This window comes from Rhipicephalus microplus, chromosome 3 (genome assembly GCF_043290135.1).
Source record: "Rhipicephalus microplus isolate Deutch F79 chromosome 3, USDA_Rmic, whole genome shotgun sequence".
Classification (NCBI taxonomy): Eukaryota; Metazoa; Arthropoda; class Arachnida; order Ixodida; family Ixodidae; genus Rhipicephalus; species Rhipicephalus microplus.
Genome location: NC_134702.1, coordinates 13,458,819 through 13,582,112, shown reverse-complemented (window position 1 = coordinate 13,582,112; position 123,294 = coordinate 13,458,819). Strand labels below are relative to the sequence as shown.

The 123,294-nt window shown below is 43.1% G+C and overlaps 8 protein-coding genes and 1 pseudogene across 9 annotated transcripts; 4 read left to right on the top strand and 5 right to left on the bottom strand.

Annotated features, from left to right (window-relative positions):
- Nucleotides 1–7,934: 7,934 nt before the first annotated feature.
- RfC3 (replication factor C subunit RfC3) lies at nucleotides 7,935–21,672 on the bottom strand. Its single transcript, XM_037433118.2, has 11 exons — nucleotides 21,532–21,672; nucleotides 21,365–21,429; nucleotides 21,057–21,193; nucleotides 20,629–20,708; nucleotides 20,441–20,514; nucleotides 19,451–19,610; nucleotides 15,749–15,830; nucleotides 11,947–12,076; nucleotides 9,649–9,726; nucleotides 8,159–8,213; nucleotides 7,935–8,076 (listed from the first exon to the last, which is right to left on the bottom strand). Exons 1-11 carry the CDS (start codon nucleotides 21,558–21,560, stop codon nucleotides 7,989–7,991), a joined length of 978 nt encoding a protein of 325 aa, XP_037289015.2. The 5' UTR covers nucleotides 21,561–21,672; the 3' UTR covers nucleotides 7,935–7,988.
- A 130-nt stretch (nucleotides 21,673–21,802) lies between these two features.
- Nucleotides 21,803–26,136, top strand: LOC119181884 (RWD domain-containing protein 4). The gene is made up of 6 exons (XM_075888926.1): nucleotides 21,803–22,037; nucleotides 22,110–22,190; nucleotides 22,284–22,393; nucleotides 22,544–22,589; nucleotides 23,428–23,556; nucleotides 25,477–26,136. Exons 1-6 carry the CDS (start codon nucleotides 21,999–22,001, stop codon nucleotides 25,639–25,641), a joined length of 570 nt encoding a protein of 189 aa, XP_075745041.1. The 5' UTR covers nucleotides 21,803–21,998; the 3' UTR covers nucleotides 25,642–26,136.
- A 1,303-nt stretch (nucleotides 26,137–27,439) lies between these two features.
- LOC119181862 (TBC1 domain family member 20) lies at nucleotides 27,440–29,233 on the bottom strand. Its single transcript, XM_037433106.2, has one exon. The coding sequence runs from the start codon at nucleotides 29,096–29,098 to the stop codon at nucleotides 27,821–27,823; it is 1,278 nt and encodes a 425-aa protein (XP_037289003.2). The 5' UTR covers nucleotides 29,099–29,233; the 3' UTR covers nucleotides 27,440–27,820.
- Nucleotides 29,234–29,506: 273 nt separating this feature from the next.
- Nucleotides 29,507–34,185, top strand: LOC119181894 (uncharacterized). Its single transcript, XM_075888925.1, has 3 exons — nucleotides 29,507–29,685; nucleotides 29,787–29,842; nucleotides 33,988–34,185. The coding sequence occupies exons 1-3, from the start codon at nucleotides 29,595–29,597 to the stop codon at nucleotides 34,135–34,137; spliced, it is 297 nt and encodes a 98-aa protein (XP_075745040.1). The 5' UTR covers nucleotides 29,507–29,594; the 3' UTR covers nucleotides 34,138–34,185.
- A 1,367-nt stretch (nucleotides 34,186–35,552) lies between these two features.
- On the bottom strand, nucleotides 35,553–52,336 carry LOC119163828 (P2X purinoceptor 4a-like; annotated as a pseudogene).
- Nucleotides 52,337–58,199: 5,863 nt separating this feature from the next.
- On the bottom strand, nucleotides 58,200–74,706 carry LOC119181902 (P2X purinoceptor 4). Of its 2 annotated transcripts, none has more exons than XM_037433145.2 (11): nucleotides 74,402–74,706; nucleotides 71,247–71,430; nucleotides 69,546–69,617; nucleotides 69,204–69,288; nucleotides 68,052–68,154; nucleotides 66,144–66,233; nucleotides 64,341–64,482; nucleotides 62,444–62,574; nucleotides 62,064–62,211; nucleotides 61,707–61,808; nucleotides 58,200–58,589 (listed from the first exon to the last, which is right to left on the bottom strand). In XM_037433145.2, the coding sequence occupies exons 1-11, from the start codon at nucleotides 74,536–74,538 to the stop codon at nucleotides 58,539–58,541; spliced, it is 1,245 nt and encodes a 414-aa protein (XP_037289042.2). In that variant the 5' UTR covers nucleotides 74,539–74,706; the 3' UTR covers nucleotides 58,200–58,538. The 2 variants fall into 2 exon arrangements, with proteins under 2 accessions (XP_037289042.2, XP_037289048.2); XM_037433151.2 differs by lacking the exon at nucleotides 58,200–58,589 and adding an exon at nucleotides 60,162–60,544.
- Nucleotides 74,707–75,201: 495 nt separating this feature from the next.
- On the top strand, nucleotides 75,202–94,951 carry Lztr1 (Leucine zipper like transcription regulator 1). The gene is made up of 20 exons (XM_075888924.1): nucleotides 75,202–75,384; nucleotides 78,205–78,361; nucleotides 79,172–79,291; nucleotides 79,378–79,457; nucleotides 80,045–80,153; nucleotides 82,305–82,443; nucleotides 82,860–82,999; nucleotides 84,009–84,155; nucleotides 85,008–85,062; nucleotides 85,724–85,927; nucleotides 86,167–86,268; nucleotides 87,189–87,330; nucleotides 88,798–88,862; nucleotides 89,851–89,967; nucleotides 90,099–90,258; nucleotides 91,766–91,944; nucleotides 92,570–92,667; nucleotides 93,361–93,466; nucleotides 93,894–93,974; nucleotides 94,439–94,951. Exons 2-20 carry the CDS (start codon nucleotides 78,219–78,221, stop codon nucleotides 94,628–94,630), a joined length of 2,379 nt encoding a protein of 792 aa, XP_075745039.1. The 5' UTR covers nucleotides 75,202–75,384; nucleotides 78,205–78,218; the 3' UTR covers nucleotides 94,631–94,951.
- Nucleotides 94,952–97,021: 2,070 nt separating this feature from the next.
- LOC119181916 (uncharacterized) lies at nucleotides 97,022–100,258 on the top strand. Its single transcript, XM_037433159.2, has one exon. It carries the CDS (start codon nucleotides 97,479–97,481, stop codon nucleotides 99,657–99,659), a length of 2,181 nt encoding a protein of 726 aa, XP_037289056.2. The 5' UTR covers nucleotides 97,022–97,478; the 3' UTR covers nucleotides 99,660–100,258.
- A 15,415-nt stretch (nucleotides 100,259–115,673) lies between these two features.
- LOC119181923 (sesquipedalian-1-like) lies at nucleotides 115,674–122,432 on the bottom strand. Its single transcript, XM_037433172.2, has 3 exons — nucleotides 122,261–122,432; nucleotides 119,379–119,623; nucleotides 115,674–116,276 (listed from the first exon to the last, which is right to left on the bottom strand). Exons 2-3 carry the CDS (start codon nucleotides 119,616–119,618, stop codon nucleotides 115,770–115,772), a joined length of 747 nt encoding a protein of 248 aa, XP_037289069.1. The 5' UTR covers nucleotides 119,619–119,623; nucleotides 122,261–122,432; the 3' UTR covers nucleotides 115,674–115,769.
- Nucleotides 122,433–123,294: the final 862 nt, after the last annotated feature.

Below are 123,294 nucleotides of genomic sequence, written 5' to 3'. Positions count from 1 at the left end.
TTTCGATTCTGGCGGCGGGCCTGTGCGGTCGAAGAGTTTGGTTAACAGATAACTGGGATTGAGGCGCGCAAATATGTAAACGCGAAAATAACACGAAAACAACAATATGCAAACGGGACGCGAAGTGCAAAAACTATGTAGACCGTTCGACAGTCCCGTCCATACCGCTTTGTGTCGTCCAATTAATGACTCGATGACACAAAGCGTTGCGGTATATAATCGCCAATCAGCGGGCTCTTGCACTGGCTCCCGCAGTCGTCGCCTTTGCAAGGCCCGTCGGTGGAAATGGAATCGCACTAGCGGACTTCCGCCGTTCGGAGAGAGACGCGATCGGCAAAAGAGAACGACCTCGGCACAAAGGAAAAGGATGCGCCCTATCTCGGCCAGCTCGCTTCCGCGTCTTCACTCGCTGCGCCATTGTTTGAGGCCGAGCCCCCGCCGTTTCCTTCCTCCGCACCCTTCTCCCACGAGACGCGCTGTTACGCTGCATTGCGAGCGAGAAAAATTGAGTTAGCGAGGCTCTGCATGCAGACCTTATCTCCTACTGAGAGCTCTATGAGATGCGTGCGTTGATCGAGTATTCAAGACATATGTTGCACACGCCTGTTTAGCGCGCACGTCATAGTTACTCTATGCTTACGTGTCGTACCGAGCCATACACGAACGCGTGTCTGGACACGTAAGCCGGGCTTTTGTAACAAGCCATGTTTTACAGCAGAGCTGTTGAGCTCTAACCACACGTACGCGTTACAACCTATCCTTCCTCCGTGCGTTACAACGTGGCAGCACGTGGCACTTTATTTATAATTTCTCTATGGAGAGACGCGGTTGTTGGTTCTGCCCCCTCCCTCCATATCGACGCGATGCCGTATCCAACGTTAGCCGAAACGCGTGCATGTGGTTGGGGCTTTAACGCCAAGGTTGGCCATGTGTCGCAGACGGAATGTTATCATCATCATGAATAACCGGCACATGCCATATTTGCCCTCTTCTTCATGACCTTCCTCATCTGCTTTGCTACCAGAAGACGTGCGCTGATTTGCTCGGCGAGGGATGCAATAACTTAATGGACGCGATAATGAGCACAGAGCAAAAATATAAAGGAAAAAGGAGACGATTTTTTTGCAAACAAGAACTTTCGTGCTGAGGCGGGATTCGAACTCGCGTGGGTGACGATGCGAATGCCAGCGTCCTAACCAATCGGCTATCCAGGAATAGTGGTAGAGCAGAACACAAACCAAGGTGGTGGGAAAGGAAATGATGATGATGATGAACTCAGATGAATGTCGCTCACTCACAAAAAGTGATGGGCCAAAAACCGGGCGGCAGAATACTTGAATGAAGCTATAACCACTCTGAAAAATTAGTTTAGAGATAAAACTGCGGATAACCAAAAATGGTTGCTGAGCAAGCAGTCAAACCATCTCTTGTTCCTGATAGACATTACTACCAATTATAAACTAAGGATCTGAAAGGTTAGGATTGACTTTTAGGATCTTTTTGTTGCCTTTATGCAGTCAAACACAGTCATACATCTCTGCGAGGGTGAAAAGAGATGTGACGATAAGGAGTCGGAAAATTAGGATGCGAGAACTACAGGAAGAAAGATATAGATATATGTAGAAACGAAGAGACATAGAAAGGGAACAAGTAGATAAATATACAGAAGGCGAGATGCCGACAAGGAGAGTGTGAGATAGAGATACAAAGACATAAATAATAAAAAAGGGGAAGAGAGAAAATAGAGAGAAAGTGAGAGTAAAAGAGATATAAAACAACATACACAAAAAGAAGATAGAAAAGAAAAAGAGCGAGAAGAGATAGTTTGCAGATGTGGCACAGAATAACTATCATTCTCATGAAACTACACGCATTCCATCTTTGTCCCCTTCATCTTTTACTCTTAGACCATCAGCAGCTTCGTGTGACGTTGTCCAAGCTGCGGTAACTTTTACTGTTCTCGGGCGAGCCACGACAAATATGGCCGGCTATTTGAGAGCCCAATCCGAAAACCCGCATGCTTGCATCCATTGATACAGGCCGCGGTAGGTGGCCGGCAGGCACTCGGAACTGAACGCGGTACCTTCCGCGGCGAAAGCTGACGCCAAACCGCTTCGCCGCTACTGCGGTGGATCGATGAACACAAATAACGAGAAAGAGAGAGATTTCAACCAATTATTTTTGTTGCTTCAGCATGTCGCGCTTCAATATCTGAACAAAAAGCCGCCTGGGGCTATCGTCCCGAAAATCGCACTCGATGTGGTCGCAGTCATCGGCCTTCAACGGAACCCTCTCCTCTTCGTCCACCGCCATGTCGGCTCGGACTTTCTTCTCATCTTCGTCCCGCTTTTTTGCCATGCTGTGGATGACGAACACGAATGCCACTGTAACGACAAGAGCGGCTGTTCCGAGTACGGCCAGGAGTCGCGCGTAGTCCAGGACGCTGTCGCAGTATACGGTCTCACCGTCCACAGTGCGACCTAGGCATGCCCATTCAGACAGCTTGCCCAGGAACGTGCCGTCGTCGACTGAACGTTGCGAGCGGCTCAGACTCGACCCGCTGCTTTGTTGAGTGGTTGCCGGATGCGCGTCGTGCTGATCACCGCTGTCAGCCGCGTGGTCACGCGCTTCAGCATGACCTTCATCAGTGGGATGGTGGTCTATTGCGTGATGGTCTTGCCCATGGTCTTCCTCGTGATGCTCTCCCGAGTGTTCGTCCGCGGCTTTGTAAAGTGCGTTGGCCTGGTTGCGAAGAACGCGATATCCGGGGTTTGACTTCAGCGTGGAGTTGTCTAGTTGAAAGTAGAAAAACGTAAGGTTGTTGCCGGCGTGTATCACCTGCTTGGGGGGCAGAAGGAATGCAGGAAGAGTGCCTATATCGTCAGAAGCCCCAGCAGCAATGTTCGCGGGAATACCTTTACTTGAAAAATTGCCGAGTGCCCGGACTACACTGTCTGGAAGGAAGCTGCCGAAAGCAACGTTACCGGGTACAGAGCCAAAGGCACTGAGGTCAGGTGGCCTGGATGAGAGTTTTCTGAAGTGTGCGAGGTTTGTATCGTTGTGGTGATCTTCGCGAGCCTTGCGAGATATTGCCGGCCTGTTGTTAGCTGCAGCGCCGTCAGTTTCTACAGAGGCGTGGTCTTGTACTGACGAAACTTCGGCCACGACATGCCCAGGCTCGCCTTGTAAAATCTGGCCCGGAAAGGGAACAAGGACATCACTGGGCCATCCGACCGCAGCCTCGCTCCTGCTGTTCGAGTACGAACCTTTTACAGGGGCCACGTACTTCTTGTCGAGTAGGGTGGAGCGCCTGGCGGCTCCAGGGCGATACGGCGCGTATCCTTCCGCAACGTTGCTAAGAGAGTTGGGGTAATAATTGAACACATAGGGCAGCGGCACTGGCTGCTGTTTCTGCCGCTGCGCCGCGAACCATGCCTGGAACGCTTCGTTCGCTCTTGCGTCCCAGTATGGTCCCGTCGGCAGCTGCCTGTTTGTCGGAGACTCGCCATACTGCCGGTTCCCCTGTGGCTGTTCAGCAGGAGGCGGCACTGGGTACTGTACGTAACCAGGAGGTGGAACCCAGTCGTCGGTCGACGGGCCCTCTGCCGGGTATTCCTCCCTTCCGTAGACCCCTTCCGGAATTTGGACGCTCGGATTGGCAGCGCCGCTGCCTTGATCGACGGCCACTCCTGGATCCTGCGCCAACGGATACCCTTGCGCAGCGACCCGAGACTGCTGGTCGCCGGGCTGGCTCGCCGTGTCGGACTGCTGGCCTTGCAGTGGCGGCTCCTGACCCTGCCTGGCTCCATCACCGGATCCGGCGCTAGCCTGTGGCTGCAGCTGCGCTCCGGTGGATAAGACGACGAGCGTCAGGGTCAGGAGAGCGGCGACGACGCTCTGCGTGCACACGCTCATAGAAACTGCGCCGTGGCCTGCGAAGCCACGAAGCGCGGCCTCATCAGCCACTGCGATTCGGCACTTCCTTTTCTTCCTCTTCTGCAATGGCTGCGTAAATGGCTGCCTACCTGTGGCTGCTCACTCTACAGCACAGCGCAAGCCCTGCGACCGCGTAAGCATACCACGTGCATACTGCAGTCAAGTGAGCAATCACCCAGCAGTTCTATAGAGTGCGCACATCCTTCGAGCCCTTGCTCGATTTGTATGCCGATGACAGTATAGCTGTGTTGGAAAGGTGCCATTCCCGGAAGCAGGGGCACATACCCACTCATCATCATCACCATCATTTATTTTCCCTTAAGGGCCCCTGATGGGCTATTGCATAAGGGGGTGGGTCGAACAAGAATACACAAAGGCAATTACAGACCAAGAACAATTCAAGAATTGGAATTGCAGGGCAATAATAAAAACAGAACTCGTGGTACAACCAATAGCATGCTTTAAAAAAAATGAGAAAAAGGCAACTGGCAACACAGAAATTACGATGGTGTGGTTGTAAAATGAGTTTCCAGTAAGGTTTTAAACTTCACAGTATTACGTTCGTTGGCTATTGCATTTGGAAGCCGATTCCAATCCTCAATTGTAAACAGAAGGAAAGGGTTGTTAAAAGCGTTGATTGAACCACTGTGAGGGAAGGAATAGTGCGGTCATTAGCAAACTGTCGATTTCAAGTGCACGATATTTTTTTTAAGTTGCCTGCTAGAAACACCGCGATCTGAACTTATGCAGTCTTGTATTCATGTTAGGCACTGACCTTACCAGCCCTTTCTCTGCTAGACATGTAGCATACTGCTAGAATGAACCCTTTCTACGTAAACTTGCCCACTTTGATAACAATATAGATTTATCTTGTGGTCCACGCGATGGTGTAGTGGTTATGGTGTTCGGCTGCTGATGCGAAGGTCACAGGTTCAATCCCAGCCACATTTAAATGGAGGCGAAGGGCTAGAGGCCCGTGTACTAATCAATGTCAGTGCATGTTAAAAACACCAGATCATTTTGTATTTTTGGGACGTAAAACCCCAGATATTATTATAATTTATCTCGCAAGCCACCCTCAACTTAGTTACTTTGATATCCCATGGCCTCCTCACACAGGAATATGGGAAGCCTACGCCCCAACACCTTTTAAAGTTCCCCGCACCACCTCAAATTTATAGAATGTATTACAATTTCAGTCCACAGGTTATCTTGGTGGTGAATACGTGATTTTAACAGCCTCATCTGTTTCTTGGTATTCATCAATAAGAAATCTTCTATCTTCCATTTCAAAACTTGGTGCAGGTATACAGGCAAGAGCTCTGCAGGAACAGCCCCTTAATCCTTGTCACATGGTGTGGCTTTTTTACCTGTGCACAGCCATAAAAAGGCATGTTCATTATGCGTATATATATTGCCAACTTATGGCGAATGTGTCACGCCATCCCAAAGAGAGGCTGCTATTAGTAGTCCCAGAATTGAAGAATAGCTATGGGCAGTCCAACAGGCCCGCGATAAAGCAGACTTCGTCTATCTGTTCCGACAGTGGAGTGGCCTAGCCTAGTATGTGGTAAAGTGCATTCAAAGGTACTTAATACAGTATTTCAATCAATAGATCCACCTTTTGTCTCAGATATCTGGAGCCATGATGCGTACTTCATTCACACGAAAATCAGTAAACAATACGAATATGAAAGAATAGATATAGATAGAGTGGTCAGTAACTGCAGTATAGGAGGCACCAAAACAGAAACTAAAAGAATAATTGAGAAAAAAACAATGGCAAGAAAGTACATCCAGCTCCACTTCGCAAACAATGTCGAAACAGCAAAGCTGATAAAGCCTACTTCGTTGGGCTCACCGATATTTGTGCGCTTCTCATTGTTTCAGCTATGTCACTGAGTCTCACCCTCACCCATCTTGTCACAGCGCAGCCCTCATTGCCTTACAAAGTTCGACTCTCACCACACCACAAGAACCCGTGACCATCGCTACTCCAGCAGCACACCTATCTTGCACTCAGGCACCTAGGCTGCTGGAGCATACTCTCGCACCCAGACGGCCACCTTGTTTTGAACTGCCAAGGCATGCATCTCTGGTCAAGTTAATATGCCAAGTGGCGTCTCTCGGACTTTAAAACCCATGATGTAGACTTTCAGGGCTATCGAGGAAGGTCTTCTCGACGTTTCACACGAAAACAGCACAAAATTCCAGGATAGGAGAAGCGCGAAACGGGTCGGACTCGTGTTGTGAAGTTTCGCGTTTGATTTGCAGAGCATCTGCACCCGTGACAGTGCAGGGTGTTGGTTTGCCGTGCTTGCAACAGATGGCGCGACGCGAATTCTCAATATGGCAGCACGCACTGAGCTCGAAGAGTTCTGGCGTATAGCTCCTGTAATCTTAAGGTTGTAAAGCATAGCAGTGCCAATAAATACTGTCCCTGTAATGTACCAGAGAGCTTCAGCACGCAGATCAATCACCCAGATGAGGCAGGCTATTCGCAAGCTATATTGGTTTTTGAGGCTGAAGCAATTTAAAAAAATTGTGGATATGTCAAGTGACAAAGAGCCATCTCATGTAAAAAACAAAGCAGCTGTGATACCATATGTCAATCATGTGTCCCATAACCTGAAAAATGGTGCCAGGCAACCTGATGTATGAGTGGCCTTCTCCGCCCTTTTAAAACTGTTTATAATTGCAGAATGACAGATCCTTGCCTCCAGAGAGCACCAGCCTGTGAAGTTAACCACCAAAAAAAAAGTATGTGCAATGCCAGGAGATGTGGTCTATGATCTTCCCTGTCATGTGGCACAAAGTGGGCCAAAATGAGTAATGCTTAAACGATGCGGTCAGAAAGCATTGCAATAATGTGAATGGCAGAGGGTCACCTGAACATCCATTGCCGATGTTTCGAGTGTTCACTGGATTTTCGCGCTTGCTTTGTGATCGCTAGGAGTTGAGATAAATGAAATGATTAATAAACGAGGCAAAAAAATATTATTGAGTCAGGTGATTTCAATCGCAGAAAGAGCTGCATTCTTCTTAATGAAATGTGACAGTGCTGTCTCTACAAAAAGCACCAGTGTTTTTCCCAAAATAAACATAGTTGGAAGTGGCGCTCTGTGTGTGTGTGTCTCTCTCTTTTGTTCGTCGTCGTCACACCTTTTACCTTAGATCATGCAATACCAACACACCCACTTGTTCACCCTTACTACCATACTTTGGCCTGACCGGTTTATAATTGACCAACAACACAAGAAAAAAAAAAAGTGAAACCTGGAGCCCACCTCATGCTGGTACTTGTTAATACTTATACATTAAAGAGCAGAGAAGCACGCCGTCGAATAAAGTGTAGAATGCATTTGTGATGCTTGTGTTTCTAGTGAAACCGAATGTATGAATACGAAAAGTAGCTTCTTGAAGAAAATTCTTACTTTATTGAGATGACTTGAAATGCACGGTATTCTATAAGTAATTCAAAGAAAAGTACAATTAAACATTTAATGTGTCCACTAGTTTGTCGCACATTTATCTTAACAAGGTTTGACAGTTCTTGCAAAGGTACATGGATAGTGCCACAAATGTAAATGTAAAACATACCTTAATTTGTACTATAAACACGCATATTTATCAGGTTGTTCTGCAGCAACCATTCATGCAACTTGCACAACATGGTAGGTTAAATGAGACTGCTCAACGAGGCTCAAAAGTGCATAAATGAGGAAATGTGTTCATGTAGCCAGCATAATGCCTTTAGGCCTTCAGATGCACTTAAACAAGCCTGGGCAATGGCTAACCTGAGATAGGAAAGCCATTCAGTTCACTTCTCCACTACTGTCCCCTAACAAAATGCATGGTCCTATCTACATGGGTGTTTCTTCATTGAGTAAGGCAAAAAGACATGTTACAAGTAGCGAAACTAGTGGTTGATAGGTCTGAAAAACGAAGTGATATTAAAAAATGGACGATTGCACTACCTTTTCCGCAAAAACAGTGCATTCTTCAGAAGAAACTGGAAGAACATTTATTGTTGTTTTACACAATATAGTATATTACGTAGTCAGTTGTCTGGCAACCTGGAATGCCGAGATTAGTGAACTTAGCTGAATCTTTTCACTTGTGCCCGATGCAAGTCGATATCTAGGAAAGAAAAAAGAGAAAATGTATTTAAACCTTTTTTTTTCTGACAAAAGAAAAAAATAAACTTTAAATTTGAACTTACTCTATTTCTGCCATTTTGTCAATCAGGTACATCTTCACTTTGTCATGGAGTTCAACTGTTTTGAAGAAGGAATGGAATAATTAGAACGAAAGAAGGCTACCACTAGTTGAACTTGAAAGCAACAATGCAAGTAGGCTACATGTAGTTAGTTTCACGTCACTTATGTGCTAGTATTGTTTGACACGAGTAAAGCAGGGGTCCATTCACCACTGTGGCGAACATAAATATCACAACCCTCCTGATAAGGTAAAGTAGCACTATGTCAATATTGCCTGCAGTCTCATGCCTAATACAGTGAACTCTCACTTAAGTGAACTTCAAGGGACCAAAGAAAATAGTTTACTTAAATGAAAGTTCACTAAACTAAACCTGCGACACCTGCTATAAGAGAAGATGATTAGCTGGCCCCACTCACCGGCACCAATCTCTCCTCACATAGATTTAATTGAAAAAACTCGATAGTATGCACCAAAACATGGAACAGCGTTGGGCACAGAAGATATCGAGTCAGAAGTTTGAAATGAAATTTATTTTGAAAATAATTGTTCGAAATGAAGCTGTTCAGAGATTAAATGTTTCTGTGCACTGCCTCTGGCACATCTAGTTGCTGTGGCACAAAGACTCGCAACTCTTTAATATATCCTAATACATGTCCAGAGGTTAAAGGCTTTTAAAGGGACTGACAGCTAATTTTTTTTTCGACACAGTTTTTTCTTCGCTGAGACAGAGAGCTTGCTCTTCTTAGTGTTCGTAGCTGCAGCAGTTAATCCTAAAAGCACGTAGTTATTTTCTAAGCAGTATTTTTCGATCTGAAGTGCTCTGAACATGGATATCCCTTTCTGTTCAGCAATGCTGAGAATTGATAGCGATACCGGTAGCCCTTCTAGAAACTAGCACATGCTGTCGTTGTTCTGCTTTCGCAGGAGTTTCTGTAACTGTGCTTAACCATGTTTATTCCGAACTGAAATTGTACTTGAAATTGACCTGAAATTGTACTTTCTGAACAAACAGTAATTCTTTCTTGCATACTTTGTGAGAAGTGCAGTTTATTTTGTAATGCAATGTTGTATTTATTCAACTTGCAGCAATTTTTGTTTCTTATTAGTAGTTTTATTTGTATTATTTGTGAGTCAGCTTATTTGGAATGGGTTCATTTTTAAGATTTTTCAGCACAAACTCAGTGACACAGAAGAGCAAGAAAGCACTTGTCCGTGTGCTACTGCTCTTTGTCTCAGTGCTTCGTGCGCACTATTTGTAAAACATTATTGTGTATCAAGCTCTGTGATTCAATGTGTGCAGCATTATTTTGTTGACTAAGAAATGCAATACCTCAGAAGGACTCATACTCAACCCTTAGAATTTAAAACCGCCCTCTCCTCCACACACTGCGGTGTCATTGTTATGAAAATGACATAGAAATAAAAACAAGTACAAAGCCACCACGAAAATTTTGCATGTTTACAAAACAGGCAGACTTGCTATCAACTTACTCCTATGGACGTAGAGATGGACCTGTGTAAGTACGTCTTGAAGTGCCAAGCCTTTTCCCACTTTTAGCTTGTTGATGTCTGACACACAAAAGGTAGAAACGTCAAGGTCACGGCACAAAGTTCAGCACGTGTAGATTCCTTACAGCTTGTGTAGATAAAGCACCACATGGTTTTACAGGCGAACACACCAGTTCATAGTTCCTGCAGGCTAAAGCAGCGAGATGTGAATCCAACAGCCAATCTACCTAGAAGCTGCCAGAATTCATCACTCACGCATCCTAACGCACCACTCACACACATACTGCCAGTGACTAATGAGGAAAACTCTTGAAAAATGCAATCTTTTTCAAACGAGTTCATTTTGTACTTTTCCTTACTTGGCTAAGCAAGAAGCACGTCTTCCTCACCAATAGAATGGATGGTACCCTCATGCTCTGTATATGCCCCACTTTTGCCACTTTTGAAAGTACTTCAGCAAGCATTGCAGCATACCAAATTGTGCGCAATGAAATGTTCTTTCCAGAAAATATATGTTGTAGAGAAAGAAAAATATTTTTGAATGAATAAAAATTTTGAAAATGTTGAAACTTTTGGTTTCCAACTGGTAAACAATTTAATAAAAAAACTATTTTCAAAAATATATACAGCAAAGAAAATTCAGAATATACATTTTGACCATAAATTACCCAGGAACATTACAAAAAATAATAAATCTTGTACAGAATGTCTCTACTGACATAGACAAAGAAAATCGGAACTGAGGTGCTGCTTCATTGCTCGGGCCTTGCGGTGAAGCGCTGCTTGGTTTTTCGTGAGACATGTCTGAATGCGTACTTTTTTCCGTCACTTTTTTTGCGATAAGAGCCTGCAGATGTTCCACTATAGATGGGTACCCGTGATGTGAATAATCTCTCTATAAATCAGATGTCTAATTAACTTCGCTACTTCATCTAGCGTCACCTCTTTCCATGAGGCACCTCACTCCGCTTAGGTTGGCATTCCAATATATGCATCCAAGCATACTTATTTGCATTTTTGCACATCATATTAAAACAAAAAGAACTATATGACACGTGGTCTTAAAATTTTTCCCGCTGCTCCGTAGTCAAAGCCAAGATGTGCTCCGGTGGCCTTCTTGTCGGGAAAAGAAGCTCTGCAGCCGGCACCAGCACACCGCGCTTCAGCGACGTGTGGACCTCGCACATAATTAGAGTAGCTATAAGATTGTGCACAAAGGTCGGCAGCTATGCACTTGCGGCAGAAAACAAAACTTGAGGCCATAAACAAAACAAACCCATGAACGACTGCGGATGTCTAAGGCTGACGCAAAACCTTGTTGCTATAAAACTTGAAGCTGAGGTACTGTCATCCTCGGACTCTAAACTAGTCTTTGCTCAATTCCGATGCTGTTGCGAGACAGTTTCGAACGGCGCATGTTTCTTGCAGCGCAGGTGCGCACCCATTGGGCGTGACTATGACGCCATAGCAGCGACTAGTGATACTAGATGCGGCCCTGGGTCTGATATGATACAAGCGAAACCAAAGCTGCTGGAAACTGACCGAGAAGGCAACCCCCCACTTTAAACAGGCGGCAGACCTTCGGAAATATTTTTGTAGCATAAATTTTCCCTGACTTCAAGCAACAGCCCTCTATTGAATAGCTGGCATACATTTCTGCGAAATGTTGTTGCTCCCCGCTGTCAGATTGCAAAGCTGACACCTTGAATTAATATTTGACCTGCAAACATTCTTTTGATTACATAACATTGATTGTACTGTAGCATAACCGCGAAAGGCATGCACTTTTGTTAAGTTCGCCAGCCAAGTGCATTTTCCCAACAATACACGCTCATTGGTCTGCGCAAAGGTCTGTCAAAAGTTACTATGTAGTCAAAACGAGCTAATTCAAATTGATTCTGAAAGTTTAGTGGCTGGACTAACTACCAAGAAGTGCTGGGTGCACAAGAAACAAATTCAACATGCCAAAATGAGCAATCCAAAGCGTCGATCACCGGTGATCGATTTGAATAGGCGTGGTGACAAAAAAGTCAAGCTCGAAGTTACAGGTCCGATTGTTGGACTTGAAGGCGACATTTCAATGAGAGCAAAATGAAAAACACTTATGTATCTAAGTTTAAGCCTATATTAAATACTCCAGGTGGTCAACATTAATCTGACGTCCCCCTCTCCCTCAAAGACATGCCTACCGATGAAGTGGTTTTGATGGGTAAAACACTGATATTAAAAGAAAGCTATAAGCCTGAGTATAACAGCAAACAAGTCAGTGCAAAAGGATACGGTTGTAGGAGTATTCGAAGTCCTCATTGAGCAGTGTGCTGACAATGTCACTGATGTCTTCCTTGAGTGGGTGGCCCACACATAGGTAAACGTTTGTCTCATTCACTTCATCAAAGGCCATGCTTGTGCTCTATAGTACAAAAGAAACACGGGTTTCACTGTTTATGGCATAATTAGTCTAATTACAGACTTCAGCTCCCACTTTTCACAGTTCTGACCTTTAAAAATTATGGAAAGCATAGTAGACTTCATAGAGACAGATATATACTATTAATAATGGGGCTTTTGTGTCGCAATATGAAACTTGAGTGCTGACATGAATTTTAATTTTTGGGATGGTTGCTCTCTATAAAAACACAGCGGGCGGTTGAGAAGACTAAAAGTAGGCTTGTGCGAATATTAGAATACAGAAACGAATATTACCGTATCTGAATTCACTACGATTCGAATTTAAATTGCTGAAAATTTCAAACTATTTGAAATGAACGAATAGATGTATATTAGTCCGAGTGTGGCGCCCTGTAAAGGTGGTTTACTGCAGTGAACGAGTGCTAAGCCATGAAAACACTTATTCAGGTGCATGTCAATCCAAATATAACCCTCTGTAAAAGTGGTTTCACTGCAGTGAAGGGGTGCTACACCGTCAAAACACCAATAAAAAAAAAGCAAAAAGTGCACTGCCGCAAAACTCCACTTCAAGAATAAACATAATACCATCACATGGATCCTTTATTTTTCAAGTTTAAAAGCTTTTTATACCAGCTCATACGCTCTAAATATAACCTAACCTAAGTATAACCTGTAAGTATAGTGTTTCTAAAATTATATATTTCGTCATTTTTAAAACACAATATACTTACAGGTAATATTTAAAGTTATCACTTGCATTCTACCAAAGGTCAAACTCTGCTACTATTCAAGATTGTTTCCTCTTCCTTTGAACAAAAAGAATGACATTTGCAAAGGTTTTGTTTTTATTTAAAAAAAAAAATATTGTGCATGTTAGTAGGGTAATCGCAATTATGCCCATTTTTTTTTATAATATGTGATATGTACTATTCAAATTTTATTCAAAATTATTTGACCGAAATCACTATTCACTTAGAATTCACTTCAGACCTTAAATTCACTATTCGCACAAGCCTACTAAAAAGTACAGTGGCGCCTGGGAATGCATTGCATATATTTGTTGTACGCTGTTTTTAAAAGGTAATAAAGGGAAACATAATAACCGCAGAGCCGTACCACGAGATTGAAGTAACTAGAAAAATAAAAATAGTGTGGAGCACATTCATCAAGCACTCTCAAATCATGACTGGTAGATTGCCACTATAGCTCAGGAGAAAGGTGTATTACAGCTGCATCTTGCCGGTACTTACCTACGGAGCAGAAACCTGGAAGGTTACAAAGAGGGTTTAGGTTAAATTGAGGATGACGCAGCGAGCGATGGAAAGGAAAGTGATAGGTGTAACCTTATGAGACAAGAAGAAAGCAGAGTAAGTCAGGGAACCAGCCGGGTGATAGATATCATAGTTGAAATGAAGAAAAAAAAGTCGCAGCTTCGCCGCAAAGGCGCAGCAATGAACGCGATAGCAACGATTTGAAAGGTCACGCGCAGAATGGAAAGAATGGAAATGTACTCACAGGTACGGATGCACGCGATTAAGCGTCTCATTCATTACTTCGCTGAGTCTGAAAAGCGTGCGCTTTTCGCGAACGGAGACTGCAATGATTACAGTGACCTTTCTGCGCCCGGTAACTACAGCAGAATCGTTCTACGTAGAGCCCAAGGCCAGCCAAGGCGTACGATCCTCCCCACCTCACCACTGCAAGATAAGGGCCGGTGAGGGAGCGTCGCTCACCTTCTCCAAGCCGGGCAAAGTACGCGTAAGAGATTACAGCGGGCGTCACTGCGCGATGTGGCGCCATGCGCTCATTGCGCCATCTTTCTGGTAATGCCGAAAACACAGCAGCGGTAAGTGGTAGATATGAATAGCTTGCCATCTGAACGGTGAAGAACGTTCTCCGGGGTGGCTCTGTGGTTAACACCTCGCTTTCACGACGCAGAGGTCCCACGTTCGATTCCTCGGGCCGGAGGGCTTTTTTCTGGATTTTTTTTCTTTCTTGCGTTTTCATATATACAGATACGTATACATATACGATGCATGACATCGACACCGACGTCGACGGCAAAATCCAGCCGAGTGTTCATATAATTGCTATCGCAATAAAAGAAAAACATGGGCCGGGCATGTCGCGCGTAGGCAGGATAACCGCTGGTCATTAACGATAGCTGACTGGATTCCCAGAGAAGGCAAGCGGGTTAGGGAGAAACAGAAAGTTAGGTAGGCAGATCAGATTAGGAAGTATGCGGGTATGAAGTGGCAGCAGCTACCACAGGACGAAGTTGTCTGGCAGATCGTAGGAGAGGCTTTTGTCCTGCAGTGGACGTAGTCAGGCTGATGATGATATTTAAAAGACACTTTTGGTTTTCATATTGAGGGAGTGGCTTCTCCATGACGTGTCGCGGCAGTGCAACGTCATGGGGAAACAGCAATTTGCAACATACTGGCAGCAGATCTACCATCTGCTTGGGGTACACATAAAAAACAATGAGTGCACTGTCTTCAGTGACCCCCGACAGCGATTTCTGTGACTCAGGCGGCATGCAGGATGCAGAGTTTGCCAACGCAGTGGAACTGTGCTGACTTGTAAGAATGCAGTGGGGCATGCTTGCTGATGCTCAACGATGAAAACTTCAACAAGAAAAATATTTTATACGTGCTAGCTTAATCTGCACTAAAGAGTGAAATGATTTTTCGCATATTAGTAAAGTACAATTTCACAATCCCGAAAACACCACTCTTACCTCGAGACGACGCTTCTTACCAAGCGTTGTCTGAGCGAAATGAGTGAAAAAAAAAAATGCGGACGGAGGCGTCATCTTGAGATTTCCTTACCAAACACAATGACATCATAGATTTTGATGGTGTCTACTGGACCCTACATAGCTTCTAATCGATAAAAATGAAGTACACCGTCATAGATCTAGATTGCAAAGTTTGAGAAAATTTAACTGAGCCAATGTCATGAATATACCATAAAACAAGTTTTGAGATTTCTGACATCTCTTGCAGAGATTTCGGCTTGAAATTTTAAAATGAAACTGCAACCTTATTTTTCTCCACTAATAATGAACTTATGATGGAGAAACATATGGCAATGGAGTTCTCAGAGGGCAATTTGTCAATCAATACCAAGTCATAGTTTTTCTAGAGTCCCTTCAATCTGGTGTATGAACAGCATTTATATTGCATACAAAGAAAACGACCATTATCTATTTTGCGATGTTTCATAATTGTGTAAGTACACCTTTAAGGACAAGTCGGGCAACATAATGTACACTAAATTCCGGCAACCCCAAGAAAACATTAGTAGTATTAGGAACATACATGTTAGGCCTGAAGCGATTCTAACAAATAACACTCACTGCACTTGCTGAAGGTGAAGAGAGAAAGGACTGAAAGCAAGGGAAATTCTAAATAAAGCACGGAGGGAAAAAAAAGACGTCGAAGGCGCATATACCATCACTGAGCATTAAAAATCAATGAAAAAAAAGAGACTTTTTGTGTATCGTACATTGCAGTAGACTACTGATGGGCCACCAAACTTTACGCTGCCCATGACAAAGTCCTTAATTTTACAAGAACATTACTTGAATATCTGAATTGAATGCTATTGACATTATAGCTAATGAAATTGTGTTATCAAAAGTAAGGAGAAAAAAAAATAAGGAGCCAACCTGAAGAATGTTTAATGCTTTCCTCATGTCACCCTGAGCCAGATCCACAAGCGCTTTCTTGCCATCAGCTGTGACAGTCAGCCTAAAGCAAACAAAACAAAGCCCATCATTAAGACCATTACGACAACGGCATGCACATAGCAGTTTCCAGAGAAGCTCAAGGGACAGACACACTACTAAAAGTAACTTGCGTGGGTTAGGGCAGCTTATATATGTAATTACTTTTTCTATTTTTCACATTCTTTATATTCACCTTCATTTCAGAATGTGCACGAACACACACACACACACGCACACACACACCTGAATTCACCTTTGCACATAAAAAGCAATAAGCTCCCTTTTCACTCATACACTTCAGCAAACAAAGTGCAGAGTGAGAAAATTTCTAGAGCACATATTTAAATATGTAGATACAGTACCAGCATGCACAAGTGTATCATTAATATTATTCAGTGACTGTTCATTGCCGGCTTACCAGTGCTGCAGATTTTCGGTCAGTGCACAAGAACTTCATAAAACTTCATTCCGTACTATTCTAAAGAGTGATAAGTAAATGGCGGAAAAAAGCTGTGAGTGGTGTAAAAAAAAATGGTGGTAAAAAGGAGCCAGTAAACAAGCTCCCAAACAAACACTCTTAAACAAGCTTACTAATTCCCGCAAAAGTACGTGACGGTAGCATTTTACAAATATCACAGCATTTCGCGTCACGCAGCTGCTCCATTTTGAATGATTCCTACGTCCCCTCTCCGGTGTTTGTCGAATCCTCCTATTATGCGAAATGATTGAATCTTGCACGTGGGCAACATTACGTGCCCTGATTTCCTTGATTGGTTCTCTACAATATGAAATGGCGCATTGGCTATGCGGTCATACAGTTCTAGCCGTTCTAGCCGCACAGTTCACATTTTTATTTTCCCATGCTGCTCCTCGCCATTTTGGCAGAGCCTTGAGACTATTGAGGCAAGCGGCGTCGCTAGAATGAAAGTCTCCGAGATCAAGAAGCGTACCACGATTTGACCGTTGAGGAGAGAGCGCTCACTTTGCCAGTGCCTCATACCACTGATGCCACGCCTTTTCCCCATGCCATTACGACATGAGCAACACATGGAGGAAGCCTTGCTCGACCATTGGCTGCATGCCGATGATGTAACTGCTGACTTCCTGTTACATTGCCGAAGTGGGTGTACTCGCAACAAAGAACTACACCTACCCCTCTACACTGATGAGGAGGCTGGAAAGGTCAAGTGAGAATCAGAAACCAGCCGAAGCGGGGTGTTCTATGCCCTGTAACTTCCTTATTAAGCACTTATTCACAAAATTCTTGCGGCAGTATGTTCACATCACACAATTGAGCAGTTATTTCTCCATCAGAAATTTCTGACTGTGAGGTTATTTACTGTCTATTTGAATCAAAAGCAATGACAAGGGCCACAGCCCTATGCTACTCACGACACTCTGATCAACACACAATGCAAAGTTAGATCGTTTATTAGACGAATCTGTAACAGTCAGACGACTACGTATTCCCAGGTAGAATAAGCAGTAGGTGCAGCGAGCTGAGCTGCAACCATGTTCTTCAACAAGCTTTCATCGCGACATGTGAACACATGGTGGTACATAACTTCCACTCACTGCACATACACGACTTGACTCCAATAACACAGATATAAAAAGCATGCAAAGTCTATATTTTATATCTGGTGCACTTCTACGATCAGTAGAAGTACCCAATTAAGAACTGCCTGAACACTCACTACACATTTCACTGGCTGTCAAACTAGCACAAGCACAACGTCAAGGTTTATTCTGCATCAAAGTAAGTAGTAAGTGCTGTTTTCCATTGATTCCCTGCATGCATTCAGATAGGTTTACAGCTCCTGGCCTAGCGAACACAGCACATGACACTGAATTGGATTGATAAAATGAAAGCCTGTGAGCACATCAATTATTGCCACACATTTAATGCATATTTAAGGTAATTACTGTGCAGTATGTTTATTACCACTGATATCACACAGTCACTTCTGATAATAAAGTGCACAAACAAAAAAATAATTCGGAGAGTTTCTTACACTATCATTTAGACAACAGAAAGGCAAAAGCCTCAGTTATGATACATTAAAGACTGAAATGTCACACCAGAATTTGAGAAGCCATCTGACTTATTATGTCTCATTTCATGCTTGTTGAGCATCCTCTGCTGCTGCATAACCTTTCAACATAGAAGTGAAGTAGCAAATTGGGCTAGTGCATTTTCTTGTGTTTTTTGTCCTTTTTGTGTGCTGATCGTGATGAGACTTTCAGCATAGCACACAATTTAGTAGGTCTGAGCATCATCTATTATGTGCACTTTCCAAGTTACTCCACAGCTGTCAGTAAACCATCTCGCACAAATGCTGCTTTTCTTCTTTTTATTATTAGTCATGCAAACGCGGCTAAGACAAAGTTAATGTGCGTACTGTGTGTCTCAAGTCATAAGGTCACAAGGTGCGCAGGTAGTTGAATGATATTTAGTGCAGTTTCACGCTAAAGTTGGCACTTCGCTCAAGGCCACACATATACAGGGTGTTTTTTTTAAGCAGTAGATTTTTTTATTTGAAACTGTAATATTCGCAGCCGATTTCCAGGCCTGAAGGAAATACTTTGCAACTAATCAGGTTGCTCAGTAATGACAAATTAATAAGAATACTTTAATCAACTTTTTATTATCTATTTAGAGAGGTTGTTAATATGGCAAAGTTGTTCTACATCACAAATTATGGCGAGCCTAGTTTATCAAAAATTTTGTGCATAGTTTCAGAGATTTATCATCGAACTTGAAGACCACGATGCCTAAGAAACCGAGTCCTTGTGCTGCGTCACAGGTGAACTTCCTTAAACAAAAACAGCTAGTATAAGGCCTTTACTATAACATATTTCACTTTCACTGAATGTCATGCAACAGGTGGAAAGTTTTATCTTTTTTCGATGCATGCTAGCATTTCATTGGAATGTCTGAAAGAAATATGGCTGCTGCACAATGTTGTTGGCATGCCACATTCCTTCACAATTCTATAAAGTTGTCTTGCAGCAACTGTAGACTCAACACACCACGGAAGCCGTGGTCTGATAACCACAGTGCTAACCATACATATCATCTGTGAGAGTACTCACCTTTACGTACAGTGCAAATAAAAGCGGGTGCTTCAGCAGCCAACTGTCTGTATATGGGCATACATAAATACGAACACGAGTCATAATTTTCGTGGGTGGAGCAATTTACGCCACGTTGATGGTGCCTCCTTGCGGAGCTGCCAATTGTGACAGCATATAAATGATCCCTAATGATTGCTGGCATCACTGGATTGAGTAAAAGCGCCAAAATCACATTCAATGTTTCTATACAAAAGACAGGCCTCTGAGTTTTTACAGATATTTATTTTTTGGGCAAAAGAATAGGCTCGTTAAAGCATTAAAGCAGTATCAAATAATCAGTTCGAATAAGCAACTTTTTTGATCGGCCACGTCATTCTTGAATACTGCTGCTGCACATGTGTGATTACATGCACTTGTGAGAACTATTTCCAATAAAATTCAGTAGTAGGTGAGCACCTAAAATGTCAACTTATTTCCTTCTGTTCCTGTTTGTTCACACATAACATTTACACTACATCGCACCAACTGGCACAACATACCACTATCTTAATTTGCATAACTGACCTTTCTTGGGTGATTACGTGATCAATACGAGGTGACATCTGGGCAGCTGTGAGGGGCCCAAACCGAAACCGAGTGCATCGTGACTGCAATGCTGGTATGATCTTGGATAGGTAGTTGCAGATGAGGCAGAATCGGGCATTCTCAGTAAACTTTTCTATCACTGGTCACATGAAATCAAAGAAAGACACCAGTGTGAAACAGAAGGCAATCAACAGGTAATACTTTCCTACCAAGAAGTTCCATAATAATAAATCTTAGGCACTGAAGAGAAGAAAGACATAGTCAAAAATTTTTTAATAGCTTATCTTTGTAAAGAACATTAAAATATTTACTTATAAAATGTAGACAAGCAATAAATTTGATATGAATAATAAAGCAATTAATTTCTTTTTTCTCTGGGTATAAGGAGTGTAAATCATTACGTGGGTTACACAAAGGTTATGAGTTCAGCTCTTCAGGTGCTAAAGGTGAACAAGGTGCTTTCGGTATACTTTCTTTTCTAGATCAACATCAAATGTACATGTAATGCTCTTCTATGATTCATAAGGAGTTAAATGTTCAATAAACCTACTTCTCTGCGCTCTTTTTGGTTTTGTATGAAATAATAACAATATGTGGGGTTTTACATCCCAAAACCACGATATGATTATGAGAGATGCCGTAGTGAAGGGCTCTGAAAATTTCCGCCTCCATGGGTTCTTTAACGTGCACTCAAATCTAAGTGCACAGGCCTTTAAGCATTTTCGCCTCCATCGAAAATGCTGCTGCCACGGCCGGGATTCGATCCCGCGACACCTTCGGGTCAGCAGTCGAGCACCATAACCACTAGACCACCGTGGCGGATTAGTTTTGTATGAACATCAAAGAAACGCTGCAGATGAAAACTGTTTTGAAAATTATACACTTAACTACAATGGCTTTATAATTTCGTTGGGATTTTTCATCACGAAGAAGAAAATCACAGTGCAATTTTTAATCCTCTAAGCTCACCTCGACGCAATGCATTCTGTGCATCATTGGTCATTGCGTCAGCTTCATCAAGCACAATCAGCTTGAAGCCAGAACTGCAAAAGTAAGCACACCTTAGGTACATGTGAAGCCAAAAGAAAACACACAAATGCTGGTGTTTTGTAGGCAGCCACAAACTAATGACATGGCTGAATTTAGAGTGAACTTACTTGAATATAGTTTTTGTGCTTGCAAAGCTCAAGATCTCTCCACGGACAATGCCGATGCCTCTGTCATCTGATGCATTGAGCTGAACAAAAAATAAAATACCTAGTAATGTTATACCCTAGTACAAACCACAGGCACCAAATAGTTTATTATACTCATACATCATTTTCTAAGGTATACTAAGTATGCAAAGCTCCCCGCAAGGAAGTTTACAACCACCTCCAAATGAACACTGATCAATTTTTTTTTATCGCATCAGCAGCATTTTGCTAAAATAAGTTGCTTTCCGTACTTCGCCTAATAGTTGCTGAGCAAAGCTAGGCATTAATTAATTAACATAGACCCTTACCATAGCTTTTTGGGCCCTCATATTATAAAATGACACGTCTACATGGAACGCATGTAACTGTCTGCAGAATAAAGGACTCACCTCAAGCACTTTGGAGGTGAATTCTCTTGGAGTGTAGATCTGCTGGGCGCATGCAAGTATTGTAGATGTTTTGCCCGTCCCCGGAGGTCCGTAGAATAGCAAGTGCGGTAGTTTGTCTTCTTTGATGAATCGTCCAACTGCAACAAATGTGAGGACACTATGATACAAAAGACTAGAGGCGCCGGAGATAATGACCTTCATATCCCATGGAGACACACAAAACACGCAAGTTTCACCGCAACACGTAAAAGGCATATAACAGGATATGCGATACAGAGTGTCAAGATTTGAAGGAAAGAATCACGCACTCGTGCCGATTATGTCTTCGTGCGCGATCAAGTCGTCCAGTTTCTGCGGTCTGTACTTCTCCACCCTGCGCAATTAAAAAAGCAAGCCTGCCAGCTCTGTTCGTTCTCACATTGCACATGCGCGGACAACATAATCGGTAGCGAAACACGGGTTAAAATATACAAACCATGGCAAGTTTGTCGTAGCAGCAGTCATTTCCGCGCGCAAACTTGGCGAGTCGAATAACGCGAAGTGGGCACGGATTGTGCCGACTTGTAAACACGAAGTCAAAAAAGGTTAGTTACACTTGAAATGAATCACGTTTTGCGAGGACGGTCACTCTGTATAATTTATGAACAACGAGCATGTATTGTGCAAATAATACAGTTGCTAAATAATTTTAAAGATATTGCGCTTTCGGTCGCGACCGCGTCGAGGCACGAAATACAAGATGGACGCGCCCAGCAGCAAAACGTTACGTGATATGTGAGACCGCTCGTGCAGTTAGATGAAATCGGAATGGTGCTTCTTTGGTCGCGCGATTGTCGAACTTTGCTGAAGCATCGCCTAAAAAACTCGGCGAATCAGGAGCTTTTTTTGTTCTGGTTCTGTGCTCTGTGGCAACACCTGTAGCAAGGTGATCGTCGACCGGCGATGTGTACTCAGGCAGCGTTGACTCAGGATTTGCAAGCTGTAAGTTACATCGTTCAAGCGAGTACTCTGCACCGTGGCGAGAATACTAACTTTGTCGTTTGACCGTTGCAGGAAGAGGCAGAGGTTCTGCTTTCGATATACGATGGTGACGAGAACTTTAAGCAGTTATCCGATAAAGTGTACCAGTACAAGGCGAGTAACCACGCTGTGCACCTGTGCAGACCTGTTGCTGTCTTGTCGCTGTGACGAATTATTTTGTTTTTTTTTGTACCTCTCCGACTCTAGATTGGCGATCATGACACCCACAAGTCGTTTCTCATTGAAATTAGTTGGCCCGATAACTACCCAGTCGATCCTCCAGTTTTTAATATGGACACCTTCTACAACAAACACATGTAAGCTAGTTTCGCTCAATGCCCGCGTTAAAATAGGATACATCTTAAACAGTTCATGCTGTACCATGTTACAACTTACCTATTGCCAGTTAGTGTGTAGGTTGTTTGTTTCAAATCAGCTGTACTTCCCACGTTATATTATTCTCGCAGAATTTCGGAGGTCAAGGAAGCAGTGGTAGCAGCACTGAAAGAGCAGGTAAGCTGTAGATGCATTCAAAATAAAAATATTCAAGGCGCATGTTTTATTTTTTATGCTCATGTATGAGCCTGCCACCGAATCGCTGTCGGTGCACTTAGTGTAGTCATTTAAGTAGAATACCGAAGTTCAACGTTTTGAAGAGAAACTTGTCTCATCGGGGTTAAGACAAGTAGCCATAGCAAAACGCTGGCACTAGCGATATTTGTTGTTCTTCAAAATGTTCATGTACGCATGTTTTGCGAATAAGCTGCTAATCGAACAGTTCTGCTTATTAAATATTCATGTTGGCAGTGCTGCTCCTAAGTAGTGCCTAGAGTTACGATTAGGGCCATTTCTTACGAGGTACGGATAAATCTCAACAGACGTCTATGCTTGCATTGGGTGAGCTACACAAAATAAGTCTGTCATTGTTGTGATGAACATTTGAAATTTTGTTAATGCAAAGTTTTATCCCCGCAGTATGCTGCATGAGTACAAAACAATGAAGCTAATAGTTGGAGAAGCTTCACTACATTGTAACTTAACTGTTACAGTGCTTGATGTCTCAAAATTTTAACGCTTTTGTGACCAGCATTTCTTTGTGTTAGAGCTCTTGCACTTCCTTCCTTCTTTGCACTCGAGCTCATTAAAAAAAAGAGTTGTGCCATTTAAAGAGTACTGACCTGCATGTTTGCTTTGTTGCATTAACATCTGCCGATTTAAGCATTTGGGTGTGTTGAACCTTGTACTGTGACAGATTATCCACTAGATTAAGCATTAAGGAGTACTGAATGAACTCGCAAGTTATACCAATCTCTCCTGGATTTGCCATTGTCCCCTTCTCTCTGCTATCTAGGCAGAGATGGAACTGGGGAATGCTATGACGTACACACTTCTTGAATGGATCAAGGAGCATGCAGAGGAACTCACTGAAAAGCAGCCAGAGGTGGTGGCCGCTACAGACATAGAAGAAGAACAGCCAAAGGTAATTTCATTGTTGTTACTTATGTCGCGTGTATAGTCTGTTGTTCATACCAGCGTCACATGATGCTCTGCTGATCCTGATTAAACCCAATGCTGATAAAATGGCTCAACAGTGATTGGCTCTCTTCTGTAGATTGCGTAATGAAGTAGATCACGGTCAAGAAATTTGATCCTTATCAGGCCTGATCCCGATAAAAGTGACTGCTCGACATTGGTATTACTTGTTGTCAAGGTTGGCCAGTAGATTCCGTTGCTGAACTAGAAGTTACAGGTTTGGTTATCAATTGTGGCAGTTGCATTTTGGTGAAGAATGCTAAACTGCTTATACACAGCGCTTTTTTGTGTATAGTAATAATATCTTGAGTTTGACATGCCAAAGCCACATTATGTTTATGAGGGAAGCCGTGGTGGAAGGCTCGAGAAATTTCTACTGTCTGGACATGCACTCATATCGCACAGGACACAGACATCAAGCATTTCGCTTCCTTTGAGTTGCGACTGCCACGACCAGGATTGAACCCAGGACCTTCAGGTTGGCAGCCAAGCACTGCAACCACTACCCACCGCAGTGGACTTCATGTATATTAAGTTAAAGTTAAGAGGTACAGGTGGTCTAACACAAAATTTTGAAACTGAACATTTATTATCTCCTCTACTCTCTCATTTTCAAAATCAACTGATAAATTTATTTGATTAAAACGATTTGAAACAAGTTATCTTTAGTACCATTTTAGAGGGACACTGAAAAGACAGATTGTTCTCATGGTCTTATTCACTCATTCACAATACGAAAGCACCATGCTCGCTGCACGAAAATAAAATATGAGTGGCGACGCTACGTTGAACTTCCCGCACAAGTTGCCATGATGTCATAGAGTTATACTTCTTTGACTTTTGACTGGGGCCTGTGTAGTTCCTAATCAGTGAAAATGGAGTATATTGTCTTTTAAAGGAGCCAGAGAGTTAGCATACCAACTTTTAGAAAATTTCGTTTAGACAATGCAGTCAAGATATGAGAAAACACTTTGAAATTCATAGCGTCATTGCCAGAGATTTTGGCAGAAAACTTAGAAGTTAAACTTTTGACATTGATTTTCTCATCTGTTAATAAACCTACAATAGTGAAATTAACAACACTAGGATTTTCATAGCATAATTCATCAGTCTAAACTAATTTGTAGTTTCACTTTAGTGTCTTTTCAAAACGAGACCAAGAGAATGATTTCTATTGTATTACTAGATCACCCTTTCACAATGCCAAGTGCATGCAACAATGCCAGCTGCAATTTTCACCTTGGTGGTATCTACTAGGACCTCCATAGTTCTTAGTAAAAGTGTTGTGCAAAGTCCTTGAAGGGGTCCATGAATATGATGCCCCAAATTTCAAAGTTTTATGTTGAGCTGATGCGACCGCAATACGAAAAAACACTGAAAACTTTAGTGTCATGCTGATATGAAAATTCGGACACCAATGTCTGACCTTCATTTTCTCTTACAAATACTAAACCTACAGTTTTGAAACTATTAACAAAGTTTTCAAGCGGTCAAAATACATACGTATATGTACCTTCATGCAGCTTTCCTTTTCTGTATTTCGACATCAGTATTCACTAAAACAAGTGTTTGCAAGATGCCTCAGCCTAGACAAATGTACACATATGCATTTTTTGGCCGTCTTACTTATACCTGACCAAAGCTGAACAGAGTGCAAGAATGTCGAGCTTGTTAGAGCATTTGCGATACTTCTGTACCACTGTTTTATTTTACTGAGTTCTTAACTTGAAACATAACCTACAAAGACATACCGGCAGTACGTTGTGCAGCTGCATTGGTGGACCTTTCAGCTCGTGCCTTTAGAAGCCAGACTACTGTAGCTGTTCTTAAGCAAGAAAGCATAAACGGTGCTGCATATATTTTTCAGGAGCCGCAGATCTCGGCTAAGAAGGAAGCGAAGCAACCCAAGCTCAGCAAGAACCAGAAACGCAAGCTTGCTGGCCGTGTACTTCCCACTGGGGAGCTTCCCAGGGGTCACGACTGGGTCGACGTTGTCAAACACCTCACACAGACTGGGTCAGCTGTGTCATAACCAAGCACTTTGATTAGAAAACTACAGCAACTGGGATACAGCAATGCTTTTGTGAATTTTGTGAAGCAACACTCGGCCCAGGAAACCCCGTGTCAGTCGCAGCGTTTGATTCACTGAAACTAGCTTTGCGTTAGTGTTGTGATACCGCTGTGTTAAACATGCAGTGTCCCAAATTGTTTTACCATAAACATTACAGCAGACTCGTGTGAAGGGACTGCAATAGCCCATCTTTAACCAAAAAGTACAGCATTTAAAATTGAAAGTTACCCAGAAGTGCCCAGAAATGAGTTTTTGAAGTTCACTCTGCTTTGACCACGAAGTTTTCAGACGTAAATGTCCCACTCTTGTGAGCTTCATTGTGCCTCTGTTAGCTGCTACCAAGTCGGCATACAGCACAGTTCACTTATGTCAATGAGAAAGTTGGAGAATACAATTGCTATGAATGTGTGTTGTAGTTTTCAGTGTCATTGTAAACTTTCGAAGCATGATGTGGTAGATAGGCCCAGCTTTGAAATCTGTTACCATAAGTGGACTGTGTCATGCTATCTGAACTGACATCATAACACTACGTATTTTGCATTCTTGTGTCCTTTCCTACATGCATGTGTTTCTTGTGTAGCATACAAGTCACAAGCTACATGTCTCTCCACAACAAACAGCAGCAGCAGTAAAATTTGTTCACTACTCAAAAATGTCACCTGTTAATCTTTGAACAGTAAATTGTGAAGTTCCTGTGCCTCTTTTCATTCTTTAAGTATTATCAGAAAATTTGCACTTTGATACTGCACAAGTTTACTGGTACTGCTCTTTTCCATAAGCTAAAGTACTAATGTTAGACTATTTTCGAGATGCTTGGTTACTGAGTGAGTGACATAATGGCCAATGCTGCAGTTAGAAGTTGCACAGATTGTTATATCACCCTGAATCGAAATTTAAACTAAAGGTTATTGGTCAAGACTGTGGATTTTGACTTCCCACAGGTCTTGTGTCCTTCACATTTTTCAGCCCTAATAGCATTTGATGTGGAAAGTTTAACACAATGCAACAACGCATGTTTATTTTAGACAAGTGTGTTAGGATTCCTTTGCGATTGCAGAGCTTTCCTGTAAAGCACTTTTCTTGCCAGGTTTGTCGTCTTAGTGGTCAATTTGACCACTTTGCATGAATTTTTTACACAACTCGGTGTTAATATGTAATAGTGAAAATTATTAAATCACACATTCAATGTGCCTGACTTAAATTGAAAATATAATGTCAAGCTCTTTTTTTGTGTATAAAACCCATGTCTGATAGTAATATTTAGCATTGCTACAGTTCTGTCTGGTGCTTTTAAAATTGAATATATGTAACTCATCTAATATCTTTACTGTCGCAGTGCTGAAGCTAGTATGCCGTTACTGCCATCAGCAATTTAAACGAGGGCTTTTCTCATGCTTATGTTGAGCTTGCTGCTGGATCCCTTGAATTAAATGAATATTTTTTTAAACTGTAAACTAGAAAATCTGCAATCTGGAACCTTTATTTTTCATGAAATACCAACAGTAGACTTTTCAAGGCTTTTGCCGCATAACTTGGTCATGAGAATGTACAGAATTAAAGAAATATTTACTCATTATTTGAAAGCTTTGTGTCTCACTATATGACCAGTCATGTGCAGAGCTATAAGCTATCTTACAACAACTTACATTGCTCAATTGAGAGACTTAGCATATTCAGTTAGAAATTCGAACGGAAAGTGGAGAGCAATGATGTTCTCACAAAAACGCACACATAGCAAATCACCAGGCAGGCATTGGAATGAGCACTGGAAATTCACATATTAGTTATATTGAAATTACTGAGCAGTACGTAAGGTGGAAAAGCTAGTATGTACAGAACGCAATACTTCATTTTGTCAGGCCCTACATATTGAATAGAAGCACGGATAATGCCAGCCGCACTAGCAACGTCCTCGAATTAACTCTTCAGGCACTTCAACAGCATAAACTTTGGTAACACCAGATAGGGAAGATTCGGGGTCTCGGTGCTTAGCACAGCTGAGCACGGTAGAGACAGTGAGCAGGAACTAATGCACATGGGTTAACAGAAGATGCTGTACAACGGCTGAAACCCTTTCCATATACATTCAACATGGTTCAATTGGGAACACTAGAATGAACAGCTGCACAAACACCTGGCTTCAGAACCAGGCCAAGTGGACGACATTCTTTCTGTAGGCTTGATACCACACTGCGAACAGTACGGCAGCGACTGTCAGAGCGCCCTTCCAGGTTCCAGAGGCGGCTACCAGAGCACCCGCGAATCGTGCACAGCGCCACAGGCTTCCGCGGTTCCGTGCCGCCACGACGGGGCGTGCGTGCTCGTCGCGCCGCCTGGTGCGAGCCAGCTCGGCCTGCAGCTCCGAGGGCGGGTGCTCTTCGAGCAGCTCCCTGGCGTGGACGATGAGTTTCTCGAAGGGCAGGTCGCCCTCGACCAGACGCGACAGGTAGCTGTGAACGGGCGCCAAGTCGCAGTCCAACGCTAGAATCTCGTCGCGGGCGTGCAAGACGACCGCTGCCGACAGGTAGATCGGCATCCAGGGGTGGCTGGACAGGAACAGATCGAAGAGACGCACCACGGTGTCGTAGTCGGCAAGCACGTGGCCGAACCACGTGATTACCCAGCTGAGGCAGAACATAATCCCGACCTGGGCCCGGTCCAGGAAGTCCCGAAGTTCGGGGCACTCGTGACCGAGAAGGGGGTAGATGTGCTCGAGCATGTCGGCCGTGCGCGCCATGGTCTTGTCCATGAAACGGCGCAGGTTGGAACACGAGATCCGATCGACCAGAAGGAAGCCTATTTCCTCGCCCAGAACCAGCAGAATCGTAACGCAGATGTCGTGGTAGCCCTGGTAGTAGTGCAGCTCGGGGTTCTTCATCAGAACGCGCATGATCATAAACACGAGCCGGTCCTGGAGTGCTATGCGCTGCCCTTCGGCGACACTAGGGGGGAAACGCTTGAGCGAGCGCTTGACGTCGAGAACCACTTGCGAGTAGTAGGCGTGCTGTTCTATCTCGGCGAGCGACGGTCGCGGCGATGTCTCGTATACGTTGACACCGCCGATGCGCGGCCAGACGAGACGCCGGTAGTCGTCGCAGATCAGGCCCAGTTCCTCCACAGCGGCCATCTTCAGGCCCACCGTGCTGCCGTCGGCGAGCGCGCGTTCGATCATGCGGCGCTTTCGGGACACCAGAGCCCAGTCGATGCCGTCGTCGTGCTTCACCTCTGCGCCCTTGTCTTCGACTGTCTCGGCTTCGCTCTGGTACGCCCGCTCGTGCTCCGGCAGGTCATTCGGTGCTCCCATGTCGGACACACGATCGAATCCAGTTTCGGATAGGACTTTGATCTCTTTTGACGACGGCGCACGCTCACCCAGTCGTTCCTCTTGCCGCTCGGCGATGCAGACGCCGCTGCTCATGCCTGTTGTGAGGCACGACACGTCGTTTCAACGCTCGGAATAGCTGTATTAGTAATGCAGTACGTTTCCGCGAGAGTCGTTTTCCTCAAACGAAACTACGACGCCGCAAGAATGAGTAATACACACTCGCAACGCGGTCCTCCTCGGCGATGTCGGCGACACGAACGCAAACATACACAGCAACTATTACAGTGTTAGCAACTGAAAGTATCACAACACATGTAAAACGTATATCACAAATTTTAGCCCTTAATAAATATATCAAATATTTACGTTCACAGCTGCAGCACATTAATTACTGACTTGTGTGGTTTGCTCAGGTAATAAAATAAATATGTTTACTCGAATACAAGTATCAGGTATTCAAAACATTCAGTCAAAGCGCGATAAACATCGAAATTTTTGTTTGACGACGCCTCGTAGCGGGCAAAACAGACAAAACAAAAGATCGCTTTCTTTTCAAGCGAAGCTACGCAGCTCATTTGCAAAGGCAAAAATGGCGCAAGGAAAACTCAAGGTGAAAACTTCAAAGCCCGAAAATGCAAAACGTTCAACAGCCCAGGCCAATCTGCGGGGCGTTTCGAAGTGTAAGAAAGCGTCAACGTTTTACTCTCGCGTGCTCGTCGCTTCAGAACATATTATTGCCAATGTTAGTGTTTTCGACAATCGCTTTATTTCATTGTTTCAGCTCGCACTGGGCCTAAAAAAGCCAAAGCTATCACGGCGAAACAGCAAGTCAAAGTGGTAAGCGCTTCAAGATTTATTTTCTCGGCGAAATGGCTGAGACGCGCGCGCGTTTTTGGCGCGTCCTCGCCACGGAGTTGTCGCAGCGGTCACCATCTGTTGCTTGGTGGCGGTAGCGCTGCAGTCGAGTTACGCTCGTGTCGTCTGCTAGTAAGCACAGGTCATGGCAGCGCACGTAACGTGTACAGCAATCCCTTTTTAATAAATGCTCACAAATTTTTGACGCCGGCATAGTAGGCGTTCTACATTCAATGCTTCCGAGCGCATAGAACGACACGAGAAAGACATCTGCTCTGCGTGCACTTTTCTTTGCTGTAGTGTTACGAAAACAGGTCAACTAGGTAAAGCGTGTATGAGCCACAAGAGAAGGTGAACAAGAACAGGATGAGGGTACCGTGCATGAGTTTGGAGAAAGGCCGACTGTTGTAAGAGAAAAGTAACGATAATAATAGCACCTGTGTTGAAGCGCCTTGGGTGTCAGCTTCTCTTCACGCCTCTTTTTGCTGGCATGAAAGCTTTGTAGAATTATTTAAGACAACGCGTTTCTTTTTTTTTTCAAGAAAAATGTGTCGACACACTTATATATCGTCGCAAAACAAAGCATTACGTACTAGGTTCCTTCTTCTACATTTAACGCGACGCCTGGATTACTGGGGCCTTACGTTTACGCGCGACATGGGTATAATAATTGTTCTTCACAAGAATTTATTTACTTAAAATCGTGCAGGAACGCAGAAATGGCACTTTATTCCTGGTCGAGCGTGAATGTGTGGCGCACCGTACGCGCGCTGTCTTATCGTACGCACGGCGCATCTATTGTAATCACATCGTGCACCTGACAGAAACGACGGCGCAGTTAAGTTAAAGGTTCATTTTACAGCGTGGAGTCAAGATTTAATCGATGTCAGGAAAACTAACATCATCCGCAACCAGCACGCGCTCTCTTCGTCGTCATCATCTTCACTCGCTGAACACGTGCACCAATTTGTCCGGCCTGAGATGCAGTAGACTCTGATGGGTGACATGACAGGCACAGAGAAAGGAAGAATGTTTTTGGCGAAACGGGATTTGTACCCGCGTACAAGCTGTTTACAAAGGCAATTGCTAACAGAGTAAAGAAAACATTGGAATTCAATCAACCAAGGGAACAAGCAGGATTTATAACAGGCTACTCAACAGTTGACCACATTCATACTATCAATCAGAAAATAGAGAAATGCTCAGAATATAGCCAAACACTATTCATAGCCTTCATGTATTACGAGAAGGCATTTGATTCAGTAGAAATATCGGCAGTCATGCAGACACGGCGGAATCAGGGCGTCGATGAAGTATATATAAACATCCTGGAAGAAATATACAGGGGATCAACTGCTACCATATTGCTTCATAAAGAAAGCAACAGAATACCAATCAAGAAGGATGTAAGGCAGGGGGATACAATCTCCCCAATGCTATTTACCGCTTGCTTACAGGAGGTTTTCAGAAGCCTTGAATGGGAACAGTTAGCGATAAGAGTTAATGGAGAGTACCTTAGTAACCTGCGCTTCGCCGATGACATTGCATTGCTGAGTAACTCGAGACGAATTGCAACTCATGATTACGGAGTTAGACAAGGAGAGCAGAAAGGTGGGTCTTAAAATTAATCTGCAGAAAACTAAAGTAATGTACAACAAACTCGGAAGAGAGCAGCGCTTCGAGATAGGTAATAGTGCACTTCAAGTTGTAAAAGACTGTCTACTTAGGGCAGGTAATAACCGCAGAGCCAAACCACGAGATTGAAGTAACTAGAAGAATAAGAATGGGGTGGAGCACATTTAGCAAGCACTCTCAAATCATGACAGGTAGATTGCCACTATCCCGCAAGAGGAACGTGTATAACAGCTGCATCATGCCGGTACTTTGTTATGGAGCAAAACGCTGGATACTTACAAAGAGGGTTCAGCTTTAATTGAGGACGACACAGCGAGCAATGGAAAGAAAAATGGTAGGTGTAACCTTCAAAGACAAGATGAGAGCAGAGTGTATTAGGGAACAAACGGAGGTTAAGGATATCATAGTTGAAATCAAGAAGAGGAAATGAGCATGGGCCGGGCATGTAGCGCATAAACAGGATAACCGCTGGTCATTAAGGGTAACTAACTGGATTCCCAGAGAAGGCAAGCGGGTTAGGGGGAGACAGAAGGTTATGTGGGTAGATTAGATTAAGAAGTTTGCGGGTATAAATTGGCAGCAGCAAGCACAGGACCGAGTCAGCTGGCGGTACATGGGAGAGGCCTTTGTCCTGCAGTGGACGTAGTCAGGCTGATGATGATGCTGCTGATGATGATGACCAATGATTCGAAAGAGAGTCGTAACCACTCAGATATCTAGGTACGCCAGCAGAGCATAGCATAGCCTTAGTACAGCATGGAGCTGGGAAAGGGAAGTGGTGGTTAAGAGGAGGAGGATGACATAGAAAGGAATAGAATAACTACAGAAAGAATGAGATATAAAAGGGAGGATGAAGCGAGAGAGCAAGGAAAAATAGAAAAAGTGAGAGAGAAATAGAAAATGAACAAAGCCAAGAAAGACAGAGTGAGAGATAACGCACTTTATTTGCACCCGTCGGAGAGTGTGGGTGATATGTGCAAGGCGAAACTCAGGATAATGCCAGCCGCACTAGCAACGTCCTCGAACGTCCCGGCTTTGCTGGTAGCAAAGCGGGCAGATTCATGCTCAGGAAATTGGTCTACCAGAACCGAAAATACCCTGCCACCCCCCTTTATCTCTAGAAGCACTCCCCATACACAGTGAGCAGCACAGGAGACGCAGAGTCCAAAGATTCCCTCGTCCAAAAAAAGACAAGTCGAGCTAATCTTGAACAGCGGCATGAGACACACATTCATCAGATGAGGTAGAGATGGCAACCACAAACCCATCAACCATAACCACCAATTCTAAAAAAGCAGTCAAAGCTTACGACACTGGTAAGGTGTGCAAAGAAGCCAGCAAAATTTGGCGAGTAGGCAAGGAGAGCGTTCTCAACGACTTGATTAGAATATGGGCACCCGCCCGTAGAAATAATAGGGAACGAGGTCCGCCGAGGACGCACTCGCCGGGCCCTCGTGCAGGCTGACTACTCTCAGTCCAAAAAGCGAGACCTAACCCTATACAAAGAAAGCCACTGAAAAAAAAGAAAGGAAAAAGTGAAAAATAAAAAAAAAATTAAGAAGGCCGCCCACCACCGCGCTTCTTCCAGGCTCGGCTCCTTTTCGCAGACGGCTCCCTGGGTGCCGCCATAATCCTTTCTTGGCTGACCCCCCCCCCCCCCCCCCAAAAAAAAAACAAAAAAACATGCATTGCTGAGATTTTAACGCCTGCCTTTGTACTCCCGTGCCCAGCCCAACATGGTGGAGCTTTTTTCTCCTGTGGGAGCCTTAACTTTCTCTTTTTCATTGCGAGATTGTTGGCACTCGAGGTTATCGCATGCAGGATATCCTTCATTACTGCGGAAAAGTATTGAAGAGCTCTGCATAGTATAACTTATTCATAAGAGCTGGTATATGTACCACTTTATATCGTCACGCCACCACGAACGTCGCCAATAACTTCGTTGTTGGCTTCGATGAAAGTTTACGAGCGAATCTTACACTATTGTGACAGGCAGACGCTGCAAACAAAGGTATCCATGCATTTTCACGCCCTTAATTCAGTGAGCACTGTGATGTGATTTAAACTCTAACCAAAAGTTTTTTGAAGAAACCCGACGTTTCGGAACCGCGAGTAGTAACCTTCTCCTCCAGTTAGTCTCGCTTTCAAGGATGGTCGTTGCTTTCCCAAAACATCAACCGCTCTCTCGGAACCCTTCCCCCGGTGTATACACATGGACTGCGCTCCACGGCAAAACGAGAGAGAGGGGGAAGGTCATTCACCGCCTCGCGAGTTTTTTGAAGACACCGCTGCTACGTAGTTTCAGTTGCCCCTGATGAAGGAACCAAGCAGGTTCCGAAACGTCGGGTTTCTTCAAAAACTTTTGGTTGGGGTTTAAATCATTTCCCAGTTTTCATACCCAACCAGAGAGACATCTGTCGAATGTTTACATTCAGTGAGCACTGTGCATCGTTTTATACGCGGATAACTAATTAGTGTGCGTGTGTTCGTAGGCTTTGGAGAAAACAATCCGGAAGAACATCGAGCAAGAACTTCGTTCGCGGGCCACCAGCGAGGGCAAGCCGTTCGCGACCACTGCGGGTGCCACCCCAAGCAGCTCCGCAGCCGGAAAGAAGAAACGCGGGAAGAAGGGAAAGAAATAAACGCGGGCCTACAGGCTTTCGGTCACGTGGTGCATGCACCAAAAGCTGCGCTGGTCACATCTTCAATCGTTATTCAGCTCGTGCCTCTTGTGCGGCAGGCGCATGGCTAGCTTTGCTAGTCGGCGTCAAATCCCTACGGCTCCCTGATGGGAAACGACTCTTCTGCGCACTGCTGCATTTACTGACAGGACAAGCATAGTTGGCCTGCTTCTTCATAAAAACGTCTTCGTAAAAACGATGTTGACTTTGCAGCAGATACCGATAAGACGGAACAAAGCGAATGACACATAACACGCATATTCACACAGCGCCATGTATACATGTTTTTGTACATAGCGCTGCGTATGTGTGCGTTTGTTCCATCTGAGATTTCACATTCGATGCTCACCAACAATTCCGCCATGTAACCTGCAGTTCTAACATTCTAGGTGGTGCCGTGTCACAATATACTGAGAGGAGTGTACAGGGGGTGGGGGGTAGCTTAAGGGGTTCTGATGTCACCGGATGTATCTTTGATGGAGGTAACAGGAGCTAAATTTGCGAAATTAGGCAAACGCCCCGATCGACTCGTTTGGTGGATTCCGTGCTGAACGGTTGTGTCATCCGCGATTTCCTGAGCTCTCGCGGAGCGGTGCCCCGCCCTGTGTCTCTCATCTGTCCCTCATCTGTGTCCCTCATCTTTCCTATCTCTTTTCTCCTCTTTCTTCACTCGTGTGTGGTGAGTGTTCCGTTTCCTTTCTTTTTCTACTTTTTTTTATCCCCTAACCACATTCACAACAATTAAGGAGCCTAGCCAACGAGGCAGACAGAAGTTAGCTCTTTTTTTTACATTTTGTTCAAAAACCATGTACTACTGTGCCTCGATCGCTGGTATGTGGAACAGGCATGTCAGACAGATACGAAACGGCGTGTTGACCTCTGCACACAACTGCATCATTGAATTCGCTTAATAGGGAATGTAATCTCTATATGGTTAAATGAGTAGTCGTGGTCCAGGGGGTAGTTTGGAGGAGTCAAACTCCCCCGCCCGAAATTTTCGCGTTTTGTATGCACACACGCATGAACACGAAAAGGGTAGCACGATTTTAGCAAAGTGCTGTAGTCCTCGTAAGTGACAAACTGCATTGTTCATTGCCCATTAAATAGATGGTTAATAATTGTTATATATCCACAACGACCTACTCATATTAAAAATATGTGATCAGCTTGTAAAGAAAAACTGTCTGTGTGTTATTTAAGGTTCAACACTTCCGAATAATGAATAACACAGATGAAAACCGCAGTGCTCGCATGAAAAATGAGCAGCTTGACTCATGAAAAGAGGAAAGCATTTTGACTGATATGTGGGCTTTGTGCTTGTGTGATATGCATCTGATATGGGAGAAACATACTCTCATTAAAATACAAGATCGAAATTCCGGACGTGATACACTGTGAGTGCTTTATTTTTGTTTCACAGCAAACCAGCAAGAAAACGCGTTTTTTCAGCGTTTAGTTCCGCAAGAATCTCGACGTCACACTCGACTGATAACCCCGCAATATGACGCCGACTGACAGCGTCTCCAGGGAAGCCATTCTGGGCACCGCCATGGTAAAATCCCGCAAGAACGACATTTGAAGCCAATCGGCCTTGTGTAGCAGTCCTCTGAACCAGTCAGAGTGGACAAATGCTGGAATTTAACGACCTGTCGGAATCGAAGTATCGAGAATAGCACCCGGTGTGCCATGGCGCAGACCTTTTCTACTGAATGGTGGGCACGTTGTCGTGGAATCGTTCAACTGCTGTCTTGCGATCGCCGGCTCTCTGTACTGCTGGAGGAATTCTGGGCGCTCAGGAAGGGCGCCTGCAGGTTCCTGCGCTTGATTCTTGACCCGTCCAGGCTAGGAAAGGGCACCTTCAACTATAACGGACAGAGAAATATTGGGACACTTTCGCGACACTCAGTGACTGGTCTCCATGAACACAGCGCACGAAAAGGCTAATTCCCACTGATTGTGTATGTCACACAATCAGTGGGAAAAGTTCACGCATTGCGTTATAATATAATAATAATAATAACGTGAGCGCGACAAACGAATGACTCTTCATTCTCTTTAGATATCATCATCACCTGTGCATCTTCATCACCTGTAAACATCATCACCAGTGTGCGATCCCCCGTGGTGGTTTGCACCAGGACTCTGAGGAACAACGAACCAAACAACTAGTGTGATTTTAGCTCGAGCCTGGCTGAATAAACCGGTTCCTCACAAGTGGTGGAGGTGCTGGGTGTGGGTAACAATTGTGGGGTTTCATGCCCCAAAACCACAATATGGTTATGAGGGCTCTTGAAATTTTGGGGAAAATAATTCTTTTTGAAAGAGCAGAGGGATCGAGACTTTTTTTTTATGTAAGTTACTGGGAAGACGCTTACGTTGCAGCTGTCTCTTTTCGAGACGAGCTTGTATTTCTTGGCCCTGTACAGTTTCTTCCTTTTGTCGAAGTGGATGACGACGAAGTCGCACAGCACGGTGGCCTGCGTGAGGAAATGTCGGGAAAAAAAGAAAGAAAGAAACGTTTCCTGACCCTACAGTGATATATAAGGTGGTGTAGTCTGTGGTGGCGGTAACTACTTTATTAATAACACCGGCAAATTCGTGGCCTGGGCCTCAGTCCATACCTGTCAGCCACCTCCCGGGCTCTGTTTGTGGCCCAAAGCTGAACCCGAAACAGGTTGTTAGTGACAGTTATATTTTTTTCTACACCTCAGGTGAGGAAGCAACCAAGAGATTAGATGAGGGAGGGTCTTTCTCGCAGTTCCAGGAAGAAAGAAGGAGAGAGAGATCTCCTCAATAGTTTCTAAGAGCATCACTTCACAAAAAAGGCTCGTATTATCAACATGTAAGCTACCACTATCCCTGAAGTGGAAATATACACGTTAAAGTTACATTTTTTGCAAGCTACACGTCTCGTTCAAAAACAATCGTGTCGGAGAACGTTACAATTAATGCATGGCGTCTTTCCGAACCTAAACAGCTACTATACTACCCCAATACTCACCACTACGAGCAGTCCGAGTCCCGAGCCAAGAGTGGTGGTAGTGGTTACAATGAAGAGGAAAAAGGCACCTAATTTCTGTCTGCCTTCAGGCGACACGGCGCAGTGCCTTATAGGGGTGGGGTGAAGGAGGGATAAAAAGGATAGAAGGAAAGTAGAAGCAGAAGAAGACAGCCAACGAGAGGAAAAAGAAGGAGATAGGAAAGTGGGGATCCGGTCGAAGCAGTCCAAGGGCGGGGTGCCACAATGCGAGAGCTACACGGCGTCAGGAGACCGCGGAGGGCGAACCAGTCGGCGGGAGCTACGCTGAAGTCGGAGATCGCGAGGGCACAACCGTCCAGCTTGAAATCCTGCGAGCGAATCAGCCAAGAGTGACAGCTATGGGTATGATGCTCGTTCTTCCCGCCTCCCCTCGCACCAGCACGACGAAGTTGATGCCGTACGCTTTGACCAAGCTCCGGGTGGTGTCGCTGTAGTACTTGGCGTACCTGCACATCGTACACGTTTGCTCAAATTCAGAACAAAAATATTAATGCTACATCTATTCTTTCTACTCCGTAGGCGTGCCTACACTTTGCTAGAACCAGGGTATGCAAATCGTGTCTATGCTACATGAACTTGTGCAAGTAAGGCAAAGATTACACCGCAATTAAAAAAGCAATATACGACAGAAGCGTCAGCAGGCGGACAGAGAAATAAGACTGTCCGAACCTGTTCATGCATTACTGTAACGACGCTACACAACGAACGCAGCCCTTCTTTCTAAATTAAAAAATGTCATTTGACTCACTTTTGGGAATACTGACTTGCCTCACTCTCTTTATAAAGACACGCTAACTCTCTTTCGGATCCCAAGAGTCTCAGACACTGCAGGAGTATAACGATTCCAAAGAGAGTTCACATGTGTCGTTAAAGAGAGTCGTATTTGTGGTAAGTTGGAGCTTCCAAAAGAAAGCCAGATTACTTTTTTTTATAGTGTTGATGTGCGAGTTCCGAAAGTCAGAACAGCGAGCATTTATTGAGACGCGTTGCATCAAACGCTGAGTCACACTGTAAAAGAGTGCCGGAATACTCCGGTGAAGTCGCGCCGGTTTGTAGCATCTTGTCTAGCTGCTGTGCACGTCATTATACAGCCTCTTGGCTTTTCATTCAGGCAAGGACCACGGGAGAACAAACAAATATGCGTAGAATATTCCCTTATGTAATACCCCCTAGTGGGGTCTTTAAGGAATAAAAGTGAAAGTGAGAACGCATTGCTTCGCTTCACCCGCACGTCTCCAAATAGAGGCACAAAATGCGCAGCGCACGTAGGCGAAAAAGGATTAGGACCGTGCACAGCAGATGGCACAGCAGACGACAACGCAGACGCTTTAAAGGGCGGAAAGAATTCTGAACTGGTGTGGAACGACATCGACGCACCTCTCGACGCGTTTTCGCTTTGAGCAGTTCAATTGGAACAGACAGACGATTAAACGTGTTCTCTGTTCTTAAGACTTCTCTACCTGTTTAGAAGAGTGTCTCTCTTATAGCTATATCGTTCATCAGTCAGGTAGTTATTGATGCGTCAAAGAATGGAAACAAAGAAATGGATGTGGCGCATGTGTCCCGTCCACATTGCGTTTCTTCGCCATCGTTTTAGTTTTTTTGCAGCTTTTAAGATAATAATATATGGAAATGAATATGCACACTTTGAAAAAACAAAAACAACTGATAATTTATTGACCGACGTTGCGGCCGATGGACCTCTCTTCGCCAAACTTCGCGTGTCGAAGTTCAAGGCTGGTTCAGCGGCCGTAACATGCAGTTAGTAAATTATCAGACATGTTTGCTTGTTTCGTCACGCACATTAACAATGTATATCACGCCAACACTATGACTGTTGAGATAAGTATAGCTAGTGTTCACTTTAGACAATGCGTTTCCTCGACGTCCTAGAAAATGCACGCTATATCTTATCTTCCAAAACGCAAGTTTTTTTTTCTCTCTCTCTCTCTCGCTATATATATATATATATATATATATATATATATATATATATATATATATATATATATATATATATATATATATATATATATATATATATATATATATATATATATATATATATATATATATATATATATATATATATATATATATATATATATATATATATATATCTTATACTGTCGCAATGAACAGAAAACGCATGCTATAAATCTCCACACAAGTCATAGGTAATGTCAAGATTTTCTAATGCTTATTATTTTTTGTCCAGGCGGCGTTGCTGGCGCTGCGAGTGCGCGAAACGAACCGGAAGTAAATGTACACCTCCTATGTCCTTTCTCTTCGCTGTTTTGGGGTTTGCAAAGCGTCACTTTTATTAGCATTATTTAAACCTTTCTTATCGCACCAAGATGATGTCATCTCAGTTCATCTCGTGATGTCCAAGAGCAACGGCCTCAATTTTCTCTCCGTTTGTCCTAGTCTCCTTTGCCCCGTAAAAATGAACGTATGCAAATATTGCATTCATACATATTGACGCACTATAGACTTCAATGACCTGAAGTTGAAGCCTTGCGCAACCCTGGCATCCGGGTCGTCCAGCCGGAGGAAGGAGTACTCGGGAAGGCAGTGCGTGGGGTCGTAGTCGAGGTCGCAGTCCCAGCTGATCATTATCTGTATGACCCCACCCTGCAACGCGTGACACGGAGCGGTGATGATTCATGGCCAGGCGCAGTGCATGAGTGCGCAGCCGGGCCACCAAAGGTAATGAACCCGCGGCCTACATCGTTTTCTACTGCTACTGAACTACCCTACATAGCGGATGGAACCTATAAGGCGGGAATACTCGCACACCTATCTGGGTACTACAAGGAAGCCCAAACGGTCCTCCTCCCATAACACAATCTGGCAGCTGCAAATTTGGAAAATTTTCTTCATTACGTTTGCTCATACATTGATGCTTGTTCTGAGAGCTTTATATTCTTTTTATAGGTGTCTTTTTTTTTCGTTTTACATTTTATGTGAAAGGGGGAAAGTATTTAATTTTGCTTTAATATTTTATGCAATATTTTTTTTGTTTATATCAGGCAAAATAGCTCAAAACTGCAGTGCTATAGTTACATGCCCTCTACATTTGCGCTGACAACTGCCTACTCATAATGCGGGTGATGCAGCGAGGACACGGTTAGAATTTGTTTATTTATTGATTGATTTTTGTACACTGTCATTCGATAAAGAAGACACAATCATGCCACAACGCCCGAGCACATTGCCACGCTCTCGCGCATTGAAGATCATACCGAGATTGATTAGCATAGCACGATTCTGAAGTAAGCAGATGGCATATGCTATAGCATCCCTTCAAAGGCTGAATTCTCGTGATGAAATAATGCATTCATCTATCTATTTTGTTGTTGTTGTTTTTTCTCTAAATGGTTACAAGCAAGTGATCTGTTCGATTGTTCTCGGAATAAAAAAATCAAAGAAACGAAACCTTTCGCGCGATCTTGTCGAAGTCGGCGCCAGCCCGTTCGACCATGTCACCGACGCGGAAAATCGGGCCCAGGGGAGATTTCCTGGTCTCGTAAGTGCAGGACCTCAGGTACGAGGCGTTCACCTGGTCTGGGATGTTGCGCCTGCGCATCGAGCAATCGGTAAAGCCTGTAGTCATGGGGGTGGTTTAGGGGGGTTGAGCCTCCTCCACCACAATCGTTATCTTTTTTTGTGTGTGTGCGTATGTCAATATACGCGCACATTACAAACACACGCATGAACATGGTACACAAGACGGTAGAGTTCCCCCCCACCCCGCTCTCCTTTCCCACCTCGAAATAATATTTGACTGCGCCACTGCGGCCAATTTCAATAAACAGCGTGAAGATGTTACTTTCTTTATAAATATGTCATACCACATTCCCTACTCAAGCTTTCTTATCGCCCCATTTTACTGTCAGTGATTCCCGGCGATAAAACCGCGCCTGCAGTGTCCGAGAAAAAACTTCAGGACAGCAGTTGATCGCTTTAACATTACGCCCACTTCGCGAACATTTCAGATTATTCTGGAACATATACGTCGCCGCTAACGATAACGCTGGAATATTCGATGGCACGTGTATAAATGCCGACGCGCCTCAACACTTGTCAGTTGATCGACGGCCGATGCTCTGTTCGCCACTATCAGTGCACAATCTTATATATATATATATATATATATATATATATATATATATATATATATATATATATATATAACCAATGGAATGTAAATAAGAAAGAAGAAAGAAAAGTGGATGAAAAAATTACCAGCTGTGAGCAGGAATCGAACCTACGACCTTCCAATAACGCGTTCGATGCTCTAACCACTGAGCTATCACAGCGGCCGTCCCTCCATCCACTTTTTGGGGTTTATATGTGAATTTAGAAGTAGGAGTGACAGTCAGCGCCATCTATAAGCCAAACAACGAGTGTGAAAACACTCTTATTCGCATGTTCGGCGTCACGTAGCACGTGAACTTATTATGAGCGGGCAGCTGATTAATTGTCCCTCTTATCAGCTGTATGTATCTGAGTATGTGCCGCTAGTTTCCTCTATGGATAATGGAGTTTGTATGCCCCATAGTGCACAAGAGGGGTGTCTAAACGAGCACTGTATGTATAAAATGATGTAAAGAGTTTTTTTTTTTTTTGAGTTTGAAGTTAATAAACTTCTCTCTGTAGCAGTGCCAATGGGCATCGATGTAGATCTGACCCTCAGTTGACGGGCCACAAGGTCGGCCGAATAAAGTTTCACCTTGTAATTGCAGTATATATACAGTTTAATGGCATGTAATTACAAGTGTGTGTGTGTGTGTGTGTGTGTGTGTGTGTGTGTGTGTGTGTGTGTGTGTGTGTGTGTGTGTGTGTGTGTGTGTGTGTGTGTGTGTGTGTGTGTGTGTGTGTGTGTGTGTGTGTGTGTGTGTGTGTGCGTGCGTGCGTGCGCGTGTGTGTGTGTTGTCACGAGTATTATAAAGTGGCCCTCTGTGCAGAATGTACTCTATATATCACGAGACAATGCGAATAGCTTATCTGTCAAAAGACATAAGGGTGCTTGTCGTCCATGCCCTCGAGTGCTTTTTTAATCGGAGATCTGCAAGGTTGCATTTTCGTAATATTCTGGGATGTTTATTGTGCCGTGTGACCGATCCGGTCAAATAATAATCCAGCCACGGTCGAGATAATAATAATTGTTGGGTTTCAACGTTCTAAGCCTATGGGCCATACGACCATGAGAGACGCCGTATAGTGGAGGACTCTAGAAACTTCGACCACCTGGGGTTCTTTAGCCGCAGCGGAAGGTCGAGAGACATAAACATTGTTAAACTAAAGAGAAACCGCAAAATTATTTGGAATGCTCTGGACTAGGCGGGAAGAAGAAGACCGTAAAGAAAGGAAAAAAAAAAAACATTTCACAAGCAACGTGCTGCCATTGCTATATTTAAGCCATACACCATCACTACACGATTACCCTTGTGCGGTATAAGAACTATAGTATGCGCTTAAACTGCATTCTGCGACACTACATGCCAAAGCTAGATTAAATTTAACAGCTTTCGATTCTTCAGCGCGCGCCTATGGACCTTTTTTTCCCCCTTTTTTTCTGGGCTGTTGCACAAGAGTACAAAAGCTGACGTCACAGTATCGGCAGTGCATTTTTCGGGGGTGTCGCGCGCACTAACAACAGCCCAGAGAGGACTATGGCGGCGCCCAGGGAGCCTTGAGTGAATAGGTGGATACAGAGCAAAGCACTAATTTACTTATTTCGTTCTTTTTTTTTTTTTTTTACTTTGATTCCATTGAAATATGAACGCCGTACGTTTGCTGGGAGTCTAAGCAGCGCCCTCGAGAGCATTGGGTTCAAAGGGACTCTATATAAAAAGAAAAAAAAAACGATTTGGCTCGTATTAGTAAATTGCTATTTATAAATGCAAAAACCGTCCCCAAGATTGCGGTGAAAAGGCACTTGGTAGGCGAGAAAGCGTGCAAAAGTAAAAGGTTGGTGGTGACACCACATTGACGTTCCCGAACCAGTCGCTGTGACGTCATAGACGTTGACGTAGTCTACTATAACACATGCGTAGTTCCTAGTAGGAAAACATGAAGTACATTGCCATTTGAGGTGTAAAGAAACTTAACATGCCAAAATTTAAAAAAAAAATTCGTTTAGCCAGTGTGGCCGAAATACGAATCCACATTTTGAAATCTGTGACGTCACGTGCGTAAATTTCGACCCGAAACTTGGAAATGAAACTTTGCCCTTGCTTTTCCCCTTCTATTAATGAGCCAATGATGGTGAAGCTATCGGCATTGAAGTTTTCAGAGCAGAGCTTATCTGTCTACACTGATCAATTGCTTCGCTTTAGTGTTCCTTTAAGAAACAGTACACAGCCGCTGTACAAGTTACCACGTGGGGTGGGGGGTTTGTAGAGTGATTTATGCTTTAGATGAAACAGCGCACCTACCTCCGCACCTTGAATAACGGAAACTGGACGTAGTTTTTAATGAAAACTGAAATCACGGGCTTTGGTCAGAAGTCCTGTTCCATTCTTCCTGAAACGAAATTGAAAAGATACGGGTCAATAATTGGTTTGAAAAAGCATTTCATAAAGGGCACTGATGTCCGGGTCAATTAGTATGTCGCGGCAAAAAACACTCAAGGTATAATGAATATGTTTACCAATTTCATATGCACGCATAACACCTGTCATGCCACCCAAAGTGCGACAAAGTATAGCGTTCTAGGTCGTGTAATGAGACATTTTTACATCATCATCATCAGCAGCAGCAGCAGCATCCTGACTACGTCCACTGCAGGACAAAGGCCTCTCCCATGTTCCGCCACTTAACTCGGTCCTGTGCTTGCTGCTGCCAAGTCATACCCGCGAACTTCTTAATCTCATCTTCCCACCTAACCTTCTGTCTTCCCCTAACCCGCTCGCCTTTTCTGAGAATCCAGTTAGTTACCCTTTCACCATGTACCATTTTCGTATGTACATAGTTAAAAAAGCGGTGCCCTTGCTCTGGTTGTTTTCACGACCAACCAGACTCGCACCACTTTCGACAAGCTGAATACAATTCATTTTCAGTGCATGGAGTGATCGCAATAGCTTTTCAGTGCACAATTGATAGCAGCCACCAAGCAGTGAATCCGCAAAGCGTTGAGAAGAGACAAAAAAGGCTTCGCTTTTATAATATGATAGTCTAGAGGGAGAGCAAAGTAACGATTTAAAGTTAGAGAAACTAGACGTTGTCCGGTTTGCTACCCTACACGTAGGAAGGGGAGAAAATAAAAGAGAAACAGAGAGAGAGAAAGCGAGAGCATCGAACGCAGATGATTTAGTAGTAAAGGTCACCTACAGAGGGAGGACATCTTTTTCCACAAGACACCAGCCGCGTATCTCGCATACGTATCGGTCTTCATCGGGGCACGCCACCCTCACGCACCGTCCCGTCATCTCGCCTGCGCCATGGCAAACAACCCATCTGTACGTACGTCACAGCAGGGCAGCACAGTTCGTATGCGTTATAGTTTTGGGTCTCAATTCTCAACACCCGTTACATGGCTGGGGCCGTATTCTCGGCTGATTATTTTCGAGCGCATACTCGCAGTTGCCTGGACAGGCGAGGCTCCGAGAGAAGGGGGAAGAAGGGGCAGCCTTCTTCGCAATGAAAATGGTCGATCCATGAGTTCAGGAGCCTATATTTAAAGGGGCTTTGAAACACTTTTTCAAGGAAACCTGGAATAGATTGACTAAAAGAGCTTATTGCCTCACAAATTCAACACCGCAAACATTTTAAGCATTCGCCTAGTACGAGCGAAGTTACAAAGAATTGTCGCACGATACAATCACGCTCTCTCTTCTCTCGTCCCGGTAAAAGCGCTGGAGGCTAAGCAGAGAGGGATGGCAGGGGCAAAAAAAAAAAAAAAAGGTCACGCGCGCCTCGTGACCTAGAGAACTTTTTTTCTCCTTCGAATACGCGGCTTTTTCCGTGTGATCGCGCGCGCACGCGTGGACATGTCGCGGCCTCTCGCGGCGATCCCTGTAACGACCGTGCGCGCCATGTTCAAATAAACCAATGGCTGATAGATGGCCTTCTACGCACAATTTTTGAGCGTCTTCCGTTATTTCTCGAGAGAAGAGAACGTAATTTTTAGCTGACGTTGATAATTTATTGCGAATTCCAGGCCGCGTGCTTAATATTTGGCTCGTGTGTTCTCGGGAGCCTCTACTACCGATCACCAGTGTTTTCTGAATATGCTAAAAAAAGTGTTTAATGTGTCGTTGGTGCGAAACAGCGCAAAAAAAAAAACACATAACGAAACAGACGACCAAGCGCTGAAGTCATTTCTTTTTTCCGTGTCCTCATTTTTTCGCGCTGTTTCGCACCAATGAAGCCTTACCAACAAACTCGAACCCATACTTTTTTTAAAGTTCATCTTTAAAAAAATGACCGTACGTACTTGAAAGTTTGGGAAATTTTGTTTATATGTGTACCGCACAATCTTTTGGGACAGGCCTCACATTTGAGCATTAAAACAAACGGAAACTAAATTAACGACTAGTACAGCTGTCACGCACTTAGCATAACAAGCCCACGAGCAACGTGCTCACGCGCCCGCGATCGCTCTGATATGCGCAATGTAGTGGTGCTGCTCACGTATCTTCACTCACCGTGCCCACGCCTCAGAGAAGCGCCTTTCTTGCAAGTTGTGGTGTCGTTCTCCGATTTGCATTGCGCCTGCTTGATGTTTAGCTCCTGGAGTGCAATGAATGGTACATCAACTTCAACGCAAGGCACACTCACACATTCTTATGTTCTGCAGCTGCTCACCTCAGGACATGTGCTGATCGTTTGATTCGGTGTCAGTATGACATTCGTCGTGATGAAAAACTGGTTCGAGTCCTGCAAGCAACGCCGAATGTTTTAAAGGCCTTAAGTTCCTCATCGAACAATAAATCGACGGCCATCAATGGTAACTGACTGGATTCTAAGCTAGGGCAAATGAGGGAGGGTGAGATAGAAAGTTAGCTAGGCAGATGAGATTAAGAAGTTTGCGGGTATAACGTGGCAGCAGCAAGCAACAAGACCGGGTTGATTGGCATAACATGAGACAAGCCTTCGGCCTGCAGATTTTTACTTTTTTTATTTAAAAATACTTTACAGACCCAAAGGCATTGAGTAAGTGGGGTCACAGTAAAACCAGAAGTCAACTCATAACGAACAACGCAACAGTGCAGGTGGGAGAGCGTATACTATAGTCAGGCTGCTGCTTCCGATAATGATGGATTCAGCAAGAAAATTGTGTGTGATGCAACCATCTGCCCGCTTTCCCTACCACTCCTCTGCTATCTCGTGATATTGTGCAAAACTCATTCGTTCCTCCCACTCTCCCCCAACGCAATGTGACACATGTTTGCACCCTCAAGACAAAATCCCGCTGACGACCTCGCTAGTGTGCTACTGATTCTAAGTATAATTTCGCATTTGCTAATAATATCGATAATAATAGTACAAGATGTCGAGCTTCTCACGTGTGGCGGCACGACAATGTCTTCGTCGTCCCACACCCTGCGGTAGTGGCTCGTGTCCCCAAGGGACGGCCTGAAGGCGTCCTCGGGGACGGAGTCCGTGGACAGGGCCCCCTTCACCTTCACCGTCACGGCACTCGTGCAAGAACTGTAGCGCTGGTAGCCTTTCTCGTAGAGCAGAGCGTACCTGCGTCGTGCAGGACAAAGCGTTCGTGCTCCGAAAGTTATCGAGTAACGGGCGTGATTATCAGGAGCTGCTCGGCCAGGTTCAGGTTCTTCTAAGGACCAACCTGTATATGCGTTCGCAAAAAAAAAAAAAAAAAAGGAGGGGGGGGGGCTTTGCCGTACCGGAGAAATGGCCGCATGCGAAGATTTGATTCTAAGTGTCTGATCTATATTCCTTCTTCCGCATTGGGCAATGTTTTGTCCTGTTTCCTTCTTCCATTTCGGGAATCGGACCTTCATCCACGTTAAATAACAGCGCAACTATGTTGTGCTACAAGCAACAACGACAGACATGCGTTCACATCACAGGCGTTTACGCTGGCTTGGCCTTCAGGGAGGGAGAGAGAGGGGGGGGGCGACGAAAGTTCCTCGCAGCGCCCCTCCCACCCTATATGTCAATGTATGGGGCGGACTTTTTGCCCCCCCCCCCCCCCCCCGAATGATTAGGGGATATTCCCCCCTTCCTCTCCTCGTGCGCACGCCTGCGCCTATGGTTCAAATCGAGGCACAAAGGTGGTAACTTGAAGTGGCATGCGACTTCAGCTAAAGGAGGGACTGCGACTGGTCACCGACAAGCCCACGATCGAGATAGCGTGCGAATTTCGGTGACCGGCTGTACGTACTGCCAGCGAGTTTTTCGCGAACGACGGCGCCACTGAAATTTGTGAGCTAATAGTTATTAAGCTTCTCGTGAAATTTCGCTGAGATTTGTGGGTGGTGTTTCTCGCAAGTACACCTGATGATTACATTTGTGTCCACGGAAACACTTCCTCACGTATCCCGCCCTTCTTGGCAGCATATGTTCGCATGTTCGAATACCTGCCAGACCTTCCCCCTGGCTGCGCCACTGCATGCTTTCCGGGGTATCACGGTGAACAGCGCCTGTCTGCAGCGCGTGTCTTCCGTCGACGCGCTCCCGTGGTGGTGGCAGCGGATATGATGCTTGAATGCAAATCCGAATGTCGTGGGATAAAATATCGGGCATGATGAACGCATTTGAATGGAAGTGAAATGCTTGTGGACCAGGTGCTGAGATTTTAGTGCACGTTGTATATAACCACAGGAGGTCGAAATTTTCGGAGCCCTTCAGTGCGGCGTCTTTCATAATCACATGGTTTCGGGGTGTAAAACCCAAACAACTCAAATAATAATATCAGAAATACGATCAGAAATATCAGAAGTACGATCATAAAAAAATAATGTCAGGAATACAATCCGTCGTGAACGGCCGCTCAAAAATCGTATATCACTGGGTATGCCCGTCGTCCTGCAACAGACACGCTGGCCCTTTAGTCGGCACAAAAGTGAAGTTACACCGTATATATTGCATCGCTAAAGCACATCTACACAGTACACTCTGAATAAGATTGACGCGATCTGTCATTCATCGCGGTGAATTAAAAAGCGAAGCTGCAGGCTATCCACGTGCCCTCCCGTAAGACGCTTGCCTCGGGGAAAACTGCGCACCCTATGACGAAGGCCATGATGACGAGCTGTACGGTCCGGTTGAGCACTCCGATTTTCCTGCTGCCGATTTGGACCACCTTAAGCGTCCGGTAGTGGAAAAAGAACGCCGAGAACGCACGCGCAGCCACCGATTCGACGGCGCCCACAACTGCAGCCAAATCCATGTCTGGCACGGAGTAAATGCTCGCGCTCTCTGCCACGGAGTATACATGCTGCAGCAGTCGAGAACGTGTTCGCCGCTGATATGAAAGCGTCGCGCCTAGTAGTCTCGCTCTCTATCGCCCAATTGACATCGTTCTTTTAGGGGCGAAGCTCCTTAAGGCGTGGGCTGTGCGTCCCCTGTATGTAGCCGCCTCTCGTTTAGTTCTTGCAGTGTTCACTAGATGGCGGTACCGTCCCCTGGATGTAACCACCTCTCGTTTAGTTCTTGTAGTGTTCATTAGATGGCGGTACTTGTAGCTGATGATGAAAAGATGCAAGATGTTATAAACTAGGCGGCGGTACTTGTAGTTGATGATGAAATATGCGAGATGTTATAAAATAGGAATGATGTCACATATGGCGCGTGTCATTGGTGGAAGGCAGTCGTTCGATTTAGTGTGGCGACGTACGCTAGGAGGAGCGTTGTAATAAAATAGAGTGGGCAAAATGTACGGAGGATTCATGGTTTACCAGGTTTACCTCCGGAGCTTCGCCCACTCATTATCATTCACTTCGTGGTTATGACGGCACTTTTTTTTCGTTGTTGGGACAAATGTGCTCTGCTTCTCCTATCAGAAATAGAGCTCCTATAAGAAAAGGACAGATGCTTGGCCTACATTTGGTGATTGGGAATCAACATATATTTGCACAGCGCAAGACTACAGTGGTTACGACGCAACTACAGAAGAAGAGACAAGGACAGAAAGAACACTTTCTGTCCTTGTCTCTTCTTCTGTAGTTGCGTCGTAACCACTGAAGTCTTGCGCTGTGCAAATATGTTGATTCCTATAAGAAAGGGCGGACTTTGGAACACTCAAGCCGAAAACCCGCGCACTTAATGGTTCTATAGAGCCATTAAGTGGACTCGGTGATATTGTATACATTATCGGTGAGTATCATTTCCGTAGACAAAGTAAAAGCGGGAGCTGATGGCTGGAAACAAATGAAAAAGCTAAAGAAGTATGAACAGGTGCCCCAAACAGGCAGGTATGCAGGCAGCCCAACGTTCCCTTCCCTATGAATATTTCATTGAATCATTATTGACAGTGAATTGGTGCCTTCAACTGAACGAAAGTGAAGTATTACAAGAATGTTTATTTTACACGGGGTGGTGTACGTGAGGTCCGGAGCCAAAAAGAAAACCTTACCCCACCCCCACCCTCACTCCCCCAAATCGTCGGTGTTAATATACTATAGAGTTCGAAATCTTACTCTTAAAACTAAAATCTTGTATAGAACTTCCAATAAAATTGTACTTAACAAGGCACTTAAGTTGCACAACTGCGATTTTTGCCAAAAATAATTGCTAACAAATACGTGCTTTACTTAAATAGGCAGGCCCTCAGCAAGTGATTACCCCCCTCTCCCCCACCAAAAAGTAAATAAAAAATCCCAGTTATAAGCCTGGTGTACGTCCCGACTAAAACGTTGTGTTTGTAATTCCAATTCCGCATGTTTCCGTAAAATCCATGCAGAAATACATGGAAAATATTTGAATTCTGAAAGGAAACATAAGGGATTAATGGAATTGCATAGTGAACGTGTGAGCGCGTGGCATATGTATGCAAAACATGTGAATTCGTACACGCACTATTTATATGATATCTGAAAGCAGCTAAAAAGCTCGTCGTTTTCGCAGTCTCGCTAAAATAAAAAGTCAACGCTAGCTTTTGCATGGTCAGCCACCGACTGCACTTGGCAATGTCCGAGCCGTCTTGTGGTACAATAACTCTGTCAGCTTCGTTCAAGATAAACAGGCGCCAGTCGAACACAGGCAGAAAGCTTGAAAAAATGTAACTCCGCATATGCAGCCACGGACAGAATACGACCCCTTATTTTATTTATTCATGTTTTCTCGTAAGACGCATGCAGTGACCTAGGCGCTAATCGATGTCCTCACAGCGGGGCTGACGCAGACAACGGCCGATCGCTGATGCTACAGCTGCGATAAATAAGGTCAAGTCAACAGCGCTTATTCGACGACACTGAGACGAAGTATGCGACAGCACTACTCTCACGAAACTCGCCACGATATCTTTTCGATGCGGAGTCTGCCGCGGTTGTGGCTTCGGCTGCTGACTCCAAGGTCACGGTTTAGATCCTGGCCGCGGCGCAAGTGGCACAGCAGGCCCATGTTGCCCTCCCCCCCCCCCCCCCCCGGAATTTTTTTTTTTTGCCATGGCATAAAGAGCGAAAAGCGACCATATCAAGGGTGTGCCCCCACCCCAAAAAAAAAAAAAAATCTGGCGACTCGCCTGTCACATTTCGATGGAGGCGGCATGTGACAATGTACTGACATCGCACGAGAACCATTTCACCGTCCCGTTAGAGAATCCCCAGGGGTCAAAATTTCCGGAGCCCTCCACTATATACAGTGCGCCCATTATATCGCGTGGTTCTGGGACGCTACACCCCAGATATTATTATTACTTTCGATATGCAATTGGCACAGTGAGGACTCTACGGTGATTTTGTTTTGACCATGAGTAACGAAACAATCTGAATCACCTTCACGAAGAGCGCGGCTCAGTGGATCTTATTTCTCGTTATTTTGCGTCTTTATTTTTCCTTTTCCCTTGGCGCATACTCACATAAGAAAGGAATGGGGTATGCGTCATGCACAAGGGGCCATTGCTCCCATCGTCTCTCCAACACGCAGACCGGAAGATGCATACTCGATACAAGGCCAACTCTAAATGCACTATTCCGCATGAAATACACATGAATCTACACATTCCACCGCTCCCTAAAAACATGCGCCCTGAGCACCACGAGAAGCGTCGACGACAGCGGGCAAAAACTCTATAGAAAAAACGATTTTCTACTCGTAACGAAGTGCTCTACGCCGTCCTTTTTTCAAATGAGCGGCGTTTCCTCTTTTGCTCTGCCCCTGTCGCAATGGTGCGTAGCCGCCCTTTGTAACTTAAGGCATGAGAAAAATGTTATTACTGGGTTTATATTAAACCGTGTAGCCCCCGCGGGCACTTACTTATATACTTCACTACCGGTACTTGGGTCTGTATGTTTGGTAGTATTTGTAGCTGGAAGTAGCCAGAGCTCACACCAAGAAAATGCTTCACCGTAAGTGTCTACAGGAATCTAAAATTTCAAAGAAACTTATTAGGCAGAGCTGCTGGCGAGACTGGCGCAAAATTATAATACCGCAATTGGTTGGAACACCAGCAAGAACATACTATGCACAAAACCGATACACTAAGCAAGTGCCAACAACATTCCTTCCTTTTTCCAAAACCAATTAGTAAACGAAGGTAATGCTAGAAGTCGGCGGTGTTAATCACCAATAGCAAAATGTTTACCGACGCTGAAGGCAAAACGCCTGTTCTGAAGATGTATGCTATAGTACGCGCGTTTATTATTTTAATGCCAGGGCTTACGGTAACAAGTCTTAAGCACACGCGAGACCTTTAATTTAGGGCATTGCAAGAACGAAACATCGTGGAGATGGTGCCATTGGAACGACTTAAAAATATGTAGTGCGGGCACACGTAAGTACGTACCTTCGGGTCACGAAAAAAACAGATGTCGACGTCAGCTCGACAAACGGCCTGCTCCCATTTAGTTCTTCGGTTGTCCCCATGGAAAAACGAAAACACTCGCAACTTCGGTCCATTTTCCGCGACAATTCGCCGCGCAGCACCTCCCAACCGTTCGGGTTTGCAGCCGTACCAGTGCACAAAGCGCATCGCATATCCACGCGCTGCAGTTCACGGATACAGAAAAACACGGTCTTTCCGAGTTGCCAACCAGCTCACCACGAAAACGTTCGTCAGGCTTGGCAATCCATGTCTGTCGACCGACTAGCGCAAGCGTATAGGCACGTCTGTGCAGCGAAACACGGTGGTCTACACGGAGTGACGTCAGAGCCCGCGGAAGAAACAGTGAGCAGGCTTGAAATTATCTAGGTGAGACAGACGAGCGCTAATTTGTAAAATGGATACATACCAGCTCGCCCAGCTATCTGTTTTACTATCTAGGTGGCATTGACGCGCGCCGCAGGTGACCTGCCTTTCTGCCAGTGACGTGTTACGTACATGACGTTTCTTTTTATCACTGAACCCTTGCGCATGTAACGTCAACTGGAAGTTCCGCCATTACGCTCTTTAGGATACGAAAACGCACCGAGCGCCTGCAGTGCATGTTTTGTGACCATGATAGCACACGTGCGCTGGCTGAAGAATGATTGATTGATATGAGTGGTTTAACGTCCCAAAACCACCATGATTATGAGAGACGCATTAGTGGAGGGCTCCAGAAATTTCGAGCACCTGGGGTACGTGCACCCAAATCTGAGCGCATGGGCCTACAACATTTGCGCCTCCAACGGAAATGCAGCCGCCGCAGCCGGGATTCGATCCCGCGACCTGCGGGTCAGCAGCCGAGTACCAAAGCCACTCGAGCACCGCGGCAGGGTGGCTGATGAATGAAGGAGGCATCAAGCAGCGGAACAAGATGGGACTTGGGACGATCTTGCGTCTCACCGTTCAAATGCGCAAAAATGATTTTCATTTAGTCAATAAAGAGAAATGCGATCAGCATTTATGCAGTTTCTGAATGCAGATGACACGCCCCACCGCGGTGGTCTAAAGTCCCTTAAATTATGGAGGGACCTTAATGTCGCTACCTTAAAAATTATGGAGGGACCTTACGGTGGTCTAGTGGCTAAGGTATACTCGGCTGCTGACCCGCAGGTCGCGGGATCGAATCCCGGCTGCGGCGGCTTCATTTTCGATGGAGGCGAAAATGCTGTAGGCCCGTGTGCTCAGGCTTGGGTGCACGATAAAAAAACAAAAAACAAGTGGTCGAAATTTCCGGAGCCCTCCATTACGGCATCTCTCATAGTTTTGGGACATTAAACCCCACATATCAACCGAAGGAGATGACACAAAAAAGTACTTACTACGAATATCAGCTTCTGTTAACCTTTCAATCAGAAATACGCCGATGAGGTACTCGTTTACGAACTTTGGACGCCTTGAAACCTAATCCTGCCAGTCAAGTCGCTCGGTATACGGAGAATGGGCATGTACCATTTCCTCGCACTAACTATGGATTTGAAACGCTAAATTACAAAGAAATGTGGCAGCTTGGGCTATTTGGTATGACATGACGATAGTTATAGCGCGAGAGCAGAACGACGACACAGAGACAAGGACACGAGCACTACAACTGTTGGGAGTTAGCGCTCGTGTCCTTCTCGTCTCTGTGTCGTCGTTCTGTTCTCGCGCTATAGCTATCGGCTACATTACAGCCTTCCAAGTGCCATAAACAAATGGAAAATAACAGTTGATAATCTGCGTATATTGTCTAAAACTGATATAAGTTTAGCTGGATGTGCTGATTGCGTTGTTCATGAATGCTGGATGATTTCTGTTTTCGTTACTTAGTTTCATTCGTTTATACATTGCTTCGTTATGAAAACTTTTGTATGTATTTCAGAGTTGCTATTTTACTATTTTCTGTCATGGGCCACCTGCGCACTCTTTAGGATTGTCACTTTCCGCTGCTTGTAGTATTTTGGGACTTAGTAACTTAGATTTTTTTTCTGGGGGAAGAGGCCAGTCAAGCTAGCTGTGACTTGCAGATTTTTTTTTCTTTGCACCAAATCATGTATACATTGTGTTTCTTGTACTTTTCACGTGGTTGAATAAACTCAAGCTCAAAATGTAAAAAAAATGGAATACACGCCCCCCCCCTTCCTCCTGCGCTTACGTCAGTGCTTGAAGGCATCTTGACCACTTCAGTCTTCCGTAGTGCAAAATGATACAACTCCAGATATAAAACGTGCACCAAAATAATTTCGTAGCACCTAATTAGCCCTCACTCTCTTCTAATCAGACATTTCCCTAACTTTTCCTGTTAGATTAATGGCGATTAAGAAATTGCTGCTTGCTGTGTTAAGGCTAGCTGGCTGGTCCCGACGAAGCAGAAGAAGAAGACGGCCGACGGAGACGTACGCGGCCGGCGGGGACACCGACCAGCCCGAACACGCGGGTTGGCGCGAAGCGCCGAAAGAAAGCACAACAACCGCACTCCACGGTTACCCAACACACACTGTCTTTATTTTACAGTCGCCTTGAAATCCTAGATTAACGTCCCTAGATGGAAACTTGTTTCATCTAGGGACCTTATCCTAGATGCCAGAGCGGCGCCCCCTGGCATCCTCACATGTCAATCCGAAACCGAAACCCAGAACACAACACTGCTGTTTTAATATTTGAACAGCGTTTCTTTTTTCCTTCTTTTTTTTCGTGAGCTCGCGAAGCTATGCCATCGGTTGCTCGGCGACGCGCAGCGATTTCATCGCTGCGCGGAGTTTTTTATTCGCAATGGTCAGACCAACACTCGGCCTAAACAGCGCAGCTGTTAAAAGGCGTGCCTCGATCGAGTAGCCACATGACCGCGAGCTGTGTGTTCCCCTCCCCTATTCAGCGATCGCGTCATTTAAAAGAAAAAAAAAAACCGCCCTTTGCGTCACTCACTTTGGTCTTTGAAAAAGCGTCAAAACAAGGCGATACGTCACGGTACGCTTTTGCGGAACGACATCTGTCTCTGACAGAGTACTGAGCAGAGTGACAGTTAACTAGTGATAATTACAGAGCACTAAGCGTCAATATAAAGTGCGTGGTAAAACAGTCACACCTCTAGGCCTTCGCCTTCTCTTAGGCGAATGCATGATATACTCGGTGAGTTATATTTATTAATTTATTTAAAACAAGTACTTTACAGCGCTCGAGAATCGCCGCGTAAATGGGTTCATATTTACGTGCTTAATTATTTCCTACGACAGGAAAGATATAGTATCCCTGGCACAATGACGGCGTAGCAGCTACCGATTTCCCGTCTTTTCACCACTGATGCCCGGTCTCTACGTTTACCGATACGTAGCAAGCATGCACGAAGGGGGCTTAACAGCCCATCAGTGATATCGCTGCGGTGGGTGAACCGGACTTTAATTTTTCTTTATCAATAATATAGCTGCGTTCCGGACTTTCTCTCAAGCGCGGAGCAATTTAGAGGGCCGCGCCTTCGTATGCTGCCGTCGACACTTGGCATAGTGCTCCATCTGTAGTGTATTGAGCGCGAGCTAGCGCCAAGGCTTGTTCTTCGAGCATCCTAATGATGATCACGTATCGTCATCAGAGGGAGAAAAAAAAAAAAACGTGGTGCGTTGACGTAAAAAGGCAGAGCCACGTATAAAAATAAAAAAAGAAAGAGGAAGCAAGCCGGAAATAGAAAGGGAGCACTTATTTTCTTTTATTTTTTTTTCTCTCACCTTCGTTCTCTTCATTTTCGTAATAGTTTTACAGCGAAAGCTATTATGAGATCACAACACTGGCAGCATGCGGCGCCGTAGTCGTTTACCGCCACCGGTATTTATAACCACCATCACACGAAATTATAGGAAAAAAACACAACTGCAAGTATATTACATGAGACGCGAAACCAAACGCGAATGATAGAAGCGAATACTTGCAAGACAAATCCAGGAACAAATGAGCGTAGCAAAGCTGGCTTCTCTGCAAGCCCACTATTTGCGAGGCAAAGCCAAGCAAAAATGAGCAAAGCGAAGTAAGCTTCTCTGCAAGCACACTACTTGCGAGGCAAAGCCAGGCAAAAGTGAACAAAGCGAAGCTGGCTTCTCTGCAAGCCCACTACTTGCGAGGCAAAGCCAAGCAAAAATGAACAAAGCGAAGTAAGCGTTTCTGCAAGCACACTACTTGCGAGGCAAAGCCAGGCAAAAGTGAACAAAGCGAAATAAGCTTTTCTGCAACCACACTACTTGCGAGCCAAAGTCAGACGCTAATGAGCACAGCGAAGCTGGCTTTTCTGTAAGCACAGTACATGCGAGGCAAAAGCAGATGCAATCGAGCACAGTGATTAAATTGACGATGCAGACTGGCGATGCGCGAGGTATCCCCACCCTTTCGAGTAAACTGCGGGCGCCGGAGCCGTACTAGGGATCTAACCCACAACTTCTCAATCACAGGCAGACATTCTGCCAATTCACCACCACATGAAAGACTTGAACAGAAGAGGCGTAAGGTCACGCAATGAAACGATAAAAACTGAAGCGATTGAAAGGGCAAAAACAGGCCCGTGAAGAGCCCGCAACCCAGTCGCAGCGAAAGCTGGACAAACGACCTTTTTAGAGCCCATTGTGAACTCTCTAAGGGAGACTAATGCAATATGCCATAAATCAGATTATGCGAAGTACTGAATCACCCACTGTGCCATTATTCATCATTCTGCAGCAAAGAAAGGAAGGCCTGCTACATATCTGTAATACTTAATGTGCCCTTCTTTGATGCTGCAGCTGATTATGATGAAAAATCATGGCTGAGCACTTCGTAATGGGTAGCAAGCAAGCTTTACACAACATCCTCGTCATTCCTATCGCGTGACGCTTGGTGTCATTCGGTTGTGGCGATTTTCGAAGTTGGCAAAAGGTTGAAGTGCTTCATATAATGCAAAATTTTACCGTTGGAGTCGGCATCTCACAGCATCGGGAAGGAGCGATTAAAAAAAACAATTCCATGACATCGTTACCACATGATGTCACAGATAGCCGAAATTTGTGACGTCATTGTGATTGGCATTACATTATGACGTCATCACATGGCATCGTAGTATAGTCAAAGGTGGTCTGATCACGGAGGCAATGCGAATTTAAGTTAGGTGCCTCCAATCTCGGGGACAGTGCAAAACCCTGTGAGGTGCAGAGAGCTTTCAAAAGGCGGCAGAGCAGCATGGGTACTTCAACTCAGAAAGAAAAACATGATAGCTTTCGCATTCCAGTCATTTTAAGTGAATGTTTAAAGGACCCTGGGAGTTTTTTGATCATTGTGCACACACAAAGGCACATTGGTGGTGATAGCAGCCACAGCAGACAAAAACGGCACCGACATCGGCTGTTGTTGGGATTTCAGAAGAGGTTTCTCTGTAAACTGGAAGCATGGGTATAACAGATGAGCAATGGTTCCCTCCATAAAAATGAGTGACACACACTAACATATTTACGCTACTAAAACATCTTGCATTCCTTTCGGCAGCAGATCCAGCACAAGATATTGCAACTCGATTTATTGAGTATAAACAGTATAAAACAACATGACATCGAAGAGACAAGAAATGTGCATTTGTGACTTTCCAGACACCACAGTACACAACTAATATCATTGAGATTGTAAGATACTTCATCAATGCACCTAAACACCGCTAACAGTCTATAATTAAGTGCGCAAATACCAATTCACAGCTGGACAGTACGCTTTTTACATTGGCCTCCATCCTGATAACTCATTATTTTATTGCTGCAGTCATAATATTTAAACTGCAAGTATTACAATTCCAAAAGATAATTTTGTATTGCGCAGCACACTTGAAAACCTATCTACACCTATTGATTACATAGTGTGAATGCATTTATTAAAATTAGATCTCATGCATATAGTCATATCCTTATGCCATCGTGCATTGGTGGCTCACAGAGAAGTACATAACTACTTATTCAATTGAGAAGCAACAACAACAACAAAAAATCCCATGGGACTGTTACATACAGATGAAGCAAGATTTATTTTTGAGAGAAAGCTTAATAAGTAAATAAAGTAATCAGAAGCCTCCATGCATTAGAGTACTATTAAACTAGAATTCAAAATGATGTAGACATGCCAATATCTCGCAAACACAGTTGGTGCTGAACAGATACATATAAAAAACAAGAACGGATACATATGAAAAAAAACCAACTCATTTGGTGAGAAAATGAGAAAACCCAGCCTGCCACATGGACAGTTGATTAATCTCTTAGTTCTTGTCATTGATTTGTTATCACATTTGAGATCCATGTAGTTGAATACACTTGAGTACTCGTTAGCATGGTCCACGAAGTTGTGTCATGACCTCAGATAAAAGCCTTCGGTTCCCAAGCATGCCACTGTCTTTTGCTAGCAACAACATAGGACATATGGACAAAAACACAACAACAAAAAAGAAGAAAGAAGGAAGAACGTGTTTTCATTAAACAAGTTAGGAGTGGTTACTGAGCATTACGAATAAAATTCAAAATCTCAGCAGAGGCCATAACAATGAGGGACACGTCAAATGATTTCAAGTGTGTGCAACTGTGCTAAAGAGACAGAGAGTGCAACAACTTTGTCTAGATACAGACAAAAGGACGCAACTATGTGTAAATACATGCAGCTGTTAAATGCGAATCATCTTATAGATCTGATAACTGAAATATTTTTCCCCTGCTTTTCATTATATGACACATTTCAATCACTTATGATCTTGTTCATTGATAAAAAGAAAATTAAAAATGTGGTACAGTGCTAACACTCAGATAAATAATGAAAAGTAAAAATCATTAAGAAGCTTGTTTGGTATTGATGAGTTACAAAATGTTTATATAGTGAATAAAAAGGGAATAAAAAAGAAAGCTTTCTATTAGAAAATAAACCTGAACTAAATTGTAATACTAAAGAGGTTTGAATGTCATACAGCAGTCCATAGATATTAAATGTGGCACATAATTAATTCAGCCACTATGGCTTTAACATTGCTCTTGTTTAACAAAGAATGCCAATTTATTAAAGCCAATTTGGATTTCGCCATGTCAATAATTATTGATGGAATAAAATTTAGTGAAGGCACTCACACATGCCATGATATCGTATTGCTTAATTAATAAGTTATAAACAAGTACATTCAAATGAGAGCACTATACAATAGCAGTCCAGTACCAATCTTCCAGCTAGCTTTTTAATTAATTTGAATTTTCATCCCTATTTAAATGTCAAAGTGAAAAATTAATGAACCTTGAGTTTCCCTGCGGCCGGCGTCAATGTTCGTATCAATTATTCGTATTTTCAAGCTGTCGCCTTCCTCTAAAGTACAGCTTTTTTCTTGAAATGTCAATGTGACAGCCTCATTATGTCAACCACAGGTGTCATGGTATGTTATTGCATGTTGGATTGTTTTTGCAAAGAAAAGCTCGAGAACTAAGTTGACTTTTAATGTAAATGAGTTCTGTAGAAACCCACAAGGTGGTGAAAGGGTTAAGAAAAAAAAAGAGTAATTACTTCTTCTCCTGGTTAGCTCACTAAACTCCTGGTTAGCTCAATTGGTAGAGCAACTGCCCCAGAAAGGCGTTGGTCCCTAGTTTGATCCCTAGACCAGGACGAATTTCTCGTCAACTAAGAAGCTTTTCTTTCCGAGAAATCTGTACAAATTTACTTGTGGCTTCATGCTACAACCGGGTGGTTGTCTTCTTTTTCTACCTTAACTTGACTGTTTCATTTTCCTTAAAATGCCACAAGACCTGGCTTAATGCCATCAAAATCTATGATATCGCGGCGACCAGGTGTGAGCACTACAGTACAATGTGGGCTACTGCATTTTCATGTTTCCCATTGTCCGCTTCATAATGCCTTCTCTCGTGGTAAAAGCAGCCATAGATGCCCAGTTTAATAGTATTTAATATTCCTCACTATCGTTCTTTAATGAAATGCAGGGAATAGTAGCACAGTTTTTTATTAAGGCACAAAGAAAGGCTTCCGTTAATAAAGTCATATAAAGCAAATTACCTAACTAGCTTTTAAAATAAATTTAGCAAATAAACTTCATTGCCCAAGATGTCAGGTAAACACATTGGGAGCAACGTCGCACTATATCATAGTAGTCCTACATGTCTTGAAATGCAAGAATAATGTAACACCCGTTGCCAGTGATGAACAAACGAGATGTGAAATATTAACAGCGGTCCAGCAGCCAAAATGATACATAATAGAAACACTTGATTTCATCATTACACAAACACAAAAATCTCTTCTAATTGTCCTCAGCATTCTTCAGGCACAAATTTTTGAATGAGCTAAGAGAATGACTGGTTTGTGTATCCCTGGAAGAAGAAAAGAGTAAGAAGAAGGACATCAATTAAGCTGCCCCGGTAAACACTTCCTCAAAGGGGCATTCCAGCAGTAATCCAAAGCAAGTACAAGCTTGAGCGCCTACAAGACATATTTCGACACCAAGAACTGTTCAAGCCAAGTTACTGGCTCACTCCGAGTTGAATTTCCTGATGTAGCAGTGAGTATTGCTTCATATTACGCAGAAAATATCAGAAGTACACATCAGAAGTACAGAATTTAGGGCTATTGCAAAACTTTTAATCAGTGGCGACATGAAGCATTTAGGTTCCATCAGAGGTCTAGTTAAGAGATAGAGGGTAACACATTTACACAGGCGTCTTAGCGTCTCCTCAAATACCTAGAGTGAAGTGAGGTGTTACATCTGCCTGCTCAGGGCCTATTACTGATAAGGCTCAAATATCAAGCTGTTGCTACTAAATTCGTTGCAGCATCAAGAGAAGGCCATGCGTGCTACCTTTTGTAAAGCTTCAATGAAGTTGTGCTCTGTAGCTGTTAAGTAATTATTATACTATATTTATTTACAGTGAAGTAAAAAGGTAACAAAACATTTTAATACCCTTCTACAAAATAAGTGCTTGAATGTGCATGCTCTGGGTTCTGCTGTGCCAAATGGCTTTGCCAACATAGGTCATTGACCTTTGCTCATTGAAATCAGTGTAAAATTTGCATCAGTTCCACTTCATTCATTACTTCTTACCTTTAGAGTTTAATTAAAAAATATGTACAAAGAAAGTAAGTGAGTTATATTGATGTTGATGATTCTATTATATAGCTTGTCTGGTATCGATTGCAAAGGACAAGTTTGACTCTTATGAACTGGCTGAATCATGTACACTGCATCCAGCTTTACCGGAAGGCAATAAAATGAGGTGCTCTACAGACATTCAGGTGCAAATGTCTGCAACACTGAAGTCCATTAAGCGCTGACTTTTTGTTCCAAGTTTGCGTGCGATATATTAAGGCTTTCGCCTTAAAAACGCATGTTTAAGTGTTAATGGACTTGAGTTTAGAAGCAAATGCTCAACTTACGTCATATTACAAATACCTGCAGAAAGTCAATATTACATGATGACTCTGTAAAATATGCAAGTCGCAAAAGCCATGTAACTGAAGGCACAAAACTCAACTTACATTATAGTTCTCCTCACTCGAGACAAACTTGTACTTCTTAGACTTGTACAGATCCCGACGCTTCAGGCAGTTAAGAACAACAAGGTCACACAGTACAGTGGCCTGTAAAAAAAAAAGAACAGGAAATGCAAGGAAAATTAGATGACTGTTGAAAGCAGCTCTCTACGATGAATAAATATTGTGCACACTGCATCAACCTAATAATAAGCCATGATGCATGACAAATTGCTGTGACTTAGCAGAATTACATGCATGGGCAATGGGAGCATGCACCCCCTTAGTCAGCACAAAGCACTTCTTTCCACACTTAGTCGTGCCCCTAGTTGCCGAGTTGACACCTCCAGCAAGTCCACTTACCACAACCATCAAACCAAGACCAGATCCTATGTTGATGGCGATAGGAATAGGACTGGCCTTTCCAGCCCTGCCTTGAACTAGGATTACAAAAGTGATGCCGTACGCTTTAACCAGGCTGCGTTCCTTCTCGTTATAGTACTTGGGGTACCTGTCAAGACACAGTGGCACAGAAACAAAACAGGCTCTGTTCAAAGATGAATATGTCAAAATTTCAATTAATCACAGCTTACTACACCAGCAAATTATGAAGTGAAGTAATGCTATGACACTATGGCATGTGCCGACATTGCGTGCCACGACATGGTACATAGTCAATCGTTAGATCATGATGATAAAGAGCCCCAATCAAATAAAACCAGAAAACAATACAAACAACTCACCTAAAATTCCAGCCCTTAGCTAATGCAGCATTAGGGTCGTCCAGGCGCAGAAAAGAATATTTGGGAACACAGTACTTTATATCAAAGTCCAAGTTGCAATCCCATGATATAAGCACCTGTATTACACCACCCTATAAATGATCAAAGAAGCAGGCAAGTTCTGATTAGTAAGGACAAGGAAATCAAAAGCACGCTTTATTCACAGGACAACTAAGTTTCATGGCTTAGTTTCAGGCAGCTGTATGACTTTCAAAAAGTTTCAAAACATTGTACACAAGTGCTGTTACTCTGTTGCTTTTGCCATTTTTTTGTAGCTTTCAAGACCACTAGCCATTTAGAACGAGTGACTTGGTAGAACACACATGACACACATTTGAAGTGGTCCGTGAGCTCTACGTTAGCATGCTGCAGTCTTACTATTTGATTTTTGCCAATGTCACAACAGGATTTTCCCTTTTTATTTTTTTAGCTTGTGCGAGAAGCAGGCATTGTGGTATGTACATTGTCTTTAGTAACCCATCATGGTATATTAAAGGTAACCATAGATGCCAATTGATTAAAACAATATGCAAAACTGGCAAACAAAAGCATTTTGAGTAATTTTTTACACTAGTCATTAAAATGTTATTTGTTGTTCAATCTCTTGGTAAACAGTGCAAAAATTGTAAAAGAAATTCAAACATTGATGATTTCAGTTACCAGTTAAGACATGTTGAGAATGTTTATTTGGTACTTAGTGCTAGACAGCTATATAATCCAGGATTTGTGCCTTTGGAACCACTTTAAATTTTAAAATGGTATTTTTTTACATACTCACAAACTAATTTGGGTATATATATTTGTATGCATTGGTTTAAAAAGATATGTGGCTGTCACAGTCTGCTTTAAGAATTTTGTCTATGTGTTATAAGATAAATCTTTTACCTCGCAGCTTAAGTTCTAGAAAACCGCATGTTGTTGCTTAAAATTTGCTGCGTAGAAAGGTGTTCTGAAGTATTGTTTGCAGTGGCAAAATTCTTTTATATATATCTATATATATATCTAATCTATAAATAAGGAGGTTCTTACCACAGTTAATGTCTCTAAGTACCTAGGCGTCGTGTTTTCTGCTGACTGCTTATGGAATGAGCACATCAGTGAGACAGTTGGTAAGGCTGGACGGGCGCTGAACTTTGTTCAAGGAAACCCAAGATGTCGCGAGGTTGAATTAAAACGAAGTGCATTTACTACATGTGTTCAGTACGCCTGCCAACTATGGGATCCATCGGAAGCCAGTCTCATTTCTCAAATAGAAGGTAATCAAAACAGAGCAGCCAGGTACGTACTGAGCAGGTACCGTAGAATGGACAGTGTCACAAGAACAAAAAAAGAATTAAATTGGGAATTGTTGTCTTCACGAAGATGAAAGTTAAGGCTATATAATATTTTTCAAATATATAACAACAAGGTAGGCATAAGCAAAGATAATTATTTAAATACACCTTTTTATGTTTCTATGCATAATGATCACAAACACAAAATTCGTGAATACCGGCCCAGGACATGCATGTTTGCGAATTCTTTTTTTTTCGAAGTGTGTAGCCGAATGGAAGAAGCTCTCTGAAGAACAAGTCTGTTGTGTAAATGAAGATCTATTTGTATCTCTGTTGTAAACCCCCCTGCTGTGACGCCCAAGGGCGATGCAAGGTAATTTTTGAATAAATAAAAAAAAAGCGTTAACTCTAGCTTTCTGAAATATACTAAAAAAATAATAATACACCATAACATGGAGTGAATGCACTTAGTGAGCAGATCACCTCAGAAGCTGGCAGTCATTTTAACTAAGAAATCTTTACAGTGGAAAGCTCTTATAAAGAAATCAGAACCCATAAAGCGGCAAAAAATGTAGCCATGTTACCTTGACAGAAACATCATCAAAATCTTCACCCGCAGCATCTACCATGTCCTCAATCCGGAATACAGGGCAGTGGGGATCCTTTTCAGGATGATATCGACAGTATTTAAGATATGAAGAGTTTGCAACATCATGGACATTGCTCCTACAAGTAGAATGTGATAGTGAAATCAATAATGACCCTAAATGCCTTTTTCCCTTCATGACTTCATGTGAAACGCTAAAAAAGTGCAGAATAATAAATTATTCATTGAGCCCTTTATTGTCATTAAATCTTGCTAACATTAAGCAAATTCAAATTTAATTTTTATTTCAACATTAAAGGAGACATTTCAAAAGTCGCAATAGCAATGCTGTTGGACGAAAGCAAGAAGCCATTAAGGCTTGACAAAGGCTTTTGCACCATTAGACAAAATAGCAACAGCAACAGTCATTACCCAATTTGAAAACAAATATTACATACAAAAGAAAAAGTAGGAATGTTTTATTGCAGGCAACTATTTAATGTTAGTGGCAGTAAGTAGCACATCACTTGTCGACTATAATTAGTAAGTGCGTAAGGGATCTTCCAGTCTCCAGTGGCTCGTGTGCTATAGGGGCAGGCGTAGGCTAAATCTGCAAGAAAAGAATCATGCTTCTTTCGCGAGAAGTACGATATCACTTCTTTAAAACTGAATTGTACATGTGGGGTATTCGTTGTAAATTAGGGCTTCAAAAATCGGTCTCGTATGCTCATCACGTGATGCACTTTTTTCATCAATAATTAAAATGATTAATATTAATATTAAATATTATTAAAAATATTTTAAAATATTAAAAAATAAAATAAAACAACAGATGTACATCAATGTTACATTTTGAAATTTGACCACGAAATTTTGGCAAATGAATGTGAGCATGATGTAATGAGTTCCAAAGTGTTTTCCTGTATTAGACGAGCATGTTCTCAATAAAAGTTCATAACACTTTCTTTCTTTAAGCCTATGGCCCCCTTACAGGACAATTTACTTCATTTTCACAGGTTGTTAATTGTGCAGGTGCAACTAGACGCTGTCAACATCTATGACTTTACGAGCCGGATGTGAAAACTTTAATGTATGTCACCACCTGATTTTTCTCCTAGCGTGATTTCTCTCATCTCGCAGCACGAGTGATACTTTTAAGTGCTCGGAAAGGGTAATTTATTATTATAATAAAAATTGTTTGTCTCTCATGAGCCCTAAATAGAAACAAAGCTGCACAGCCTAAGTCATTTCTCATTTTATATGAAAGAATAAAAGTGCAAGTGAATAGCATTCAGAATGAAATCAGCCAATAGTTGTGTTCAAATATAACCACATATCATTCTTTACCTGCTCTGTTTTGCATAGCTGTAAATGCACATTTTAAATGACAAACCAGAATGTTAGTAGAAAAAAATGACCCACTAAAATGAATAAATACACATGTGGTTCCATTGTGCAACGATCCGAAATCTGTTCCCCCCTACCCCCAATTCGTAAACGTTTTTTAATCTATATACCGTATTTCCTCGCATATAACCCACACCAAAAACAGAAAAATGTGCTTAGAAAGTGGGGGTGGCGGTTATGTCGAGAGGTTGTATGCATACTTTCTCTTCTCTTTGTGGAGTTAAAAATAGGGGTGCAGGTTATACTATGCAGGGATGAATTGCGTGCAAGAAAATAAGGTATTTTTCCTTCTACTGTGATTGTGCCTCATGAGTATCTTATATATTCTACCCAAGAATCATGCAAATGATGAAAAGGGGCTGCACGACATGGGAGGTAGATATTGTGTGCTTGCCTTCTAACATGAAAAAGTGAAAACTCGATGTAGTTCTTGATGAGCACCGTGAAGTTTCGAACGTCAGACAACAAAGCCGAGCCGTTCCGCCTGCAAAGACATAACAAAACAAGTGGGGTATATCTTTACAGCACTGGTCTAATAAAATTCTGTCAATGTACCATTTATTATGCAAGACCCTGCCCTAACAAGACTTTGCCTTAACTGCACACAAATAACAGGTTGCAAGGGCATTGCCACAATAGGTTTCATAATGTTGAACTTCTGTTGGCAGTACATTTGCAAACATATTTAATCAATCTGTTTAAAGTGAACAGATTACATTTTAAATTGACATGTAATGAAGCATGGAGCAAACTGCATACTTCAGCACAACCTTTCATAAAGAATTACATGCCACGAAATGTTTCAAGCGACACATTTACAAAGGAATTGTAATGGTTTATATGGTTCTCAAGATTTTAACTCAGGTTGCGTGTGATGTGAAAAGTGAGTGCTGTAGTGTGTTAAACACTGATGGGTTTTTATTGCTTCTGCTGACAATCCCCGTCACCTGAACCTGGGTGCTGCCATTCGCCGTCGCCTAAACCTGGAGCTGCGCAACCGAACGCTACCTCCCATCATGGCCACCAACAGCGCGCAACCTGGCTCTTCCGCTCCGTCCCCCAGCAACCCCGGCGTTCTTCGTTTGCGAGAGCCCAAGGTCTTTAGCGGAGCTGATGAGACCGACGTGGAAGACTGGTTCGCTAACTATGAACTGGTGAGCGCAAACAACAAGTGAGATGACGCGGACAAGTTGACCAACGTCATCTTTTACCTCACTGACATGGCTGAAATGTGGTATAACAACCACAAAAACGAAATTACGACGTGGTCCATCTTCAAAATGTCGTTTGCTGATGTTTTCGGCCGACCCGCTGTCCGCAAGTCCAGAGCCGAACAACGCTTGCGGCGATGCCGGCAGATGCCGGCGATGATCAGCACGAGCAGAGCGAGAGAAGCCCAGCACCCAGTACCCAAGCGGTGGCGATGTTGCTTGCCAACGATGCGTTTTCTTTTTCACACTTCAAAGTTATTATGCTTATTCAAACAGTAGAGTCGTGTACTGTTTTATATGTTCATTGCACAGCATTGTTTGGGTTGGTTGTTTAGCTTTTAGGGTTTAACATCCCAGAACACTCAAGCTGTGATAGATGCCATAGCGGAGGTCCCAATAAATCTTTTCAGGGGCAAAGCTCCTTATCCTTAAGGCATGGGTCGTGCGTCTCTTGTACGTAGTAGCCACCTCTCGTTTTAGTCCTTCGAATGTCTGCTCGACGGCGATACTTGTATACGATGAATATATGATGAAAAAATGCGAGATGGCAGTACTTGTTGTGCTCACTAGATGAATGAACGGACGTGGCCAGCGGACGATTCACGGTCTGCCCATAAAACGCTTCGAAGCGTCGCCCCCCTCATCAGCATTCACTCCATGAATATGCCGTTAATTTTTTCTTGCACTTGTGAGAATGTCGCACTTTTTATGTGTACCTAAAACGCTAAATGGTGCCTACAGCCTCAGGTGAGTGCTGGTTCGTCTACTCACCCCAGAAACTTGCAATGAACTTCAATCACTAACGGCCACCTAAGCCGATGAAAAGTAAGTGATATGCAGTCCTTCTGACACGCAGCACCAAACGCACTAGACTGGACTACTTCCTGTAGCAGTACATGTGCAAAACCTCCGCCCTTGTAGATCTTCCTTCATTGTCAAGTGAAGTTGACTTTGAGTATAGTACGGAAGGCTGGCAGCAATCTTCATACAACGTGGTTCCTACTGGCAGGAATACACGAAATAGTTAAGCCTCTTCAAAACAGAATTTCTAGAACCTAAAGAAAGGGGATAAAGAAAAATAATGCACTCACAATGGTCCAAAGTCTTGCTCCACGGGGCACCAGCCATAAATCTCGCACACATGTAGCGTATCATTTGGCTTTGCAGCCCTTATGCAACGCCCTGTCATGACACCTGCATGTTGCAAAGGCACAAGCCGTGTCACAAAAAATCACAACATACCTAGCCAACTACCAACAATACTGCATTATGTACTACTTACGATTGATTTGATTGATTGATTTGTGGGGTTTAACGTCCCAAAACCACTATTTGATTATGAGAGACGCCGTAGTGGAGGGCTCCGGAAATTTCTACCACCTGGGGTTCTTTAACGTGCACCCAAACCTGAGTACACGGGCCTACAACATTTCCGCCTCCATCGGAAATGCAGCCGCCACAGCCGGGATTTGACCCCGCGACCTGCGGGTCAGCAGCCGAGTACCTTAGCCACTAGACCACCGTGGCGGGGCTATGTACTACTTACATGCTGCAGACTGTGCAAGAACAACTGCCCTAGATACCGATTTTCATTCAGTCTTCCACAGCACTCAACTGATGCCCGAACAGAATAAGAGGCACCATTACTAATGTTCCGTATTTCTGTTCAAAATGCTCCTTTATATACCTTGAAAGGAGAGGACATGCACACCTGTCCTGCAACCTATTTCTTGTATTGTCTTAGCGTAGCCAGAATGTTTATTTCTTTATGTGATTTATTGGCCCACAGGAATACGTACACTCATTTCCTGTGTGTAAATATTCAATAGATGTGAGCTTCAGCTCTTACCGAAAGCAGTAGTAACCATTGGATTGTTATCGTTCCCGTTTTATATCAACCTCATATATAAACTTTTTTGGCATCTAAATTTCATGTTTCCACAGTGCAATAGGCAAGAAAAAAAAAGAGGGCATGTTAACAGCGAGGAACGAGAAATTGCACAAACATCAAAGACATCTTGCTCGTGTACATACAATTGCATCCCCCAATGTTAGTGTATTAGACTGTCATCAGTAGTCCCAGTTTACTTCCTTTTCTCTCTTATCTCGTGTGACTTTTGTGCAACAGATGTGGTCAGGTTACTGCAGCAGCATTTGGCTGTTGCTATTGGTATGCCATACCCCCCACAGAAGTAAGAATATTGATGAAGCAGCCACACTGAAGGCTGCCGAAAAGGACATACCATTTCCTATCAAGAGGGGCTTCCCTGGTGTACAGGATGTGGTATCATTCTCATTCTTGCAATGGGCATCTTTAATAGCCGGATCCTAGAACAAGAAACACACTACATGGCACCTCTGAAGCCTCTGACTGAATGACAGCACATGATCCAGACACATACCGAGAATGCTAGTTTCCAGAACTTTCTTATCATTATTCTTAATCATGGCACATTAAGGAAACTAATTATTAAGTCAGAAATATTAATTTGCTATATTATCAGGTGGTAGACAGCCTGGTTAGAAACTAGAAACCTTTATTATAATTTTTAATTCCACCATAAACCATTCAAAAACAGGCTCACCTCCGGACATGTCCCCATTTTCTGGCTTGGTGTTATAATCAAATTTGTCGTCACAAAAAATTGGTTAGTTTCCTGCAAACAGACCACCAAAGCATATATTGATTGCTCTTCTGTGTGTTCCGATTTTTTATAAGCTATCATTCATGGAAGACTAGCTTTAACAGCAAAAAAACTTAAGATTTTATTGTTTTGCTAGCTGGTGGGGTGGTACAAACGCAAATTTTTACAATATGCGCAACAAGCCAATTGCTTTCACAATCACAACTAAAGAAATAGTCCCGCTCATAATATCAGTCTGTAGTGTGCACTCATTCGTGAAGCAAGAGAGAAAAACAACTTTATTTATCTCATAGGGAAAGGGGCTGCGAGAAGGTGAGGGATGCTACTCCCGGTATGCCTCCTCTACTACCTCAGCCCACCTCAATATAGCCCCCCGAAGGTTGGGGTTGCAGCTGCACATGGCAGCCTCACACAGCTCCCGACTCTTTATTTGTTTACAAAGGCTCAAGCTTGTTTGCATCCACCTTTGAAGAGGAAATGCCATGGATTTCTAAAGTTGCATCCAACTGCAGTCAAGCACTTATCTGTCCACGTTCTTTTCCTGCTTCTTGTCACAGGACAGCTCGTAAGAGAACTATGTTTATTTACGATCGCAACACCATAATAGCCTTGAAACATAGCAACCATAAGACTAAAATAAATGGTCCAATCATGACCAGAACTTGAAAGTTTCGAAATGGGGCGCAGGTTAAAAAATATCAAGGGACTACTGCCACCCTTGCCAAACCGCCCCCTTGGTGAAATTATTTCTGATGCTATAGAGCCTGTAAACATGTTGCATGGTTCATATAAAGAATTATCCCAAATTTCATTGATTTATTGATATGCTGCTTTTATATTTATTAAAGTTATTTTCATTATTAAGGGTCTTTACAGGAAGGTGCAACAACTTTGTATCGACTAAGTAGACACATACATAAAAAACATCCTTCATCAATAACATTTACAAATATTCACACAAATATATAAAACTATGTCACAACCAAACAACATGACATATTTTGACATCAATAACAACTACTAAATATGAATTCATTATTGCGGTAAATTGCAGAAATGTACATCAAGTATGCACATAGATATATCATCATTTAAACTTACTACATCCTTCAGCAACCAATTCCTTGCTGCAATGCCATCAGGGGAAAAAAAGATTTGTTCTGTTTCAACCAGTAATCTGTGCTATACCTAGTAGCTACAGAACAAATAGAGCTCAATAAAGAGAAGTAAAATTATCAATCACCTGACAGTAAAGCAGAAAGTTGCAAACAAGAGATGACAATTGTCTTTGTCAAATCTTATCATTTAGTTCATTTCCACAAAAAAACATTACTTTAAGAGAATGAAACTTATTATTACAATATTTTATGAAATGGCTGCTTGATTATGACAAGTTTCAAGTAGGAGGATATGTGCCCCATCCCTTTGACTGCACATAATTGCAAATATGCATCATTGCCTTGTACTTCAGTATGGTATGACTGATATATGATCAATTGTACATAATTGCAAATATGCACCATTTCAGTGTATCCCACAGTGAATGTGCACATACATGGTCAATTGTTCATTACAATACTTTTACTGGAGGGATTTCTGACATGGGAGTTCATTAAGGCTGACAGAATGGCTGCGTCTTACCTGTGGTGGGACAACTATGTCTGCAATATCCCAGATGCGCTTGTAGACAGACTTGTTCTCGAGAAATGGGTAAAATGCATCGTCAGATATATTTTCTGTCGACAAAACACCCTTAACTTTTGTTGTTGTAGCTGCAGTGAAGGTGCTAAACTCCTGGTACCCTTTTTGATAGACGATGACATACCTGCATTGTGCATCATTTGAAGGAATTATTCACCAATTTCGTTATTGTACCATGAGGGTACAAATTACATGATGGAGAAGAAGGGCAAACACCAACAGTAAAAAGAAGACAAACTAAATTTCATACAAATACAAAAAATAAGTGAGGTCCAAAGATTAGAAATGCTATCAGCTTACTTGCAGTATAATGAAATGAATAGAGAACAATAATGTTAATAATCATACTATTATCAGGTGGCAAGGGCAACAAGAAAAATTAATCTATTATTGAACAAAACGTACAAGTAGTAATTAGGTAATCAGTATTTTGAGGACTTCATTAAATTGAATGGAGTCCATGATGATTGTTAATAACAAAGGTAAGAAATTCTATTCTTTACAAGTTCTTTCAAAATATGATTGGGCATAAGTTACTGTGTTGAAATAGGGGGACGAGACATTTGTCGGCCATAGTAGCAAAGGAGAACGAAGGGTGCTGGTTGAAAGTAAGCAGAAGCGAAGATTGGAGTTATGGTAAAATTTAAAAAATAGAAAAATGTGGACATTTTTTCAGTAAGAATGAGGTGTAAAGATGCGTCGACTTATGTGATGCTAGATGAACGGCAGTGGTTAGCCAAGTTGAAACATTTACAATACCACACATTTTCCAGAAGGTGTGAATATGTGACGTGTCTAGAGTACCATACAGATCATGCATATTGCATTGGTGGTGATGCACTGAGAAAGATGCTGCTTCAAAGGTAACCTAGTGTTCTATTTGCTTTGGATATAATACATTCATTATGTAATTTGCAGGGGATAGTTGTTAGTTATGTGAAGGCTGGGGTGTGCAAGTAAAAGATATGGCGTTTTTGAACAGACGAGAAAAAATGAAGTTGGGCAAGATTTTCGTGAACATGAACTCTTCACAGACTTGCATTTTTTTATATATCTATTTCAATTTCCTATGTATACTGACCATGATTTTCGTACTCAGTAATGAATAGACTGCACAATTCAGATAAGCACATTTCTTTTTTAAAATATGTCACTAATTTATTTATTTATTTATTTGGTAATACTGTCAACCCTCATAGAGGGTCATAACAGAGAGGACATACATAAAGAATGTGGAATGTTCATAAAGTTTGTTAATACCTTGACAACTCACAATGAAAATTGGTATTCTCTTAACTAACAACTGAACATTCAAATAACAATTCAAGAACAATTCAAAATTCTAGTAATTTTTTTTAAATATTTGCTATGAACATAAAGTCGCTTATATCACTTGGCACTGAAAAAAAATTTATTTAGCAATCACGTAAATGCACTTCTACAGCATTTTCAAAGTCAGTGACATCTTTTAAAGCAACAATTTCTTTGGGCAATTTGTTCCACATTTCTATGACATCTGGAAAAAAAGAATATCAAAATGTGTCAGTATTCGTACGGTATGGTTTTATGACGCCATCGTGGTTAGTTCGGGGATTTCTTTTGCCTGGAGAATGTATATATTTGAGCTTATCTATCTTCAGTTGATCGTGCATTATTTGAAACAATACTTTCAGCCTATTTTTATTTCTACGTAGTTCAAGAGGAGCTAGGTTGCATCTCCGTAACATCAGTGTGACCGGTTCCTTCCTTCGGTACATTGAACAAATAAAGCGCGCCGCTAGACTCTTTATTCTTTCTAGTTTCTTCTTAAGAGTAACTTGATGGGGACTCCAAAAAATGGATGAATATTCTAGTACTGTCCTAATGAAAATGGTGTATGCAAGATGCTTCACGTCGCACGATGCATCCTGCAGCTTCTTCCTTAATAAATAGAACTTTTGATAGGCTTTCATGCAAACGTTATCTATATGCTCATTCCATGATAATTTCTGCATAATTGTTACCCTAAGGTACTTGAACTGGGTCGTATTTACCAACAAGTGTTCGACAATGCTGTACACAAAAGAATGGATTGTTTTCTTTTTGCTGATATGTGTAAATGTAGATTCAGAATAATTTATTGCCATTTTCCATTTCCTACACCAGTTGTCTAAGTTTTGCAAAGAGTTCTGAATTTTGATTTGGTCGTCTAGTTCAGTAATTGCGGCATAGATTAACCAGTCATCTGCAAAAAGTTTAACATGAACACCCTCTTCTGCCACACTACTGATATCATTGATGTACAGGAGAAACAATAGTGGTCCCAACACAGAGCCATGGGGCACTCCCGAAAGTACCGCCAAGGGTTGTGATGAGTGACCGTCCAGTTTCACTACCTGCGTACGATGTGCTATATAAGCTTCAATCCATTATATTACGAGTTCATTTATTCCTGCATGACGTAATTTGATAATTAATTGGACATGAGATACTTTATCAAACGCTTTCGCGATTGATGAAGTATCCCAAATAATTACTTCATTGTTATAAATCAAAGAGAGCGCCCAATATAGACATACTTTTATCAGTGAGAAAATTACACTTTAAATTAACATGCATTGACCTGGTGACAACAGTCGAAACAATTTATGGTTAATCAGAGGGCCGGTTGTCGTGGCAGTTCTTTCCATGAGGTGAAAGACCAACATCTAGACGCCCCAGAGATAATGATGAGCTAGCCGTACAAAACGATACCGCGCTTTATCTGCCGGCTCAAGTAAAGGACGTTAGTTCGATGTACTCTGAGCGACGACAAAATCTCGCGGGGCGTAAGGTGGCCCACAGACACGAGCTTAGGGATATATTCTCAGGAAAATAAGGCATATCATAACTGTTCCTTCATGCAATCATGTTGAAGACATTGACTTTCCATCGCTCGGGTGCACATGCTTGCTTAGATATGCCAAGTGTCGGTTACCGCTAGTCAAGCGAATCCTGGCATACCCTGAATGTTTGAGTGGTTCTGAAACCAATAAATTCGATGGTAGTAAGGCACGGTAACATAGCGTCAAAATCAATTGCTTTCGCGAAGAACACTAACGAAGAAACGAGCTTACCCGATTATGTATCCCAAGATGAAGAGCTGAATGAGCCTATTGAGCACGCCGATCTTTTTGTTGCCGATGTGGACGACTTTCAGAGTGTCATATTCGAAGAAATAATTTGTCGTAGCCTTAACGCAGTTCAAGCCCATCACGTCAGAACACGTTGGCAAGCAGCAGCACTAGGAGCGGCCCGACGCGATCGGCGCACTGTCAATGTGCCGAGCTGCAACACGACTATACGCAGCGATATGACACCGACGGTGCACAACAGGATAAGTTGCCGACTGTTTCGAAAGCGCACGCACGCACGCCAGTCCACGCCTCCTCGAAAGCCAAGTTTACGCCGCGGGTTTACGTGCTTCACGCCTCCACCTCTCCCCACTTCAATGCCTCATTTCCCGCTTTCCACGTTGAACAATACCACGTGACCATGCGGGTTGCCTTAGAAGACATAGATAAATAATCCAGTAGAAAGGGCGAAGTGGGCAGTAACTCAACGAGAAAGTGCAACTCGAGGAGCCCAAACAGACTGCATTTGTACAGCTAAAATGGCTAAAATATTATTGTCACATTGCTCGCCACTTTGTTGCTACGCTTTCTTCAGTCTTCTCGATCATGTGATTTTATAACTGCTTACTGCTCGGCAACCTAAAATCAGGCTACGGTCTCTAGATAAAAAAAAAGAAACTTGTTTTATCTAGTAACCTTAAATTAGGCATGTTTGCAGCGACCCCACTACCATACTCACTTCCTCCATTTGGTTTTCCTGTCTGCTGCTTGCGGCTGCTTTTGCGGCTTGTGTTTGCATGTGTGTTTGCTTACATATCGTAGGTTGCTTAGAGTAAATACTGACTAAACTAAAATGCCGTGATGTAGCGACATAACTGTGAAGTTTTTTTCGCACCAAGGCAAACGTGCCTGTTATCAATGACGTTTATTTACCGTCTTGCGAGCTTTGGCTGTGCGGGAGCGGCTTGAAAGACTTCACTGCTTTCGTACGTAGGCGATCGCTTTTATGGCTCTTTCGCCCGAGAGCGCTTTATGTATGCTGGTCCGAATTTGCCTGATGTGGTATGATTTGCTGTAAGCGTTCACGTGACCAAAGAAGTGAATACATGTCCGCAATTGCCACTGCTTGCTTGATCGGTCTTCCCTTGGTGTGAATTGGCCGCTTTGCGTGGGACGCAGGGTGCACTGCGAGAACTCGGCATCAACAACAGCTAACGCTGCAGACGCGATGACGACGTTGGTATAGCGTCGTCGATGTCGAAATAAAGCTAGTAACAGGTCCGTGGCGAGTGTGTTGTGCCCGTCACCAGATTAGGAGTGGCTGTATTAGCCCACTTTCCAGTCTGTACCAATCTATTGCGAACAGCAATGATGGAGCTCGTGATGCACAGTTGTGTTCGATCTAAAGTCGATCTAACGCCGAAAAAAATTAATTGGTACATTCTACGTACTTCTAATGTGGGAATCGGTTGTAAACGAAGCTTTCAAGTTTACTTAGGTGTTTGCAATTCTTGTTGCTTAACACTCACCGTTCAGCATATTTAATTGTTCTTCAGCATATTCTGGCGCTACCCACTCCAGAGAATGGGCCGTGAATTGGATGGCATATTGGTTCAACAAATGAATTTTAAATCATACAGAAAATGGGAAACCAAATGAAACCATAGCTAAATGGTGAAAAAAATGTGCATGCTCTAGTTGGTTTCATTTCGTTTGATTACTGTTATGACACAAGCCTATTGAGAGGGATTAAGATTCGGAATGTATTAAAAAGGTGGCAAGTTATTACTGTGACCAACAAAAACTGCCAGGCCTGCGCAAAATATGTGCAACACAGTCTTAGCTGGAAAAGTGGCCATTCTAAAGCCTTTTTAAACATTCTTTGGGTAACTGCTACAAGCACACTTGCAAAGTACCCACTTGACCATAAATCTAGTTTGGGTAGTAGGGAGGCATTCAATTTCACCATGCCATTCTTCGTCATTCTTCAAAAAAGTGCGGTGCCCGCTAAACATTTACAAGGATTAAGGTTCATTTTGTTGACTCTGTGGCTCTGAAGAATTATGCCTGAGGCTTTTGTAATGGGTTGGAGCATTTGACGACCTACTCATTGCACTATTCGCAATGTGTGATGTCTGGTTGTTCTTTTGCTGTTCTAAAATGCTTTATTACACATATTTACGCAATTCCTTATTTGACGTGAAGCCTGCTTAGGGCCAATTTGCAATGAAATTTCAAGCGCCGATGTAGCTCACTGGTAGAATACTGGGCTTGCGCTCAGAGGGCCCGGTTCAAATACCATTCTGTCCTCTGCATTTTTTTATTTAGTTTTTTCTTGGACATCTGTGGTGGTGGCAACTATGGTGCCAAAAACGACTTTTGTTGTAATCTTGTAACAGCTTTCGGTGTAAAATTTTATAGAACAAGAACTGAATGAAACAAAACCTACAAAGAACTTATTGCGATGATTAACCTGAAACAACTGAAAATTGCTCCACAATAAAGCAAACATCCTCACTGCAATGCCCAAGAAGCTGCTGGCAAAAGAATGTCCAAAACTCTGAGACATGCTACACTTCTTGGTCTATTTGAGCCCCTATAAAAATGGCACATACTTATAATATATACTGTCAATATAATAAAAGAGATTTTTATTAAACGGCAAAACCACTGTTAATTCTTTAGCTACAAAATTCACGACTTATTCCTCACAGTGGGTTTGAGCCAACAGCTTGGATGATTTACACCTACATACCCACTGTGGTGCATTGGCACATACCTAGTTAAGCTTACCTAGTGACAGAAGTTGTCTATACGTAGTTGGCACATACGATGGCACTGGCTTCTAGGCTCTGCATGTACCCATTAGCATAGACTAAAGTAGACTGAACCTGGAAATAGTGCAATAGCAAACTACACTTTACTCAGCAAGAGACATCCTTCACATAACACGGATCTCCTGTAAAGTATTAGGATTGATGAGTCTGCTTTAAGGAATCAGTAAATGAATCACTTTTGATAAAGCTGGCTGTATGACTTTATTAACAAATTTGTGCTTTGCTTGCCATAACTGTGGTGCAGCAACAGACAAGGTAATAAAGGAAATATAGTCCGATACAGCTTTACAAGTCCGCAGCATATCCTCCTCAAAGGTAGATGTACACAGTGCCTGCATTAATGGGTGCACACACTAGTACGGTGTCACGAGCCAAACGGCCGGTGGCCTCACACTTCGGAGAATGTTGCCTAGTGCATGAGTGGGACTTTCTTTAGTCACAGAAGGGATTGGCTGTCGCACTTCAGTCTCAACAAACTTTGCAAGTTGTATCAAACTATAGAACAGGTGCAGCTGTTATTGCCCCTGTCATACCTTGTCTCTTGATACCCTACAGTTTCAGTAAATAACCATGATTCAACTAGCACAGCAGCATGTATTCTTGATGTTGTATACATCTGTTGCACTGAGGATGTTCAGGAACTGCTTGTTGCACATGTGACTGCATTATTTCCAGGGACAGTAACCAAGGTACATGAAATGTGATAAAGTATTAAATTTTGCCCAGAGAGTGCAGAATTATTTTTCCTTGTCTAGGATGTCTTGTTTTTTATGCATAATTGGGACCTGCAGCTAATGCTACTGGCTCAATGTTTGACCCTGCATTAGCCACAAAACCATTGTTCATCATTGATTGATATCAAAGATATAGGCTAACATGCCGTCCTTAGTGTCAACAGTATATTTGTTTGCTCATATATTGTCAACATTGTCCTCTTTTTTGGTGTTGTTTTCACCACAATTTTTGCAGGAGCAGTTTCTGACATGGCCATTGCAAGGCCTCCAGGTTTGGACTTTGATTACAACTGGCCAGAAAGTGCAGAATGCCTTACACTGGATTTTGGACCCTTTGAGACCGTGCACCGATGGCGTCAGATGCCACACTGTGATGAATTTGTGGGAGCAAGGTCTCTACATATTTCAGTTATTTTCATAAACCTCATCCATGTCTGTGCATTTAATCCAGTTAGTGGAACAAGCCTGTGCTGTTTTATCATCAGAAACATAGTGCTACAAAACTCTCCTCTTGTGAGATTATGCTTGAAACGTTCAAGTTGTCCACAAGTAGTTTTTAAGTAAAAAAGCAAATCACCGACTGCGTTGTGGTCCTTCTGAGACAGTTGATATATATTGACTTAACTAGACATGAAATGTCTAGCAGCAAGTAAGGTGTGGTTTTGCATTAATAGCTCGGGAAGCGTAATGATGTGCTGTGCTGAGAGAGCCCAGTTTTTCTAAACTGAAGGTGATAAAACTTTTTTTTTAGTCCTAGTAGACTATATATAAGTGCTCTTGACTGTTGATTTAGAGTTTGTATGATAAAAGAGACATATTTAGTTGTTGTGAGGCCTTCAGCCTCTCTGTGCATAGTTTATTGCTTTCACTACTAATAGCTTTCGGTCACACTGGTTGAGGGGTATCTTGAACGTTTATTCCGTGCCTGTAGTTTTAATTATCCATTACTATGTAGAGTGCTAGTGTCAATTGAAGATTAACACCAATCACGCCTACATTGGTAAAACCAGTCTAAAGTACTGCGTGATGTTTTACAGTGGTTATAAGCTTGTCTTCATGTTAACATGAAATGTAAAAGTTCGTCCATGGCCTAAGATAGTGGTTGGTGGAAACAGTACTTGGTTATTATAACCGGGTAAGGAAGCTGTATTCATTAACTGTGTATGTGCTGTTATTTAATTTCTGAAACAAAAACATTGTAGGAGGAGCAAACACACTGTGGTAGCATACAAAGACGCAATCTATGTCTTTGGTGGTGACAATGGGAAGCAGATGCTGAATGACCTGCTACGCTTTGACGTTCGGGACAAGTCTTGGGGAAGGCAAGTACTGGAGAATTTTTTGCACGCATATTTGTTACCTGCCTTGCAAACTCTTTGTAACAGCTCTTTTCACTGCCTTACTTTAGGGCATTCACGACAGGAAATCCACCTGCTCCACGTTACCACCATTCTGCTGTAGTTCACGAGAAGAGCATGTTTGTCTTTGGTGAGTTTTCGTTTTCTTCCTACTGATTCAGGCTTATGGTGGGACTTTATATAACCTTCTTTTAAGTTCAGCACACACAGCAATGTTAGGTTCAAAATTTATGGTATGCATTAGTCCCTATCAAAAGCAATGTGCATCCTAAATGCTCGGGATACTAATGCAGGTTCCTGCACCATCGTTCCTGATAAACTTGTTCTTCTCATGCAAAGCCAGTGAAAGTGTGCTTATATATTGGTCAGTTTCTATACATTTGCACTATGCCACTTAGATTTCACAAGATTGCTGAGCAGGATACGGATGCACAAGAACACCTGCGACAGTGATTTGTCAAATGTCCTCTCCCACCAATGAATTGATAGCTATGCAATGCTCTCTCAGCTTTCATCATTGCTGTGACCATGTGCACAATCTGTGCTTGCTAAGATGCACCGCCTCAGAATTTAAACAAGTAATTGAAGTGTAACCACTCTTACTTAGTTTTGCATCATTTGAAATAATTATAATAAAAAAAATACTATATTCATATCCTGCTTGGAGAGATCTTGTACAGTGGTTTGTACAGTGGCCATTCCGGGCACGCTTCACAGGGGGCTATACTGGGGACATCCACTCCAATTCAAACCTGGCCAACAAGAATGACCTGTTTGAGTACAATTTTACGACTGGTCAGTGGACTGAATGGAAGTTTGAAGGCCGGTATGTACCACTGTGCTTTTTATTTACATCACACACGCTGCTAGAAATTATAAACCTTATTCACAGAATTGTGAAGATGACTCTTTCATTGTGCCATTTAGTTAGAAAGTTTATTACCAGACTATTTGCATACGTAGTACTGATGCTTGATTGAAGTAATTCTGCTTAGAGCGAAATCTATGAGCAAACAAAAAAATAGGCTAAATTAATGTAGTGCAACAGAAAAAGACAGCTGTACGCTTTGTCTGTAGATCTCTCTTACTCATTGGTAAGATGAAACATTCATGCAAAGCCAACTGGCAGTGAAGTTGAAATTGTGAAGTTCAGGAAATTGAAATAAGATGAAGTAACATATTTTCACTGTAAAACTAGTTGTCTGATTAGTAATAATAAAAGAAGTTTACAATATCCTTGTTAATCCTAAATAAACGACAAAGAAAAAATAATTTTAGAAATTGACAAGCTTGGTAGCTTGAACGTGTGCGCTGCTCTAACGACTGAGCTATGTTCCTTTGTCCCCTTTATTATAGTTTCTATGTGTATTTACCTAAGCACTATGTTACTGTTCAATGTGAAGAAGCGTGGCTTACAGACATGGTGATTAAAGTGCAACATATGCCAACATGAAAATGCTGTGTAGGGCATGACTTGAAAGCACTCAATTAGTCATTAATTTTTTTTATGCCACCACAAGGAATCAAAGCCACCAGGCTGCTAAAAATTGAGACCCAACCCTTGATCCCCAGTTCTCAATATTCTTTTTTCCCATTCAGGTCAGAGGATGAGGTTAAAGGGGCCCTACAACACTTCTTCAAGTAGCCATGAAATGGATTCACTGAAGGAGCTTATAATCTCAGAAATTCACCACCTCGAAAACTTTTATAATCCGCCCAGTATGAGTGGAGTTACAAATATTTGTCGCACACTGCAACTGCATTCTCTCTCCTTTTGTCCTGACTAGAGCACTGGAAGCTGAGCAGGGAAGGATGGCACAGGAAAAGAATATACGTCGCGCGTGCCTCGTGACCTGGAGCATTTTTTCTCCTTTTCTTCCCCATAGATATGTGGCTTTACAGTACAATCGCGCGTGCACACTTGGACAAGCTGCGGCCAACTGCGGCTGCTCCAGTAACGAGCGAGTTTGTCATGCTCAAATCAGCTAATGGCTCATACAATAGCTGTGAAGAGTGATTTTTCAGCTTGTAGCATCATTTGTTGAGAGAAAAAAAAAACAATATTTAGCTGACTGTGAATTTATTGTTAACTCCAGGCTGGGGGCGTTCTGTGCTATAATATTTATTATTATTATTATTATTACTATTTTACTTTCAATACTGCCAGTCTCACACGGAGACTAAGGCAGGTGGGCATATTGATACAACGTAAGCATGCAAAAGAAAAAAAAAGAATTTCGCTCTCATATTCTCAGGAGCTTCGACTACTGATCAGCGTTTTCTGACCATGCTCAAAATCTTTTGCTGGGCCCCTTTAAAGTAAGAATATTCTAAATTTTGCATAACTGAATATCTCTGCAAGATAAGCATTCAAGTGGAAAGAAACAGAGTCTTTAAGCAGTCCAAGTGTGCAGTTAGCATTATTAAGTGCATTTTCAACATGCATTTTTAACATACTGTATCGCCAATGCCTGTTTCAGTGAAGTGTGTTGCATTTAGAACGAAATGTTACAATAACCAAGCTATTTATGAAGCCTTTAATCTGTATGAAAAATCACTGCATATAAAAAAAGGAGCCATTGAAATACTAAGCCAGAACTCAATAAATGCAACCAGAAGAGAAATATTGTATCTTTTCTCGGATAATGTCTTCTGTAAAGTTACAAAATTGTACATATGCAGCTATAGCGCTTCTTCTTTTCATTTTCATATTTAATAAATATTAATAATTTTCATAGCACATTTAAAACACTAATATCTTCTGCAACCACTATGTGACACTTAAACACATTTTGAGGGTAAGAAATTAAATTTAAAAGGGTTAAGAGCTTGATTAATGAGAATGTGCATTTGTTTGATGTGGGTTTGAATGAAGAAACTAATGATCCTGTCGTAGACCATAGTTGTTTTCATTTTCTTTGCTGCAGCAACTAGCTTATTAGCTTAGAAACCATGCTGTCTTTTTTTTTTTTTTAAGCATGCCAGTACCTCGATCAGCCCATGGAGCAGCAGTGTATGATAATCGCCTCTGGATCTTTGCCGGCTATGATGGCAATGCACGTCTAAATGATATGTGGTGCGTCTCCTTACTAGGTGACTCAAGGACCTGGGAAGAAGTGAGTCTGTTAAAAAAAAAAAAACTATTTCTCACTAACACAACTTTGTCACAATGTGTAAATTTAGATAGTTGATATCAACACGTTGTGTGTCCAGTTGTTTTCATTTTCAGCTATGTTTTGTGATGTATCAGGAATGTGTCCTAAATAGGCCAAAATAGCTCATAATCTATTTTGCATAGTACTGTTTTTTCTTGTGTCCTGTACAAGTCCTGATTACAGATGTCAAGAAAGATTGCCTTTCTGTTTCTTCATTACTGCAAAACCTTTTACTTCCAGAAAAGTCCTCCAAAAGTTTCAAATTAATAATCAAACCTGAAGGTTGACTTAGCATCTCCCCGTGGGTAAATTAGTAGACAAACAGCGCACTTAAATGTGTTGAATTCAAGGGCCGACTTGTTTTTGGATGCCCGTAGGTACCGCAACGAGGTGACTGTCCACCAACATGCTGCAACTTCCCCGTGGCTGTGGCTCGCGACAGCATGTTTGTCTTCTCTGGCCAGAGTGGTGCAAAGATCACCAACAGCCTTTTCCAGTTCCACTTCAAGGACAAATAGTGAGTGACAGAAACATTGATTGCACGCCAAGTAAGCTTTTAACTTAGGAGGAGTATTGCAGCATGCCAAATTATGTTCCAGTTGACAGCGCGCATTGAAAAGACCTGTTCATGTCCTCTCTCTCTATCTGCAACTGATTATGAAATCTGTAAGATGCAAAGAATCGCACTGCTGGCAGCTTGTCTGTATTGTAAGTATATGCAATGTGATTTCGCAACAGTGAGCCATGACAGGCTCATCTGTGTTCATTCTGTCATGTGAATTCAGCTTAGCCTCCTGAAACCCCAAAACAGGGCAGGTGCATCACGGCTTTTCAGCTTAATTGTTATTGGCTGTCGTTACGTTATGATGCAAGAAATCTATGCCAAAGAAGAGAAGACATGCTCAAAGCAGCATGTTTATGTACATCAATAAATTCACTACCTCCTGATGTTGTGTGTCATAAGAACTGTTTTCCTCTCCTAAACACAGATTGAGATGTAGCGCTACACTTCAACTGTACACTGAGCACAGTTTGCGCATGCTATTCACTGTCTTCTATGACAGGGACAGGCAGAGTTAGTTGTGATCACAAAATCTGATGGCATGAAAAAATACGATTAAACAATTCATTTTTCGATAACTCACAGCGCAAGAAGGATGAAGACGCCGACGAAGGATAAGACAACACGAGCGCTCCTGTTGTTTTAGCCTTCATCTGCGTCTTCTTCCTTCTTATGCTGTGAGTTACCAAGAAATGAACTATTACCACCTAGCGCAGATTTTTTTCATGTACATGATTAAACAAGTTCACATGCACGCGACTTCACATTTGGGATGTGAATCTTGTCTTAAAGTTAATTATGAAAAAGATTCAAGGCAGTGCATGAGGTAACATGCAATGATTCTTAGGAAATGAGCTCATGCAGCAATCAGGTTTAATCATTGTGAGGTTCATTAGACATCATTAAAAGGTAGAGAGTAACATTTGTATTTTCAAGACATGGGATGCAATATGCTTTGTTGCAGCTGGAGCAGGATCTCTACTGAACACATCCTCCGTGGTGCACCTGCGCCACCCACTCGTCGTTATGGGCACACCATGGTTTCCTTTGACCGACACCTGTATGTTTTCGGAGGAACTGCTGACAGCACTCTACCAAATGACCTGCATTGGTGAGTGGTGAGCAGGGCAATCTCGTGCAACAGCAAGCTTGACGTCACGACATCACTGCTTGATAGATTAATGAGGAAACTCGACTTTGTTTATGCAGCCTGTCATCAATTATGTTGGCAAAATGTTTGGTGGTCACAGTGAACTATTCGTGGAAATCGATCACGGCACTGAATGACTGTAAAAAGGAGACAGGAGCTCTCCGTTCCCCTTTAACTCTGAATGGTTGGTTCTTTTGAGTGGGTTATAACTTGCAAGGCTTTTTTTTTAAGTGTTTTATACGTAGTGTGTGATTTAGATTGCTTGCTTATATTTTTTATGTTCCATAGCCATTTCTTAAAAATAAAAATGGTTTTTGTCCCAAATTCTGGAGGCTCTTTGTGAATAAATCATTGTGTATCAAGTCATTCTGTACTGCATATTTAGTAAATATCAGGCCAAGGTTCAACTAGTCAATGAATCATGCAATGTATTTGCATTGATGTCTTGTGCAGAAAAGAAAGCCATATTCCGTTTTCATATTCAGGAAACGATGTATTTAAAAACAAAATGGTGCTAAAAACAGTAAAAAACTTTACATTATCTGAACGAGTATGGATTAGTTGAGACCACCCACAAAATATAGTAGTAGTCACCCACAGGCCACCTTTGTAAGTAGTATGTATGATCGCATGTGGTAGTGACTTTTCGTTGCTTGTAATAAAAGTTTGAAAAGCTCTTGATGAAATTTTTGGGCTGTTCTGTGCTACATTATGTTTCTTTTGTGGAAGTTTTGTAGGTGCCTTGAGTAGCATGTCACAGTACTTTGGCTTAGGCTGAATTTTAATAAATTGATTTGTTTGTTCATTTTGCAGCTTTGACCTGGATTCTCAGACATGGTCCATTATTCAGCCATCCCCGGATAGTGAGGTGATGGCTTTATAGTTGGCACTCCACATAACTTCACCTTTCTGTCTGTCTTTTCCTCTCTTCTTTTTTTCTCCCAAAAGGGTTGAAGCAAAAGGTCATTTCAGTGTAGAATAAGTAAATGTTTTTGAGTGAGCCGCATGTACTAAGCATTCAGCTTGGGGTGGTTTAGGTGGCACGAACACAATATGTATAAACTACATGACCCTGCTATTGAACCCCCCTACTACCAACACCACAGCCACACACATTGTTTCAGACAACCAGGGCTTGTGCTACACTTACTAAGAGACTCATAAGAATTATTTTCAAAAAAATGCATTTTCCTGCAGCTGTTGCTAGGCAGCCACTATGTTTTGCTGGGCCTATCATAGTCACATGAGGCATCAGTTTCCAGTCATGTCAATGCCATTTCAATAGAAGCAGAATGTAAAGGCAGTTACCTGGGTTTTCGTGCATGTCTCTGTAATCAAGCATAATCCGATGTCCTTCATCAGGAATCCTCAAGAGTCTGGCATTGCGTTATGAGAGAGACTCGCTGTAAAAGTGGAAAAATACATATTATGTTTTTGAAGAAAATTCCAGACAACTTATGTCCTGGAATTCCAGAAGAATGAAGGAAACAACAATGCCGTATATCATGCCATGTGTTCTTTGTGAACAGGTTCCATCAGGACGTCTATTCCATGCGGCTGCTGTGGTTGGGGAGGCCCAGTACATATTTGGTGGCACTGTGGACAACAATGTGCGAAGTCGCGAGATGTTCCGCTTCCAGTTCTCCTGTTACCCAAAATGTACGCTGCATGACGACTTTGGTCGCCTACTCGAAACACAGCAGTTTTGTGACGTGCAGTTCCTCGTCGGTCTGGTGAGTCACTGTAGAACATTTTTGCTCGAGTCTTAATAAAAGAAGACATTTGCTTGTGATGGCAAAGACCATTACAGAAAAACTCACATTACAATAAAAGTACTGGTTGTCAAAATAGATTTGGTGTCGCCCTTTACAGCACATTTCATGATCAGGCTGCGACTTGGTGTGCAGAACAGTTGAAATTAATTTCGAATTCTTTTAAGTGTGCCTAACTGTGAAAGAGTGTGTGTGTGCAGGAAGAGGTGTCCATTCTGGCACACGTGGCTTTTGTGGCGGCTCGGTCAACTTGGCTTCGTGACAAAATCCGTCGGGCACGAGAGGCGCTGGTCATAGCTGAGGTGTGTTCTCTCCCCTGTCATCATGAAATACGTAGACACAGGAAGGGTGAGAGCTACACCAAAACAGTTTGGCTTCCCTTCTTGAGCCATGTCTTGGTGTCAAGTTGAACAGTACGAACTTACAAGGTGAAGGTTAATTTTCTAAGCATAAGAACTCGATCATTATTATTTATTATTAGTTAATAATTATTGGTTATTTGCTTATTAAGGTGCTGCATGTTCTATGCTTGGTGATTCAAGAGCTTGTAACACTATGGCTTTTAAATACCTGCACTCATATCAAATCTTAACTTGCATAATCCAGATGTGTGCTGCTGTTTATTATGCAGTGTTGTTATAACAGTTGTAACAGTGCAAAACTCATTTACTTCATGAAACACTACATTCCTCTACCCCACCATTGTCTTAATGTTACTCTGTTTTCTTCTGAGACAAGAGTGACTGCACTTAGCAGCAGCTGTAGTCACTATCTTGTAAGAGTACATTTAAAGAATTATCTGTTCTTTGACTAAGCACTTAAATGGCTTTATAGTGTAAATAAAAAAAAGAGAAATAACTGTAATGTGGGAACCTTATCCAAATGGCACTCAGCTAAACACTAGTACTGGCACGAAATATAACTTATTACGTGCAGTTTATTCTATGTTCACCGACTGAAATACATCTTCGAGTGCCTGCTCCATCATCCCATTTTGGGAACTGTTTTCTGTAAGGCAGGAAAGGGTGCTGTCATCATGCTTTAATGCACTGTTTCATTTCAGTCAAGCTGCATGGGGATTAGGCGCTACAAGCATGAGCGTTATAATCAAGTACAGTTTGAGTATAAACAATTACCATTTTACCTGGTGCAAGATATTTTATCACCTTTGAGATGCAATACTTATTCAACATTTATTGCACATGCACACATTCATTTGCAGGCCGAGGCTGCTTTTGATGGTGGGGGAAGCGTCTATTCAGCAGGAGCCACACTTCAGGTGCGGCTCCCGGATGCTGTGCCTGAGGCATTCGAACTTGTGCTTACTTACATCTACACTGATCGCATTGATCCCACCAAGAAAAGTGAGCGAGCTTTCTTCAAGTTGTAAAATTGTTGGCGCACCTTCCTTTTCATGTCAGAAGCATTTGTTCTGTCACTTGTTACTTTGCTAGGTGCATTTTGATAATAAGATTCAGGCTCGTTAACGAGTAGCTTGCTCTACATTATGGGAGAGGAATGTAAATATGTAACCTAGTTGTGTCATGTAAAACTGATGAGAAGGTCATCACCATGCCTATGTGCTGCACAGGCAACTGTTGACTATAATTCAGTGAAAGCAATCATGCATGGCTGAGAGAAGTGAAAATTCTAGCTGTGCACTATTTTTGTTGGGGTTTTTTGTATCAATGACCTAGTACGAACATTAGGACATAATAATGTTACAGGAGAATACAGGGGGCATCAATCCAGTATACCATATCTGTAACTCCCAGTGAATAATTCTTTTGAGCTCAGTGTTTTAAATAAATCTGCTGCTGTAAAAGCTTCATAATGTTTAGCCAGTGTGGAGACATGTTAATATTCAGGCGGAGACTACGTACAGATATAAATAGTACCGTGAATAGTCTGACAAATGATTACATATTGTGGGGATGCTATCAACCCCTTTAAGCCGTTTTCGTCTCATGGCACCCGCACATCGAAGCTGCCGTGAATAGCTTCTCTGCCAAGCTAGAGATTGCACTGTGCTCCCGTGGTGGTACCAGTGGCGCCGCCTGGAAGGTAGCAAGGTTACGTGGGTGCATGAGGACGAGCTTTTTCTCTTTTGTGAGGCCTAGTGTGGTTGTGGACAGTCTTCTCTCGCAGGAGGTCCGTGGGGATGATTCTGTGAAATTTCATGGACTGCCGTGGAAAGTCGAACATCGGTTTCGTCGCATTAGCGCTGCTTGAATGTGTCATTTTGGTTAGTTTTCATACTAGCTCTTTATTTGGGCTATTTATCATGTCACTAGTCATTTATTTGAGTCTGCTGGCAAAATCGCCATTATATAAAAGCTTTTTATAAATATCCACATGCTTGTTGCACTGCAGCACCTACTGTGCCTGTTTGTTCCAATAACAGCTTTTGAGACATCACAATGTTGAAAACTACTGTTCTAGTGGGTACTGTAAATAAATGAATATGTTAATTAGCAAAACTGGGGGGCTTGGTTTGCTAAAAGGCTTTTTTTTTTTCTACTCTTCAGCATAGCATCAAATGATAGCACCATTTGTCTCTACACATTTGTTGTTATGCTATAGAATAATCTGTTGACAATGCTGAACGGGCACCAGCCACAGTTTCCGATAGACCCATCGTTTCAACACCCATTTGATTTTGCCCTCAACACCTGAGGAAAGAACCGAACAGGTTTCAAAATCTCAGGCCTATCTGAAACCGTGGGCAATGCACTTTAGCAACTAGAATTTTTTCAGCCAGCCAGGCAAATGCCTGACAAAGATGTTTACATTTAAGAGATATTCATTTCATCTTGTGTCATTCATTCCAGGCCGGGACCCCATGAGCGACCGCATTGTTCTTCTTATGATGGATGTCTACAGGCTGGCTGTTCAGGTAAGTTCAAATAACTGTGTTAAGAGGGTTCATTATTTTTAAATGGCAAGCTTCGTATCCATAGCAAAGACCCGAACGTTGTACTGTAGTTGCACATGTACAATGAGTTCCCAAACTTTCTTTGCCTGTGCAACAACGAAAGCTGTGTTGGAGATGCACCAATTAAGTCAGCCAAGCCGGGTGATGTTGAACGTGTTCTTGCCACTAACACTTTGCTAGGACTTCGTTGCATCAGCCAACGAGTGATTGCTATTCACTTGTGTAGTTTTTCATCTAGCAATAGCTGACATTCTAATTATCCGTGCTGATTGTAATAGTAAAAATTACCATTTTATGTGTATAAGAAAAACGATTGATGGCATTTATTTCTGTTATAACCTATAGGTTATTATACCACATCATTTTACTGTGGTATGATTTATATAATAATTTATGAATTCATGTTCGGTACCTGGCTGCCTCTTAATGACTTGTAACCGTCTCTTGAATATGAAGAAAAATAAAACAGTGTTTGTTTGGCATGCTAAATTTCGCCATTGAGAATAGTTGGCCACTATAACATGGAAACAAAATGTTTTCATTGTACCAAAGATTATTCTGAATGATTGTTGATTGTATTGGAGTTGACTGAATGATCACAAAATGGCTTAGAGAAGAAGTGCCTCAAGATCATTCCCTAGTGACTTCAGAGGAGGTTGTTGAGATAGTTTGGTGGTTTCGATAGGATTGTGAGAAAGATATGCACAGGCAAGAAGTTTGGTGGTTTCGATAGGATTGCGAGTAAGATATGTGCAGACAAGATGAATGTATGAGTTTTGTATGTTAATATGGTATTTTTAGGGAATAATTACTAAAGCTTCAGGCGAATTTGGTAACCTTGAGGGTGATCAGTTACTTTGAGAAAAGCATTGATCTCATAGCATCTGGCATTGTAAATAGTCGGAACGTACGCCTGGATTCACATGAGCTATGCTTGTTGCATTAACAGTTCCACATGAGGCGCTTGGAGCACCTGTGCGTCCAGTACCTCGAGGCAGCCATCAACCATCGCAATGTCCTTGTTGCCTTGCAAAATGCCTCTGACCTACGTCTGGACTTCATCAAGGTGGGTCTGCCAGAAAGAGGCCAGCAACAATGGCTTGCTTTTTGTGCCTCATCTCTTTATTGATTTCACGAGTGTCCAGTCGCTCTCACTCAGGCCAGCCTGGTGTGCTGCGTGTGGTTTTCTGAACGCAGGAGTTCTGTCTGAAGTTTATTGTGAAGGAGAGCACCTACAACCAGATTGTGATGAGCAAGGAGTTCGAGACCATTGCCCAGCCACTCATGGTGGAGATAATACGACGCCGACAGATGCCTGCTGTGCGATCACTGCTTGAGCCAATGTTCGATTATGCTGGTGAGCAGCATTGGCCGTTATGCTTTCCAGGTGTGCTAGTGTCACTGGCAGTGGTAATTAGTTCCCGCTCATTGCTTCTTACTGCCAATGTTTGGCTAAATCAGGCTGAGCTTTGTTATGAGGGACAACATGAGAAATACACTTTTTATGTATGATATTACGTTGCTGCTCTCGGTACTTGATTATAATGGTGAATGAGTTGTGCTACGGGGAAGGATTAAACATAGTATAATGTTCTGAAAATAATTAGAGTGTAGACACACAGCACATTCACACACCTGTACATGTTTGGTGTGCCACTCAGGCACCAAACATGTACAGGTGTGTGCGTGTGTGAATGTGCAATATGTCTGCACTCTATTTATATTCCAGAAATGATCTACCAACTAGCCCAACAACAAGTTCCTTTCTAGTGTGTATACTTTTGTCCTGTGGAGTGTCAAAAATAAGGACCTTATATTTTATTTGCAATTCTGGTGAATCTTGCGAGCTTGACAATGCTACAGTCAGTCTGAAAGTCTATATCTTGTTTGTGTAAGCGCACATGTTCAGTGAAAATTGATGTCATTTGTCTTGACCATCTTCGTGAAACAAAAAAGATGCATACCATGAAGGAATGATTGAAGACAGAACAGGAAAGGGCACCTGTCTGCTCTCTCCTAAATACTACACATCGGTATGATGGTTTGCATTTGTGTGTGTGTGTGTGTGCATGCACATACATGTTTGTGCATATTTTAGTAAGCATGTACCAACTATCCCAGCAACAAGTTTTATTCAGTTATTTGACTACCTTGATTTGTTATTCTGTTTTTTATGTGCTGTTGGGTTAGGACACACTTTCGAGCAAATGGTCGATCTAAAAGAGGCTCAACAAAAATAATTTCACTAACATCGAACTGTCTGTGGATTTTGCCAAGAATGTGCACCCACATGAAGAAATCTAGAAGACCAGTATGCTGTGCAGGTGAACTGTTTCAATAAAGTGCTGTGAAATTGTGTAATTAAATATTGCTATATATTATCTGGAACCATCTGGGTTACAGATAAATGTTCATACACCTGGAGCAGTACTTTGTGATGTTATCTCATGCAACTGCCGATGGCTGTGTGCCATGATATCTCAGTGGCTTCGATGTTATGCTACCGAGCTTGAGGATATGGATCCTGTGGCTACATTTAAAGGGCACAATGAAAAAAGCACCCTAATATACCTGAACGCATGAACATGTACAGAACACTCACGTTTGAAGATGATCCACTCATGCTAGTCCACTGACTGCCAGTAACTATCTACTCCTCTACAACATCTCTTAAGTTGCTGGTTTGACACATGAAGCCACTCTAAAGCAGCCGAATTTTTTGTGGCTGGGTTTTAATTATACATATTGCATTAAATAAGCTAGTGTATGTGTAAAAGAGCCAAGCATACTAGTATGTTTCTGGTATTTCCTTTTTGGTATTATTTTTCAATATTGCATGTTTTTCTTAAAAATAATTGTTGCAGGCACAACATTGGAGCAAGACATGGAGATTTTTCTGAAGGAGACGGGTCGTGAGTTTTGTGACATTACACTGTTGCTTGATGGCCACCCGATTCCATCTCACAAGTCGGTGCTTGTAGCTCGGTGCAGCTACTTTGAAGCTATGTTCCGGTCGTTTATGCCCGACCACAACACTGTTAATGTGAGTGCTGTCCTGTGATGAAAGATGGTTGAAAAAGTGGTGTTATTATTACTTAAGCTTTTGAAAGGGTCACAGTTACTTCACAAGTTAACTCCACATTATTAGCTCCGCAGTACTGTGGAGCTAATAAACAAGCAGTACTTTATGCTACCATGTAATGATCTAGCCATATCCTGACGGCTTCCTTTGTGTTAATAAAATTCCACAGGGCGCTCACGATGCGCAACCTTTCATAACACCGTCTAGATGGAACAGATAGCACACAAATTAGAATTAGTGGTTTTGTTAATGTTGCGCACTTGACGTAAGAAATCTTGCGAACCAAGATATGTGGCTTAATATCCAATTGACTGATAAGCTAATGACTGCTTGCAAGCACTAGAGTTTCATAACTAGTAAAGGGCTGGTTTTAGAAATAAATTCTCTAATAATTATGCACATTTTGGGATTGCTTTTCAATTGTACATTATTATACTTTCGTGCTGTTTGACTGGTGTATTCATAAAGAACAAAAAAAAAATCTAACATTGCAGCAAGTCAACAAACTTGGAACAAAAATTAAGCTCGGTGGTTTACTTGTGCTATTTAGATGATACATTATTCAGTTGACATTTTTAAATTTCAGATTGCCATTGGAGAGATGATTCCATCCCTACAGTCCTTCAACACGCTGCTGAGGTATATCTACTATGGTGACGTCAGTATGCCCCCTGAAGATTCCTTGTATCCTTTTTACGAAAACTGTAACTGTAGCTGCTTTACTCTGAAACATTTACACCTCACTCTCATGCTACGTTGACTCTGTGTCACTGAGGCAACATTTTTCCTGCTGCTTTCTTGAAATCAGTCATAGATGTCAGTTTGCACCCACTTCATGGATTTTGGCATGCTGGACTTCACAGCGCATCTACAAGCTGGACTATGCTAGAATTTTACTTATGCGTCCGCTGGTGATTATACTGAAGCATCCAGAGTATATCCAGAATATAACAGCTAATAATGAATATTTCTGCAACAAAGTACCTACTATAACACCATTATTCTATATTCCTAAAGGCTGTGAAGAACTCCTTATGTGTTTCTTTGAAAGCTAAAAATAATTTTAAAAACATTTTTCTAGAAGTATATCCAAAATGAAACACTTATTGTGTGGAGTAAATGCATGTAGCAAAGAGTACAGACCTAAATCTAATCTTAAAAGTCCACTAAAAGTCCGCAAAATCTAGAAAAGCTCGCTTGTTCTTTAAATGTATACATTGAATTCTTTGATGAACATCTCCCTCTCTCATCAGTTTTGCAGTATCAAGGACTAAACACTGAGGTTTAAAATGAGATACTACTTATACTAATACTCAGCATATAAACCACCAGAATGTGTTTGCAGAGTGTTCTCCTTGACGTGCATTTTTTTGTCAGGTACCTTTTCTCGGCACCCTACTTCTATGGCTTTACTAACAATCGCCTACAAGCCTTCTGCAAGGAGAATCTGGAGATGAATGTAACATTTGAAAATGTTATTCAGGTATGTAGAAACTGTTACTATAGCCTTCAGTTTGTGAGTTTCAACAGACCTGAGCCAAATAGGGCTTTTGTTCTGAGAAGAGCTATTCAAAAGCTCTAACTAGAGTGTTTGTGTTGCCTTTCATAAAGGTTAGCAACTGAGCACATTGCTGAGTCTGTTATCTATATGTTAGTTGCACTGTGGAGTACTTCTATACTGAACACATTTGCATGAGTATAGGTAATTAACACTCCAATAAATATAATTGCCCAGAGTTTGTATCATGTGTGTTGAACCATGAGTAAGCAACACCTTTTTTTTTTTTTGCCAAATGACTCAGGTAATTATAATAACTTACATAAGTAAACACATTCAATGTGTGGCTTTCTGTCTACAATAATAAATGCCCTTTGTGGGGTGTTTTTTTCCCCGTTTTCTTCAAAACCAGATTCTGGAAGCAGCTGACAGAATACAGGCTACAGACATGAAAAAGCATGCCCTTAGCCTCATTGTGCATCACTATCCGAAGGTGAGGAAACTTATTTTCAGTTGCTACATTGGAAACAGTCATAGATGGAATGAGGAAAATGTTGTGTTATAAAAAACAAAGCATAAAAATTTATATCTTCTCAGGTACTATTGTGTCTGGACACTTGCTGTCTATATTGATTTTTTTTTTACTAAAAAATTTCTGTCTAACGTGTAATTTGTTGAATAATATTGTAGCTGTTTGCAGCAAACATTAATCTGTGATGAAATGTTAATTAAGTGTACAGGTACTAAATGGCTTTAGAATAAATCTGGATTAACTGTGGACTTCGTGAATACATGTGCACATATAGAAACAGGTGAAGGCAAGCATTCAGCAATTCAGTGTCAGTTATGTCGTCCTCTACTTTTTAATGTTCAATTCACACCTTCGCAAAATATATTGTGGAAAATAACATCTACATTATTGTTCGTAATGATGGTCTGTCGTGACGCTTTATGCAGGTTGCAAGACTGCCAAAGATAAGGAGCCTTAGCAAAGACCTTCTGCTCGACATACTGGAAGCGCTCGCAGATGACATGAGTGATTCCAAGCTTTGTCAGGATGTGTCATCAGCGAGCCTGTGCAGTGATTCTGCGGGATCTGCAAGCTTAGTCTTAGATCCAAGCCCTTACCATGAAAGTGGCTGCAAATGAACCTTAGAACAACTGTGGTACAAACACTCGCTTGGGCTCACAGTGGCGGCAAACTATACACTGACATAGTGTGCCACTAAGGGGGCAGCAAGGTAGACTGGCAACAACTGGAATATGAATGTCTACCCATAACTGACGAACTTGTCAACTAGCAAATTGCCCAAGCCACCTTGACACAGCGTAGATTGGTGCCTTTAGTAAAGTGGTAGCATCACCTGCGTCAGCTTTTGCTGTAGGTGCAAAGACTGCCTGACGCGACCACCATTCCTTATGTATGGCATATCTCACTGTGCTGTTATGCGAATGTGAAACAGCACCTGTCCTGTCGTTTTTTTCCCATTCCACCTTTTTTTTTTTTTTTTCAGACTATTTCTCTTCTTGAAGGCTTACCAGCAGGCTCAAGTTCAATCCCGTTATACTGAACATATTATCTGCTACACTCTGCAACATATCAGTGAGCTGGGTCTCAGAAAGGACGGGCACATAAAACCATTAGATCCACCCCTCAAGTGCTTTTGCTGAAAGGACAGTACGATGTGGCAGCAAAGCGGAATGCTTCTCCCATCTCCGTGTCCCACCTTCAAAAGCATGGCTTAAACACTAAGGCTGATATGTGTGTGTGACATCATTGGCTATTAAGTAAGCTACATATATACAAGAGAGAACAAGTGGTCTCTGTGGCATTTACTTACAAGAAACATGTTCCAAACACATCAGGACTCCAGTTAAATAAAGGTCAGTATATCTCATCAATAGTGACATACCATATCAGGGTGTGTTGTAGGCCTCCATCTAATTTTTGGCTGACTATTCTGTGCGAGCATCTTTTGTAAATGTTCGCATGGAAGGAAGTCTTCTAATTTGCAAAATATGAGCACTCCTGTCAATTTATCATGCATACCCTGGTGTCCATCTTAGGAACATGTCCGAAATGTACCTATTTGCAGCAGTGTTTGTGTTTCTTGATAAAAGATGGGTCCTACATTGAGCTGCAGATTGGTAATTGGTAGATGGACATGTTGTGAGTATTTCGGCATATCTTGCCTAGTGTGGCAGAATAAAGTTCATTTTAGCTGCTTATTCTATGGGCAGGTACTTGTACTAAGGTTGCACATGAAATGTCTGTGTAAACTGAGCTAAAAACGGTGCAATGAAAGGACTAGACTGTGAGAGGATGAACTGCATGAATGATAGTGTATGCTGTTGGCCTTCTATGATGTTAATGCGCGCATGTGCCCCATGTAAATATTCAAGCATTCATGCTATGAATAAATCAGTTGGAAGTGAGCATTGTGCATGTTTGCATGAATGTGTCGTGTGTTTGCACTCAAATTAGCTTTTTGAAATGTTCTACCTACTAACCCAACAACAAATTATTTCACATTGAAAGGACATTCATCCTTTAATTCGAACAAGTTTACACTGAAATTAGGTCAGTTCAGGAAGATAACCCAAGCTAATCTTAAGGGCACACGAGCATAGAACTGCTCACAAGTTACATAGCCCCACTTTTGATAACCTGTGGTCATAATCTTCCACCGTAATTATGGTACGTGCCCACAACAAAAAGACGTAATGGTGAACTCCATAGCAAGCATTGTATAAACAAAATTTACTTTATAAGGTACAGTGTGGCCAATCCTCCTTGTAGGTATGAGCCAAGATCTAGGCGACAAGACAGCCCCGCCGCGGTGGTCTAGTGGCTAAGGTACTCGGCTGCTGACCCGCAGGGCGCGGGTTCGAATCCCGGCTGCGGCGGCTGCATTTCCGGTGGAGGCGGAAATGTTGTAGGCCCGTATGCTCAGATTTGGGTGCACGTTAAAGAACCCCAGGTGGTCTAAATTTCCGGAGCCCCCCACTACGGCGTCTCTCATAATCATATAGTGGTTTTGGGACGTTAAACCCCACATATCAATCAATAGGCGACAAGACAAGATAACATGTACGCGGTCTGCAAGGCGAGTATTTAGCATAACACTACCATATCTTTGGAACATATAGGCCGATCTGGGCGTTGTGAATTTGGGGGAAGCAACTTGTCACAGCAGTCATAGTCCTTGTTCTGCCGTGCACGTGGTGGGTAATGATAATTGGGAACCGAGTTTAAGCCGCAGCGTCAAAAGTACTAAAGTTCTCGCGCTGTATCTTAACTGCAGTTCCGTCGCAAGTACGTTTATAAATTGCGTGAAATCCATGAGAACTGAATAAGGTTGCGAAGAAAATACGGCGGCAATGATTTCCGATAATAATGACTCAAGATTCACAAAGGCAACCCAGTGGGCTAACAGGTGAACTTTTTGTTCGTTGTGTTCGCAGACTCGATCGACGCGCCACACAGAAGCGCGCCACGCCGCGCGTCTGCGCAGTGCTGGCGAAGCGAGGGTAGCGGTGGTCTTCGTCTAATCGTGTTGCCGGTGCGAGAATTTTTGTGCAACCCTTGTGCGATAATTTATGTCTCCGAAGTCTGTGCGCACCTATGATGACGATGTCTAAAAGCCTGTAGCGAGAATTACGTGCAGAGGCGGTGCGAATAACGTGTTAGCGCTTTTGTACTGTTGACAGCGAGGTAGGGCCTAGTACATGGCCGCGTCCATGTCTGCGAAGGACTTGTTTACAGCCTATTGAAAGCGCCGTTCGTGGATTCTGCAGCTGCTTGGTCATCGTTGCGTTATACGTAAATTATTCCATTCATTTTGCGCAGACATTAGACGGAACTTTCTGATAACTCACTTCTGACGCTTCCTAGTGCTACCGCGGGCGTTCGCTCTACAAGCCGCTTGGTGTACTGCGCATTGTTCTCTCATCGTTCGAGTGCAAGTGTTCGAGGCACCCGACAAATCTGCGAGCGATGGAGTATCCAGCTAAAGCGAGCACGGTCAATGGCGCGCCACAAAAGGCCATCAAGCATCAGGACACGAGGCTGAGAAACGACGAAGGTATTGACTACGGCCGCGCAGAAACGATTGAAGATATTATATCGGAGTTGAACGCCACCGCAAAGAAAGACCCAGCGCTGGCTGAAGCATTCGACGATGTGATATTGCGCGATGACGGACAACAGTCCATCGATGCCCTGGAGCAGTGCGATTCCATTACTGAAGTGAAGGATTCAGCCGGCAGTAAGGACGGCGGCGAACTGGGCAGCACGCCGACTTCCGCGCGTGAAGAAGCCAAGTCAGCGGTTGGATTGGCAGATGTTTCCGCCTCCGCAGAAGGTGATATCACTGCGGCGACCAATGCAAGCGAAGTCGATTCGCAGGATACCAGCAAAGTGGTAAAGGCTGCCAATGGCGACAGCGACCGGCCCTTAGAAAACCAGGAAGTGTCAGAGTGTACAGACACTGTTGAAACCGACGGAGAGGAAAAATCTGCTAACGAATGTGCCGAAATCGAAGCAATTGATGTGCTGGATGTGGCAAATGCGGATGATAATTCCGTCGAGATGATCACTGGTGAGATAAAGGCACCAGACGAGGCCGTAATGTCGCCACGCAGGACTGCCCGTCAGAGAACAGCTAGTCTAAAGGTGACAGAAAATGCCACCATCAGTCCCAGACGCAAGCCTCGTCATGGTAGTGAAACGTCTGATGTGTCTCCTGTTGATTCGTCATCCAAACAGCAAGAACTGAAAAAGGACCATGTTACCTCAGACAGCGAAGAAGTTTTTATTGCCCTGTCAACGAGGAAGCTCAGAAAGCCAAGTGGAGAGGGTAGTGGTGCCAAGATTGCAGTGAAAGCCAAGGTCAACAGGCCCATTTCAGACAGTGGTGGTGACAGCCCTCTTGTAAAAGTGAAGGGCAATCTCAAATTAGCAAAAAAGGTTCCTTCAGAAAGCAAAACTGGCAGCAACATTCCTGCAATAATGAAACGCAGTCCCAAACTTGCAAAAAGGCTTGCTTCAGATAGTGAAGGTGACAGCCCTCTTGCTAAAAGGATGCGCAGTCCAAAACTTGCAAAAAGGCTTGCTTCAGATAGTGAAGGTGACAGCCCTCTTGCTAAAAGGATGCGCAGTCCAAAACTTGCAAAAAGGCTTGCTTCAAGTAGTGAAGGTGACAGCCCTCTTGTTAAAAGGAAGGGCAATGCCAGACTTGCAAACAGAATTAGTTCTGAGGGTGATAGAAGCAGTCCACTGGCAAAAAGAATGGGCAGTGCCAAATGCCTTGTGAAAAAAATGCCCCAGCACAGTGAAACAAAGAAAGCTGATGCACAGTCTGTAGAGCCTCCTAGCATGAAGAAACCAAGAAAAAGTTTTTTAAAAGAGCTCGTAGAAAATAAAAGAACCGCGCAAAGTAACGGTCGGCGAGATTTGCAAAGTACTGAGCAGAGCACCAAGAAAGGCAAGCCCATGGCGAGTAAAGTGGCGCAAAACTTGATAAGCAAGGCCAAGAGAGCGGTTTTTCATGTAAAAGAATGCCCTGTGAGCAACAGCATCTCGTTGGCCAAGCACAGCTATGATGTAGAGAATCGGGACTCGTGCAGGGTGCCCAAGCCAAAAAAGGCCAAAGACAAAGCCGGCACCAGCATGGAAGGTACTTCGGACAGCAGTGGTGCAGAGCTTATGATGGTCAGCAAAAAGAACAGAGCTTTGGAATCTGCATACAGTTGGGTAGGTCTGAATGCCGGCAACACTGGTGCCACTGGAGTCGCTCGTGCAGATGACAGAGGGAATCGTTTCACTGCGCCGAACAGCTTTGCTCAATCGGCTGAAGGTGCACGCTTGCCACCACACCACTTCAAGGCCTCTGATCGTCACCTTCAGAAATGCATCCAACTGAGCGCACGAAAATTCGAGCCATCTGCCCGACCATCCTATCTGACGATTGAAGTTCCATCGGTTACAGCAGGGAGGATGTGGGGCCCTACCTTCACTCGCCAAAGACCAACCGTTGTATTTGGTGGATGTGACCCGATGAATACATATGTAAACTTGCATGGTGCTCGTGTTCTGCTGCACCAGTGGCAAAAGGTGTCGAATATCACACCAACCATTCGCCTTGTAGACATATTTCGGTGCTTCAAGCATATGTGAACTTGAATGTTCACTCTACATTGAATACCTCCATGTTGCTTCATTTCTTCTAAAGTATGTCATTGTTTGTGCAATGATGTCATTGTTTGTGCCCGCATTTCTTATGGTTTGCTTTTGCACATCACTGTTGACATGACATTGGTCTGGTCACAACAATTAATCACACTCTTCGTCATTCAGGTTAGGCATTTTTGTTGGGCAGCATTTGTTCTTGTCGAACCTCTGTAGCTGTCGAATGTGCTGGGAGTAGTGCATGCGATAGATTTCAAAGGCTATACACTACTGTGTGCAGTAATGATGTTTTCTTTTAAAAATAACACACTGCACTCAGTGCAATCTCTTTCCTTGTGCGTATCCTGAAACATTCTTTTTTAAAATTTAATGACCTTCAGCTATGCTGTTACTCCACAAATCTTCACCAAAAAATGCATAAAAAAATCTCTGTACAGAGTGGCTTTTTCCTGTGTTTTTGTACTTGGGTTTCAGTACATGTTTTCAGAATGCAGCATTTCAATCATGCTTGAATTCCATTTATATAACTCAATGGTGTGTAATAGCAATGGTGCCCACATGACAATAATAAATTACTAATGACAAAATTTTTACTGTGTTCTTGTGCCTCTTTTCATATGAATTGTCGACTGGCATGGGTAAAGATTTGCGTAATCACTGTTACAGAAATGTGGATACCAATTGTATCAAGTGTTTTATTGTGAAACTGTGAACTTGTTAGCATGGGCCAAATGTAATGAATTTGCACAGGCAAACTCCGTTGTTTTGATGGAATAGAGGTGTATATGTGTGTGTTCTGAAAAAAATGTGTATGTGTATGTCTGTGCTTTCATTTTCAAGAACAAGAAGAGGAAAGGAAGAAAACATGAAATGTCCGAATAAGCTTGTGCAGTTAGTGTGCTGATGCTGCATGGAGTCTGCTATGGACCTATAGCAGGCTGAACAACAGGAGGACAAAAAAGCTTGTGTAATGTGCACCTTTATGCTATGACATCAGTGCTATGTCATTCACTGCTTAGTCATGAATGCTATTCATGAAAAGAAAGGAGTGCTGTGTAGCAGCCAACTCTACACAGCATCCCTTTTTTCTTCACAAGTTAAGCTGGTCCAACAAACATCGGTTTCTGGTCGACGAGATAGATTGTGGTTGCGGCAGAAGTGTGGGCTGCTGGTCTACTGGTTGTCTGCGACTTTTGATGATCATCATGTAGTTTAATTGGAAGTTTATTTCACTAGGTTTGGTCTTGGGTTTGTTAGGTATGCAGTGGTTTGCACGATTCCACACTTTCTGAGCTGCAAGAAATGATGTCCTTGGAATGCGTTGTGTTATCAGAGCACAAATTGCTGGAAGATGTTTGAAACTAATTGAAATGCTTTGATGGTCCCGAGCATGCGTGGCAACTGGAAACCCACAAAAATGTGCTTCACAGCAGCTGCTCTCGTTTCTCCTGCTGTGCTACTATCTTGTTCTTTATGGACTTATTTGCGAAGTCTACAAGCATAGTGCTGGTAGACTGCACAACTGCTTGATGGTGGCGAGGAGAGGACAAGGATGTGTCCATAATTTGCGTGTAGGCCTGCCTATTATACCAAGGAGAATATGTCGTTTAAAAACCCATAGGTTATCTCATGCATTCGCTTGAAACCACTGGAAAGTAAAAGCCGTCTTGTGTTAGTCAATAAATTTAGACTCCCAGCTCCGCTGTGAAAGCTTTCTGCAACTAGCATAGTTTTGCACTGCCTTCACAATTGGCCCACCTTGAACCGTGTGATGACGTCAAGTGATGACAATGCCACGTGACAGACTGTCAAATTTAGGCACTTTGTGACATCATGTGATGATTTTTTTTTATCCCTCGTGTTGATGCCCACGGTCGATTTTTGTGCTTAATAAGACATCTAAGGCTTTTGCTGAACCCTTTGCGGGCCATCGTTAGCCCCTGCCCAAAAACACAGCACGGTAGTAGTGACTCGTGGTTTGGCACTGCTGGGCAAGTTCTTTCGTGGATGAATCACATGCGTATTTTCTCACTATGTTGTGCACCACCTGTAAAAAAGTAAGCTCCTTGTACTTGAGCTTTGAGTATTTTTACTTTTGGAACAGAACGGACGGAAGGTGGAAAAGGGTTTCTGACTCGAGGCTTAAAACCACACAGCAAGATGGAAGTGTGGGCAGGAATATCTAATAGATAAGTTGACCTGAGGAGGCTGTGGGCTTTCACACCATTATTGACTTGGAGGCTTTACAACTATTTTTAGATAAGTACAGTGTGTCCTTGATAAACTGTCCCCTAACTGTACTGAATGGGTGTAGTTCAACCACTTCTCACGAGCATCTTGAATGTGAGGAGTGGTTAACTAACCTCCTCGTTGGCAGGTTAGTTAACGTGCCAGTGATTTCTTCCCTCCGTTGTTTCATTTTTTTCTGTTCAAACTTTTGTTTTAAAATAAAAGTGGCATTCAGTGGAGGTAACGCATGTATTGTTGGCCTGTCATTGTGGGAAAGGGGCTTTTCATTGTCAAAATGATGAAAATTTCTAACTGCTTCTTCCATTTTTCAGTGTTGATTACCAGCGGTAGTTTGCCTCATATTATGAGCAATAATAAATTTCATCAAGCTAATTTGGCTACGTATTTGATCAGGCTTATCATACACCGAACTTGATTGTTAGACCAGAAATGTTCAGCGTAAAATGTTTTAACAAGCATTTTTGGGGTGAAAAAAATCTCAGCATGGCAAAATTGTTGAGATTTCTTTTGGGTGCAGGCCCGCAATAGCATACGCAGTGCTCCTGGAAAGTTTTAAAAATATTATTTGTGCATTTCTTACCTTAGCTATAGGCCGTGCTCCCTCAGCAGGTGCAGCACAGCCTACAGAGTGTCCTCCTGTTTTCTCGACTACAACAATGTCGTCCAGGTAGACCAGTACTCCTGGTAAACTGCTAGCAACACCCTCCATGCATTGCTGATGCATTATCTGCTCAAAATAAATGCTAAAACCTAACCAAATAAAGCAGTACAGGTGTTCGAATGTGTGGTACCTCATATAACAGACATTGGTTAAACGAATATGGAAAGTATTACACTGAGAGCTTCTAAACTGTTGAGAAAGGCTCATTAAAACGTCTTCGATTGTTCACACCTGTTGCACCATGTGTAACAGGCGTTGCACTTGGTCTTGATAGCAAGTGGACCAAAAAAAACTTTGATGCAAATTTTCGAAAAGGTCATCCTGTCTAGTACTTTAAAAACAACTTAAAAACACTGACAGGTGACCTAATATTCACCGATGTGGTAATCTGACCCAGCTCATGTGCAATATGGCCTCTGCGCATGATCAATTTTTGGGTAGTTGTGAAGTGATATTGTGTAAAGACTTTTTGCATTGTTTGAGCCTTTGAGACTGACGAGATTTTTGAGAATTTTGTGAATGGAGTCATCTGGGCAGGACAGCTTCCTGCATGTTTTCATTGCAATGCTAGATCTGCCTCCAGCAACACTCCTCCTATTGTGTCATAAAAAATTTTTCTTCTCTTACGGAGACATTTATTTTTATAATCATTAGGCCATCAGTAGTTGGATAACTGATGTCAAATTTACTGAAGGTCAAAGTTTTAAGTATGACACTTTGACCTTGACTTTCGTATATAATAAATTGACCTGTGTTGGCATAGTTAATGCCTTAATGTTTTCCTCTAGAGCCCCTTTAATTAAGAGGTAGGCAGAAAATTTTTTAAGGTGAAAAGGGGGGGGGGGGAACAGGAAGGTGTGTGGTTAAGTGTAATTTTGTACTGCTTATTATGGCAAACAAACAAACAAAAAGCCGCTGGGCCTGTGCAGAATGTGCAGCACAATCACAGCGATAGTCGAAAGAGTGGCCTTTCAGAGCCCATTAACACGAAGAGCTCATTTTGCAGACATTCCGGCATCGGCGTCGTTGGTTGTGAGAGAAAAATTGTCATCTTATGCGTGACCGAAAAATCCAGAACCATGCAAATAAAACTAAATAACTGACAAAAAATCCTGGAGCAGAGTGACGACCGAATCAAGGTTGTTTGGGTCCAAGTGAGGATCAAACCAGGGTCGTTTGCATACAAGCAGATGTTTTACCACACGGCCACGCTTTTGCTTGTGAAAACAGTGAAAAGAACTTTCTCTGCTTGTAAATGCAGTGAAAGTGGCTTTCACGTACACACGCATCCTGTGTACATGCTTCACAATGCAACATGAAATATTACAGTAATAATGCGTGATACAAGCATTCATTGCCAATGTGCGTCAGAATATGTGATTATCATAATGACTACGTTGTTGAAAGCCGGTGTCCCCTAAAAAAGGCACACACGCTAAGGCACTTATTCCTCCGCAGTGGGTGCATAGCAAATTCGAAAAGGTTTTACGCACGGAGTGTTTGAAGTACGTACTAATAAGATGTTGCTATCATGTTCTACTCCTAAAGGTGAAACTTTAGGATCCCATAATTTTTTAAAATGCTCTTTGGGTAACTGCTACAAGCACATCTACAGGGTACCCACTACACCATTAATCGTCATAATTTTTGTGTAGTAGGAGATGTGCCATCCTTCATCATTCTTTGGAGAAGCATGGTACCCCACTACACGCTTGCAGAAAATCTTGTGCAATTTTTCGATGGTGTGGCTGATGACGAATTATGCCTAAAGCTTTTGTAATGGGTTGGAGCCTTCGACGACCTACTGGTTACCCAATTTGCATAGTGCGACACCTGGTTGTTCTTGTTCTAAAACGCTTTATTGCTCATGTCAACGAGATTCCTTTCCCGACATGGAGCCTGCCTAGGGTCAGTTTGCAAAGCAGTTTCAAGTATGGGCGTGGTTCCGTGGTAGAATACTGGCCTGGCATGCAGGGAACACGGGTTTGAATCCCACTGTGTTTTGTGGTGTTTTATTTACTTTTTTTTTTTTTAAGTTGTGCGATAGTGGTTGCGGACACCGGTGGCAGCGGCGGTGTCCACACATGACCCTTGTTGTGATCTCGAAACAGCTTTTGCTGTAAATCAAACGAGGGAGGGTTCGAGGCTATGCCCCATGTGCTACCCCCAGCTATGCCACTGCCTTTAGCGTAAAAGTATAAAATTTAGCTTATACACCAATGATGCAAGGAAGTTGCTATTCGGTCGTGGGAAAGAACATATGCCAGGTGGGTATATTAATGTTTCATTTCAGCTGTTGTTTGTTCCATGTGCTAACTGAATGTTACAAATTTTGGAAGTAAGATGCTTTTATGGCATGCACCAGGACGGGTAAAGCTGCATTCTGTAAGAGCAGCAGGTTCTGCAAAAGCTGTAGAAACAAAGTGATCGACTGAAATAAGAACTGATCTAATAAAGCAGTGCATGCTAAACTGCTAGTCATATTGTACAGTGGGGAGGGAAAATATGTAAACAGAGCTGCATCTACATTCTCTGCCATTTCACATGCCTTTTCAAGCGTTTGTAATTTGGATGGTAACAAAGAGCCAGTAGAGTCATTCATGACACAATGAAGAAAAATTCTGGTGTCTTTGTTGCCACCAAAGTCGGAGCGTGATGCAAACAGTGTGCTGCAGTATTTGCGGTTTTTTCCATCAGCCTGTACTCAGTATTGCATGCATGCTGCAAATGAATGAAAATGTAAACTTAAGGGCTCATTTTCTTTGTTAGACACTATATTAGAGAACTAGCAGACCATAACGCCAGGGAAAGTACAGGGGTTGTTATTAGAAGTAATTGTAAGTGTGAAGAAAGAAAAGTGGACGAAAAGATTACTTGCCACCGGCAGAATCAGAACCTCCGACCTTCGGATGACCCATCCAATGCTGTACTACTAGCTGCAAGAAACATGTACTTGGCATACGTTGAAAAGAAATGCACTCAAACCTCATAGTAACCAAGTTGCGCCCCAAGCAACAGTAAGTTCATTATATCCGAACATTCGTTATGAATGCTTATTCCCAATACTATTGTTAAAGCTATTTTTTATTTATTTTGTAATAATTGATATTTTCTTAAATCTAGGTTTATTATATCAAAGTTTGAGCGTATACAAAAAAACTTGTTTTGACCTAACTGGCATTTATCAAGATATATTTACTGCTAAAATGAGGACCCAGAAATGGGGTTAATAATAACCCAAGTGGAAGAAACTTTGAAAAGATATTGAGTGAGCCAATGCTAAAAAATTTACGTTTCTGTCAGTAGCGAGTGCCGTGTCCATCTGGTCCCCTTTGTCCCTGTCAAAAGTGCACTACTTTACTGTACGGTGTCATGATCAGTCACCATCTAGCCCAGCTCTCAACCTTATTGCTAAAAGAAGTTATTTCAGGATGGTATAGCGCAACGAAAATTTCACTGATGCAGCTTGACCTTCCCTACGCTGTCTGAAAACCTAAAATGCTTGTGAAAATGAGGTGATACACATAATTCACATCAATGGAAGAATAGTAGCGAATAAACTACACAGCAGTTAGAAGTTCCCGCGTGAATTTTCATTTCCGATACTCTAATTGATTGATTTGTGGGGTTTAACGTCCCAAAACCACGATCTGATTATGAGAGACGCCGTCTGAGAGATGCCTCGTTGCATTATGTGATGCAACGAGGCATCACATAATGCAATTCGCATTATGTGATGCCTCGTTGTTCCTTTGCCGTTATAAAATGCCTTATTACTCATATTAACACGATCCCTTTCCCGACATCAGGCCTCCCTAAAGCCAGTTTGGATAGGAGCTTTAAGTACCGGTGTGGCTCAGTGATAAAATGGTAGAATATGGATCAAAGATAATAGGCATGCGCACAAAGGGGGCACCCCCCCCCCCCCCCGATCACTTAAGACGGGGCACACATCGACATAATAGGAAGGGGCAGCGCTGTGACTCGGCAGGGGGGGGGGGGGGGAAGCAAGATCAGTTTTATACATTGACTAATTAAAGAGAGGGCAAAGGGATCCTGCAACGAACTTTGCCCCCTTAGAAGTGAAACCCTGTGTGTGCTGATGTGCAAGATTACCATCGCAAAAAATCATTGGGATTTGTTTGCGTCAAATTAAAGTTTTAACATTGACATAAAAAATATATGAGAAATTTTTTTAGTGATTAAACCATGAAAAGAATAAAAAAATACCAGATGAAACAAAAATCACAGCATATCCACGGAATGAATGACGATAAGTGAGGCGAAGCGTCTGTCTGTGCATCCATTCGTGTGCCCATTTCTGCATCTGTACAGTCCATCCGTTTGTGCATCTGTCTGTGCGTGCATCCGTCTATCCATGTGTTTGTCCGTCTCCTTGTCTGTCCGTCTGTCTGTACATCTAGTGAACACTTCAAGTGCCGCCATCTCGCTTCTTTTATCATTTATTTATCATATACAAGTACCGCCATTCAGAGGGACAATACAATAACTAAATTTTATACCTTATTTCTGCTTTCAGCACTTTGTTAACACCCGTAGCGTAATAACGATGCCATGCTACATTTTTCGTAACATGTGGATATGTGCCTGAGGGTGGGTATGCACAAGCCACACCATAAGGAACTTCGCCCCTAATTCTTGCATTCATAGACTGTTGTAAACACTGTTGAAATGTGTTACCTGAATACTTATGCAAAGTGGAACTTTTTGATTCCATAATAGATTTATTGATTCTAACAATAGTACTGTAGCATTTACAGAGGACAAGGGTGGTTGGGAAGGAAAGGCCAGAGGCTATGAATATTGTAACAGTCTTGTACCCCATGAGAACCCGAGTTGTCATGGTCACAGGAAGTCTGTGCTATACGTAAACAAAAGCAGGATGATGAGCATTCTCACCCCATAGCGTCTTCCATGAGTTCTGGTATACTATGTCATACGGTTTACTTTTCCTGCATTAATGCTATAATTAGTAGCTAATTTTTAGTAACCTGCTATGGGAGATGCTAGTGGTAGCAGGTGCGCACTGATAAATTGAATGTATAATGAAGGAATGATGACAACGGGAAACAACAAGCATCATCGCAGAGTAAGGCACCACGAGATCGGCGCTCGAGCTCCTCCATCTTCCTCCATCTTCCACCTGCCCGTTTGGTTCGCCCAATAAACCTCCTTACATTTGGTGGATCGTACTGGGTAACCACATTGCCTACAACCTGTAACTCCGATCCCGCACCCTACCGTCGACCATGCAAGTTGACGCTGCCCGACAAACAGTACCTCTCGCGGCTGCTACTTGCCCCGGCCCGGTTCATCAGCGAGACCCCCCGATCTTTGCGGGCACCGAAGACCAAGACGTTGAGGACTGGCTGTCGTCATACTAGAAAGTCAGTGGACCCAACAGGTGGGATGAAGCTGCTAAGTTGGGCACTGTCAATTTTTATCTCACCAATGTGGCCAAGCTGTGGTATACGAACCACGAAACCGAGTTCGCGAATTGGTTCGCCTTCAAGGAGGCGATATGTGCCGTTTTTGGTCGCCCTGCCTTACAGAAGCTACGCGCCGAACAACGTCTGCGCACACGGGCACAGGAGCCAGGTGAAACTTTCACATCATATATAGAAAATGTGATCGATCTCTGCCGGCGCGTCGATGCTTCCATGAGCGAGAGTGCGAAGATACAGCACAATATGAAGGGCGTCGACGATGACGTTGTCCGGATGCTTCTCGCGAAGTCTCCTAGCACTGTGGCAGAAGTAGCGACTTTGTGCCAAAGCTATGATGAATTGCGGAGGCAACGAGCTCAGACGCGACGCTCATTCCAGACAATCCAACCAGTGACCGCACTGCACGTCATGACTGACCAGACAAACCTTCTCTCACAAATGAAAGACCTCGTGCGAGAGGAAGTGGCTCGGCAGGTTTCTCTACTGCCTTTTGCTCAACGCCAGGAGCTCTCGCAGCAACAGCCACTGCAACATCCACCACCATTGGCTCCCATGCTCCGACATGTGGTCCAGGAGCAGATTTCCGAGGCTATGCCGGTGCCCTTGCAGCAGCCCCCCGTCACAGCGCCTTTTACTTATGCTGAGGCACTAAAGCGGCAACAGAATACTAAAGAAAGCAACAGAATACCAATCAAGAAAGGTGTAAGGCAGGGCGATACAATCTCCCCAATGCTATTTACTGCTTGCTTACAGGATGTTTTCAGAAGCCTTGAATGGGAACAGTTAGCGATAAGAGTTAATGGAGAGTACCTTAGTAACCTGCGCTTCGCCGATGACATTGCATTGCTGAGTAACTCAGGGGACGAATTGCAACTCATGATTACAGAGTTAGACAAGGAGAGCAGAAAGGTGGGTCTTAAAATTAATCTGCAGAAAACGAAAGTAATGTACAACAACCTCGGAAAGGAGCAGCGCTTCGAGATAGGTAATAGTGCACTTGAAGCTGTAAAAGACTACGTCTACTTAGGGCAGGTAATAACCGCAGAGCCGAACCACGAGATTGAAGTAACTAGAAGAATAAGAATGAGGTGGAGCACATTCGGCAAGCACTCTCACATTATGACAGGTAGATTGCCACTATGCCTCAAGAGGAAGGTATATAACAGCTGTATCTTGCCGGTACTTAGCTACGGAGCAGAAACCTGGAGACTTACAAAGAGGGTTCAGCTTAAATTGAGGACGACGCAGCGAGCAATGGAAAGAAAAATGGTAGGTGTAACCTTAAGAGACAAGAAGAGAGCAGAGTGGATTAGGGGACAAACGGGGGTTAAGGATATCATAGTTGAAATAAAGAAGAAGAAATGGACATGGGCCGGGCATGTAGCGCGTAGACAGGATAACCGCTGGTCATTAAGGGTAACTAACTGGATTCCCAGAGAAGGGAAGCGGGTTAGGGGGAGACAGAAGGTTAGGTGGGCAGATGAGATTAAGAAGTTTGCAGGTATAGATTGGCAGCAGCAAGCACAGGACCAGGTTAACTGGCGGAACATGGGAGAGGCCTTTGTCCTGCAGTGGACGTAGTCAGGCTGATGATGATGATGATGACTAAAGCGGCAGCAGCCACACCACCCCCCACCGTTCCAAGGACTGCCTGCCGTATACCTCAGCCCCGACTCAGCCGTCCACCGCCTGGGTTCCTCCCTTTGCCACCACAGCCTCAACTCACCCGTCTGCCACATGAGCTGCTCCCCTCGTCGCCAATACTTGGAGAACGCGCGATAACCGGCCCATCTGTTTTCCGTGCGGCGGCCCTGGCCATATCGCCCGTTACTGCCGTCGTCACGTGCCGGGATACACAGACGCCCGGACACAGAACAGCTTCATAGACCTTCCTCCATCTCGTCTAGAAAATTCTGAGCGTCAGTCAAGCTCATCTTCACGGGAATGTCCGCGTACTATGTCTGGTCGCTCACCTTCACTTCTTCGTCACTCCCTGTCACCCATGCGTCGTTGGCCAGCTCCTGAACACGAGGAAAACTAACCGCCGCAGTTCAGGAGGCAAGAACTGCGCTGCCGAAATGCTCAAGTCCTCGGAGATTGCCGTTGAATATTGTCGAAGTTTTTGTAGAAGGTACTCGAGCATATGCTCTAGTGGATATCGGTGCTGACGTTTCCGTGATAGACGCTAAAATTTGCCGCAAGCTCCAAAAAGTGACGACGCCTATTGATATGATGTCCTTGCAAACAGCGAATGGGGACCCGGTTCAGAATGTAGCCGCCTGTACTGTCCGACTGATGATCGCGAAGGACCACTACACTGTTGAGTTTATTGTCCTTTCATCATGCTCACACGACATCATACTTGGATGGGATTTTTCATCGCGTAACCATGCCGTTATTGATTGTGCAAGATCGGAGCTTGAACTTTTCCCGTTTTTTGACAAACCAACCAGCCGCATTCAGCCCACCGTACACAAACTCGTCGTCAAAGAAGGCACTGAAATTCCTCCGACAGCAGCTGTGTTGCTCCCCGTGTTCTGTGATGGCATTACGGATGAAGCTGCATTCTTTGAACCATCAAGCCTCCTCCTTAATCGAAGATCGCTTCTTCTGCCTTCTTCAATCCTCTCTATTTCTGAAGGAAACAGTGCTCTTTGCCTCATCAATCCCCTTCCGTATCCCGTCGAACTGTTTTAAGGTGAATCTCTTGGACACGTGCATGCCATTGATAAAGAACAATTTTTACCATGCCGCCAGATTGTTCCGGTGACTACGATGCCATCAGTGCCCTCAGCCCTTCCAATATACCACCTTGCGAGCTTTTCGATTCATCGATCGTTGACGGACTATCGCCATCTGAACGCCTTGAGCTTCTTCAGCTGCTCTACCAGTTTCGTGAATCCTTTGACCTTGCTCAACCTACCCTTGGCCGAACTCCCAGTTTTTTTTACTGCATCGACACAGGTTCTAACGTGCCAGTACGACAGCGACCATACCGTGTTTCTGCCACGGAACGTCAGGTTATCACCGAACAGGTTGACGATATGCTCAAGCGCGATGTTATCCGACCTTCCCAAAGTCCATGGGCATCACCTGTCGTTCTTGTTAGAAGGATGGTACAATTCGCTTCTGCGTTGATTACAGGCGCTTGAATAAGATCACTCGCAAAGACGTATACCCGTTCCCCAGAATTGACGACGCCTTTGATTGCTTACAAGGTGCCGAGTATTTTTCGTCATTAGATTTGCGTTCGGGGTATTGGCAGGTGCCCTTAGCAGATGCCGATCGTCCATAAACAGCCTTCGTGACACCGGACGGGCTATATGAGTTCAGTGTCATGCCCTTCGGCCTCTGCAATGTGCCGGCCACATTCGAGTGCATGATGGACTCGGTTCTGCGAGGTTTGAAATGGAACATATGCCTCTGCTACCTCGACAATATCGCCGTCTTTGCACCCGATTTCGCAACACATCTTGTACGCCTGGAACATGTCCTCACGTGTCTGAAGAATGCGCATCTCCAACTGAATCTCAAGAAATGCCACTTCGCTGCTTGAACGCTCACCATTCTCGGTCACGTGGTATCAAAAGATGGCGTTCTTCCCGGCCCGGCTAAACTACGCGCTGTCGCTGAATTCCCCAAACCGACGACTGTAAAACAGTTACGCAGCTTCGTAGGATTGTGCTCCTACTTTCGTCGGTTTGTGCGCAACTTTGCCTCCATATTTGCCCCTTTGACCCAACTTTTAAGCAGTGCCAACGACATCTCATCATGGTCTTCAAAATGTGATCACGCATTTACCACTTTTCGCCGTCTCCTGACATCACCACCTATATTGTGCTACTATTATCCAACGGCTGCAACCGAAATCCATACAGACGCCAGCGGTGTCGGTGTTGGGTCAGTTCTCGCTCAACGCAAGCCTGGATTCCTTGAGTATGTCGTCGCCTATGCCAGCAGAACGCTCAACAAGGCTGAGGTAAACTACAGTGTTACCGAAAAAGAGGGCTTAGCCATACTTTGGGCGATTGTGAAATTTCGCCCATACTTATATGGCCGCACTTTTGCTGTAGTTACAGACCATCATGCCTTATGTCGGTTGTCGTCGCTGAAGGATCCATCAGGTCGCCTTGCTCGTTGGGCTCTGCGACTTCAAGAGTATGACATCCACGTCGTGTACCGTTCCGGCCGCCAACATACCGATGCTGATGCACTCTCACGATCACCACTGTCCACTGAGATTGCCTCTACATCTTCTATAGAACACGCGCTGTCCGCTCTAGACATCGACACAATGACCTCTGCACAGCGCGATGATCCATGGATAACTTCGCTTCTGGACGTCTTATCTGGGGTACCGACACTTCCCACCACTCGAGCAATGCGACGCTAGGCTTCGCACTTCACCATTCGAGGTGGCCTCTTGTACCGGCGCAATTACTCATTAGACGGCAGGAAGTGGCTGCTCGTTATTCCCCGAAAGCTGCGCTCTACAATCTGTGCATCATTTCACTCCGACCCGCAATGCGCTCACGCCGGTGTCTTCAAGACCTACGAACATTAAGGAAACGGTACTACTGGCGTGGGATGGTTACTTGTGTTGGACAGTTTGTACGCGGCTGCCATGAGTGTCAGCGACGAAAACAGCCACCGAATGCAGGAGCAACTCCATTACAGCCGCTTGCGTGCCCTGACCGCCCATTTGATCGCGTCGGAATCGACCTTTATGGACCACTGCCATTGACCACAGCAGGTAACCGGTGGGCTATCGTTGCTGTAGATCACCTGACACGGTACGCCGAAACCGCTGCTCTTCCTACGGCGACCGCTCAGGACGTCGCATCTTTCATCCTCCATCGGTTTGTGTTGCGTCACGGCCCTCCTCGCGAGCTCCTCAGTGACCGGGGCCGTGTATTTCTATCCGACGTAATCCAAGCACTTCTCCGTCAGTGCTATATCGTACACCAGATGAGTACTGCTTACCACCCTCAGACGAATGGCCTGACTGAGCGGTTTAATCAGACCCTGTGTGACATGCTCGCGACGCATGTGGCAAATGACCAAACGAACTGGGACCTGGTTCTTCCGTTTGCGACCTACGCGTACAACACCGCTATCAAAGTCACCACCGGCTTTTCCCAATCTACCTTCCATACGGACGTCAACCATTGCGCACAATTGACACTTTGCTGCCATACGCACCAGATGTATCTGAGTGCACGACCTTGTCTGAAGCCGCCCGTCACGCCGAAGAATGTCGCCAACTAGCAAAGCAGTTTACTACGGCTGACCAACAATGCCAGAAAAAGGCCCGCGATGACGACCACCCTCCTGCCACAAAGTTCGCCCCTGGAACCCTGGTATTGCTGTGTATACCACCCTGTGCACTTGGTTTGTCTACCAAGCTACTTTCAAATTACCATGGTCCATACCGCGTGGTAGAGCGCACATCGCCCGTCAATTACGTCATTGAACCGCTTACGCCGCTCGGTGACCATCGTCGGCGTGAACGCGATATTGTTCACGTGGACCGCTTGAAGCCGTATGTCGACCCGCTCTTTCCCACCTGTTAGATCACCAGGATGGCTTCATCTTTCTCGACGGGGGCAATTATAATGAAGGAATGATGACAACAACAGGGAACAACAAGCATCATCGAAGAGTAAGGCTCCTCGAGATCGGCGCTCGAGCTCCTCCATCTTCCTCGTCTTGTCGCTATCTCGAATCTTCCACCTGCCCGTTTGGTTCGCCCAATAAATTTCTTTACAAATGTATATCTCGTCAGCAAAAAAAACACTGACTCGATTGTTTAAGGGCACTTTCACCATTCAAACTAGTATAACTATAAAGTAAACCACAATGGTTAATAGACAGTAGCTTTTATTAAATTCTGCACTTCTCAATGCAAAAGTACAAATTCCATTATCAAGTTTCATAAATTAGAGACTTGCCACCATTTGTTACTTGGGTGCTAGAAGAAATATAATACCAAAGGTGGCACGGGACAAAACCGGTACCATCAGGCCACATAAAATTGCACTTGCAAAAGTTAACAGTGGCCCTGCACTCTGGCACCCAGAATAAAAAGAGGCCAAGTAATGTGCATAGGGGGGCCAGTTGGTACAACATAGAATCTGAACTAAATAAAACTGTGTGAGTGATGGAACACAAGTTGAAGTGCCCGTCCTAACAACTTCTACTTGTGTTCCATGACTCACCGAGTTCAGTTTATAAAAAGAGAGAATAGTGGATACGCATTCTAAAACCATAATGTCATCATGAGGCATGCAGCATTGGCGGACTCCAGATCAAGTCTGACCATCTGGCTTCTTTTCCTCATTCAGCTGAATCTGAGTCCACAAGTGTTTCGACAGTCCACCTCCACTGAAATGTAGCCACTATGAGTCGAAATATTGTCCTTAAGTTAAGCAGCACAGAATGTTAGCCACAAAGCTATTACTGTGAATGATGCATAGGCTTTGATTCTAAATTTCACACGACTCGTTACATACAGTTTAAGAAGGCTTTCCAGCAAGATGTAATCACTGCTGAAAATTCTTTGGATTTTGTTAGAATAGAAAATGGTACAATTTTTAGAATTTTGCATCTCAAAACCACAATATGATTATGAGGCACGCCATAGTGGAGGGCTCCGGAAATTTCGACCACCAGCGGTTCTTTAATGTGGGCCTAAGTTTTAGCACACAGGCCTCTGGCATTATGCCTCCATGAAAGTGCGGCTGTCGCAGCCAGAATTCAATCCCTTAAGTCAGCAGCTGAGCACCATAACCACCCCGGCTGGTATTAGCTTAGAAACTAAAAAAAAAAAACAGATTATAACTGTTGAAGCAACGTCACTGCTATATCCACGTGAATTAAATGCCAGAATTAGGGCCTGGCATCTAAGATGACTAGCTCACGTGTCGTGATTATGGCCATGTATGGAACACAAATATTTCAGAGGTCACTAAAAAGAAAAACTTGAGTTAGGTATTAGCAAGCTTCGTACATATAAACCTAAAAAACATTGAGAAATGTACACCACAGAAAATCAGGAAATTTACTTAGGCACCAGCACAGCAGATCAGATAAGTGGGGCTGCAACATTATTGTGCTAGTTTTATGCCATTTCTGTAAGGCCACTTCTATATGACTGTGTTGATTGAGGAAAGCCGCATCTGAAAGAAAAAAAAAGCAAAATCCTCCAGTAGAATAAGATGTGTTTGGACTCCTGTAAAAATTCAGCACAGCTGTGGCACATCTGTCTTTCGCTTCTGGCATGAACAGTGCCACTAGCAATGTTCATGCCACACTCAAGCAGGCTCTTGCACAAGCAGCCACACAGATATAAATTTGCGGTACAGAAGCTCTTGGTAGCATAAGATATTCATGTCAACATGGTGAACCAAGTAAACTCAAGTGAAATTAGTTCAGCTCAATATGAGCTGAGTCTTGTTAAGTTGCACTGTACACAGAATGGAAGGTCTCGAAATGACATGAAATGCCTTGCCACTCTCTAGAAGACTTGCATGCCCTCAATAACTCGCTACTTCTTAAAGACAACCGAACAGACAGGTGATACAAAAGGCATGAGGCCAATCGGTTGTATCAAGGCTAATTGAATAGTGAAATAAGCAGTATTATTGTATGTCCTAGCAGGCTTCGAGTGCTTCCCATTGATTAAAAAATGGCATCTTCAGAGTTCATGAATAAAAGCTCTCAGATATCGATGAGCAGATCCAAGCCACGCTCTTTTTCTTCCTTTCGTTTCCGCTCTTCTATCAGTTTCCGAAAGCGCATCCCGTGCCGTCGGTGAAGCTCGGCAAATGTATACTTTGTCGATGAGCGCGACGACACCGGGGTGCTAGTTGGGACACTGCCACGCTTGGCCACTTCACCGCTCTCGTTACCACTACACCCATCTTCCTTCCAGCGGTCGAAAGGGTTAAAACGTGCTGCATGGCCCGACGGAGTATCTCGCACGCACAGGCAACTGTCAGAGCGGTTCCCAGGCAGCTGCCCTCCGATGAGCAAGGGCACAGTGTTGCCGCACTTGGCAAGTCGTTCAGCTTCTGCAACTTGGCTGAGCTGGCGTTGCAGTTCAGCAACCATGAGCTTCATGTAGTCATAAGAGGCACATGCCAATGCTTTCATCCAGGCCTCCATCGACTCTTGTGTGTCAGCTGACAGCATGTACATCCGGTTGCCAGACCCATGAAATACAACCTTCCACCACAAGAGAGAGAGAAAAAGAAATGTCACTGCACAAAACACACCTTCAAGTGCTTTTCAGTGCTCAGAGAGAACCACGGCAATTTCACTCTTGAGCGCAGTGCTGCAAGCAAGCTCCACAGTGCTATTTCATTTAGGAAAACCACCCAAGGATATTTTAAAAGCCAATCACTCTCATAGAAAATTTTAGTTAGTTATCAACAGCGATAGAAACAAGAATACAGCATGTAAATGTTCCTGAAACAGCACTAAAGGAGCACAGTTCGGTTCCTTTAAAATCCTCACAATTTAGGAAATATGCACTCTAGTCTGGGTATATAACTGCAGTAGCACTGAAAGGCGGGTATGTTGAAACCTATCTATTGTTGAGTGTCACTATCAGAACAAGAGATTCTTTTCATTGATCAGTCAATAGCTTGTGTGTGGATCACGTTTTCTGTGTATAAATTTTTCACATAAAATTCTTCATTTGTTAGGCCAGCACTTCTCCCATCTGCTTTTTTTGTGTATTGCCTGTTTACATGTCACCCAACTATGTAGGGGTATATAACCTTGTGCAACTCGGGCCGCCAATTCTTGAGCAAGCAAACCAAGTTCAAGCTTTGTAAGTGACAGAGGTTGCCAGTCAGTATGAGTAAGCACACCTTTTTTTTGTCCCATAATGTAGATAATCACATCAATGGAATGCACTGCTTGTCTGGCTAAAAGAGCGACCAGTACAGGTTGTTACCATGAATGGTTAGGGGCCACAGCAAAATTAAATGTAGGGCAGAACTGAGACTGTCCACGTGTTCACCACTTCGAAAAAATGGACAACCGATGCAATAAGCATCGTAAAAACAAAATAAGGTGCATTGATTGCTATGTAAAAAAGACAGACGAGTCCGGTGATTTAATCATCTCGGAGAGGTAAAGTTGGCACTTGGGGCTTCTGCTCAAAAGTTGGGACTCTCCCATTAAATGCGACATTTAGGGGCAACCTCAGGTACAACTACCTTTCTGAAAATTCTGCTCTACTGGCTTGGATTATGAGCAGGATAATAGATTCTACCTTTCTGAAGCCAATCTAGAAATGCTGAGTAGACATACTGCAACAGCATATGAGTTTACTTATTGGTGGCTACAAACTTATGTTTTTTTTATTTTTTGAGTAAATGACTATGTTCACTTTCAGTAAAGTTCCATGTTCCTACAGATTCCAACAAATAACATTAATTCTAATTAATAATTTTCTTGAACCATTTGCCAAAGAGTTTGGCATGAAGTGGTGAGTGCAACAGACTGAGCAGCAAGAAAACTGTTCTCATTTTGAAGCAGTTCAGCATGTGCTAAAAATTAGATTTGAGAAATTAAAATTTTGCTTTGACAGCTGCTATGAAACTAAAAAAGGTAGCGATGTAAGTTTCAGCCATCACGTAGTAAACCAAGGGTTTAAGACATCGATGATGTACAGTGGGCTACGAGAGTGGCCATACAGGAGGGCTCAAGTTTCTCCGCCTGTAGCAAATCTTCAGTGGTCATTCTCAAAGATATGGTCACCTTGACATAAATGTTACATGACCAACACACTGGACATGTCTGTGTACACAGTTGACAACATTCCTGGGTCTGTACTAAACTTAGTGCAGTACGTACCAGGAACGCTGTCAGCCATAAACTTGCGCATGCACCACTTGGATGCATGAAATATAGCAAGAGAGAACAGTACTTGTGAACGATAAAGGTCAACTAGTCAACTCGGCTTCCATCTACTCCACAGAGTCGGAAATTGCCGAGCAAGTAGCCATTGCATTGGCACTTTTAGACCCAAATAGATTGAACACCCACAGCAACTCTAGGGCAGCACTGTGAGCATTTGCCGAAGGATTAATTTCTAGACAGGCTCTGGCAATGCTCGAGGGAAAAGTAATCAAGCCACATGCGACTATTCGGTTTCCTGCTGACATGGAAGAAATCAACAGTGCTCCCACGAACCTCAACGAATCTGCCCACAATGCTGCACGAGCACTTGTCAACCATGCAGCCACAAGGCAAGAAGATGCTGAGGTTTCAGAATGCAAGGATCACGTCCTCCCGTACAACAAGCTAACGAAACATTTCTATCTAGCACCCAGAGTCTTCCCTCCTCCACACAGTAAACTAAACAGAGCTCAGGCCATTACTTTCAGGTGATTACAAACAAGAATCTATCCGAACCCACTGTTAATTAACAGGATTTATCCAGAGTTCTGTGTTCTTACAACATGCGATAAATGCCATGACACCATAGATCTTGCTCATATGCTCTGACATTGCTCCGCGTTGGGAAGCGGCAAAGAAAATACTGACGAACGATGGGACGCAGCTTTTCGCAGTCCTACATTAGAGGGACAACAATGGGCAGTCCAATGGGCCAGCGAAGCGGCTGAAAGGCTAGGTCTTTCGGTCCTAATGTGGGAGCGGCCCGCTTCGGGCTAGGACACTAGCATGACCTACCTATTGGAGCTTAATAAATTTTTTCATCCATCCATCGCTTCCCTCAAATTGATTGCTCAAGTTTCTTCAACCTACAACAAGTCTGATAAATGAGCATGCCTGCATTATGCCTCCATCATCATCATCATCATTAGCCTGACTACGTCCACTGCAGGACAAAGGCATTTCCCATGTTCTGCCAGTTAACTCGGTCCTGTGCTTTCTGCTGCCAATTTATACTCACAAACTTCTTAATCTTATCTGCCCCCCTAACCTTCTGTCTCCCCCTAACCCGCTTGCCTTCTCTGGGACTGCAGTTAGTTACCCTTATTATCCAGTAGTTAATTACCCTTATTGATCAGCAGTTATTATGTCTACGCGCTACATGCCTCCATAGGGATGCAGAAACGACAACCACTGAGACAATGTAACATTTGAATACTTCCTTATAGCACACTTCGTACGTAGCAGGTACATACATTATTGCACACACTTGTACACACTAGACGGTGGAAGGTGTCTATAATTTTTTGTTTTCTTGAAACATCATGTACCCGAGATTGAGCACCGTATTTTATGCACTCTTGTTAGTCTATTCTTTCATGAACAAGCAGAGTTAAGATAAATGCAGAAAATCCCCACCTTGAAAGCAAACATCTCCTCATTCTCAGCCAGTTCAACAGTGCATCCTTCGAGGATGACCACACCCAATGGTTCTCGGTCAGTCTTCTTTTCAAAGTAGAACAACAAGTTTCCCTTCAGGAGGAACCAGCGCCTCTGGTAGGCACGGTTTACTTCACCACGTTTTAGCAGCCAGCCTTCCCTGTCGACTGGGCTCGAGCTCAGTGCAAAGCTTACCAAGTTTTTGTCATTTATCTTCATGGTTCCTGCAGACAATGAATAGAAGAAAAAGGTTTGTTTGTTTTTTTTTTTCAAAATTTAAAATTATACTGTTCACAATGCTAAGTGTAAAAAAGCCAGTCACAAACAGGTCACCCTATTAAGGAAACAGGGCAAGCCCTATACTTGCCGTGTACTTTAGGCGAGGTTTATGTACCTTTTTCCCCACAACCATAAGAGCTACAGTAAATATTTTACTATCATTGTGATTATGAGCAGCAATTTCTCTTTTTACTGAAGAATATTTTGTGCTGAAAATAGTAATGCTAATTTTTAAAGAATTTTTTACCTCAGGTGCGTAATTATCACTCGGTAATAGCTAGTAGATGTGTTGCAAAAGAGCACTTCCGCACACAGCAATAATTCTGCTTCAACATATTCCTTATTACATTATCTAAATACTCGCCGAAATCTAGGATTCTAGACACTGTGGTTGCTGAGAAAAAAAAGAAAACAAGTAAAAAAAGCACGTTTTGAGATATACACATTAAAAGTTGTAAATCTGCATTATATCGAAAGTACGAGATAACAGCAAACTGACAGACTCGTTCAATAGTCACCAGCCAGATCTTCACCCCTAACATCATTTTTTTTTTTTCCTTTTGTGTTGAAACGTTCTTGCCTGGCGAGCATTTGTCACCTGCTATGCATCCATGTCAGCACTGTACTGTCAATGCAGTTCAAGGGCTCCTAAACCCTGCACTGTGCAGTACCCTGGTGAAATTCCCAAATAGCTCAGCACATTCACATGGGCTATATTGCCATCATTAAAAGTGAACACAGCATCAAGTGTGCATATTTACAGTGTTTGGTGCCCTATAAAAATGTTTTTTTTTTTTGGAGCGTGTGTCCCACATGACAGTTCAATGACTCGTTATAGTTTTGAGTTTTTCCATGGAGGCATTTAGCAAGTAGTTCTGAACAAGTTAGTGCCACATAATTTGGCTCAACAGCCTCAATGACACATGCTGAAAGGTGTTCTTTATGAGCAAACAGTTCACCATTCAACTGGGCTAACTTGCACAAAGTATCGGTGTCATTCCAGCAAAGGCCGTGGGATTGATTGTTATCCTTTGATGACATGTGAAAATATGTGAACCGGACAGCTTTTCGCATGTCCTCCAAGCTGGCTCTATTCCTTTTAATGGCCCGATGATAATAGTTTTCGCACTTGCCAATAATGACACCACTAAGACATCCCCAACCAGATATAGATTTATTGACGGAAAGCTTGATGTCTCTGCTTTTTTTCGTTTTCGCAGTTCTGGGCCCATTTTTTTCTGAAAGTGCCAAATGTTCTTCAGCTTGCAAACTGTATCTTCTCCATATGGCTATGATGCTTGCTACACAATAACGGGGCCTGGCATGCCGCCGGACAAGTTGAGAAATATGTAATTTTTTGAGAAAAAAAAAATCATACAAAGACAAACGACCGATTCTGGTTCAGAAAAGGCTGCAGATTTCAAATAATGCAAAAAAAAAGAGAAAAATGATTCTTTTAATATTTTTGCTTAACCTGTCTCCTTAAACATAACACTTACAAAAGTAAAAAACTAGATTACTACATACTGCAGCTGTAATAATCTCTTATTAGGGTGGGCCATCATTGTGGCCCAGTGGTTCTGATGTTCAGCTGCTGACTTGAAGATGCGGGTACAATACTGACGGCTGCGATTGCACTTCAATGGAACCAGAATGCTAAAGAAATGCTACTCCGCAGTGTTAGAGAGGGTTAAAGAATCTCAGGTGATCAAAATGATCAGAAACTGGCCTCCACTACAGCGTCTCTCAGACTAAGTCATTCCGCGATGTTAAACCCCTCCTACCATCATTTTATTGAAGCACTTTTGTTGTGTTAAGAGTATCAATCGAAGGTGTGACATCCAAAATGATGCATTGGGTGGAAGGAAAATGTATAACTAAACGTGATAAAAGAAACACACACTTTAAAAAAGTGTGAAGACCATCCAGCGTAGAGCCATTGCATAATGATATCAAGTATAAGCTAATAATAATTATACGTGGGGTTTTGCGTGCCAAACCCACGATATGTTTGTGAGGCGCGCGTAGTGGAGGGGCTTCAGAAATTTCGACCACCCGGTGTTCTTTAACGTGCACTAAAATTGCGCAACACACGAACCTCTGGCGCCTCGCCTCCATGGAAATGCGACCGCCGCAGGAGGGAACGAGCCCACAATCAGTTGCTCAAGGAAAGGTGTTCAGCTGCTACACTCGAGGACGCGGGTTCGATTTTCAGCTACGGCGGCCACCACTAAATGAAGAGCGCGAAATGTATGAACACCACTGTACTTGGGTTTATTTCAAGCGAGGTGAAAGCGTACTTAGGGTGGCTAATAAGAGTCTCAGGCAGTCAAAGTTACACCACGGCCGCTGGTTACACCAATATTTTCTATTACGGTGTGCCTTAAAATTGTAGTTTTTGCCCGTAAAATCCCATCTTTTTTTATTTTTATTTTAGCTATACGGGTAGCATGCCACCGATCAGCGATTAAAAACATCCAGCCACTAAGGTGCGACTACTTGGCATCTGCAGCCAGCCCACCCAGCCGCCTCCACATCTACACAAACGAGTCTTAATCAAAGCCACTAACACTTGCGCTCACCTCAATAGTTGCTGGCAAGAAGGGCATCAGTAGGCTTTACACAACGCAAAGCTGGTATCTTGACACAAGCGACAAGCCGCAGGGCGATGTCAGAACTGCCAGAATATAGACACAAGTGACTAGAGTCTGTGCTGAAGCACCCCCGCATAAGCTGAAGGTCTAGCGCTCGGCAGGCACTGGAGTAGTCGCAGTGCGCGGAAAAGCCACGCGGGAAGAAAGATAACGCTGACTTCGCTGCGCAGTCAGAAATATCTTAGGAGGCGATGTGTTTGATCCTTCTCTGCATTTTGTCAGCTGGCTACAGCTTCACCCTGAAATGGCTCATGATGGCTTATACGGCGTATACAACTAGTTTTTGACCTCTGTTGTTTTATGCAAGCTTTTATGTTATCTCATTTGTGTTCAGTAAGTAGTATTTTAAATATATATTAACAGAACATGGCTCAACCAACAAAAGTGGTTAACATTGTTTCTTTCTTGATCCCCTTGGTCAGTCAGTTGCGTTTAATTAAAGCGCGGTATTTTAACGGCGCCATAGTTCACCCAGAATGAGAATGATTCATGCTCTAAGGCCAGCTCTGCGGTTCAGAAATAGCATCCTAGGCGACAATACTGGTGTGCATGTGATCAGAAATGCTGACAATTACATTGCCGTAAAACGTCTCACCTAGATGACACCTTGCAGACCGTGCCCCATTTTAACTCAGGCGCGTATACACATTTTCTTTCAAGAGACCCCTTTACAAAACGATTGTTGTAGCGCGAGATCAGAACGACGGCAAAGGGACAAGAACAAGATGAGCGCTTGTCTTATTCTTGTCTCTTTGTCGTCGTTCTGATCTCGCGCTATAACAATCGTTATGTCATACTAACCGGCCCAAACTGCGGCGCCTCTTTACAAACATGTTCGCGTGTGCGTTTGCATGTTAATTTCAGGGCCAGGCGTTCAATTCCCTAAGCCACCCTACGCGTAAAGTGGGCTTTTCCCTACAAGTTCCACTGTTGTGGAGAAGACAGCTTTGGCGAAATCTTGA

Excerpts from the sequence above, each read along its gene's own strand:
- RfC3 (XM_037433118.2), bottom strand. The coding sequence starts at position 21,560 with ATGACTGCTGCTACGACAAACTTGCCATG. Across the intron at positions 20,515-20,628 it reads AGCACAAAAACTATATTCAA|TTCTGGCTTCAAGCTGATTG; the intron begins GTAAGTTCACTC and ends TTACTTTTGCAG. Across the intron at positions 8,077-8,158 it reads GACAAAATGGCAGAAATAGA|ATATCGACTTGCATCGGGCA; the intron begins GTAAGTTCAAAT and ends TTTCTTTCCTAG.
- LOC119181884 (XM_075888926.1), top strand. The coding sequence starts at position 21,999 with ATGTGTACTCAGGCAGCGTTGACTCAGGATTTGCAAGCT. Across the intron at positions 22,038-22,109 it reads TGACTCAGGATTTGCAAGCT|GAAGAGGCAGAGGTTCTGCT; the intron begins GTAAGTTACATC and ends TGACCGTTGCAG. Across the intron at positions 22,394-22,543 it reads ACCTTCTACAACAAACACAT|AATTTCGGAGGTCAAGGAAG; the intron begins GTAAGCTAGTTT and ends TTATTCTCGCAG.
- LOC119181862 (XM_037433106.2), bottom strand. The coding sequence starts at position 29,098 with ATGAGCAGCGGCGTCTGCATCGCCGAGCGGCAAGAGGAACGACTGGGT.
- LOC119181894 (XM_075888925.1), top strand. The coding sequence starts at position 29,595 with ATGGCGCAAGGAAAACTCAAGGTGAAAACTTCAAAGCCCGAAAATGCA. Across the intron at positions 29,686-29,786 it reads TCTGCGGGGCGTTTCGAAGT|CTCGCACTGGGCCTAAAAAA; the intron begins GTAAGAAAGCGT and ends TCATTGTTTCAG. Across the intron at positions 29,843-33,987 it reads CGAAACAGCAAGTCAAAGTG|GCTTTGGAGAAAACAATCCG; the intron begins GTAAGCGCTTCA and ends GTGTGTTCGTAG.
- LOC119181902 (XM_037433145.2), bottom strand. The coding sequence starts at position 74,538 with ATGGGCTTGAACTGCGTTAAGGCTACGACAAATTATTTCTTCGAATAT. Across the intron at positions 69,618-71,246 it reads ACATAGTTGTCCCACCACAG|GAAACTAACCAATTTTTTGT; the intron begins GTAAGACGCAGC and ends GTCTGTTTGCAG. Across the intron at positions 64,483-66,143 it reads TCACTTTTTCATGTTAGAAG|GAGCAATGTCCATGATGTTG; the intron begins GCAAGCACACAA and ends TTCTACTTGTAG.
- Lztr1 (XM_075888924.1), top strand. The coding sequence starts at position 78,219 with ATGGCCATTGCAAGGCCTCCAGGTTTGGACTTTGATTACAACTGGCCA. Across the intron at positions 79,292-79,377 it reads CGGGACAAGTCTTGGGGAAG|GGCATTCACGACAGGAAATC; the intron begins GCAAGTACTGGA and ends GCCTTACTTTAG. Across the intron at positions 85,928-86,166 it reads TGCAGTTCCTCGTCGGTCTG|GAAGAGGTGTCCATTCTGGC; the intron begins GTGAGTCACTGT and ends GTGTGTGTGCAG.
- LOC119181916 (XM_037433159.2), top strand. The coding sequence starts at position 97,479 with ATGGAGTATCCAGCTAAAGCGAGCACGGTCAATGGCGCGCCACAAAAG.
- LOC119181923 (XM_037433172.2), bottom strand. The coding sequence starts at position 119,618 with ATGAAGATAAATGACAAAAACTTGGTAAGCTTTGCACTGAGCTCGAGC. Across the intron at positions 116,277-119,378 it reads AGGAGATGTTTGCTTTCAAG|GTTGTATTTCATGGGTCTGG; the intron begins GTGGGGATTTTC and ends TTGTGGTGGAAG.